At 44.7% G+C, this 144179-nt stretch overlaps 1 protein-coding gene across 1 annotated transcript; it reads right to left on the bottom strand.

Annotated features, from left to right (window-relative positions):
• Positions 1 to 56619: 56619 nt before the first annotated feature.
• On the bottom strand, positions 56620 to 124326 carry DOK5 (docking protein 5). Its single transcript, XM_056844466.1, has 8 exons — positions 124231 to 124326; positions 87208 to 87315; positions 71198 to 71312; positions 70934 to 71053; positions 70061 to 70250; positions 68717 to 68852; positions 61902 to 62022; positions 56620 to 57034 (listed from the first exon to the last, which is right to left on the bottom strand). The coding sequence occupies exons 1-8, from the start codon at positions 124294 to 124296 to the stop codon at positions 56976 to 56978; spliced, it is 915 nt and encodes a 304-aa protein (XP_056700444.1). The 5' UTR covers positions 124297 to 124326; the 3' UTR covers positions 56620 to 56975.
• Positions 124327 to 144179: the final 19853 nt, after the last annotated feature.

Below are 144179 nucleotides of genomic sequence, written 5' to 3'. Positions count from 1 at the left end.
TGATTCAGGAGTTGCCATGGAAAGCACACTTACTTCAAGTCAATAGTCACATAACTTCCTTCCTAATACCTTCCACACAATGCAGGTCTGTCCAAGGAACGCTGCAGTCATAAAAGAATGACTTCCAATTTATTGTCGAAGGCTTTCACGGTCAGAGTTCACTGGTTCTTGTGGGTTATCGGGGCTGCGTAACCAAGACCACGGTTACACAGCCCGGATAACCCACAAGAACCAACGACTTCCAATTTGTTTACTAAAAAGGTAAAGGTCCCCTGTGCAAGCACCGGGTCATTCCTGACCCATAAGGTGACGTCACATCCTGACATTTACTAGGCAGACTTTGTTTATGGGGTGGTTTGCCAGTGCCTTCCCCAGTCATCTTCCCTTTACCCCCAGCAAGCTGGGTACTCATTTTACCGACCTCGGAAGGATGGAAGGCTGAGTCAACCTTGAGCCGGCTACCTGAAACCGACTTCTGTTGGAATCGAACTCAGGTCGTGAGCAGAGCCTTTGACTGGAGTACTGCAGCTTACCACTGTACGCCACGGGGCTCCTAAAGACCTCAGAATAGACCTCAAACCTGATGTTCTGTTTATAGTAGGATTTTGTCACCAAATTCCATGTATTAACACCCCCCCATCAATAACCCCTGTATCCCATTGGCCACTGGGAAAGGGGTAGATGGCACTGTAGGACAAAGGATAGGCCGTGGCTCAGTGGTAGGGTGTCAATACCCAGTTAAATGATAATGTAGAAAATATTATCCTGGTTGAGCTCTCTTCTCTCCCCAAACACTGTCTTGTTTAGGCTCTGCCCCCAAATCTCCAGGAATTTCACATGTCTAAGCTGGCAGCCCTGTGGGTCCAGAACATTTCTTCCTGGTCTTCATCTACATGCATTTGTCCTCCTTGGGTATGTTTTTTGTGAAGGCCTAGGTTTATGTGTACACAATTCAGTCTGTACTGACAGTTAGTCCGTTTAATTCTATACTGTCTACTGTGGGTTAGCAATACAGATGACAGCTCCACTGGAGGAGCAGCATGTGCATCTGAGGAAGCGGCCTCCAAACTTCAAAAGCTGATGTCACCATAAATGTATCGCTCTTGAAAGTGCGAAAGGTCTGACTGTTGCTTTTACTATTCCAGGTCTACTCTGGAATGCTTTTTACTATTCCAGATCTACTCTGGAACATGGCAATTGCTCTAGACACCCTCTACATATCAATCCATTTAACCCACATAAAATCAACAGGCATTCTATTAACTGATAGGGTGATCATGATCTATATCAGCTATGAACCAGGGAGAGCCAGTGTGGTGTAGTGGTTAGAGTGCCCGGCTAGGAAGAGTTTGTAAATTGCCCTCAAGGTGCAGCTGACTTATGGTGAACCTTTAGGGCTTTCACGGAAAGAGGTGTAACACAGGTGTTTTTTCATTGCCTGTCTCTGCATAGCAACTCTAGACTTCCTGGGCGGTCTCCCATTAGGGTTGCCAACCTTCAGGTACTAGCTGGAGATCTCCTGCTATTACAACCAATCTCCAGCCAACAGAGATCAGTTCACCTGGAGAAAATGGTAGCTTTGGCATTTGGACTCTATGGCATTGAAGTTCCTCCCTACCCTCCTCAGGCGCCGCCTCAAAAACCTCCCACCGACAGCAATTAGGGACCTGGCAACCCTATCTCCCATCCAAATACTAACCAGGGCTGACCCTTCTTAGCTTCTGAGATCTGACAATATCAGTTAAGCCTGGGCTGTCCAGGTCAGGGAAGGATCTCTCCCAGTTTCAAATCTCCAGTCTACCATGAAAGCTTGCTGGGTGACCTTGGGCCAGTCACACACCCTCAGCCTAGCCTACCTCACAGGGTTGTTGTTGCAAGGATAAAATGGAGGAGGGGAGAACCAAGGGTTCCCATTGGGGAAATGGTGAGGTATACATAATGTAAATAAATAAATAAATAAAAATGAATGAGTAGGAACACACAGTAGAAGTCTTACAAATAAGAAATGTAGATTTTTAAAAAAATTGAGAATGAAAGATTTAGGAAACGTGAAGAATAGAACCAACTCAGTTTGTTTAATGTAAACACAGGAACTGGCAGGTGGCATACCAAACCATTTACAAGATACTTTAATCCTTTAGGAAGCCCTGTAGTGATGAAAAATAAAACCCTCTTACTACCAATTTTCATAGGCAATGTATTTTACTTAACTAGGATCAAGACCGACCCCTGGAGCCAGAACACTATGCTACTGCAAACATTTAACAGTATTTGCAATAAGATCTAACTGGCTATGTGACAGCATCACTTGTTACTAGGAGAAAAGAAGACCTAGTTTAAGAGAAAATCACACCATCACAGCAGCAGCTCCTCAGGCTTGTGAAAAGGCTCCTATCAATTACTACCTGTTGCCACAACGGACCAGGTATCAAGCAGGGAAGCGTGGGGATAACTCTGCAAGTGCTTCAATGGGGTTGTGAATGCTCAGCTGTGCGGGGAGTATTTTTGTCCCCTGGTAGTGGTGGAAAGTGCAATCAAGTCACAGCCAGCTTATGGAGCCCCTGTAGGGTTTTGAAAGCAAGAGAAGGACAAAGGTAATTTGCCATTGTCTGACTCTGTGCTAGGGTGGCCAGGTACTAGCAGGAGATCCCCTGCTATTACAACTGATCTCCAGCCGATAGAGATCAGTTCACCTGGAGAAAATGGTCGGTTTGGCAATTGGACTCTATGGCATTGAAGTCCCTCCCCTCCCCAAACTCCGCCCTCCTCAGGCTCCACCCCCCAAAACCTCCTGCCGGTGGTGAAGAGGGACCTGGCAATCCTACTCTGCACAGAAATCCTAGACATCCTTGATGGTCTCCCATCCAATTACTAAGCAGGGCTGACCCTGCTTAGTGAAGAAGGAGGAGGAGGAGGAGGTTTTTATACCCTGCTTTCCTCTACCTTGAAGGAGTCTCAAAACAGCTTACAATCATTTTCCCTTCCCCTCCCTACAACAGACGCCTTGTGTGGTAGGTGAGGCTGAGAGAGTTCTGAAAGCATTGTGACTAGCCCAAGGTCACCCAGCAGGTTTCATGTGTAGGAATGCGAAAACAAACCCAGTTTATCAGATTAGAGTCCACTGCTCACGTGAAGGAGTGGGGAATCAAATCTGGTTCTCCAGATCAGAGTCTACCGCTCTTAACCACTACATCACCCTGGCTCTGCAAGATCTGCTGACACCAGGTTAGCCTGGGCCATCCAGGTCAGGGTGCCGCAGACATGACCTTCCGAAAGGAAGCAAGTCTAGGGATGAGTGGAATATTTTGCTGAGTTCTGAGCAGAATTCTTTCACTCTGCTATGGCGAGATTCCAAAGTGGATCCTACATTTCAGGCGGTTCACACACATCAGATAATGCAATTTCAAGGCACTTTAGCAATTGATTGCAATGGGACTTTCTTGTGTGGAAGCAGCCTCTGTCTGATCCAGTAAGGGGAACAATAACAAAAAGACCTTCCACTTAGAGTTTGTTTTTGTGTTTTTTTTAAGCCCAGCCGGTTGGGGAAGGAGACCTCTTGATCATTGGCCAGCTTCACTTTCAGCTCGTGGGTATCGAAGGAGATGGTGACCTTGGCTTTTTTGCTCTGCTGAAAAGGGAAGTTGCTGTCAACTCTCTTCGCCCCATCTTTCTTGGAGTTGCATACAATGATATTCACAACCCCGTGACAGCTGAAGCATGGATTGAAGTGGAGTGCTAGGTTCTGGCTGTCTTTCCTGAGATTCACTGCAAAACCTTTCGCATCTGGGAAGATCTTCCCCTTCACTAGGACTGGATTTTCAGCTGATTTGCAGTCAGTCCAGACTCCACCCTATAATCTTGCTTCAGGTCCAGCCTGCAAATCCAATCTCAGCTCATCTATGACTCAAGTAGGGTTGTCAGGTCTGTCTTTGCCACCAGTGGGAGGTTTTTGGGGTGGAGCCTGAGGAGGGGAGGGTTTGGGAAGGGGAGGGACTTCAATGCTATAGAGTCCAATTGCCAAAGTGGCCATTTTCTCCAAGTGAACTGATCTCTATTGGCTGGAGATCCGTTGTAATAGCAGGATATCTCCAGCTAGTACCTGGAGGTTGGCAACCCAGACTCAAGGCATAACGTTTCCGAGCCTTTATTTTTGGAGCCCTCCCTTAAAGAGCAAAAGACTTAGAACATCTCTTCCCTGTGTATCAGTCCTTGTGGCAGGGGTAGATCTCTTCGAGGTTGATTGACAATCCACTAGAGAAAAGAACGGATTTCTTTGCAGTGGCTTTTAAAATACAATAAAGCTTTCCCGACTCTTTTCTTGGGAAACTGTTGTGTACACTACCATACAGTAGTAGCTAAAGACGTTCTATTAATCATTCCCCTCTGAAGAGTTTCATTGAACGGTTTCCCTTTGAAAAGTTACAACATGGGCATCACACTTTTGAAGACAGATTATTTGTATCTGAGGCACCGGTAACAGGTAAAGAAAGAGGGCAAACAGAACAGCCACTACATTTGTAATGTCCATACACTGTAGAACGAATACTGGATCACCTTAGTTCGTTCTGATCCTGTCAGACCCAGTATTTGTTAAATACTGCATTCTTTACCTGTTAAAGAATTTCACTCTCCTTCCAATTTTCATTTTCAGCTTAGACATTTCTCCAACTGCTCCACAAGTCGGGTCGTATATTCAGTCTCATGTGGTTGCTCTTTACATTGGCTCCACAATGAGACAAATTCGCCTTCGTATTGGTGAACACAGGTCCCGGATCAGGGCACGAAATCTTGAGGCGCCTCTCACAAATCATTTTGTGACTAAAAAACATTCTGAAAATGACCTGCATTTTTTTGTCCTGTGGGTCTACAAGGACCACCCCGACAATGCTGCCATTGTTCAGAAGATCCTTTTACAAAACAAAATGCGCTTCATTTTTTTGTTTAATACTCTCACCCCTAACGGTTTAAATACAGAATTTGATTTGTCCTGTTTTATTTGAGTATATCTTTAAGAGCCATGTCTTGCTCAACCGCTGTTTCTATTTGAACTAGACGTTTTCACAGTCATTCTCACATACGATTGATCAAGCTAGCAGCCCGTTTGGGAGCTCCATATTTATCCTAGGAATAGTATTTTAAGCCTTTTTTGGTAAGTAAGATATTTATGCATGTTCTTATTGCTATGTTTGTAGTTCACTATAGAGGTTGTTTTGTATTATTGTGTATTTATTTTATATCAGGCTGATGAAGCTACTTTTGTAGCGAAAACGCTGGAATACATCCGGAGCCGCGTTACCTTCTGCATCTCCATAGCCTGAAGATTTATCTATACAACTTGAATGTGACTTTTTGCATGAACTTAGTTACACTTTAACAGCTTTTCAGCTGGTTTCTCCCTTTTTTTTGCGTCGTTACGTTTCTGCTTTGTAACCTCGGTTGCTTAGCCTGTCGTGTTATATATTTCTATTGTTATACAATATAACTACAGCTTTGGCTGGTTTGTCATTTGCTATCTGTTGTTCGTTGTTCGATTTACTTTTTGCCTACTACTGTTTATTTTGCATCACTACATGGATGTTGGCAACCCTAGCTCTTTCTGGCTTTAACAGAACTGGGGTGTTGTAGCCATGTTTCACCAACAGAAGGAGAGATGTAGGACAAGGAAAAGTTGCATTGCACACGGAGAACTTGTCCTTAAGATCCAAGACCAAGGTTTATTCAAAACAATAATGGCGGAAACATGATAGCATTTGAAAGAAATTCAAAAAGGGTAGAATAGCAGCCTGGACGCAGCATGGTTTGAAGCCTTGTTCCAGCCTGGCTGGAGGAAAGTTTCAAACTTTGTTGAGTGGAGTAGTAGGATTCAGGCCCATGTCTTGTATTAGGAGGCCTCAATGGAATGGAAACTTTCAAGATGCAAATAAGGCTTCATCTGTGAAAGAAGAAAGGAAGCTAAAAGTGCAATCTTATCCAGAGTTACTCCAGTCTAAGCCCATTAGAATCTGGAGGCTGAAGACTGGAGTAATTCTACACAGGACTGCCCTGTAAATCTCTGATACGTGCAAATATATGCAGAGAGAAATAGAGAGCACAGATATTTCGGTCGAATCAATTAATGGCCGGTTTCCAAAGCTTTTAGCATCCACCTAGAAAATTCATCGCACAGCAGGGGGTTACAAATTGCTCTAACAACTTTTTAAAATGCCGGGCCAGTTTCCTTTTAACGTACGAGGTCAAAGATACAGTGATCGTTGGGAGAAACAGACATTCGCTAGTCATAAGCTATTCTTGTCCGTGGTCTTCTCTTTTTTTTCTCCCTGTGAGACTTAATTTAAGGTTTCAAAAGTGTCGTGGTTTTAGCTGCATTGCTGACAGGAGACCATTGGAAGCTCTGCAGAATCACAGCAGGAACTGTGACCAAAGAACAATAGTCTCAATTTAGTCATTTTAGTTTCTAGGGAGAGTTCAGACTCAAGTTGATCTAGAACCCACTTATTTGTCTTCTTTGTTTCAAATGAATCAACTTTCTTCCTACCAGCTTTCTTTTATATATAGGGTTGCCAAGCTCCAGGTGGTGGCTGGAGATCTCCCGCTATTACAACCCATCTCCGGGCAATAGAAATCAGTTCCCCTAGAGAAAATGGCCACTTTGGCAATTGGATTCTATGGCATTGAGGTCGCTCCCCTCTCCAAACCCCACCCTCCTCAGGATCTGCCCCAAAATTCTCCAGGTATTTCCCAGCTTGGAGCTAGCAACCGTAACCAGAAGTGAGGAGTCTTAGCTTTTTCAGCTTATGAGGGGGATGGGCAAGCTGCACTGTGGTAGGGTTGCCAGGTTCCTCTTCGCCACCGGCGGGAGGTTTTTGGGGCCCAGCCCAGTGCGGGGTTTGGAGAGGGGAGGGACTTCAATGCCATAGAGTCCAATTGCCAAAGTGGCCATTTTCCTCCAGGTGAACTGATCTCTATTGGCTGGCGATCCGTTGTAATAGCAGGAGATCTCCAGCTAGTAACTGGAGGTTGGCAACCCTACACTGTGGTGATGCTGCTGCAGTGATGACATAAGGGGTGATTCAAGGCAAGGTGTGGGGAGGGCAAGAGGTGGAAGCTGCCACCACCTGAGGCTATCACCATGCTTCATTGAAGAGCCAGCCATGATGCTTGCTAGGAATAAATCCATTCTCTACCTTTGAATGGGCAGGAGCTCCAATGGAATCTCAGGCCAGATCTAGGCTGTTTTCCTCTAGTGTGTGTGGCCAAGCCAACATGAAGAGGTTCTTGGAGCAGCTATTTAAGCCAGTCCCCTAACACACATAACTCTTTTGAGATGGTGAAGAGACCACATTTTTCCTTAACCAAAGTTATGTTCAATGTCTGAATGCAGCTCAAGAACAACAACAACAAAAAACCCTATGTATGGGAACAATGTTTTCTCAACAGTTATAGAAAATTTTAAAATCCTTGGTTTTTAAAATTAAATTTCACACAATTCCAATGCCACACCGAAAAGTAGATGTTTATTGTTCTGTTTCCAAACGGAAGACTACAGACAATAAATTATCTGGGGCTCAGGGCCCTCCACGGGTAATGAACGTCTAGAGCTGAGAATACACCCTGAGGTATTTTGGGAATAGTCTTGCAGAAAGGATAGAAAACAGATAAAGTAGCAAGAAGGAAATATGATCAGGGGAGACACAGAAAGAGAGAAAGATTTGGTTTGGAGGTTCAGACTGTCTGGTAAATAATGGGCGTTTTCCACCCCCTCGTAAAAATTACTGCATTCAGAGTTTCCTGGGAAATAGATTTCCGCTGACACAGCTCTGCCCAGCTTCATAGCTTTTCTGTCTCATCTTCAGTAAAGTGGAGCAAATGAACTTTGAAATCAATTAGAAGTCCATGAAAGTCAGAACCAATCCGTTTCCTTTCTTCCCGCTGACAGGTTGTTCGCACCTTGACCTGAAGGCAAGAAAATAGAAGTTTCATAAGCGCCTTGTTGGGTGGAACCAGGACCAGTTATTTATCCGAAATGGCCGCTGGTCCTGAAGGAAGGAACAAAAATACAGCTGCTACGGAATACGAGACCTTGAGATGCAACAGGCGACAGACACAAAGACAGAAGCAATTACAGACAGAGAGGGAAAGTGCCTGGCAATGCCGTCATTTCTCAATCCTTGGTGTACCGTTTTTCCTGACGCACATTAAAACCTTACAAATCACACCCTTCAACCCTATGATTTAGTGCCATCCTTGAGTTACCTTTTGTCACACACAAGGCGGAGATCTGCGATCTGATGTGGAAGTTAGTGTGAATAAGCAACCCCAGTGGGGGTGGATTTGGGTCAGACCTGTGGCCCTGGAGAACAGGGGAATAACTCTTCTCCTCCCCCCATCCATTTTTTAAAAACAAAATTCCCCCCTCCAAGCTGCTACTAGCTTTGCTAGGGAAAAAGTCAAGTCATGATCGAGTGGCTCAAATAGGGTTGCCAACCTCCAGGTGGTGGCTGGAGATCTCCCGCTATTACAACTGATCTGCAGGCGACAGAGATCAGTTCACCTGGAGAAAATGGCTGCTTTGGGCAATTGGACTGTTCGTGCCCAAGTGAACCCAGGTATATAAAAGGGCTCACCAAGCCCCTCCGTGCTTGTAGTTGGTTCTGCTCCAGGGTTCCATCCCTGTTGATCCTGAAATCACTGGACCTCCCTTGTCAAGACAGGCAGAGTATGTTTTTTCCTCCCCATGTTCTCCTTCCCTTCTTGGTTGGATTGTCCATATTCTGGCCAGTGAACCAATCTTCCTTCACTGCAGCCTAGGGTTGCCAGCTCCGGGTTGGGAAATACCTGGAGATTTTGGGGGCGGAGCCTGTGGAGGGTGGGATTTAGGGAGGGGAGGGACTTCAATGCCATAGAGTCCAATTGCCAAAGCAGCCATTTTCTCCAGGCGAACTGGTCTCCATCGGCTGGAGATCAGTTGTAATAGCGGGAGAACGCCAGCTACTACCTGGAGGTCGGCAAGCCTACTGCAGCTTCACTGGCGAGTGCCTTCTTCTTTCCTATCCCTACAATCTCTTCCCATTCATCCCTTATAAGAAAAGCCATGTTGGATCAGACCAAGGCCCATCAAGTCCAGCAGTCTGTTCACACAGTGGCCAACCAGGTGCCTCTAGGAAGCCCACGAGGAAGACGATGACTGCAGCAGCATTATCCTGCCTGTGTTCCCCATCACCTAATATAATAGGCACTTATTTTGGTCCCTTTTGGAGCAACTCTGCACTTATCTCTCTCTGGGTTAGTTTCTCTGGACTAGCAACATGGGAGAAACTCAGTATAATACAACTGATTGTTCAAAATTTAACAATTTCATGGGATTGTCACAAATAAATTGCTGCTATGTTGTTGTAATTGAATAGCTCAGCCTCACTGTCATTTACCGCTACTGTTTTGTTTCCCCCTTTCCTGTGCTGTGTTTTAGCTGTCCCCTACCTCTTTTCTCCTTCCCTGGGAGACTTATTGTGCCATTCGGGGAACTACGAATATACCAGACTCAGACAATCCATACTCCAGAATCTAGTTCTTCACGTGCAGAGGATGCTAATCTCATGTCTGCCGTGACATGGGGACTGATTTGAGTAATGTCTGTTCACAACTGCTTTTTTTCAAACTCCCCTACATTCTATGATTCTACACTTAGAGGATCCAATCAAGGATTTCAGCGTAACATATAATTTGGCCTTCAGAGATTTTATAAATAGGTAATATTATGTATATGTAGGTTACACACAAGGCTGGAGACAGAGTTCCAACAGCAACTGCTTTATTCAGTTAACAGGGAAGAGAGAACTAACATAACTGCAAAACACCCCAACTTATATACAGTTCCCAACTACCTGGAGCCACACACACACACACACACACACACACACACACAGTCCGTGGTTGGACGGCCAAAGTCCCTTGTCCGGTAGGAAGAACAGACGACGGAGCCTGGAGCTGAGCCTCAACCTCAACCTAGTTCAGCACAGCTGAGTTCAGCAGTTCAATAGTTCAGCATAGTCCTTTCATCAACTAAATACATTACAGGTAACTTCAGATATTTCCCCTGCAAATATCCCGCTGGCACTAAGGGTCCACTAGTATATGTAGGAGAATCTAGAATGGGAGGAGCTTTGGCTCAGTGGAAGAGCCTCATGCAGAAGGTCCCAGATTCAATCCCTGGCCTCACCATTTAAAAGGACCAGGCAGTCGGTGATGGGGAAGACTTCTGCCTGAGACCCTGGAGATAAGGTTGCCAACCTCCAGGTGGTGACTGGAGACCTCCCGCTATTACAACTGATCAACAAAGATCAGTTCACCTGGAGAAAATGGCTGCCTTGGAAGGAGGACTCTATGGCATTAGACCCCATTGAAGTCCCTCCCCAACCACCACCCTCCTCGTGCTCCACCCCCAAAATCTCCAGGTATTTCCCAACCCGGAGCTGTCAACCGTACCCAGAAAGCTGAGGCCAGTTTGAGGAGACAATACTGACTTTGACTGACCAATGGTCTGATTCAGCATTAAGCAGCTTCATGTGTGACTCCCCATAGCTGTTTTCACAAAACCTATTAAGTAAGGGAGTGCCTACATGTTACTTTTGCCTCAAATCCTCCCTGGGTCTATGAATTCCGATGAATGTCTGGCATTCCATGCTGGGATATCTATTCCATGTGTGCATGGGCTAGGGTTGCCAGCTCTGGGTTGGGAAATACCAGGAGATTTTTTGGGCAGAGCCTGAGGATGGGAGGGACTTCAATGCCATGGAGTCCAATTGCCAAAATGGCCTTTTTTTTTCCCTTGGGAACTAATCTCTATCAGCTGGAGATCAGTTACAATAGCGGGAGATCTCTGGCTACTACCTGGAAGTTGGCAACCCTAGCATGGGCCCAATTTGGATCAGGAATGTGATATATGAGAAGGGGCTTCAGCTTGCCCCCCTCCCTGTGCTGCTTTGGCAACATGAAAAGCCCCTATGGGGCACTATTTGCCTTGTTGTGTAAACCTATCACTACACATGGAGCTCCCAGGGAGGCAAATATCCCTTCTAAGTGGCCTTCAGGTCAGGAAGACAGTGGGGGAAGCCATAAAACTCATCTTCCCACAGATCCAAGTAGTCCTATGCATGCTTGGGAACTGAATTCCCTGCACACCGTTCCAAATATACATCTCATCCTGAGAACCTGGAGAGAATGTGGGGGGGGGGGAACATAACAGGAACACATGAAGCTGCCTTCTACTAAACCAGACCCTTGGTCCATCAAAGTCAGTATTGTCTACTCAGACAAGTAGCGGCTCTCCAGGGTCTCAGGCAGAAGTTTTTCACATCACCTACTTGCCTGAGCCGTTTAACTGGAAATGCCGGGGACTGAACCTAGGACCTTCTGCATGCCAAGCAGACGCTCTACCACTGAGCCACGGCCCCTCCCCAATATGTAGCTGGCAAATGTCTGCTTGCTTTTGTTTTGGCTTCCTAGGATTAACTGTTGGAGGACTCTTGAACGCAACAGTCCCCATGGACAGATGCTGATATTTCTTCTTACAAGAGCTCAGGAAACAGAGCTGTGCCTGAAATCTTGGACAATGACTGCCTGACAGAAGAGATGCCGCTGAACTCTACGCAACAATGGTTTGATTCAGAATAGTTCAGCTTCATAAACATTCACATCAGTAGGACAAAGGTGATTTCATACCAAATATTTTCATCTGTAGGTTGGCTGTTAATGAGTTCTTTTTGTCTGTGTGAAATAAAAGAAATAAAAGAAACTGTACAGGACTGTGGAATATAATAGAATCCTTGTTGTAAAGAGATACATTTATACACCGAACAGAAGAAAAAACAGAAGGCACAACATAATCAATATCAACATATAGAAACACTTTCTTTCCTCTAGCCCTGTATTCTGTCATCGATGATTTATGTTCCAGGTAAATTATGTAAGTCTCTTAATAATTATTAAGGAGTTTCCAGGGGCCTGGGCCATTTGGGGTCCCCCGAAGCAGCCAGCTCTTCATATGAATAATGTTCTCTTCCTGATAAGGAAAAGAATGAAAATTTTTATTTCCTATCTCACACACACACACACACACCAAAAAAAACTTCAGTCATGATGGGTGAGATTCCCTGGCTCACCTTGTAATTTTCCAAGCTTTTCCAGCTTTTCCCATTTTCCAAGCTTTCTTTGAGAACTCTCGGGGTGGGGGGGAAGCATATTTTTACAGATAGTCCTCCAAGAAAGTGAGGAATACTACTCTATTTGGGAGGAGATCCCCAGTAGCTTTGTCTGTTAGCTCCCTTCCCAAAATGAAGAAGAAGAAGAAGAAGAAGAAGCAGCAGCAGCAGCAGCAGCAGCAGCAGCAGCGGAGTTGGTATTTATATGCTGACTTACTCTACCAGTTAAGGGAGAATCAGCCTAGCTCACAATCACCTTCCCTTCCCCTTCCCACAACCGACACCCTGTGAGGAAGGTGGATCTGAGAGAGCTGTGAGTAGCCCAAGGTCACCCAGCTGGCTTCATGTGTAGGAGTGGGGAAACCAACCCGGTTCACCAGATAGCTTCTGCCGCTCTTGTAGAGGAGCGGGGAATCAAACTCATTCTCCAGATTAGAGTCCACCGCTCCAAACCACCGCTGTTAACCACTGCACCACACTGGCTCTCTAAAGTTACCATTGGGAATAACTGGTAGTTGATAATGTAACTATTATCGGTCTCATCATTAATTCCTGGATGCTAAGAAAGTGTCTAGAGAACCAGCATGGTGTAGTGATTAAGAACAAAGGGACTTTAATCTGGAGAACCTGGTATAGTTCTCTCTGACTGTCCCAACACAATATCATATACCTTTCTTTAGGGTCTCAAATCCTCTGCAGTAATATGGTAATATTATTCAATGAAAAAGAGGCAATATTAGTAGGAGTGTTGGCTGTGAAGGCCTGCATCCCAGGAGCAACAGACACTTCTCTCTCTGTGTGTGTGTGTGTGTGTGTATGTGTGTGTGTGTGCCATCAAATCGCAGTTGATTTACGGCGACCAGGTAGGATTTTCAAGGTGGTTTGCCATTGCCTTCCTCTGCGTGGGCTGAGAGAGTTACAAGAGAACTGCGACTGGCCCACCATCACCCAGCAGGCTTCATGTGGAGGAGTAGGGAATCAAACCCGGTTCTCCAGATCAGAGTCCATCACTCTTAACCACTAGACCACATGTCCAGATAGGGCATGGTTTGGGACAGATCTTTTTAAATATTTTTCTGACTTCCTTTCCTCCCAGCAACGCTGAATAGTGCAGTAGTGGGCTAAGCTGTAAAAACAGGAATATTTGGAGGACCTACACCAGCAATGGGCACAAATTCAGTATTTACTCAGCCGTGTCGGGATATGGGGTTTAGTGTATGTCATCAAGAAAGCATTCAAGATGATCAAAAAGCTGGGGTTGAGACTGTATTAAAGGAACAAGCTCACATATAACTGCATTCTCGTTGCAGTCCTTCGGGTCATCCGAAGCACTGCTTGAATAATGGCCAAGTCAGCACCTTCCTTTGTGTTCTGAGATGACGCCGAAAATTGAACCATCTGCTGCCTTCTGCTACAGCTGTGCAGAAGGTGCATAAGATAATGTCAGAAGATCTGACCTCTAAATTCTGTCTTTTTGTTTGTTAAATATAGCTGTGTTTGCGGTAGATTGAATTGCTGACATTTTGACATTGGACATGATAATATACTAGGGCTGATCAAAGAAACAGCAAAGGAGATGGAAGATGGGGGAAGCAGAGTCTGTCTGGCAACCAACGTACATATAGAGATAATATACTATAGATATAGAGCTACATATAGAGATAATTCTATGAGATAGGTATGATTATTATCATTGTTTTTGTTGTTGTTCCGACAGGGATGCTTTGACCTGAATTGCCCAGACTAGCCTGATCCCATCAGATCTCAGAAGCTAAGCAGGGTTAACTTTGGTTAATACTTGAATACCACTGAGACTAGGGTTGCTATGCCAAGGCAAGCAATGGCAAACCACCTCTGAACGTCTCTTGCTTTGAGAACCCTGCGGGGGTCAACATGAGTCAGCTGCAACTTGACGGGACTTTCCACCAATAGTATAAACATGTATCACTTGGATGGGAGATTACCAAGGAAGTCCAGGGGCCCTATGCAGAGGCAGGTGATGGCAAACCGTTACTGTTTGTCTCTTGTCTTGAAAACCCCACAGGGACGCCATAAGTTGGCTTCAGCTTGACAGCACTCCTCACCCCACCATTCCAACAGAGGACTGGAGGCAAAAAAAACCAGATCCACGCCCCAAACATTATATAATCAAGCAGGATTCCACAGCATGGCATGCATGGTATCCACTGGTGTGTCTTCTGGTGCCCACTTAGTTCTTAAGTCTTTTTTTTTTTAATGATCTTGAATGGAACTGGGAAAAGTTGAGTTTTGGGTAACTCCCTACCATTGACCATAGTTATTATTATCATAGTAATTATTATTGTTGTTGTTGTTATTGATTTGTACCCTCTCCTCCCCTGCCAAGCCAGGCTCAGGACAGCTAACATTATATAAATACAAAATCTAAAATAGATACAGACTTAATATTATGGCATGACACATCTCTCTCTCTGGCTGGGCAGAGAGTAAACCTTCCCCTTTCCTTCAAATCTGGGTTAGAGCCTACAGAAAATTTCTGCTGACTGTGTGTGTGTGGGGGGGGGGGGCGGGGATTTCCACGTGTTCCCCTGCAGACTCCCAGCTCCCTCCTCACTGATGTTCATTTTTTGGTGTTTTTTTTTTTAACTTTTTTTGTTTAGTTTATAGTTTTATCCATGGTCATCTGCCTCTGAGCACATTTTATGAATGTGAAAATTGGCCTACAAATGAACTAAAATCTTAGGGTTGGACAAGCCATGTGCTAGCAAAGGCAAAGAGTTTTGAAGGCAAAATCAAGGCTGTTGAGAGCTTTCAGAGTAAGAATAAGGCAGTTGTGCTAAACAAATGGGAGAATCATTTTAATTTTTTAAAAATTGAATCAATACTTTTAGTAAAACTCACGTCACCAAAACCTTAATTCTTTGAATCTCTTGAAAAGCAGTATTCACTGCATGCCACCTACATAAGCCTGCATTAATTTTACCTAAAGAAATGTCCTAGTTTATCTCAGTTTCTAAATTTCCAAATAATTTCAGTGTTTTCTAGGCTAGATGGGCAAGATTGTGTTGTGCTTCTCTTTCCCACTGGAAAAAAAAAAAGATCTTAACATCCAAGACTGCTGTTATAAACTCTGAGGTTATATCAGCCAGTCTCCCAAGATAATATGAAAAACTAGATTTCAAAAAATGCAGCACAGGATAAGATACTTGATCGCTGAACTTTCATTGGACTGAGATACCAATCTAGCAAAGGGAACATTTCTTCAGGAAACAAGAAAAACCAGGCTGGTCATTCATTGCTCCCGCACCAGTCTTGAAGAACTGGTAGATAGGTTTGCCAACTTCCAGGTGGTGGCTGGAGATCTCCTGGGTTTACAACTGATCTCCAGGCGAGGGGCGGGACTTCAATGCCTAACCCCCCTCCCCCAGTTGCCCCTGTCCAACATCAAGTGTCTTTACAATTGTCAGCTCTGGGTTGGGGAATACCTAGAAATAAATTTTTTTGGGGGGGGGGGGAGCCTGAGGAGGGAAGGGTTTGGGGAGGGGAGGGAATTCCATGAGGAATTCCATAGAGTCCACCTTTCGAAAAACCAACTCTTCTTCTCTTTCCCCTTCTTCTAATCCTGCCTTTCGATACCCTCCCAAGGCAATACTGCCTTTGCTCTCAATTGTCTTTTCAGGAAAGATGAGAGTTACCATTTTCCGTGGGCTTCAATCTTGCTACAAGCAACCAAATGCAAACACCCTGGGCCTTTGTTTTCTACTTTGAATTATGGCATTTCCTCACCGTTATATTTTTAACCACGTTTGTAGGTTTCGCTACATGTCTCAAATAACCTCAAAATGATCCATTTGTTTGTTTTCATTTGCACAGCAACTCCCCACCCCCCATTTCTCATCATGCTTACATACTTTTCAGTCTTAATATCTTTTCAACCCAGATATTAAAGTTCTGTATTACCCTACTACAAAGAAAAGTTAATCATTGAAGGAGGTGATGCTTTGTCGTGCCCGGTAATTTACCTACTGAGAATGCAGTATCTCGGTATACCTTCTGCTTGAAGCTCAGGACGAGGGGCTGGGGTATTATTTGATCTAGCGAGCACATGTTTTATTTAATCGTTGTCATTCTGTAGCTTTTCGTGGGGTAGAGCTGACGAGAATGGTTTATCACTTTTCTGTGCTGAGTTACTTTATTCAGCATTTGGCTGTATACCACAATCAAGAGCGCACAAATATGATAACAGCAGAGACCAGTCAAATTTTAATTAAAATGTTGGCAGCCACTGATTTAAGATACCTGAGACCTTCCTCAAGCTATACTGAAATATGCCTAATTAATTACTTCCGGTTTCCTCTTTAAAGCAGCCAATTTGCATATTATCATACAGCTAATCTGAAATTGGAGTTAAAGCAGTGGAATATATGCACATATTTAAAACACTGATAGAAGAGAAAATGAGCGATGGCCCAACAGATGCTGTTTGGGTTAATAAATGGAAGGGCAGCTTAGAAACATGAGATAAATCAGTTCTCTCTCCTTGCACCCAATACGTGAATAGACAGTCGCTTTATATAGAAGGTTTCAGGTTTTGTTTTGTTTTCAATTAGGGTTGCCAACCTCCAGGTGGTGGCTGGAGATCTCCCGTGATTACCACTTATCTCCAGGCTCCAGCCGATAGAGATCAGTTCATCTGGAGAAAATGGCCGCTTTGGCAATTGGACTCTATGGCATTGAAGTCTTTCCTCTCTCCAAAACCTGCCCTCCTCAGGCTCTGCCCCCTAAATCTTAGGGTTGCCAGGTCCCTCTTTGCCACCGGTGGGAGGTTTTGAGGGCGGAGCCTGAGGAGGGCAGGGTTTGGGGAGGGGAGGGACTTCAATGCCATAGAGTCCAATTGCCAAAGCGGCCATTTTCGCCAGGTGAACTGATCTCTATCAGCCAGAGATCAGTTGTAATAGCAGGAGATCTCCAGCTAGTACCTGGAGGCTGGTAACCCTACTAAATCTCCAGGTATTTTCCAACTTGTAGCTGGCAACCCTATTTAAAATGTTTGGAAAGTGTGTCACAATTAAGGAGGTAGGCCCAATTTCTTTTGCATACCCAGGCTCCATGCACCTCAGAACCTCTGTGTAGCCCTACTGGACTGAATGTGTGACAGTAAGAACTGCTTGATTTGTCAGTGGAAAGTGGAATACTCAGACTGCAGGAATGGATTCCACATGCATATGACCCTTATGCAAAGGTTCCAACCAACATGAAGAGGTCCGGTTGTTACCCCAAACTGGACCCAGAACAGAGGAAATTAGCTAAAAAGGAAATGAAATCAGAAGGGCCATTAAACCAAACAAAAATCAGAAAACTCAGGAAAAACAGTCTCCCATAGGAAAGGTATTCTTACCATTTATTAAAGGAGTCACTGATAGGATGGAGAAACTTTTGAAAAAACATAACCTACAAACAGTGTTTAAACCCACCAAGAAAATACAACAGATGCTACGATCAGCAAAAGACAAAAGAGACCCCCTCACCTCTGCAGGGGTATATCGTATACCTTGCAGTTGTGGACAAGTTTACATCGGGACCACAAAACGCAGCATACAAACAAGGATAAAAGAACATGAAAGATACTGCAGACTTGGCCAACCTGAGAAATCAGCAGTGGCTGAACATGGACTGACACAAACAGGACACAGGGTCTTATTCCAAGACACTGAAAGACCGGACAATTCTACCAACTATTTTGTCAGATTGCACAGAGAAGCCATTGAAATTCATAAACATCAGCACAACTTTAACAGAAAAGAAGAGAGTTTAAGAATGAATAAGGCTTGGCTTCCTGTCCTGAAAACCTCCAGACTAACAAAGACTACAGTCCACAATAGCCATGTGGATTAGCTTTGGATTTCACACATTAACAGATCACTTCAGGATACAATGGTTCCATATTAACATACCACACCCTCATTAGCACATTATCTTGATACTTACGGGACAATGATTAGCACATTACCTTTGATACTTTTTGCAGGACAATGATTCAGCTCAAACCCAACCCCTTTCTGACTATATAGTACTCTTCCTACACACTTGACACTGAGAGACACTGTCCTTCAGTGTTACTCCTCTGAAGATGCCTGCCACAGCTGCTGGTGAAACGTCAGGAAAGAAAATACCAAGACCACGGTCACACAGCCCGGATAACCTACAAGAACCAACAGCTAAAAAGGGTTCCAGAAAGGAATAACGCAAGACCTTGTAGTCTATGTATACCAGGGTAGATCGTAGTAGGGGCACTTACAGTAGGGGCACTTACAGGGTGCAGACCGAGGGCAGGGCTAAAGGTACATTCATAATTGCCCCCTTCTTCTCCACAACTACAAAAAGAATCACAGGGACGTCTGCATGGAACTATCATAAACCAGAGGTATCAGGTCGGTCCTAATCTGGAGATTCTGCCTGGATCTTTAAGAGCTCTGCAGAAGAACCAAAGAGTCTATCCGTGACCAGTTCATAAGGTCAGATGCCTGCTGAGGTCAAGACCACATTTAAAGACTGACCTCTAGTGGTGCAGACTAACTCTGATCTGTCTCAGGCAGTCAGAAAACATGAAGCGGCCTTACAGAGTTGGACCATTGGTCTATCAAGGGCAGTATTGTTTCATCTGAGGTTTGGCAGCTCTCCAGAGTCTCAGATAGAGGCTTTTCATATCATCTCCAGCTGGTATTTTAACTGGAGATGATAGGGATTGGATCTGGGACTTCTTCATGCACAGCAGACTCTCCACTACTGAACCACAGCCTCTGTCACTTTGCTTTACACACGGAATAACACAATTTCTCCTAGGATTCTATGCTTGGGTTGGCTGCAGTTCTCCAAGACTTCCCGCAGGAGTCTTTTATGCCATAGATTCTTTTAACTGTTTTTTCCATTGTAGAATGTTGGACCTTCTATATGCAAAGAATGTTTTCTGCCACGTGGTTTGTGACCTTCCTACAACTTTCTGGGGATGCTAATCTGATCAGAAGCACCACACTCCCCGCCAAAGAATTCTAGGACCTTTTTTTCAGCTTGTGTACTGTTATCTGCCCTCACCAGCCATCTTCCCCTCCTCCATGACAAGAGCGCATAAAAACCTGGTGATATATATGGATACATCTATGATTCCTTCTCTCCTGCTGCTCCATAGAAGCTCTGATTTGTACTCCTCTCCCACCTGTTGTCCTAAAAAACAAAACAAAAAAACCTGTTGCAATCTTCTGTTTCCTACCAACGAGGGGAAGAACAGGTACTAAAGAGGCCAACAGAACAATGATCTAGGGGTGCAACAGTTCCATCCCCCTTTAAAAGCATCTGTGCTTTTAATGTGTCTCAAATGGTCACAAATTGATGGTTTTCAACTCACAATCTTTGAGCTTTTCACATATGATGGCTGCACATTCAAGGAAAGAGTATTGTCAAATTAAATGTGGTCCGTTCGCCAAAAATTGTTTGACATTTTCGCAAACAGTGCACAAATGTGTTAAGCTTGGCTCTCGGTGAAGAATAAACTGTGCATAACATTGGTGTAAACAAATTAGGCAAGAAAACATTAATATTTTGACAGCACAATCCAATTATTCTGCTATAGCTACAATGGCACCAACTGGAGTTTCACTTAAAATCCTATGCCGCCAAATGAGGCATTTTTTGACTTTCAGGGCAAATCCTCCGGGACAATCCTTGGGGCAGGATAAGAACAGTGTTAGGAAGTTATACTTTTTCCAGACGTGGGATCATTAAGCTGACTCTATGTGCTTGAATAGAAGGGAAGGCGGCATGGTATAGCTCGATGTCATCAATCTTGGAAGCTCTGCAGGGTCGGCGCTTGGAAGAGAGACCTCCAAGGAAGACTCTACTGAGAAAGGCAATGGCAAACCACCACTGCTTAATCGCTTGAAAGCTCCTTGTCGGGTTGCCACAAATCAGCTGTGACTTGATGGTACTTCACACACACACACACACATGCTCGAACAGCAAAGTGCCAGGTTAGGGCTGGTATACTGCATGCTTTGTGGGACAGGGGTTATCTTTTCGCTCTTGTTCATTCTCTGATTGGTTAAAATCTAATGTCGTACAGTATCATTAGTGCACACAACACATCAGAGAATGAACAAGAGCGAAAAGATAACCAATTTCTCCCGTGTTCCAAGGTCTCAGGTGACAATGGGGGTGATGCTAACTGCCGCGGGCACTCCACTGCAGGTCCCAAACCCAGAGGCTACAAAAGGTTTTATGCTGGCCTTGGGCTGAAGATCTCATTCTAATAATGAAGGAGCCACCTCCTTGGGTTAGTCACCCATTGTTGGTTGAAAACTTGGACCAACCTCATCTGCCCCTTCCTCATCAGAGGAGGCTTCTGCATTCCCCAGCTCCACAGTTTCTGGATGGCCCATAACATCTCCTGCATCTGGCCCCACTGGGCAGATTTTTTGATCCCCACTCTGAGGTCAGGTTCAGAATTAGATTTGTAGATTTTTTTAAAACCAAAACACCTGTGAATTCTAAGTACTTTAACATTATTAAAAATACATTCCAAAGGCCTACAATCTTCATCACTGTTATCATCATCTGAAAAAGCATCTATCCTACAACAGTATGCCTTGAATATTCATGATTAATCCTATCTATGCTACTTGATACAAAGTCATTAAACAAGTGAAATCTTACACAAAGAAACAAGTGAAATCTTACACAAAGTGAACCATTTAAAATGGCTACCCACACCATGCATAGTGTGCATGAAGAAAGGGAATAAGGTTGTCAGCCTTTTGGAAGGCAATGTCCAAGTCACAGTGCCATTAAATGAATCTGAAGATAAATGTATTGCTGCAAGCTGGTGAGAGGAGGCTGAAAGAAAAACTACAGTGGAAATCTTTCAGCTCTCTGTGTAAATTGTCACAAGATGACTGCTAGTCTAGGTCATCCACTCTTCTAAAAAAAAAAGAATCTTTCTCAGGCAACCTGATCCAGTGGATCAGCTTCAGCAGCTGTGGTTCAAACTGTAATTTGCTCCAGATATGTTTAATTTGTAGTTTTCTCCAGAGATGCTAAAGCTAGCAGGACAGAGTTATCTTGACACATCTCCAGAGCTGTGTACATGTTATGATCCTTCACAACAGATCGTGGGTGGTATTTGCTGATATGGTATTACTGGACAGAAGAATCAGCTTCCTGAGAATCTTAACTTGTTAGCTTTTTGTCACGTCACTTCTGGGGAAAACCCAGAGATGTCATCACGCCTCTCTAGGAATCGCCAGGAACTGTATGGTAAAATCATAGCATTCCCAGCAATTCCTAAATCAAACGAATGTCTTTTCTAGGCTTTCCCCAGAAGTGATGTTATGCCTTTGGCCTGACGGCCATTTTTTCCTTTCCTGACACCAGGAAATTGGCGCATAATACCTTTTATTGGCGCATAATACCTTTTATTAGGACCAACTAAACGAAACATAACAGTGTGCAGGCCTTCCAGTTCACTGGGACTTTTCCTCAAGGGAAAAAAGCAAAAGGGAAATCCCTCTGGACATGAAGGTGAACCCTGGTCAAGCCTGCCTTGTAGGTTAGAGGCAGATGCATCATTTGACGTTCCTCTGCATCTAACACACAGGGCAGGCTTGACCAGAATACCATCTATCCTGAGGAATTTCCCTTTCCCCTTTTCAGCATTTAAAATTATCTTTGTTACATCCATGGCCAGCAAAGTTTAAGCCTTCTTCAGCTTCACTAATTTAGTGAGAAAGCTATACTTCTTACTCCCCCCGCCCAGTGAAATCACTGGAGATTAAAAACAGCTAACCTCAGCTAGAGCGGGCCTGTAGCATTAGGGGAATGAGATTTTGCATGGTAATACCAATACCACTAGTATAGCTGTTACTGTTATTCGGCACCTGAACATAAAGTACTCTTTGCCATTTTATATATTTTTTTAAAAAAGCTTTGACTGAAAAGCTCCCTGACAATCTTACTGGTCTCTAAGGTGCTCCTGGCCTCAAATCTAACTGTTCTACTGCTGACCAACATAGCTACCCTCTGAAAATATGTTTGAAGCTAACAGTTCAAGTAATTATTGCTCCCTTGCTCAGCTGCTCTAAGAAGGATTCATTATCCTGCTTGCAAGAGCTGGTGAAGGCTACAGGAAAATGGACTGCCGATATATAATTGAAGTGCAGTGACCGAGTTTAACTGGATGGAAGTTTCAGAGCAATTCCAGAGCCATGAAAGAAACTAGCTTGATTCAGAGCTCTTCATGATATTTCCAGAGGCTTCAAGAAGAATATCTAAAGATACGGCTCTGCCTCAAAACAGGAAGATTGCTGAACTCCTGTGACTAGGATTGCCAGTTGTGGGTTGTAATTGCCTGGAGATTTGGGGGGATGGGGCCTGAGATGGGGGGGGTGGAGAAGGGAGGGACTTCAATGCCATAGAGTCCAATGGCCAAAGCAGCCATTTTCTCCAGAGGAACTGATCACTATTGGCTGGAGATCAGTTGTAATAGCAGGAGATCTCCAGCTAGAACCTGGAGGTTGGCAACCGTATTTCCCTATCTTGGATAGGCCAGGCCAGCCTGACCTCCTCAGATCCCAGAAGCTAAGCAGGGTCAGCCCTGGTTAGTACTTGAAAGGGACACTTCCATGAAAGTCCAGAGTTGCTATGCAGAGGCAGGCAGTAGCCAACCACCTCTGAATGTCTCTTGCTGTGAAAATCATACAGGTTTCCCATAAGTTCACTGCAACTTGATGGTGGGGGGAAGAAGATGAGGACTTATTTTTCTCACACTACTGCTTCCAGCAGGGATGGACAACATGACTTGGGGGCAGAAAATCCCCCACCCTCACTGGAGGCTTGGCAGCCCTAAATTATTCACATTTTCCTGTGAATACAATTTTAAAATTTCATATAAAAAGACGGAAATTGTGGGGTGCATCCACCATCCTCCAAAGAGCCTTCCTCCAGCCCAAGAAGCCTTCTTCCAACTAAAGAGCCACGTAGGTTATAGGAAGGCTTCAGGCTTTGCTCAGTGGCAGGATAGCATCTCAGTCTATTTAGGTATCAATTTCTTCCTATCAGCTTTCTTCATTGTCCAGCTTTCACACCAATACATAGTAACAGGGAATACAATGGCATGAATTAACTTGATCTTAGTGTGTGTGTAAGAGCCTCGTGGCGCAGAGTGGTAAGCTGCAGTTCTGCAGTCCAAGCTCTGCTCACGACCTGAGTTTGATCCCAACGGAAGTTGGTTTCAGGTAGCCGGCTCAAGGATGATTCAGCCTTCCATCCTTCCAAGGTCGGTAAAAAGAGTACCCAGCTTGCTGGGGGTAAAGGGAAGATGACTGGGGAAGGCACTGGCAAACCACCCCGTAAATAAAGTCTACCTAGTAAACGTCGGGATGGACGTCACCCCATGGGTCAGGAATGACCTGGTGCTTGCACAGGGGACCTTTACCTTTTTTTACCTTGGTGTGTGTGTATGTATACACACACATGCCATGAATAAGATTTAAAACAAAATGAATATCCTTTAATGAATATATACAGAAAATGTTCCTAAACATTATAAAATGTTGTCAGGGAATCAGGGAACAGAATAAGGTTGCCAGCCTCCAGGTGGGGTCTGGAGATCTCACAGAATTACATCTCCAGAGGACAGCCATCAGTACTCCTGGAGAAAAGGGATGTTTTGGAGAGTGGACTATGGCATCACGCCCACACTGAACTCCTTCCCCTCCCCCAAACTCTCTCCTCCCCAGGTACTGCCCTAAAATTTCCAGTAATTTACCAACTTGGAGTTGGCAATCCTAGCAGAAGACAAAAGAAACCAAGATCTAGAACAAACTAGAAACCAAACAATAAGCTAAATGGGGAACAGACACAAAATTCTAGCTACAGGAACAGAAAAAGAAACTTTCAGAAACACGAGAGGGAGAAAAGCGAGCAGCAGCAGTTCTGAGGAGAATTTGATATGATTGTGAGGGGATCGGCTGGTTCCATCAGAAACAATGCAAGTAAGCAGCTCTGGGACCTCCAGCATAGCAGAGAGCCCAATATCATGAAAGCCGAAACAGAAAAATCTGCAATCTTCGTTTTTATCTCTCTTCAACACTTTTAATAAAAGCGAAACTGCAAAAAGGACATATCCATCAACTTTCTTGCTAAATTAAGCCCCACAGAGAGAAACAAGGTGGACCCTGTATAGGGTAGGGTTGCCAGGTGGGTGGTTTTGACAGGCAATTGCCCACCAATCCACCCAGCCATTCCAGAGCGGTGATAGTGTGTGCATGAGGCCATGCGCACACGATTATGTCACTTCCAGTTTTACTTCGGGAAGCGCCACATTCTGAATTGCCCAGAATGCTTGTTTTCTGCTGGGTTGAGCATCTCATAGGACCCCCTTCATGGGGATCAATGCATGTGAGCTGCTTTGGCACCTATGCAATTAGTAACACTCTGTCAGCAACATTCAGCAACATCTGGTGTATGTCAGGAATGGCTAAATCAAAGTACAGTTCCCGACAGTGGTATGAGAACATTGTGATCTGAGTGATGTGTATACTGATGGTGCAATTTATGACTGCATCATTGGGTGTGTCCCCAACTACCACTATTAAGCTAAAGTTCAGATGTTTTACAGGTAGGGTTGCCAGCTCCAGGTTGGGAAATACCTGGAGATTTTGGAGGTGGAGCCTGAGGAAGACGGGTTTGGAGAGGGGAGGGACTTCAATGCCATAGAGTCCAATTGCCGAAGCAGCCATTTTCTCCAGGGGAACTGATCTCTGTCACCTGGAGATGAGTTGTGATAGCGGGAGATCTCCAGCCTCCACCTGGAGGTTGGCAACCCTATTTACTGGAGGGAAGATCCCATGTCCCCTGTTCATTTTTTAAAGGTCTGTTGTATCATCACTGGTTTTGGTTCCCCACTTTTCACTGTTAGTTAGGTAGACTTATTTGTATTTTATACATCTGTATTATGAATACATGAACACATGAAGCTACCTTATACTGAATCAGACTATTGGTCCATTAATGTCAGCATTGTCTATTCAGACTGGCAGCAGCTCTCCAGGATCTCGGGCAGAGTTCTTTTACATCACCTCCTACCTGGTCCTTTTAACTAGACATATCAGGGATTGAACCTGGGACCTTCTGCATGCCAGGCCGAAGCTCTACCACTGAGCCACAGCCCCTCTCTAAGTGTGGTCTGTATACAATTCATAAGGTGTTTGTACATGCAATATGTGCTGTATTTATACATTTTAAAGGGAAAAGTTCAGTGTGAGTACACTGGGGGGGGAAGGTGCAAATACAAAAACTGCAAGTTTGATTTGCACCAGAGAGAAGCATAATTAAAATGAGCTTTTGATGACAAAACAGCAGAATTCAGGAATCTGAGCTCATCCCTATTTTGTGTGTGTGGGTAAAGTGCCGTCAAGTCGCAGCCGACTTATGGCGACCCCTTTTGGGGTTTTCATGGCAAGAGTCTAACAGAGGTGGTTTGCCAGTGCCTTCCCTATTTTACAAGTGTGGTAAACGAAAACTGAACTGTTAATTTGCATCATGATCTCAAGTGAGTTTAGATGTTATGTAAGTTCTCTGCTTGTGGAAGGGGGTGTGATTTCCCTTTGCAGACCCCCATAGGCAACAGATTGAGTGGCCGTTAAGGGCACTAATGAGAGGAGGGAGTCAGCAAAAACTAATCCCATCTTCCACTCATGGAAGTCATGTCTATAGGAGGACACCTAACATAAGAATTAACCTGATGAGTAGGGTTGCCAGTTTTAGATTGGGAAATACTTGAAGATTTCGGGGGAGGAGCCTAGGGGGTGGGATTTGGGGAGGGGAGGAACTTCAATGGAGTATAATGTTATAGAGTCCACCTTGCAAAGCAGCCATTTTCTCCAGGTGAGCTGACCTCTGTTGCCTGGAGATCAGTTGTAATAGCGAGAGATCTCCAGCCACCACCTGGAGGTTGGCAACCCTACTGATGAGGGTACATCATCCTGTGGTCATCAAGGCTTGATTTGCATTGTGTTTTACCGGGGCTTGAGCTTCCAGGGCTCAGCTCTGGATTGTGTGAAGTAACCGTTTAAAGAGTATGTGCAAACAGCACTCTTTCTTTGCACCAGAGTAACCACAGTTCCTTCACATCTGAGTCATCTTCCTTGAGTTTCAGCAAGAAAGGTGGCCTCTTAATGAAGCAAATACATAAATGAACTCGCTTTCCTGTATATATACCCACAGCACTGATTTTAAGAAGCAGAATTTTCAGGTCCGATGGATTGACTTCCTTTCTGAGAGTCACAGCATTACGCTTTCTACCACTGAACACTGCAGATAATCCTAGTTGCACTCAATGCGCATTCTCAGTTTAGTTGCACAAATAGTCCCAGAACGTTTCAATCACCCTGTAATGAATTGCTGCAGTGATCACTGCCAAAATTACCCAATAATGGCAAAGTTGTTTGGTGTCTCCTAAGTTTAAAGAACACCTCTTTCACTCAAGTCCCAGCTCTCATTCCACAACATCAAAACACAAGAAACAAAAAGAAAGAAATGCCCTTATTTTAAGGAACTTCAATGTCATAAATTGTTTTTCTTAACTATATATATATGTGTGTGTGCCATGTCACTTTGTTTGGAAATTTACCTAGGGCAGACCTAAGATACGGGGAACTGCAGGGGAAAAAACAGGCCAAGCCGCTCCACTGGAAGTGAGAATAATGAATTAATCAGTACGTCTGTGCGTGCAACATGGTGCGAAAATGTTCAGGTCTATATCCCTCCTCAGATGATAAGTGGCAGATTGTTGCTGCAGCCGCAGTTTGTAGATTGTGAAATCACATTCATTTCATTTTCCCCCCAGCAGTGTGCAGTTGATTCCTCTGAACTGAGAAATAAATCAGCCAATCAAGACAGGATTCTCTCTCTCTCATTCTCTCTGATTGCGTTCTTAAAGAAGCAATGGTGTGTGAAGTCCATCCAAGACTACTATATAAAATGGAGGGTCTTGTTCACTTTTGATATGGAGAAAAGTCACGGGACCAATACCACCAATCAATCAATTTGCCTAGACTCAGGCACTGGACATCTACAGAACTCCTGAGCCGCAGCAGCCCAATTCCACGTTGTTTACAAAGGTACTACTTCTATCTACCATATTTTTTTAATCTTCCCACAAGGAGCTCGAGGAAGCATACATGGTTTTCCTCTTCCCCGTGTTATCCTCACAACAACCTTGGGAGGTAGGTTACACTGAAATAGTGAAGGGCCCAAGGTTGTCTGGTGAGCTTCATGGCTGAGTACAATTTTGAATTTGGGATTATCAGGTCTTAGTCTGACACTCTAGCCACTATACCACCGTGGCTGTCAGAGGGGATGGTATCTACAACAAGCAGAGCTGGCTCTAGGGTTGCCAACCTCCAGGTACTAGCTGGCAATCTCCTGCTAGTCAGATCAGTTCACCTGGAGAAAATGGCTGCTTTGGCAATTGGACTCGATGGCATTGAAGTCCCTCCCCTCCCCAAACCCGCCCTCCTCAGGCTCTGCCCCCAAAACCTCCTGCCGGTTGCGAACAGGGACCTGGCAACCCTAAGGAGACCTGGTCTGGGAGTTGGGTTGATAAGATCCCAGTGCCCCCTCACTGATCTTTCACACTTGCCTCACCATGTGACTTGGTCTCTAAGTTTCCACCCAGAATATACTCTTATCCCATATCTATATAATGTTGACAGATTTTATCTAACCGTTTGTGCATTGCCTTCCAATTGTCGCCAGATGCACATTTCAGCATGCATCATCAAATCCCCAGGAAGTGACATTTGCAGTGGCATGCCAATAGCGAAATCCCTCTGGCGATGGACGCACACAGCCAGCTGGCCACAGGCTTGGAGCAGAATTTCCAGTTGAATGCTAGGTGCCCAGAGGTTGTGTGAACTGGCCCCCTCTTTCTTGTCAACACATGGAGAAGGCAAGAGTCAATGCACATTGTCTGGATCCATCCTATATGGTTCTGTGATCATATCTGATCCAGGCTATTCTGTCTGACTTCTGTTTCCTTATTTACTTTTATCTTGCAATGATGAAGCGGAAGGCCCCAACCTTTTCTCTCCCACTGACTGCCTCATCCGTCATAGTTACAGGCGTAGAAGCCTGCACGATTCAGAACTCAGCCGATGAGAAACTGAATACTCCCAACAAGTGACTGCTATTTTGCTGTAAACAAGTGTGCTTTTTTTGAGCAGAGCAAATAAAATAAAGGAAAGGAAAGGGGTCTCAAAACAAACAGGGAGTTTAAAATTGAGTATGAAAATTAAACTCTAATTAAATGCGCGGTTCCTGCCTGGAGCAATGGATCACATAAATTTAAGCAATTTTCCACAAGGAGTCAACTGTCACGTGCCGCACAAGGAAAGTAGCTTTGGATTGATTTGGTTTCATACTGTAAACAAGTAAATTGAATAATCCATTGGCAAAGTAAATGTGTGTTTGTTTGTTTATTTGTTTTTAAAAACCCTCAGACGGACCTCCGTGAAAAGTGTTTTCTGTACGACTGCTCAAAATAAGCTCCATTTTCTATCGATCCTTATACTTCAGAAAAAGGTCATCAAAGATCCACCACTAGACTTTTGTTGCCGTAAATATGTGTTGCTTCTCTCATCTGGAGAAGTGATTGTATGAAGCACTAGCTGTTTGAGAGTCCCCCGTTCCCCCGCATATTCCTTTTCTGTTTGAAGAGATGGGTAAAATTGCCACTAGTCATATTAAACTTTCCATATTCTTGTAGAGGAGAACTGAACAGAAGGGGGAAGTAACTATACTTCGAAGTAGAATAACCATCCTCCAGGTGGGACCTGGAGATCCCCTGGAGTTACAACTGATCTCCAGACTACAAATATCAGTTCCACTGGAGAAAATAGCGACTTTGGAGGGTGAACTGTATGGTATTATACCCCGCTGAGGGCCCTCCTGTCCCCAAACCCCACCTTCCTCAGGCTTCACCCCCCCCCATCTCCAGGAATTTCCCAACTAGAAGTTGGCAACCCTACTTCAAAATGAACATCTGCTCCAGAGGTTATAAATAATGGATTATGGGAATCTGATTGGAGCATATGCCTGTTTTGTCATGCCTGCTGTCTGTAGCCCAACGCTAATGTTGCTAAGGGGGCCAACAAAAATCTCCTCTCCCGTATTTGGTCCACAAAGCCTCATTAAGGTCCAAAGCTGTGAATTATTTTCAGTGCAATCCTCAACTGATGGATGTAATTTTTAATGGATGTAAAAAGGTGTAACTCTGTTTGTGTTTCTTTCCAGGTTAGTGTCCATGCCCCACCCAACCTTGCTGCTGACATCAGACTAAGAAGAAATGGCTCGATCGACATGATCATTTGATTTAAACATTATGGAGACAATGCAGATCCACAGAGGAGCAGATTTCGAATAGCTTCAGTAACCTGAAAATCAAGCTATTGGAAGCTTTTTGAAATCTGGATGGCCTCTGTTGGAGCCAGAATGCTAGGCCAGTTGGATCTTTGGCTTGAAGGAACTGAAATGACACAACAGACAAGAAAACAGATGAGCAAAAGGGTGTCAACCTTGCTGAGTCAAACATTATGGGTCCCCATCCTGTGTCCTTTATGAGTTGCGGGGCATGCACGCATTGCGCCAGGTGCATGTATGCATTGCATGCCCCAGCCACACCCCTGAAAAGCTCCCGCAGGTGAGGGTAAGGGACCTGGCAACCCTAGGTACCATACATGCAGGAATTGAGGATAATCTGCAGCTCATGTGTGCCTGTTACATGGGACACAGGAAACCCAGGGAGAGAATAGGCAATGTTCAGCTCGCGATTGGCCTGATGAACCATAGAAGCAGAAGCCCAGGCAAAGAGAGGGAGGGAGTGGCATTTGACCCCTGGCCCCAAAGAGTAAAAGAGACCCAAGGCAGAGAAATATGGGCAGGCCAAGCTGACCAAAACAGGAGTATGAGAAATATGCCAAAACAAAGCAGGTGCTTAGTTAGGGTTGCCAACCTCCAAGTAGTGGCTGGAGGTCTCCTGGGATTACAACTGATCTCCAGGTGACAGGTGATCAGTTCACTTGGAGAAAATGGCTGCATTGGAAGTTGGAGTCTATGGCATTATACCTGGCTGAAGTCTCTCCCTTCCCCAAGCCTGGCCCTCTTCAGGCTCTACCCCCAAAATCTCCAGGTAATTCCCAATACAGAGCTGGCAACCCTATGCTTGGGAGCGTACGGGACGTGAGTTGTGAATCTTTAATTGACCCTACACACGTTTATGGGTCAGTGGGGAGTAATCTGAGCCAAAAGATTTTTCAAGACTGAAATGTGGGACATCAGGACTGCTAAAACTACACACTCCCGTTCTCAAAACAAGATGCATCTGGGCAAGGCTAGATACCGTTGTGCTATAAAAATAGCAACACAAAGTAGTAAACGTTACATCTGTTTCCCAGGCCTTAAGACTCTGCAGGATATCATTTATTTAGGTTTTTTCCCAATCGTTCTAAATGTAAGCTTCTTGACTAAATTATGCTAAAAATAGTGAACATCCATCATTTAACACCACCCAGATTTTATCTGAGTCATTAGGCATTCATGAGGAAATAACAGTTTATGCAAATATTAACTCCAGTTTTAGAGACAATATATTTCACAAAGGATGTCTTGTCTTTTATCAAAAAAAGGAGGGCTGTTAATCATCGCAGGGTGCCTCCTTGCATCTCTTCATGTAAAATTAAGGTGTGTTTCTTGAGGATTTTCTCCCTTCAGGGAATTCTGTCTGTCTCGAATTTCTGCTGAGGGATTCCTACCACAGATAAGGTAGCCAACCTCCAGTTGGGAAATTCAAGGAGAGAGACGTGGCTCAATGGTAGAGCATCTGCTTGGCATGCAGAAGGTCCCAGGTTCAATCCCTGGCATCTCCAGGGACTAGGCAAGTAGGTGATGTGAAAGACCTCTGCCTGAGACCCTGAAGAGCCACTGCCAGTCTGAGTAGGACAACATTGACTTTGATGGACCAGGAGTCTGATTCGGTATAACGCAGCTTCATGTGTTCATGTGAGAGTTGGGAATGGATCCTGATGAGGGCAGGAATTGGGGAGGGAACTCAGCAGGGCGTAACACCGTACAGTCCACCATCCAAAGTCACAGAGTCCAATTGCCAAAGTGGCCATTTTCTCCAGGTGAATGGATCTCTATTGGCTGGAGATCCATTGTAATAGTAGGAGATCTCCAGCTACTATCTGGAGGTTAGCAAACAGAGAAACAGCAACAAACTGCAAACAGCAAAAAATACTTCTTTATGCTGTAAAAGGCATATAAAGATACAACCAGTATCTGGTACAGTAACGGACAATGTCCACAGCCATATAATTGGCCACAGTGAAAGGAGAAGTCCTAGAACATAACTAGGAGTGTTTCTTTCTTTTCTTTTCCAAGAGGTAAGGTGATGGAATAAAGAAGTCCGGTTTCCTTTCTGTTTTGGCTTAAAGTAACAGCCTTCCTCAGGGGCCAACGCTAGCTGTAAATTACAAATTTACAGCGAGTGTTGGCCCCTGAGGAAGGCTGTTACTTTAAGCCAAAACAGAAAGGAAAGCGAACTTCTGTATTCCATCTTGGAAAAGAAAAGAAAGAAACGCTCCTAGTTATGTTCTAGGACTTCTCCTTTCATTGTGGCCAATTATATGACTGTGGACATTGTCCATTACTGTACCAGATACTGGTTGTATCTTTATATGCCTTTTACAGCATAAAGTAGTATTTTTTGCTATTTGCAGTTTGTTGCTGTTTCTCTGTTTGCTAATTATCTACAGCACGCTAACTTTGGTTTACCATACTAGCTTAGAGAAAGAGACTAAGGGAGCTTTCACACATGCTAAAAAACACACTTTCAATGCACTTTGCAGATGGATTTTACTGTGTGAAATGTCAAAATTCACTTGCAAACAATCATTAAAGTGGATTGAAAGTAGATTGAAAGTGCATTATTCAGCATGTGTGAAAGCGCCCTAAGTGTGGAACTTCTAAGAAGCAGGATACTACCCTAAGAGTAGAAATCTGGAGACAGACAAGAAATGACACAGGAGAGAAGAAACCTCACTACCCTATTTAATTACTCTTTTGCTGCCTCCAGGCAGGGTCTTCTTCTCTTCTTTGTACACCAGACATTGCCTATTCCAGCAGGGTTACAGGTGCAAAGCTTCCCTCCGACTCTTGGCCAATCACTTCAAAAGTGCAGATTAAAGGAATTTTGCGCAATGCACATAAAAGCATCCTGTGTGCAACTCAGTGCTGCAAGCAAAGGGGTGCACACACATGAACACATGAAGCTGCGTTATTCTGAATCAAACCTTCAGTCCCTCAAGGTCAGTATTGCATACTCAGACTGGCAGCAGTTCTCCAGGGTCTCAGGCAGAGGTCTTTCACATCACCTACTACTCGGTTCTTTCATTTGGAGATGCTGGGGCCATGTCCCCTCCCCAAGGCCTGGGAGTAATTTATCCCCAAGGGTGAGAGGGCCAGGAGTAATTTATCAGGGCAATCAGCAGCCTGGCCTAAATGGCAAAGTTTGCTCTGCGGAGTTTCCCAATTCATCTATCACCATAAAAAATGTGTAGCAGATCTTAGAATGTAGCTTGGGGAGCTTATTTCCCCCTCCCAGCACATAAACCTGTGTTATTATTCCACAACACACCTCACCAACCTTTTCCCATAAAATGCACACATTCTTCTATATTATTTGTGTGTCGATAAATCCACATTATAGTACCATAGCAGTAATTCACACATGTCCATTCTAAGCCCAATGAGAGTCCTACTTCACTGCTACACCACCACCTCCCACCCCGTTCCTGCTGTCACTGTGCATTGGTCGGCAGCTAATCATATAAACAGTGAACAAATGAGTCGGCCAGTGATTATGAATACCGTGTTGCTGTTTGGTGTTGTTTCAACACTGTCTTATCAAAGTTATTTCAGCCACTCACATATTCACACAGCTTTACAGGAAGTTCCTCTTCCTGACCCAACCATCTCTGATTAGGGTTGCCAGCCTCCAGGTACTAGCTGGAGATCTCCTGCTATTACAACTGATCTCCAGCCAATAGAAATCCCTTCCTCTGGAGAAAATGGCTGCTTTGGCAATTGGACTCTATGGCATGGAAGTCCCTCCACTCTCCAAACCCCGCCCCCTCAGGCTCCATCCCAAAAACCTCCCGTCGGTGGCGAAGAGGGACCTGGCAATCCTATCTCTGATCCTGGGTACAATCATCTCACCTTCTACACTGATCAAAAGTCAATTTTAGGCAAGGATATAAAACTTCCACCGCTCCAGGCAAACAAAACTCTAACACCAAAGACAGATGAGATGTTCAGCACATGGGTGATTGCTGTTGCACAAGGCGGTGCATTTGCCCACAAAGTTTGTGCTGTCCCTAGTCTGTACCCAAATACTCCCATGAACAAAGTGGGCCAAGGTAGGCCAAAGTCACAAGCCACAGCTTTCCCCCCATCCCCACCCTCTAGCCAAGCAGATTTGAAACACCTCTTTTGCAAAGCCATTAAGGGCAATATGTATTTGGTAGATGAGGGACAGGAAAGATAGTGGGGAAGACATAAAAGAGCATGAGTTCTCAGAAAATCTGGCAATGCAATTCAGAACAATGATAAGTGTTCAGAAAACAAACTTCTTTGCTTGCTTGAGGGTACTGCCATTTTAGCCATAGCCTTCCATAAACTGAATCTATGGAATCTATCAAACAGGTAAGGGGATGGGGTACCTCCGCTCCCCCCATAATCTGAACATTGCTGAAAACGTCACATGCCACCTGCAAACTGCAGGCAGAGATTAGTAGTGGTGTCTGAACTAGTCTAAGGTAATCCATTGTTGTTAATCTTGTTATTAAAAGCACTTGAGATGGAATCTCACACAGAATCTCAGGGTTTCCCGGAAGACAGCTTAAAAACCACGCTTCTCTGGAGAACGAAGGGATTCTGCTGTGCCCTCCATGGGAAACAGGCAGCTAGTGGGTTTTTTCTGTCTTGTGAAACTGATTTGTCACCTGCGTCGAACACTAGCTAAGTTCACAGTTCTCTGACTTTCATTCTAGCCTTAATTCAAACTGCACCAGCTGTGGTTTCACACACACACACACACACACACACACACACACACACAGAGTCTCTCCAATGTAAACCCAGGGGTTACATCTCACTCCCAGCTCCCACTGAGAGATTATCAGCCAAGCATCCCTGACTATTACAGAGCAATTGCCTTAACAAAGGCTGGTTCAACTCTTTCTTTCACCCTAGCATAACTTCCTCATTACAAGTCTGTTCAAATGGTAGAAAACCTAGCTGTGTGTGGCTCCATGGCTCTCTAAGAAGATGCTGAAGTAAACCAAGGGGGTAGGGTTTCCAGGTCCCTCTTTGCCACCAGCGGCAGGTTTTTGGAGCAGAGCCTGAGGAAGGCGGGGTTTGGGGAGGGACTTCAATGCCATAGAGTCCAATTGCCAAAGCAGCCATTTTCTCCAGGTGAACTGATCTCTGTCGGCTGGAGATCAGTTGTAATAGCAGGAGATCTCCAGCTAGTACCTGGAGGTGGAGAAGCTAGTACAGGAGCGAAACACTACATAAACAAAGAGCAAATAGATTTATAAATAGCTACGTGCAATTACATACAATATGAGACATTATATACACAAAAAGACCTACAAGAAGTCATTCATAAATATTCATATTTTTAAATGTACAAACAAGGTACACATTCTTCTTCCACAAGCTAATCGCATGTAGTCCAATGGATGTCAATAGTAATGGAGGATACGGCCGTTTCAAATTCTTGGCAATTTAACAATTCTTCTTCAGTCCTTCGGAAGGCATCTTGCAAAATTTTGTACCAAGCTTTCATTTTCAAATTGTAGGTTATGATATATGTCCCACCACGGGTAACATTCAGGCGCCGGTCCCAAGAAGGGTAAAGAAGCTCAGTGTGGGAATACAATAGTATGATTTACTAGTTGCTAAATAGCTAACCGGTTAGCTATTGGCATCCATTGGACTACATGAGCTTTGCTTGTGGAAGAAGAATGTGTACCTTGTTTGGACATTTAAAAATATGAATATTTATGAATGACTTCTTGTAGGTCTTTTTGTGTATATAATATCTCATATTGTATGTAATTGCATGTAGCTATTTATAAATCTATTTGCACTTTGTTTATGTAGTGTTTCGCTCCTGTACTAGCTTCTAATCCTTGGATTTGTACAGTGGTGTCTATTTTCTCCTCCAGTACCTGGAGGTTGGCAGCTCTAAAAGGAGGTCGCTGAGGTGCACTTGCCCTTCTTCCTATTCACTTCTCTTCCTCGCCTACAGGCTCCCCTTCCTAACTCATTTGCAATGGTTTCGGACCACTTCTTCGTCAGGGAGACATTTCCTCAGGCAGCCGGTGCTGGTGTTTCACCCCCAGCTCTACGCCCTCCTTGATCCAAGATCAGGCAGAAGCTGAAAGGATTCCCTGTGTTCAGTCCCACTAATCCCTGTTCACACTGCATGTGAGCAGCAGCTCCAGAAAGGCTTTTCGACCCATATATTTGTACAGAGGACAAACTGAGACTGTCCTCCTACCCATTTTCGCTTTTATTGTTTTGTCTGTAAGGTTTCACCAGTGAGAGCCCGTTTAGAACAGCCCAGCGGCCATTGGTCTGTGGGCGACGAGGGAGATAAAGCACAGAGGCCCAAGACGGCAGAAATCAAGGAAGATGCCATAAGTCAGACCGAGGAAGGGAAAAAAGTGTAAGATATTTTGGCTTTATTAGCTATAAACCCCAGTTTAGCCAGAGATCAAAGCGTGGGGAAAGCTCCGATAAAGTAAATAAAGTTGCTCACATTTTTTTTTCCCGGTCTTCCTTTGACGTGGAAACAGAGAGACATCTAGTGGTTGCAGAAATTGGCCTACAGCGAAAACAAAAATGACCAAAAAAAGGCAGGCAGAGTTGAAATTATGCTTGCATTTTTAAAAACTTTTTTTTTTTTATGTTTCCCAACTGTGGTCCCAGGTTTTTAGTGAAATATTTCCATCCCCCTTTTGGGTTGATCAAAGCGGCTAAGGCTTCTCACAGTAAGGCGTCGAAAACCAGATCATACCAGTTAAAAATGTTACAATGCAAACCGTGACAGAAACCAGCAAATGCAGCAAAAATCAAGAGGTAGAGTGAAGGGCAGAGCAGAAATGAGGATGTCAGCAGGAACTAAAGACCAAACTATTTATGTTCAGATCCCCAGATACATGACTGGATGGGGGCGGGGGGGGGGGGAGACAGCCAGGGAAAGGAAATTGGGCCAAAGCCATGATGCTGGAGAAGAGGCAGCTAATTTTCCCCCCAACCACATGCACCATTTCCCCAATCAGAAATTCACTGTGCAGTTTTAAGCCCTGTTAAAGAAAAAAAAGAGATGTATAATTTGTTAGTTTTGAGTCCAGCAGTCAAGAAAGAGGAGGAGGAGGAGGAGGGTTGGTTTTTATATGACCATTTTCTCTATCTTTTAAGGAGAATAAAACCAGTTTACAATCTCCTTCCCTTCTTCTCCACACAATAGACACCTTGTGAGGTGGGTGGGGCTGAGAGAGCCCAAAGAGAACTGTGACTAGCCCAAGGTCACCTTGTTGGCTTCAAGTGTAGAAGTGGGGAAACCAACCCTGTCCACCAGATTAGAGTCCCCTGCTCATGTGGAGGAATGGGGAAACAAACCCGGTTCTCCAGATAAGAGTCCACCTCTCTTAACCACTACACCATGCTTACTCTTAGAGACCAACAAGATTTTCAGGGTGTCAAAGAGTCAAAGCTCCTTTTGTCAGACACAAGTAGGAATGGGGTTCTGAATCTTTTTATCCCAGTCAGGTGGGAGGGGGCGCTGTAAAGAATGCTTCTAAAGGATGCAAAGGTACAATATGTTACAAAAAGGTAACATATTGGGTAATATGGGTTACCGTTTTTAATCAGGTAAAGAGCATGGGGGGGAAGAGTTAAACCCTTCTTCCCCAGTGCCTCACCCCTCTTCCTGTGGCTGCTTTTTTTGCAGCTCAGTTATGAATGCAGAAAACCCCAGGTTCAATCCTTGGTATCTCCAGTTAAAAGGATCAGGTTGTAATGTGAGAGGTCTCTACATGAGACTCAGGACAGCCACTGCCTGTCTGAGAAGACAATGCTGAATCTGATGGAACAACAGTCTGATTCAGCAGAAGGTAGCTTATGTATTCAAGACCCCTTTATACATGCATATATATCACACAGTCTGGCCATAATCACTTCTGGCTTTGGTTGCTTTCATAATGACCGAGGGTCAACCCCACTTCATACCTCTAAAGGTAAAGGTAGTCCCCAGTGCAGGCACCAGGTCATTCCTGACCCATGGGGTGACGTCACATCCCGACGTTTACTAGGCAGACTATATTTATGGGGTGGTTTGCCATTGCCTTCCCCAATCATCTACACTTTACCCCCAGCAAGCTGGGTACTCATTTTACCAACCTCGGAAGGATGGAAGGCTGAGTTAACCATGAGCTGACTACCTGAAACTGACTTCCATCGGGATCGAACTCAGGTCGTGAGCAGAGCTTGGACTGCAGTACTACAGCTTACCACTCTGCACCACGGGGCTCTGTACCCTACCAGCCATGAAATCTGCTGTTTTAGAGATCTACACTCATCCCTCATTTATGGTGTAAATAGGTGAAGAGCATCCATGAGTCTGAAAACCATTGCTCTAGGCTGACAGAACCTAAAAAAATAATCTTTATTCACATATGCAGAATGACATCAGGAACTTTCCAGGACATCTGATACAAAAGTAGATTTTGCCATTTAATGTGGAACATTACATTTCTGAATTGAAGAGGGGAAACAAACGTCTCTACTTGGAGCGGTCGACTCTAATCTGGAGAACCGGGTTTGATTCCCCACTCCTCCACATGAGCTGTGGATGCTAATCTGGTGAACCGGGTTGGTTTCCTCACTCCTACATATGAAGCCAGCTGGGTGGCCTGGGGCTAGTCACACCTTTCTGAGAGCTTTCTCAGCCTCACCTACCTCACAGGGTGTCTGTTGTGGGGAGGGGAAGAGAAGGTGATCGTAAGTCGTTTTGTTTCTTCCTTAAGTGGTAGAGAAAATGGCATATGAAAACCAACTCTTCTACTACTACTACCTGTTTCAGAGTCTTGATTACTGTTAGGTGGGTCTGTAATTGGTTGACAGATCACACCCAAAGAGTGCTTGTTAATGGTTCCTCTTCCACTTGGAAAGGAGTGACTAGTGGAGTGTCTCAGGGATCTGTCCTGGGCCCTGTGTTGTTCAATATCTTTATAAATGATTTGGATGAAGGAATAGAGGGGATGCTTATTAAATTTGCAGATAACACTAAATTGGGAGGGGTAGCAAATATGGTGGAAGACAGAGCCAGGATACAGGATGGTCTTGACAGGCTGGAGAATTGGGCTAAAACCAATAAAATGCATTTCAGCAAAGTTAAATGTAAAGTTCTGCATTTAGGTAGGAAAAATCAAATGCATAATTATAGGATGGGGGAGACTTGTCTTAGCAGTAGTGTGTGTGAAAAGTATCTTGGGGTCTTAGTAGACCAAACATTGAACATGAGTCAGCAGAGTGACGCAGTAGCTAAAAAGGCAAATGCGATCTTGGGCTGCATCAACAGAAGTATAGTGTCCAGATCACGTGAAGTGATGGTATCGCTTTACTCTGCTCTGGTTAGACCTCACCTAGAGTATTATGTTCATTTTGGGGCACCACAATTTAAGAAGGATGTAGACAAGCTGGAACGTGTCCAGAGGAGGGCAACAAAGATGGTGAGGGGTGTGGAAACCAAGTCCTATGAGGAAAGGTTGAAGAAGCTGGGTATGTTTAGCCTGAAGAGGAGAAGACTGAGAGGTGATATGATAACCATCTTCAAGTACTTGAAGGGCTGGCATATGGAGGATGGTGCCGAGTTGTTTTCTGTTGACCCAGAAAGTCGGACCAGAACCAATGGGTTGAAATTAAATCAAGAGTTTCTGTCTTGACATTAGGAATAAATTTTTAACAGTTAGAGCGGTTCCTCAGTGGAACAGACTTCCTCGAGAGGTGGTAAGTGCTCCTTCCCTGGAGGTTTTTAAGCAGAGGCTAGATCAGGGGTGTCAAACATAAGACCTGAGGGCCGGATCCGGCCCCTTGAGAGCTCTTATGCGGCCCGCAAATCAGCTGAGGCAGCTACCTCACCCAGTCTCAATCTGGGCCGGCAAGGCATGGCCTGGCCCGATCAAGTGACATTTGTGTCATATCCGGCCCTCGTAACAATTGAGTTCTACACCCCTGGGCTAGATGGTCATCTGTCAGCAATGCAGGTTCTATGACCTTGGGCAGTTCATAGGAGGGAGGGCATCTTGGCCATTTTCTAGGCATGGAGTAGGGGTCACTGGGGGAGTAGGGGGGAGGTAGTTGTGAATTTCCTGCATTGTGCAGGGGGTTGGACTAGATGACCCTAGTGGTCCCTTCCCACTCTATGATTCTATTATTAGGGCTGGAGAAACTTGGAAGCAGCAATGGTGAGGCAATGTGGAAAGCAAGGGAATATTTTGTCAGTGCACACAGAAACTGAAGATCAATCTGTCCTTGTGAAAATGAAAGGCTGTACAGAAATAGAAAAAAAAGTGGACTCACCTGCAATCGTGGTGCCCTGGAGCTGTAGAATCCTCACGCCCTGTATGGAGCTATGTCATATCAATGTTTAACCTTTAATCCCTGGGTAGTCGGTTCATGTTGCAGGGCCTTTTAATTAAATCATAGTCCTAAGGTGTTTAAAGTCGTTGGCTGCAATCCAGCCCAGAGTTCTTAAGCCTCATTGATTTCAGTGGGATTTAAGGATGTGTACTTGATTCGGAGCTCTGTATCAATTAGCAGCAGTAGTAGGATGTTAACATTAGGAATTGGCCAGCATTCAACTTGAAATTGGAAAGGATTAAAGAGAGAGCCACGAGAACTATAAGGAGTCTGGAAGGCAAACGCTGGGAGGAGAAGCTAAAAGAACTTGTTATGGGTGAACCCTCTCTGACTCACCTCATAATTGGATCAGTTTTCCAAGCTTTCTCAGAGAACTCTCATGGAAAATAAATGAGTACTAATTGTTCTCTGAGAAACTTCAGATAGACCAAGCCTGAGAGAACGAAACCCTAATCATGTCTGCTAATTCCCCCATTTCCAACAATGATACTTTTGTGGCGGGAAAGGAGCATGAAGGAGTTCCTGGTGACAGAAGAAGAAGAAGGTTGTTTTTTTATAAGTTGATTTTCTCTACTTTGTTAAGGAAAATCAAACAGACTTACAATCTCCTTCCCTTCCTCTCCCCACAAGACACGTAGGTGAGGCTGAGAGAGCTCGAAGAGAACTGTGACTAGCCCAAGGTCACCCAGTTCATGTGGAGGAGTGGGGAATCAAACCCGGTTCTCCAGATCAGAGTAAGTGGTTCTCTTAACCACTACACCACACTGGCATTCATAACAGGGGTTGCCAAATTCCAGCTGGGACCTGGAGATTTCTTGGAGATTCAACTGATATCCAGACTCCAGAGAACAGTTCCCCTGGGGAAAAAATGGCAGCTTTGGAGGGGGTGTGCTGTAACATTGCATCGCTGCTGAACCCCCTCCCTTCCACCAACTCCACCCTCCTCAGACTCTATCCCCAAATTTCCAAGTATTTCCCAACTCATAGTTGACAACTCTATCCATAAGAGTCAGTATAAGGATTTTAGAGTTGTCAGCTTCAAGGTGATGGCTGGAGATTTCCTAGGATTACACTGATCTCCAGGCGACAAAGTTCAGTTCGCCTGAAAATGGCCACTTTGGAAGGTGAATGCTACAGCATTATACCCTGCAAGTGAGGACCCCTGAAACTCATGGGGGGAATGCCATCTCCCCTCATAGGATTTCCAACCTCCAGGTACTACAAAAAAGAACCAGTACTACTCAATATATACAAAATCTATTCGATACTAAGTGCAAACATGAGAGACGGTCAAAACACAACAGGTTACAACAATAAACACAAGATATACAAGGTGAGTCAAAAACCAGTAAACTGCAAACTGTATAATACAAGCATAATAGTATCTCCAAAGGGCTAGACGTCAGTCCAATGTACAAAAGGAAGAAGAGCAGGATCTTCTTATCCAAAAGTAGACAGTTGCTCCAAAGTAGGTAGCAGAAGTGTCCAAAGGGGACGGCAAAGAGGAAACGCTACTCCGGATATTCTGTAGCGCTTTCACCAAAGCATAGCTTCATCAGCCTAAACAATTCATATAAATATTTATATTTATTTCTACGAATAATTTTATTAATATTTTTTCATTACAAAATTGTCTTTTTAGGGTAATCTGAAACAAAAGTATAATAATAGCTTACCTCAGTTCAAAGGAACTCATATACTTGGGAGGTTAACAGTCTTGTTAACTATCCAGGTCCTAACCAAGTATTTGCAATTTTTAATGTTATTTATTTTAAGCTCCCACAAAAGAATTGGGCTGCTAAAATTTCAAAGTCATAATTAGACTTTAAAGGTCAGTGTCAAGTACATATAATACCAATTGGGTCACATGATGTTTAGTGAGGACTAATTCAAGAGGATTTAAAGGTACAGTAAATATATAGCCATATTTAAAGGAAACTTACAAAAAGCAGGACAAATCAAATTCATTGTTCAAACCATTTGGAGCTAGAGTATTAAAAAGATGAATGAAACACATTTCATTCTGGAGAAGCGCTTTTTGTACATTTTTAAAGTCATGTGGGTGATCTCTATAAACCCATAGTGCGAAAAATCTCATGTCATTTTCAGAATGTTTTTGCTCAACAAAATGGCTTGTTAAAGGGGCATCAAAATTACGAGCCCGTAACCTCGAACTATGTTCCCCTATGCGGAGTCTAATCTGGCGTACCGTACACAAGGCCAAAAAGCTTAGCACATCTTGCATTCTTGGAAAACAATGACAGACTAACTGCTGGATGGCATTCTGGGGAAGCAGAAATAGGAGAGGAAATTCCATCAAAGTGGAGCCTTTGCCTCAGAAAGAAGGGAAAAACAGTAAGCATTACATGGCCTTCTATTAAGATTGCTCTAAGAATGATAAAGAAATCTTTCCTGAGTGGCACAAAACCAGAGACCCCCCCATTTCACATTTACTGTTTGAAGTGTGTATGACTACCCATCTATGCTTATCTTAGGTGCCCCTGCCATCTGAGGCTACACAGGTGGCAACCGGGGAAACAGTCTTCTTGCCGTGGCACCAAAATTATGTAATTCCCTTCTTAGGGATCCTAAATTGGATGAAAAGGCAACTTAAAATATTTTAAATAAATATAAGGGGGGGTTCAAAATATTGTCGAAGGCTTTCACGGTCAGAGTTCATTGGTTCTTGTAGGTTATCCGGGCTGTGTGACCGTGGTCTTGGTATTTTCTTTCCTGACGTTTCGCCAGCAGCTGTGGCAGGCATCTTCAGAGGAGTAACACTGAAGGATGCCTGCCACAGCTGCTGGCGAAACATCAGGAAAGAAAATACCAAGACCACGGTCACACAGCCCGGATAACCTACAAGAACCAATAAGGGGGGTGTTTCTTAGGGTTGCCAACCCCCAGGTACTAGCTGGAGGTCTCCTGCTATTACAAATGATCTCCAGCCGATAGAGATCACTTCACCTGGAGAAAATGGCCGCTTTGGCCATTGGACTCTATGGCATTGAAGTCCCTCCCCTCCCCAAACCCTGCCCTCCTCAGGCTCCGCCCCTAAAACCTCCTGCTGGTAGCAAAGAAGGACCTGACAACCCTAGTGTTTTTCTTTGCTTTCTCTCCTTTTTATTTTTTATTTTTTTACTCAATAGCTGAAATTTCATCTTCTTCTCCAATTGAAGACCTACCACAAGCATTCCAGAAAAACTTTATTGGTGAGAACCAAGATCTTTCTCTTACTTTCCCCCCTTGGTTATGATAAATTCTCTTAATTCCTCTTTACCCAATTTCATCCTGAAATCCAACAATATGTTTCTTTTTCTTTTTCTTTTTTTTTAGGCATTTGGAGTCAGTTTCTAATCAATTCCGTTTAATCACAGAGAAATTTGAAGAGAGGAAGAAAAGGAAGGTAGGTTGTACAACATTGCAGAATTTCACTCTACAGAATAAAGACTTTGAATCCATTTTCTTTATTTGGGTAGTAGGCTCCCTTCATTGGAGTTTAAATTTCCCCCATCGTAGAGTAGTCTCTGCCACATTTCTCTCTTATTTATATTTATATTTCAAAATTTTTACTGGAATACTGATGGCTTGAGCTTGCAAGAGCTCTTATTTTAGGAGAGCCCACCCTTCACTTGCTCCTTCCCTTCCAGCATTTGTGCCATGGAATGAATCATCATGCCTCCGAGTTCACTAAAATCTGTCTTCCTAACATCTGACACACATGTCTGGCTATGAACTCCCTTGGCTGCTGCCAACAAAAGGAATTCTAGGAGGAATTCATAGATAACAGACGGATAAGAATGTAAAAGTGTAATTATTCATTAACAAATCATAAAGGTCAACACTATTTATTCTATCATTTAAAAGAGTTGGTGATTATATAAGTATATTATATATGTTGATTATATAAGCATACATCACCGGATTCCAAACTTTCTGGCCACCACCCCCTTGGTTCCACAAATTCAACCCCAGTGCCCCCTACCCTATCCAACAACAAAGTTGAAGGGGCCCACCTTTAGCGCTCCCCTGCTGCACCAGGGTGTGGTACTGCCCACTTTGGGAACCACTGGTATAAATCAAGAAAAAAATATGTATATAATATATGGGAGGCATCATTGTGTACTATTGCCTGACTTTAAAAAAAAATGTAGATCCAGCCCTGGTTGCCATTGATTGACTTATCCTTCATGAATCTGATGATGAAAATTCAAGGAGTTGGACTAGATAACTCACTTGGGAAGATGTACAAGAAAACTAACATGTTGTTCTTCCTTTCTTTGTTTTTTCCTCTTTCCCCTGATTGTAGTATCGCCAAGTAAATATTTTATAGTCTTAGGGGACTTCTGCAGCTGAGGCATGTTCTGTCAGCACTGAACCACCTCCACTCTTATTATATGTAAGCCCTATAATACAGAAGAAAGTATTAGGATTCTACTCCAAACATCCTTTTGGAAACCTTTCACCCAAAGCCAATGGCTATACTGATCTCTCTCATTCTGTCTGCATAATGATCTCTCCAGCTAATTCCAGTTCGCAATGATGCAGAAATAAACAGCCTGCCAAATTGATTCTGAACACCAATAAACATACAGGTAGGAGTTCATCTAACAGGGCCTGATGTCTCTTTGACATGTCATAAATGACATAAATGATACTCAAGGCAGAAAAGATACAGAAAGCATTTGAAGGTTGCATGACTTCTCTACTGTTGCCCCCCCCCCCACCTCCATTTCCAGGCATCACTAGAGGAAGATGGTCAGATTTCAAACACAGTTGATTTAAGGGTTCATGGGGTAAAAACGCATGGTCATTTTATCCTCCTTTAATCCCTGTTTTAGCCAGGATCGAACGCACATTAGGCGAAACGCATGTGTTCGATCCTGGCTGAATCCTAGCTGAAACAGGGATTAAAGGAGAATAAAGCGACCATGCATTTTCACCCATGGTTTCCAGGGTCAAGGTTAGTGCATTTCCTGTCTTCCTTTATAGAACTGTTCAGCTTTACAGGAAGCCCTGCTGTGTCATTTGCTATATGAATGAAGTCTGCCATCTTCCTGACAAAACCTCAAGTGCTACCAGGAGCCAACAGGAATATGATAGTGGATAGTCCCCAAAGGGTCTAGACTGTACCTTTCAACAAGAAGCTGGAAACAAAGGACATTTTATCTGTTCCTTGTAAATTCATCTCCTGCTGGAGCTGTGCAGAATGCATCGAAACAATAGTGGCTTATTGATTTTGCTTGCTGAAGAACATGGTGCTATTTAACTAGCATTTATTTTACATGGGTTTCTTTTGCAAAAAAAGAAAACAAGCAAGCAAGCAGTGTTTTCCAAAGTTTCAATAGTTTATCTCAATAGTTAGTAGGATATTTCATTTTTCTGTACCTTTTTGCCTATTTCATTTTGGAGAATCACCAGAAATATAAAGACAGTTTCAGTGGGTAGCTGTGTTGGTCTGCAGTAGAACAATTAAGTTCAAGTCCAGTAGCATCTTAGACACCAACAAGATTGCCGGGGCATATGCGTTTGAGACTGTAAGCTCTCGTATCTGACAAAGGGAGCTTTGACCCTCGAAAGCTTATACTCCAAAAATGTTGTTGTTGTCTAAAGTGCTGCTGGACTCAAATCTAACAGAAATACAAAGCCAACAAAATAGTCAATAATTAGCTATTTTGAGTATGTCTGAGGAGGTGGCATACAATTTTTAAAATAAATAAATAATGTCCTGCTCATTGGGTCCATATAATTAAAAAGGAACATAAGAACACAAGAAAGGCCCTGCTGGATCAGACCAAGGCCCATCAAGTCCAGCAGTCTGTACACACAGTAGCCAACTGGGTGCCTCTAGGAAGCCCCCAAACAAGACGACTGCAGCAGCACCATCCTGCCTGTGTTCCACAGCACCTAATATAATGGGCATGCTCCTCTGATACTAGAGAGAATAGGTATGCAGCATGACTAGTATCCATTTTAAGTAATAGCCATGAATACCCCCTTCCTCTATGAATATGTCCACTCCCCTCTTAAAGCCTTCCAAGTTGGCAGCCATCAACACATCCTGGGGAACAGTTGACCTCCAGCAGGCCTATGGTGCATTCGTATCTCACACCAAAATTGAGGATTTCATAGAAAATGAAAATTTCAACCAAATCCTTCATTGGGCTTCCTGATGTCATTTCATCAAATGACGGGCACTATTTTATATCTATTTTTTTAATCACATTCTGAGGATCTGGGTGGCATTCATGGTTCTCCTCTCCTCCCAGTTTTATCCTCACGAGAACACTGTAGGGTACATTTGGTTGGCGGCGACTGGTCCACGGTCACAGAATGGAAGGAACTTGCTCACAGTGCCAGTGTGATGTAGTGTCCTCCTAAGACCACAGAGAACTGAGTTCAAATCTCCAGTCAGCCCCTAACCTTACTGAGTGATCTTGCATCAGTCTCCCTCTCTCGCTCTTACTGTAACTTGGGGTCCCAAAACATTTTGAGCGGGCGGGCACATTTGGAATTCTGACACAGAGTGGTGGGTGCAATCACAGAACGGATGCCACAGGAGGTGGAGCTAATTATAAAATGGCCAGTGCAGGAAGACCACAAAATGTTAGGGAGTGAGGTTATACATAATTCTAATCGTTACCATGCGACATTTCAGGCAGAAGCTCTGTTTTAACAGGATGGCTTTTGATCTGCACAGCCAATCAGAATCTCTGCTGGGCAAACACCCCACCAAGCCATCCCCACTTTCTAAAAGCATTTATTGGGCACCAGGAAAGGTGTCTATGGGTGCCATAGCACCCATGGGCTCCATATTGGGGACCCCTGCTCTAACTTAACTGACTAGGTCAGTGGGGCTCAAACATTTTGAACTGGGATCCACTTATAAACTCTTCTTTTTGCAACCCACTTTTACATTTACTCTAAACTACTTCCATGCCGACTTTCTTCCCCTCATGGCAACCCCAAGGCAGTTTACAAAAACATTTCTTATACTACCAGTATGAAACAGCCTGAATACTTCAACAATCCTAAACTTTAAAATCTCAATAACATAAAAGCTAGGTCTGTGGGTAAAATGCCATCAAGTCACTGCCGACTTACGGCCACCCATAGGGTTTTCAAGGCAAGAGATGAACAGAGGTGGTTTGCCATTGCATTCCTCTGCATAGAGACCCTGGAATTCCTTAGAGGTATCCCATCCAAATAGTAACCAAGGCCAACCCCGCTTACCTTCTGAGATCTGATGAACTCAGGCTAGCCTGGGCCATCCAGGTCAGGGCCATATAAAAGTTAATATACTGTAACCAGCAAACCTGAACACCCAATTGACAGATGAATTTATGAATCACGGTGCTTCTTCTGCCCTCCCCACCCTGCCTCATTGGCAGCTGGCTAGTTTTTCTTCCTCACTACCAATACCATTTAAAAATATATTTTTTGCATAACACCATGGGTTGCTAGACAATCTACAAAGTCAGCTAGGTTTTTTTAAAAAAAAAATACATCTGCACATTAACACACAGAGATGATGGTTGTTACTTGGGGGGGGATTAACCCCCCATTTTAAAAAAAGTTTTTTTTTCTTAACATTTTGTAGAAATGTGGCATTATGTATAGAAATGTATATCCTTGCACAGATTGGTCCTTGCCTTTCAGATTTTTTTGCTCTATACAGGAAGAACACCCATTACTATTAGATAGATTTTTTCTTATTTCTAAGTAGGGCCTTATACACTCCTTTCCTTTCCATCACTTCCAGTTTCTTAGTTGATGATAGGTCTGTTTTAAAGACAGCAAAAAGAGGAAGTAGTTCTTTATTAGCAATCACACATTCCTGATCAAACCATCTCTTGGAAGGAACCTTTGGTGCAGAGTAAATTAGTCTAAGCCTAGATAACAAGGGTATCCAGCTCTGGATAAGTTCATCATATACATCAAAAATAGAGGTAGAGATATCTGGGGTTCCTAATAGTCTATAGTAAATTTATCTGCCTATACGATAGCACTTTTGAGCATCCAGCTGTATTTCATGGCCATTTTGCATATTACGGAGAAGCAGGCCCAAATTTGCTTTCCAGAGACTCCACATTGGAGAGCCAGCGTGGTATAATGGTTAAGAGCGGTGGACTCTAATCTGGTAAACTGGGTTTGATTCCTCACTCCTCCACATGAAACCTGCTGGATGACTTGTCACAGTTCTCTCTGAACTCTCTCAGCCCCACCTGTCTCATAAGGTATCTGTTGTGGGGAGAGAAAGGGAAGGCGATTGTAAGATGTTTTGAGACTCCTTAAAGGTAGAGAAAAGCGTGGTATGAAAACCAACTTTGCTCCTCCTCCTCCTCCTCCTCCTCCTCCTCTCTCAGCCCACCCTGTTCCACTTTTCTCTACTGGCTTCACAACCCACCTGCTAGAGAGTCACAGCGCACTTCAAGGTTCCAACCCACAGCTCAGACACCACTGGAGTAAATCGTTGCAATCTTAAAATGGAAGGGAAATCTTCTTGTACCGCATCCCAAGATCTTTGGAAGAAGGGGCGGAGAAAAAACATCTGTACCAGTAATTGCCAGACACAAATGGTCTTTCAGCAAGATTTGAGTCTGGTAGCACCTTAAAGACCAACAAGATTTCCAGAGTGTAAAAGCTTTTAAGAGGCAAAGCTCCCTTTGTCTGACTCTCTAAAGCTTATATCTTGGAAGGGTTGTTGGTTTTCAAGGTGCTACTGGACTCAAATCTTGTTCTCCAATATGGCCACCCGCCTAAAACTGTCCACTAGGGCTTGTGTGTGAGGGGGGGGGGGAGGAGGAGGAAGAAGAGTTGGTTTTTATATGTCAACTTTCTCTACCTTTTAAGGAGAATCAAAACGGCTTACGATCTCCTTCCCTTCCTCTCCTCACAGCAGGCATCTTGTGAGGCAGGTGGGGCAGAGAGAGTTCTGAGAGAACAGTCAGTGACTAGCTCAAGGTCACCCAGCTGGCTTCATGTGTAGGAGTGGGGAAACCAAGAGCCCGCCTTTCTTAACCCCTACACCACTCTGGGAGGTGACTGCGGCAGTGGAGTTGACTTATCCAACCTGAGAAATTATCAGTGCTGTGAGCTGCTTTTCCTTTCTAGACACAATGGTTTTGATGGAACTCACCTTCCATTGTACTCAATGGTTGCCTCAGTCAGGGCCAACACGTTCTATATTGTGCTATTTTTCTCCAGCTCCTTGTTGTGGTTTGTTTACTTTCATCACCATCATATTAAATCTTGGGTTTCTATTTCACTGCACATTTTGATTTTCACTTTATTGGTTAGCTGTATATACAAACAGCTACAGTTATATGAATTCAGCTTTATTAAAAAAAAAAAAAACCTACCGCAAACATTTTTTTCAATGTTGTTTATTTTTTCTCAGCTTTAGAACTTGCAAGTTTACAAGAAATGTAATCCTGGGATTTGAGTTTAGTAAAGAACTTACATGTTCAGTTCTTCATATGTCATCTGGGATGCATTGGACTAACCTTGTGCTGAGTTTTGAACTACATTTTTTGTAGAGCATTCTCCTCCCCCCACCATCCCCATGCTTTTTGTTATTATTTACCCAGATTAAAAAAAATTTACTAAGAGTTTATGGGATTAAAGGAGAAACTGGATTATTTTCTCAGAGCTTGGCAAGAGGCTCACCACCTCTGGGACTCTTTGCTCATGTTCACCGATAAAGCAAGATGGTCAGTGGAAAGACTGCTTTGAAACAGAACGCTTGTCACCAGTTTCCTCAATGGAGTTTCCTTCTATGCTAAGAAGCAAATGTCTGCATGCACAGCCAGTGCAAGAAGAAGATGTGGGGAGAGGCTGTGGCTCAGTGGTAGACCTTCTGCTTGACATGCAGAAGGTCCCACATTCAATCCCTGGCATTTCCAGTTATCTGGTAGTAGGTGATGTGAAAGACCTCTACCTGAGAGCATGGGAAGCAGCTGCCAGTCTGAGTGGACCACACTGACCTTGACAGACCAGTACAAGGCGGTTTTATGTCTCCTCCAATAACCCTCCCTTCATATTTGAAGTTCCTTACCTAAAAACAGCTCGGCTCGCAAATGCCTGGAGGATGGAGGTGACCCCTTTGTGGGCCCATAAAATTGGACCTCCTGTCCCAAACCTCACCAAACTTTGGTGTCCATCTAAGGAGAGTCCCTTGCAGCTATGATGCAAATTTGGTGACTCTACATCCAAAAATGCCCCCACAGGAGCTTTGGGAAAAATCCCCTTAGACTATAATGGACCCAATTTTGGGGGGGTAAACCTGGAAATAAAGTTGAATATCCATTTATCAGTATGGGTATTCGGCTTATTTCGAGTTTACTGAAAAAATTCAGGCCCAATAAACCTGAAATTTACCAATTTGTTTGTTTGTTTGTTTGTTTTTTCCCACAACCCTAGTTGCATCGTTTGAGGAAGTTTGGATGCACGTCTCCTTTTGGGATATACATTATGCACACCCATAGAGTGATTAAAGATACTTTGATTTTACTACGTATGCACATGGGGGCCCTTGCTGTATTCAAAGATGGCTGCAAGTAAGGGATACCTGTTACTTAAACTTTCAGTCAGTCCCTTCACTTTCATTAGCTCTGGCTCTGTGAACCAACACACTCATTCTGGACAGGAAACGTGAGCAGCATGAAAGGTTACAGAAACCCTAGTCATTAATGTGGCATCACAAATGGCCAGCCCTGCAGACACACAATGTAGGGTTGCCAACCTCCAGGTAATAGCTGGAGATCTGCTATTACAACTGATCTCCAGCCGACAGAGATCAGACCACCTTGAAAAAATGTCCGCTTTGGCGATTGGACTCTATGGCATTGAAGTCCCTCCCCTTCCCAAACCCCGCCCTTCTCAGGCTCTGCCCCAAAAACCTCCCACTGGTGGTGAAGAGGGACCTGACAACCCTAACACAATGGCTTTGAGTCTACATCCAATTGACAGGATTTAGACAGCCTTTCTGAGTTGCAGCCAATATAGCATCATGAGCTTTGTTTGTGTGTCCGGCTTGCATGCTTAGATTCCAAGGTGGCAATGTGATGTCTAGTGTGAATGCTCACCTCAAGGATTGATTATGGCAAATGCTAATCTGCATTATGACGGGTAAAGGGGTGTCTTTTAAAAAAAATTGCCATTGTGATGATTTTCCTCTCTCTCAGAGCTTCAGAGGTTTTTAATTCCCTGAGTCATGGTTAGCTTTCGAAAGAAAGTTGTAGAAGTAGCAAGGCCTTTAAAGAAAATGGCTCCATTCTTCCAGTCTGTTTGGAATCCTAACTCTATGGCCACTGAAATAGCAGGAAGTATAATGCAAAGATTCAGAATGTCACAAGCCAAAAAGATCATGTGACACTATCACAGGTTTCTTGAGGTGGATTCCAGAGGTTGCAAGCTATCAACACAACACAGCAAATGAACATAGTAACTCTCATAAAGGAACAAATACATCACATGAAAACAGAAATCTCCCTTAAATCAGGCCTAAGTTATGTTAACATGTATTTGGTACAGACAATAGTAGCTTTTAATGTTTCTTCATTGGGTAGGACTATGTGGGTGTCCACCAGCTTGGCTACTGATATAATGCTAGTGCTCTGCCACTAGGTGTCAATTTCAATAATCTCTACTACTGCAGCACATGCAGAAGAAATAAATAGTAGGGCTGTTGATTCGGTTCGGCCCGAACTGAAAATCAGCCAAATTTCCCCTGATTCCCCTGTTCGGACGGATCCGAACTCAAAACTGGCGGGCAACCGGGGGGGGGCGAATTCAGCGAGTTCGGGAGTTCGCGAATAAATCCGGCAAATTCGGGGCCGTCAGTAAGCAGCATAACCGTCAGTAAGCAGCATTCTCCTCCCCCGGCCAATCGGTGGCCAAGCTGGGTCTTCTTCTGGCCAATCAGTCAGGATTGAGTACTGGAGGAATCAGCTGATGTGCGGCCCGGCCAGGGAGAGAGAGAGAGAGAGCGAAATCCTCGTTTGTGTGTGTGGGGGTGCTTGTGCACATTTGCTCCTTTCTGTGGCTGCAGGGGGCGTATTTTTTGGGGTACAGACACAAAACTTTCAGTGGAGCTTCAGATGAAGCTTCTTAAGATACCCCCCAAGTTTTGTAAACATTGGGTCAGGGGGTCCCGAGATATGGGCTCCCCCCCTTTTTCTTTCCATGGCTGCAGGGGGCGCATTTTGGGGGGTAAAGACCCCAAACTTTCAGTGGAGCTTCAGATGAAGCTTCTTAAGATACCCCCCAAGTTTTGTAAACATTGGGTCAGGGGGTCTCGAGATATGGGCTCTCCCCCTTTTCCCTCCCCCCTTTTTCCATTTATGTGGCTGCAGGGGGCGCTTTTTTGGGGATATAGCCCCCAAACTTTTAGCATAGCTTCTGACAATTATTCTTAAGATACCACCCAAGTTTTGTAAAGATGGGTTCAGTGGGGGCAGAAATATCGCCTCCCCCCTTTTCTCTTTCCGTGGCTGCAGGGGGCGCATTTTTGGGGGTGCAGATCCCAAACTTTGAGCGGAGTTTCAGACCAGTGTTCTTAAGAGACCACCCAAGTTTTGTGAACATTGGGTCAGGGGGTCCCGAGATATGGGCTTTCCCCTTTTCCCTTTCCCCTTTCCCCTTTTCCCTATTGGGATGAATGGATCAGCCGATCCTGTGTGCATCTTCTCCAGAGCAAAACGTCCCGTGCCTAATTGGAATCATCTTGGATTACAAGTCCTCCCCTCCTGATGGAACAGAAGACAGCCACAGTAAGACCCCTTTGGGGGCTTTAATCTATAATTTTTCTCCTGTGTATGTGTGTGTGTGTGGGGGGGAAGCAGAGTCTGTGTGTGTGTGGGGAGGGAGCAGTTTCTGTGGGTGGGGGGGGAAACCAAAGGGGGCTTTCGTCGGTTCTGCCTGGGGTGTGTGTTCCCCCTCGAGTCTCTCGCTCCCTGGTTTGAGGGGGGAGGTTTCAGTTGTGTGTCTTCTGGTTTTCCCTGTTGCAAAGGTGTTGTTTTACAAGGTTGTGTTGCTTTGCAAACTGTTGTCGGGGCTGGGAGCTTTGTGCATGGGCGGCAAGCTCTGCTGAGAGATGCACATTAAGGGTGGGGGGACCCCTTTCAGGGCCCATATCTCAGCCCCCCCTGACCCAATCTTTACAAAACTTGGGGAGTCTTTCAATAAACGTCCTTTGAAGCTCTGCTGAAAGTTTGGGACCTCTAACCCCAAAAATGCCCCCCCAGAGCCACGGAAAGGCACGATTGTGTTTTTAATGGCTTTATTCGGCCGAATTTTTTTTCCGAACTTTGAATTCCCGCCGAATTGAACGGATCCGAAGTGGGGGAGTTCGGACTTCGGCATATCCTGAATCTAAACGGGCCGAATTCGGCCGAATCCGAACTATACCGAATTTTTTTAAATTCAACAGCCCTAATAAATAGTACTAAAGCAGCATCTAGTGGCAGAGCAGAGCACAGCAAAGAACCATGATGACTGTTGAGGAAAATCAATTGCAAAACCGGTCCTGCAGTCATGATGATGCATGGTAAGATGGGGAAAACCTCTCCATTTCCATGGGATCCTATTATACTTTACACACTGGCATGCACGCATGGCAGAATGCCAAGTTAGGTCATGCATGTAGGATAGGGCTACCAACCTCCAGATGGTGGCTGGAGATCTCCTGGGATTACAACAGGTCTCCAGGCGACAGAGCTCAGTTCACCTGGAGAAAATGGTCGCTTTGGAAGGTGGACTCTATGGCATTATACCCCACTGAAGTCTCTCCCCTCCCCAAACCCTGCCTTCCTCGGGCTCCACCCCCAAAATCTCCAGGTATTTCCCAACCCATCGCTGGCAATCCCGATAGAGAAGAATGTTCAATTAGAAAGGATGACTGTCCAACCACATGGGTTTCATATAAAAATTCATACGAAGAGAGATAAATTAACAATCTCACACAGGCCTTTGATTGTATAAACGCACACCACTGCTGTTTGTCTAGTGCATGTTGAGACCACATACGATCTACCAGGGACCCAGCAAACCTGTTTTTGCTGTCTTCTTCGGACATTAAACACAAGGGTGCTGCCAAGCACAACTAACCCTACCCCAATCCTGTATGTATGTTAAGTGCCGTCAAGTTGCTTCAGACTTATGAATTAATGACCTTTAAAACGTCTCACCATTAATAGCCTTGCTCAGGTCTTGCAAGGTGAGGGTTGTGGCTTCCTTTATAGAGTCAGTCCATCTCATGTTGGGTCTTCCTCTTTTCCTGCTGCCTTCAACTTTTCCTAGCATGATTGTCTTTTCCAGTGAGTCTTGTCATCTTATAATGTGACCAAAGTATGATAGCCTCTGTTTGGTCATTTTAGCTTCTAGGGAGAATTCAGGCGTCATTTGCTGTAGACCTCCCCACAGTCCTAGTGGGCCGCAATAAGTTATTAAAACCTCTGAGATGCGTAAAGTATGTTGTGTCACAAGTTACACAGAGTTCATCTAATGACTCTTTCCCTAACACATCTTCCAGTACCAAGGCCTGCAACAAACCAAGGTGCCAACTTTGCTCTCATATAGATCCTATAGATCCTAGCAACACCATCACTGGGCTCAGCAACATCAGCCATACTATCTCAGGTTCATATTCCTGTTCATCTTCTAACGTGATTTATGCCATCACATGCCAGCAATGCCCTTCCACACTGTACACTGGACAGACAAGCCAGTCCCTGTGACAAAGATTGAATGGACATAAGTCTGACATCAAAAACCACAACATTCAGAAACCAGAGGGGAAACATTTTAACCTTCCAAGACATTCAGTTGTTGATTTAAGAGTAGCAGTTCTCTTACAAAGGAATTTCAAAGGGAGATTAGAAAGAGAGACTGCTGAATTACAATAATGAAGCTCAAGACAATGAATTATCCTGGACTGAATAGAGATCTGGGATGCCTGTCTCATTACCAATGCTAATTTCTCCATGCCTACTACCCCTCTGCATATCACACCTAGTCCAATCACAACTCCTCATGTCATTTACTTGCTTTTGACATTTACATTGTGTATCACATTCACTCTTCTCTACTTAAGGATAGATAGACTCACATTCTGGCTGTATCCAAAGGAGTCAGCTGTGGCTCTCGAAAGCTCATGCAAGAAATTTTGTTACCGTATTTTTCGCTCCATAACACGCACCTGACCATAAGACGCACCTAGTTTTTATAGGAGGAAAACAAGAAAAAATCTGAGTCGCTCTCCTCCTCCGTGGAAGCCAGGGTCTCTCACTCTGACTGACGTCAGCTAGAGGACTCCTGATCGCTCTCCTCCTCGGCCTCCATTCTGTTGTTCTGCCGTGCCCAGCCGGCTCTGTGCGGCTCTACCCGCCTCCCAGCTGACCGTCGGGGGGGGGGGAACTCCTGCTCCCGTTGTTCCGGCACACCCAGCCAGCTCTGTGTGGCCCCGCCCGCCACCCAGCTGGCCGTCGGGACGGGGAACGCCCTCTCGTGTCGTTCCGACGCACCCAGCCGGTTGGTCTTCCCCGGCTTCTGCGGGCAGTCCGGGCTGCTCGGCTCCTGCCCCGGATGGACCGGGCTAGGGTCCGTCTTGGGACACACATTCACTCCATAAGACGCACAGACATTCCCCTCACTTTTGAGGAGGAAAAAAGTGTGTCTTATGGAGCGAAAAATACGGTAATCTTTAAGATGCTACTGGATTCTTGCTCTTTTCTACTGCTATTGACAGACGAACATGGCTACCCATCGTAATACATCTTCCCCTGACATGACACATGGTTTGCTTCTTAAGAAGATTGTCATGATCTGGTAAGGCAGCTTATGGCGAATCTCTACATAAATCCCACCCTTGTGAAGTGTTTGACATGCTTTCATATCATGATTCAGCATATATTTGGAGGTCTTGGTCGGAATACGTGCAATGTAAATCCTTCTCAAAGCTAGAGCCAAACTGGACTGTAGTACTCCAAATGAGCTCGGACTGATCTCTTGCCTTGAAAACCCTACGGGGTCACCATAAGTCAGCTGTGACTTGACAGCCAAAAAAAGGAAATCTGATGGGCAGGGAAGGCAGCATGGTATATTGACCTGGTCAAATCGTGGAAGCTAAGCAGGGCCATTACTTGTATGGGACCACCAAGGAAGACTCTGCAGAGGAAGGCAATGGCAAAGCACTTCTGCTTCTCACTTGCCTTGACAGCCCGTTGCTGAGGTCACCCTAAGTCCTTCGTGACTTGACAACACCTACATAAATAAACCCAGTATTGTGGCATAAACCCAACACTGGGTTTTCTTACGGAACCTTAGATATGACCCATCTGTTCGTGCTCTCAAACTATGACTCTCAGAAACATTTTGAATTTTATGGGAAAGGTTGTTGTTTTTTTATTTCTAAACTTCTAAGAGAGATATTTAAAACACACAAGTGTGAAATAAACATAGATTAAAGACAAAAAAATTGTCAGTTGATAAATTAGGGGAGTCTTAACCAGACTTTAATAGACAGGGACAACAGATTCCAGTTCAAGAAAAGAAAAACTGGTCACCATTCTGAAAAGTGCTAATACCCAGTGACAAATTAGGACATGGAGCTCAAAATAAAATATACAGAGACCGTAAACTACATTATCCCAACATACTGTCAAAACAGATGAAGTGAATTTCCGAACAACTGATAGTGTAAGACAAATCATCAAGAGAGATCAATTATACTCAAAAAGATTTCACACATTGAGGGAGTGCTTCTTTGTTCTGGACGTAACTATGAAATATAGAACTTTTCCAAAATTATCTGCAGGCCATTCATCATCTGGTTGAAGATTAAAAAATAATATTGCAGTCATAATTCAGTCTTTGTTTCTCACAGCTGCTTCATGACTGTTAGCCAATATCAACGATAACCTCTTTGCTGAACCAGTCCATCTCAAGATATGTTGTTTTAAAGTCTTTGCTTCTCTGTTATCAATGCTCTGATCGGTAGGTGGGGAACGTTTCTGTTCGATGGATCTTCAGTGGACTGTCTTCTCGAAAGAAAGAAAATGAGACCAAAAGTGGAAGGAAAAGAAATACATCAGTCAAATACTATAAAAGTAATGTCAGATACTAAATCACCACATGGCCATCTGGGGTGAAAAGTGTGCTTTCAAAGCATCCCCAAACTTGTACCTGCCACTTTTTGGTACAGTTTTTCTGTCCACTGCCATCATTCCCAATATGCTGTTTTGATACCATATTTTAATTTTTAATGGGGCTTCTTTCTTCTTCATGACATCCAGTCAGGGATCATGCAGTGAACATCACAGAGAGATTGGAGAGAACTGTGACTAGCCCAAGGTCACCCAGCAGGCTTCATGAGTAGGAGTGGGGAAGCCAGATTAGAGTCCGCTGCTCATGTGGAGGAGGGGGGAATCAAACCCAGTTCTTCAAATTAGGGTCCGCTGCTCTTAACCACTACACCATGCTGGCTCTCCATGTATGGGGGTATGGGATGGGACAACCCACTTGCCTAAACTTGTGATATAATCAACTGGATTATAATTGGGACTAAAAAAATATCACCCGAGATCACCACTATACCAGTTTGGCAATTACAAAGGAAAAAGTAATTATTTAAAAATATATATTGCAAGGAGTGGAGGGTCCATGGATCAGTGGCAGAGCATCTGCTTGGAATGTAGAAGGTCCCAAGTTCAGTCCCCAACATCTCCAGTTAAAGACTTTGGCGGTAGGTGATGTGACACTATGGGAGTCCCTGGAGAACCACTGCCAGTTTGAGCTGACAATACTGAGCTTGATGGACCAATGATCTGATTCAGTATAAGGAGTGTAGAAATGTCAAACCAAAAAAAGAGAGTATTGTGGCACTTTATAGACTAACAGAAGTATTGTGGCAGAAGCTTTTTTTGAGCCGAAACACACTTGGTCAGATGCGTCACAGTGACAAAGTAGACTCTGGGTCACACATGTTTCTGCTGCAATAAAAACTGAAGTCTTCAAGATGCCACAAGACTCTTCATTATTTTGACTGTAGGAGACTAACATGGCTACATCTCTGGAAAAGAAACAGAATTTCAAGTTAAAACGGTTCCCTTCACACATATACAAAAGCCAGATTTAATACCCATGTATGTTTGGATGTTATTTTAATTCAAAGTCTGTGTTATGCACTGGATGCCGCCTTGAAATAGAAATGGTGAAGCAGTATAGGAATGTTCACTATTCCCCCCGCTCCTTCCCCATTTTCTTATGGTTGGGATTTAGAAACATTTTTAAAAGCCTCAACTTTCTGGCCTTCGGCTAATGAAAGGATGTATTGGACATCTGGGACCATACTTTTCTTGGCCACTAGATGTCCTTCAGGTATCATGAGAGAAGCCATCAACATATGCTGGGAGAATCCAATCATAGGCACAGCATTCACCCATTTGTAGAAGTAATAGTGCAATTTTAAACAGAGTTACACCCTCATAAGTCCATTAAAGTCATTTGCCTTAGAAAGGTGCAACTCTATCTAGGATTGCACTGTAAGTTTTTAAACTTTCTTTGCAAGATTGCATATGTGAGAAAGCAAGAGTTAATACGTCTGCAAAGTTAGAATCATAGAATTGGAAGGGACCACCAGGGTCATCTAGTCCAACTCCCTCCACAATGCAGGACATTCACAACTACCTCCCCACACCCACACACCTCCAGTGAACCCAGAAGGTTCATGCCCAGAAGGTGGCAAAAAAAACCCCTCCAGGATCCCTGTCCAATCTGACCTCGAGGAAAATCGCTTCCTGACCCCAAAGTGGCCATCAGCATTGCCCTGGGCATGTAAGAAAGGGCCACAAGAGCCAAACACTGATGCAATCCTTCCTGCCCTCCCTGTCATGAACTGCCTAAGTTCACAGAATCTGCATTGCTGTCAGATGGCCATCTAGCCTCTGCTTTAAAATCTCCAAAGGAGAGCCCATTTTTTCCACAAATGAGGAGAAAAACCTTAGATATTAAAGGAAGTTGCCGTCCTTCGGCTGAGAACAATGGGTGTAAAATGTTCATAGCAAAACTGCTGAAGTTTGAGCTCATTACTAGCCTGCACTGGAATCAGCGTGTAAGACATATTAATTATGAAGGGTACCCAATGGATATGGAAAATATATAACTGGCCAGAGAAAGTGGAAAGAGTGAGGGGCCGCTTTTAAGTTCTAGTGTGGCTCAACATCCTGGTGAGACTGAAACAAGGATAGCTCTTGGCAAGAACGAGTTTTGATTTACGTTTGGACAGGAGCAGGGCTGATACTGTAGCCAATGCTTCCTTTCTCTTTTGCTCTGGGATGGATCCAGATGATACGGAGATCATATGACATCTGACCATGGATAAACATCAGCTTATTGTGGGGGTGGTGATATATAGCAGCTCTCCATTTGGGATCTTCTAGTTCCTGCCATATCGCTATTAATTTACAGCAGAGACATTGTGTAGCCTCTTGGTGAGGACTGAAGATATACATACCCCCATCCATACAGCCTTCTGACTTTGGCCAAGCCAGTGATGGCCACCTAAACCAGTCCCAGGTCCTGAGAGAATTTAGTAGATTAGAGACTTGATCCTTACAAACTGTACTCAATCTGGACTGTGTACCAAGACAGACAAAATCAACACAGTCATAATACTATTGCCTAATACGGTCTCAACCTTTGTCATTAGCTGACCTGATTGGAGAATTTCCACAACAATTATTATCCATTATTTATACCCGCTAAATGTCGTTTTACAGCATTATCAGTGAAAGGGTATTTTCCCAGCCTTGCTGGGATTTACAATCTTAATTTCAAGTATTATGTTTTTTATTCCATCCTTCCTCCAAGAAAGTTATGGTTCTTCCCTTCTTCATTTCAAAAAGCATGGTTGAAAGCACAGAATCCACCCTTCAAAGCTCCCATTTCCTTCACAGAAACTGATCTCTGTAGTATGGAGATCACTTGTAGTTCTGGGAGAAAGCCAGGCCTCAAACTTAGATGGGTAACACTACACGGCATTAGGAAATCCTTCCCTTAGAATCATAGAATCACAGAATCACATTCATGGCCCATTACCAATGCTGATTTCTCCACACCCATCTCTCCCCTGGACATCACAGACTCTTTTGCATATCACACCTAATCCAATCAAGCCTGCTATTCACATTTACATACTGTTCCTCTACTTAAAGACCAAGGGATTCACATTCTAGCTGTATCTGAAGAAGTGAGCTGTGGCTCACGAAAGCTCATACCCTACCAGAAAATATTTGTGTTAGTCTTTAAGGTGCTACTGGACTCTGGCCCTTTTCTAGTATCTGAAGAAGTGAGCTGTGGCTCACGAAAGCTCATACCCTACCAGAAAATATTTTTGTTAGTCTTTAAGGTGCTACTGGACTCTTGCCCTTTTTGACTAATAGAATCACAGAATCATAGAGTTGGAAGGGACCATCAGGGTCATCTAGTTCAACCCCCTGCACAATGCAGGAAATTCACAACTACCTTCCCCCTCCACACCCCTAGTGACCAGAAGATGGCCAAGATGCCCTCCCTCTCATCATCTGCCTAAAGTCACAGAATCAGCATTGCTGACAGATGGCCATCTAACCTCTTCTTAAAAACTTCCAGGGAAGGAGAGCTTACCACCTCCCGAGGAAGCCTGTTCCACTGAGGAACAGCTCTAACTGTTAGAAAATTCTTCCTAATGTCTACACAGAAACTCTTTGATTTAATTTCAATCCGTTGGTTCTGGTCTGACCTTCTTGAGCAACAGAAAATAACTCGGCACCCTCCTCTATAATACAGCCCTTCAAGTACTTGAACATGGTTATCATATCCCCTCTCAGTTTTCTCCTCTTCAAGAGAATGGTTACAAGATAAATGTGAGCTAATCCAGTGACATGTATATGGCGCCTGTTTTAGTTGGGGGTGTAGGCTGATGTTTAAGGGGTTACACTACAGACAGGTGGGTTGGGAAGGTTTGCAGTGTGGTTGCCTAGGTGTTTAGGCAAATGAATGAAATCATAGAATCATAGAGTTGGAAGGGACTACCAGGGTCATCTAGTCCAAGCCCCAGCTCAATGCAGGAATTTCACAACTAGCTCCTCCACATACCCCCAGCGATTCCTACTCCATGCCCAGAAGATGGCCAAGATGCCCTCCCTCTCATGATTCGCCTAAGGTCACATAATCAGCATTGCTGGCAGATGGCCATCTAACCTCTTCTTTAAAACCTCCATGGAAGGAGAGTTCACTACCTCCCGAGGAAGTCTGTTCCACCGAGGAACTGATCTAACTGTTAGAAAATTCTTCCTAATGTCTAGACAGAAACTCTTTTGATTTAATTTCAACCCATTGGTTCTGGTCCGACCTTCTGGGGCAACAGAAAACAATTCAGCACCATCCTCTATATGACACCCCTTCAAGTACTTGAAGATGGTTAACATATCCCCTCTCAGTCTTCTCCTCTCCAGGCTAAACATACCCAGCTCCTTCAACCTTTCCTCATAGGACTTGGTCCTCACCAAGGCCCCTCACCATCTTTGTTGCCCTCCTCTGGACACGTTCCAGCTTGTCTACATCTTTCTTAAATTGTGGTGCCCAAAACTGAACACAATACTCTAGGTGAGGTCTAAGCAGAGCAGAGCAAAGTGATACCATCACTTCGAGTGATCTGGACACTATACTTCTGTTGATATATAGACATATAAATGGCTTTATAAGTATCGTTGAGAAAAGAAACAAATAGTGTTGCAGGGCAGCATGTAAATGAGGAGGAAATGTTCTGTCAGTGCTTCCCCTGATAGATATAGCAGCATTGATGACACAAGGCCCCTGATAATACTTCGGATTATTTATACTATTGTTACAGCATCCGCCTCCTACCTTGAAGGCCAAACAGCTGCCCAGTGCTGTGTTGCCGTGTGATGTGCTGCCAGTAGGCACTGCGGGGCAAGGGGACCATAGTGCCAAGAGAGACGGCCCGGTCGCTCATTTTCATCTGTAGCTGAAAGAGAGCAGAAGAGATATTGGAACGGACACAGATAGACCCTCTTCCAAATGTTGCATCAGAGGCTTCCAACATTTCCCATCTCGTGTTCTCCAAAAGAAAGCACATTTCAAATTATTTTTATTAGGGGGGCTCATAAAATGAAACTCGAGAGAGTTCCAAATATGAGACTGTTCGGGTTTTGACAATTCAGCCTTCCTCTGTCATGTCTCCTCTGGATTTTCCCTACCGGATTCATAGAATAGCATGTGGAGTATTCCAAACACATGCCATGCCAAAGTTATGCGGCCATTCCAGTTTCTGAAAAGAGCATGGGGGGGAGCAGGAAGCCCTCCTCCCCCCATGCCACAGTTGCAAGTGAAAAAGGGCTCTCTGAACTTTAAAATGACATTTCCTGCAGCTGCTGTGTGACTGTGGTAAAAGCGATTTGGGTCATGGGAACCCAGTAGGGTTGCCAACCTCCAGGAACCAGCTGGTGATCTCCTGCTATTACAACTGATCTCCAGCCGATAGAGATCAGTTCCCCTGGAGAAAATGGCCACTTTGGCAGTTGGATTCTATTGAAGTCCCAAACCCCGTCCTCCTCAGGCTCTGCCCCAAAAACCTCCGGCTGGTGGCAAAGAAGGACCTGGCAACCCTAGTTTGCATTGTCACTGAGTCACTGAGTGAATGTGTAAATTTGGCCCACAGGGGAGAAAGGGTATAGATGACACAAATAAATTATTGGCTGGTGGTTTGAAAGGTCAGCTTTAACATTCTGCAGTTGCTGATTGGGGCCAAATTAAGACTAGGGTTGCCAACCTCCAGGTACTGAGCTGAGAGAAAGTATAGTAAGGGCTCTATAAATGACATACAAACTCTTATTCTATAAGCCAGTGAATTTAGTGACAAAAGTGAAAAAATTACATACAATCTAATAAAGGAAACTTATGAAAATAACTATGAGTACATGTGAGGCAATACAATACAATACAAAAATACAAAAATATATTTTTTTGGCTTATCTCATTCAATGACTTATTAGTCTCTTAGAATTTTGTACTGTTCATATGCTTATTGTTCCCTCAGGAACCGGGAGAAAGATGATGGACGATAGATGGAGAGGAACGCCGTCTGGATGCTTTGCGTTTTCACTACCCCGTGGGCAGCTTCATCAGCTCTCCTTTCAATTGGAGTCAAAGCTCCTTTAAGATGGAAACAAAATAATAATAAATTTCTAAGCTTATCACTCTTTGAACTAGACACAGTCTATAGTACTCAATAAAGCATACAACATAATGTTGGATACAGTGGTAAATGCATACCTTCAATAAGTTACCATATTCATATAATCTCTCTGAGGTTAGAAGTTTCACACGCCCACTGGGCTGCTCTGCTCTTAGCTGCTTAGATGCTTAGAATGCTGGTTACAGGTGTATGTAATTTATCTGAAGACTCTACCTAAACTGAAACAGCTGTGGTCTTATAAGAAACATGAAAGGTCATCTTAAAGGAGCTTTGACTCCAATTGAAAGGAGAGCTGATGAAGCTGCCCACGGGGTAGTGAAAACGCAAAGCATCCGGACGGCGTTCCTCTCCACCTATCGTCCATCATCTTTCTCCCGGTTCCTGAGGGAACAATAAGCATATGAACAGTACAAAATTCTAAGAGACTAATAAGTCATTGAATGAGATAAGCCAAAAAAATATATTTTTGTATTTTTGTATTGTATTGTATTGCCTCACATGTACTCATAGTTATTTTCATAAGTTTCCTTTATTAGATTGTATGTAATTTTTTCACTTTTGTCACTAAATTCACTGGCTTATAGAATAAGAGTTTGTATGTCATTTATAGAGCCCTTACTATACTTTCTCTCAGCTTGACTTTTATAGTAAACGTGCCTTTTTTGCTCCAGCCTAACCTCCAGGTACTAGCTGAAGATCTCCTGCTATTACAAATCATCTCTAGCCGATAGAGATAAGTTCCCCTGGAGAAAATGACCGCTTTGGCAATTGGACTCTATGGCCCTGAAGTCCCTCCCCTCCCCAAACCCTGCCCTCCTCAGGCTCCACACCAAAAACCTTCTGCCGGTGGCAAAGAGGGACTTGGAAACCCTAGAACCCAGACCCAACTCCCCTAAAAACGTAATGGTTTTTTTTAAAATTAATTTTATATCCTGCCCTCCCCAGCAAGGCTGGGCTCAGGGTGGCTGTATAGTTTGGCCGAGGTGCTCAACTCTGAACAACTCTGAGCTCATGTTTTTCTTTCCTTCTCTCTAGACTCTTTGATGCTGGGCTCTCTTTGAAAAACTGGCATCCATTTGCAACAAAACCTCTTCCCATTACAATGACTTTACGTCAATGCTCATAACTCAGTCGTAAACTTTTGGTCAAGTAACCTACAGCTTTTGCACTATCTAAAACCAATTTGAGTCACATGTTCCGGTTCTTTCTGACAAGGGAAGGAAAAGAAGTTGTTAACCTTTCATGAAGTTTAAAAAAAGAAAAGTAGGAATGTATACTATTTGCCCGAAAGCAGACTTTCTAAAAAGTGTGTCATTACAGATTACATTACAGAGGTACTATTGGTGTGTGTGGGGAGGCAAACTTTGAACCAGGAAATGGGATAGCTCCTATTATGGATGCAGTTGCATTCTTCCTAAAGGAGCAGGTTTGTAGCTTGAGGGTGCTGCTGGACCCGGGTCTCCTGTTGGATCAACAAGTTGCAAAGGTAGCCATGGGTGCTTTCACCAGCTTTGGCTCGTGAACCAGCTGTGGCCCTTCCTGGTTGGGAAAGATATTGCCACTGTAGTGCATACCCTGGAAAAATCTAGATTAGATTACTGCAATGCACTCTACATGGGGCTGCCGTTGAAGACTGTCTCGAGTACGCTTCAGTTGGAACTGAATGCTGCAGCCCGAGTGTTGCCTGGAGTGGGTTGTAGGAACTGTATAATTCCAGTCTTGTTCCATCTGCAATGGCTCCCAGTTTGCTTCTGGGCTCAATTCAAGATGCTGGTATTGACCTTTAAAGCCCTATACAGTTTTAAAATCCTATACAAGTTGGTTGTAAGCCGCCCTGAGCCCAGCCTCGGCCGAGGTAGAAGACTGAATAATAAATAAATAAATACCTCAAGGACCACCTTCTTCCATATGAACCTTCCCACCTACTTTGGTCATCTTCAGACGCCCTGCTTCGGGTCCCCCCAATCTGAAGCTAGACAGGTGGCAACCCGAGAAAGGACCTTCTCAGTCATGGTGCCAAAACTTTGGAACTCCCTCCCCAGGGGATTGATCTGTTGCCCTCTACCATTGTCTTCCACCATTGGGTGAAGACTTCTTTATTTTCTTTGGCAGATGCCAATAAATGTAATTAGCCTTCCTCTCTGGTTTTGGTGTTGTGTGTATGTATATGTTTTCACTGGGGGGGAGGGGGGAAGGAGTGGGATGGCTCCAAGCTGGTCGTGCAGGGCTTCAGAAGCCTGTGTGTGCCCAGGGAGGGAAGGAGGTGGATGGCTCCAAGCCAGTCGCGCCGGGCTTCAGAAGCCTGTACGCACCCAGAGAGGGAGGGGGGAAGGCTTCCGGCTAGCCGTGTTGGGCTGCAGCAGCCCAGAAAGCCCACAAGAGGTCGGGGGAGGGGGAAAGGGGGACTAGCTGCTTCGGCTCGGATTAGATAGAAAGATTAGATAGATAGGATTAGAGGAATTAGAGGGGTAGGTAGGCGGATGGATGGATGGATGGATGGATGGATGGATGGATGGATGGATGGAAGATAGATAGATAGATAGATAGATAGATAGATAGATAGATAGATAGATAGATAGATAGATAGATAGATATTCATCCTATGAACTCCCATTCTACAGAGTTCACCTTTTCCATGTAGGATGTGAAAGTTGGGGGGAAATATTGAATTGCCTAACTCTCCTTAGACACCCACACCTAAGTCACTAATACTGAATCACTGCACACAATACATGCTTCCACCCACACCATGTTAAATAAATATGGTTCTTCCAGTTATACTTCAAAAGGACTTGCAATGTTATCCTACATTCCAGCGTCATGGAAACAAACAATTAGGAATCTATTTTAGGAGTTGCAGCACTCTGTAGAACATTTCTTTTTAAAATTTCTCAAAGCACACGCCTCAGAACCCCTCATGGTTTTGATTTAACGGTACCCCACCTGAATAAGAGGGACAAGACGGGAACTGCAGAAATCATTCTAAATTTGAACACAACATAATGTTTAGAATTCAGAGGCTCTGGTGGAAGAGAAAGGCAGAGAAAACTACTGAATCAAAACAAACAGCTTGGAAGATATTATCTGTGAATTTTGAGCCATTTTTCTTAAAACATAAGAGAAAGATCCCTGTGTGGGGAAAGTACTGCTATGTCCCAAACCTCATTTTGCAAACTACCACAATCCCACAGGAGTAGGGCTGTCAGGCCTCCCACTAAAACAGGACGGATGCCGCCAGTAGCCATTGTTGCCTATCTCCACTCCAAGCAGTGATGGGATAATTTTTTTAAGTTAGCATCATATGCGCGCTACATCACTTCCAGTGGAAACCCAGAAGTGACAAAGTAGCTCTAGGAATCTCCAAGAACTCCATGTCAAAACCATAGAGTTTCTGGCAATTCCTAGAGTGACTCTATGTTACTTCCCAGTTTTCTTTGGAAATGATATAGTGGCACACACAACATCCCCCCCCCCATGTCCCCGACCTGAAACCTCCCATTGGTTGCCAGGCACAATTCAAAGGTGATCCAGAGCTCTAGCATGAGCGGTCTTTCTCATTCACTTCAATAGAAGGTAGAGTTTCCTGCATGTTCCCCTTTGGGCATATGGATCTGCCCCTGTTATCTTTGAAATGTACAAGTAGCTCACCTAAGATAATAGATAATATTTACCATTTTCGTTGCTGCAGTGCCCACTATTCTTTATGCTATTTTAGTTGATGATAATCCTTAGCATGAAGAAGCAGTCTGTAACTCATTAGAGAATCCATGTACGATTGTAGGGTCTTGGTTAGCGTGTCAAACTAGGTATGGACTTGTTCAAATCTCCCGGTCATGAAGTTAACTGTTGACCTAAGCCCAGTCACTCTTTTTAAGCCTAATCTACCTCCCAGTGACATTGTGAAGATAAAATGGAGGGGGGATTCACATACACTGCCCTAAGCTCCTTGCAGAAAGGGTGCAATAAATGAATAAGTTGGAGAAGTAAAGTTATAACAATATTCTATGGTAAAATACTTTTGTTAAAAACAGTCTGTTCTATTACGCGGACCTCTTATCTTCACAACAAAAAGGACTAGAGACTTACTTTTAAAAAGTCACCACAACGTTACTATGCTATAAACATCAAGCAAATTGCCAACTTTTAAGGAGCCCCTAAAAGAAATCTGGCGGCACGGGGAATGGCAGCCATGGGAAGAGGGGGAGGCAAGGGAAGAGTATAGGAAACTGCCCCATGGATAATCCATTGCAAATGCATCTGCATTTGCAGCAGCAACAAGAGCTATAGGCAGAATGATCACTGGGTGGAAGCAGCCTTACTCTTCCTCAATAAATGATCCAAAGTTTTTGCACCCTCATTCTAGTACTCCTATTGGGATTGCAGCCTCGATTTCTAAACAGGGCAGCAGAAGCAATAATGCTGATTCACATCAAATTTGGGTCAGTCTCATAAAGTCTCACGGAATTTGTAATCTTAAAGCAGCACAGACGTTACAATTTTGAGGACAGATGCTCAGAAGGTCAAGCGAGCCATGCAGATGTTGGAAGATAGGCACTATGCCCCTTTTGGCATATAATTCCATAGCGGAAGAATTTTTTATCTTGCATAGTATTCAGCAGCAATTCTAGACATGACTAGAGAAGAGGTATGCAATGTATGTCTGATGAGCAGGGCTGCCAACCATCTGGAGAAAAAAGGGTCCTGTCCCTTTAATGGAGATTTAATGTGTTGAAATGGGCAGCTGAAGTTTTTCATGGCAGGAGGTAAATAACATCACCCATTAAATAACATCTCATTAAGTCTCTGTTGGACACTTCCCCCTTCCCCCAGGCCATAGTGCAACTCTACTGATGAACCATATTAGATCTCCAAGGCTTTTCCCTCTACCCACTCAACAAGAGCTGCTTAATCTCATGCTTGCCAACTGCCAGGTGGGGCCTGGCGATCTTCTGGAATTACAACTGATCTCCCAACTACAGAGATCAGTTCCCCTGGAGAAAAGATGGCTGCTTTGGAGGGTGGGCTCCACAGCACTATACCCTGCTGAGGTCCCTCCCCAAACTCCTTCTTCCCCAGTCTCCACCTCCAAAACGTCCAAGAATTTCCCACCCCAGCCTTGGCAACTCTGTGAAGTGTAGTTCAGCTAGAACTGAGTTATAGCAATAATCATACACTGATTGGTTTGTTTTTTTAAATCAATATGTAATTCATTAATTCTGAGACAAGTAATTTCCAACAAGACTAGTTATGTTTAAAAAATATGCATCAATGCAGATTGGTCCTGACTGTTAAGATGAAGAAACTGACAGAATTAACAAGGACGAAAAACAAGACAGTTACAAGCTCCAAAGGGTTTACGATCCGTAAAGTCAAAATCTGAACTCCAGCTCTGGAAAGTGGCCTATAGATTTCATGTCATTAATGCTGAACACTGGATGATGACAGGCAGAACTGCTAAGCATACCATTGAGTTTTTCACACTCTGCAATAAGCGGTCGTGTTGTTCTGCTATGGTCAGAGCCGCGGAGTGAACCTTCTGATAGATCGCCTCCCCGTCTCTTGTCTGAAAGATGAATAGTCCTTCCCCTGTGTCACACATCCTGCCAGAAAGAGAATGCAGCAAGGTGCCTTATGAGAGCAGGTGGATTTATATGTGTACATTGTGGTGCTGTCCGTGCAGAAAATCGCCGCGATGAATAAGGAGATGAAAACAGCCCATTCACATGGATTAAATCAGCGTCAGACTCACATGCACTTACAGCAGATGCATATTCACAAGTGAGTCATCTAATATAGAAAATCCTTTCCTACTCCCACAATACTTCCAACACTTTGGGCCTTTAAATGCAATGCTTACATTCATGGATAGCTCCGTTTTCACTTTGTTTTTCTTTGGGTTAAGAAATGGGAAGGGATATTCACATTCTTATTTTGGTGTTAAGGAAGAACTATAATTCTTGGGACAGTAGACTGTAAAAACAGTGGGTGGGATCCAGCCATCTTTTTCACTCAATCTCGCCCAGTCCCCCTCATGACTACTGCCCCTGTGACATCTGGCTTGTATCCATGAAGATTCCAGCATAGCCTTTTTGGTGGCCAAGGGAGACACATCCTCCCTTTTTTTCATCACAGGACAACCCAATAGTTCAATATGGTATCCATGCCTTGTTGGTGCCAGCAGCACAGATTAGTATCATAGGACAATTGCTGAAGCCTATAGAACAGTAGAAGGCCGACCACTAGGGTTGCCAATGTCCAGGTGATGGCCGGAGATCTCCTGCTATTACAACTGATCTCCAGGTGACAGAAATCCATTCACCTGGAGAAAATGGCCACTTTGGAAGGTAGATGCTTTGACATAATACCCCATTGAAGTCCCTCCCCTCTCCCAACCTGCCCTCCTCAGGCTCCGCCCCCAAAATCTCCAGGTATTTCCCAACCCAGAGCTGGCAACCCTACCTACCGCCAACCACACATCCTTGAAACCCCCCTCCCACTTCCACCAGGAACATTCTTGTGCTATGTTGATTTAAGCAGTGCCATGTTTTGTTTGTTTGCTTTTAAGGCAGGAATTGATAATGCAATTCAAAACTGGTCAAAATGTGCTTTTCTAGCACGTAACCCAAAGCTATGATTCAAGAAGGTGAACAGTGTTGGGAAACTCATTCAGTTATATGTTTCCGTTATAGCATATAGAACGTGTCTACCTTCACCCATTCCCCCCTCCCCGAAAGGGTCCTAATACACAGGGATACAAACTCCCAGGTCTCAAAAGGCTGAAGAGCACTATTATGAAGCATCCACTCACCTTCCAGCTTCAAATGTAAACCAAGTTGAGTCCCGTCCATATCGTCGGAGGGCACTCAAAGGCCAAGAGACGAGCTTTACTTTGGGATTCTGGACGTCCCAAAGACAGATATTCTCAAACGTTATCTGCAAGGTACATTCCCCATGCACATCTAAATTAGGGGATGGCATCAAATACACATTGAATCTCTCTGGGAGAAAAACAAAAGATTTAGACTAAAATCCTTGCAGAATTAAAACATAGCAGACATTGCACAAGCTCACAATGATCAGTCATCACTTCTGTGGCATTTTCTAATGTTGTGGGCAGTTTTTATCCCAAATTCTCAGAACAGGTCTATGAAGACGGACAACCATTCTACACATTGTACAGAAGGAAGTGGGCAGATCAAGGTAGTAGAAATCTGGACTACACTACAACAGACTTCAAGTGGAAGGTCACATTTTTGAATGCCCCCTACTTAAATATATTGAGTGCCCCCTACTTAAAACTATTGAAGAACCACTTATTTTAAGTTAGTTTTTGTGGCTAAGCTGATATAGAGAATATTCACAGTCTAGAAATGACTGGCAGCCTTGACTATATACCCTTGCCTCTCAAAGGAACTGGTGATTTATTGTTTTTTAAACAAAACATTGGTTTTAATTTTGTAATCCTCCTTGGATAAGTCAAGTGGGTAAAAAACAGAGACAGCAATGTAAGTGCAGTTCAGGTTGCACAGAGACTGAACAGCCTCAACCACGATCACAGGAAAGAATCTCACACTCCATACTAGCCTACAGTCCAAGAGTATTTCTGGATTCTATGAGCCCATAGTGGAGGCACTCTAAACGTTTCTATTTGTAGGTGAGCAGTTAAACCGTATTCACGTACCACTTTGTTCTCGTTCTACTCCGGAAGCTAAAAGATCAGGTTCTCCAAGGCTAATATCATTCATCTGAGTCCCGAGACACTCCATCTGCAAGACCTTACACCATTCATCCGCTTCAAGTTCTGCATAAACAGGCCAAAAGGGGAGGGGGGGAGAGAGGCGAGAGAGAGTGAGTAAAATCCATGTGTTGATGCACTAGGTTTATAATATTTACAGCAATTGCAAGGGAAGTTTTTTCTTCTGGCAGTCTCTGCTGCAAAACCCACCTGATTCACATGCAAATGTTCTGGATGTGTCATCATTAAAATATATCCCTACAGCATGCTTCCTCGTGCTTTTTGGCAACCGAGATATATTCTTCACATGATTAAGTTCTGTAACCTGTTGATTAAAAAAAAGGAAAAACAGCAATTTGGAGTTCTCAGTAAGATCTGTATACAAAGAGCATCGCATAGGGCAAGCCTGTATAACCTGCAGCTCACCAAAGTAAACACAACAAGGCATAAAAACTACAGATGGATGTATGACAGAGCCCCAAAGCCCTAATAAAGCTCCTCGGAACCAACCAGATCAAACACTGGGAATTCCATATTCAGCACTGATCTGAATCAAGATTATGGCACTGAGGGTGCCAATCCCTTTCTGGGAAAATCCTGGAGATTTGGGGGCAGTGCCTTGATTGGGGAGGGAGCTGGGGGTGGGGAGGTTGAAAGGACGGAATCCACCCTCCAAAGCTCCCATTTCCTTCACGGAAACTGATCTCTGTAGTATGGAGATCACTTGTAGTTCTGGGAGAAAGCCAGGCCTCCCACTTAGATGGGTAACACTACACGGCACTAGGAAATCCTTCCCTTAGAATCCCATAGAATCACAGAATCATAGAGTTGGAAGGGACCATCAGGGTCATCTAGTTCAACCCCCTGCACAATGCAGGAAATTCACAACTACCTCCCCCCCCCCCACACACACACCCAGTGACCCCTACTCCATGCCCAGAAGATGCCCAAGATGCCCTCGCTCTTATGATCTGCCTAAGGTCATAGAATCAGCATTGCTGACAGATGGCCATCTAACCTCTGCTTAAAAAACTCCAGGGAAGGAGAGCTTACCACCTCCCGAGGAAGCCTGTTCCACTGAGGAACTGCTGTAATTATTAGAAAATTCTTCCTAATGTCTAGACGGAAACTCATTTGATTTAATTTCAACCCATTGGTTCTGGTCTGACCTTCTGGGGCAATACAGCTCAGCAACATCCTCTATATGACAGCCCTTCAAGTACTTGAAGATGGTTATCATGTACTTCCCGGCACCATTTCCCCAATCAAAAATGGCACCAGGGAGCTGCTGTTTGCTCAATTGGGATAAATGTATTGGGTATCTGTAGTCATATTTTTCCCCAGTGAGGCAAGAAGTGGTTCCCTTAAACCATTTCAATCCAGGAAAATGACATGCAGGGATTGCTCAACCCTTTCCCCAATTTTTTAAAGCACTGAGAACTTTGAACATAGAATACCAACGTCTCTTTGCTTTCTGTCTAGTCCTACAAAACAGGAAATACTGGCATGTGCCTAGCAAGCCACCATACATGGCCCAATAAGCTATACTCAACTTGTTAGGTTACAAGATGTGAAGGCCAGGCATAGCTACAGATAAACAAAAATCAATGAATTAAATCAAGTCAAAAATTAATATAAACAAGCAGGAACCCACAACCACTTGCTCAAGCTGCTACATCACACTGGATTTCAAAGGGTGGCTGCTTTTGATCAGTAGAAACAGCCATGCCTAGCTGAATAATTCAAATTGGGTTGTGTCAAGTCACCCAGTGATTAGTGCCAGGCCCATGCCTAGTACCGATGTATCCTCGCTCAAAGGCCAAAACAGCCCTGGAAAGGACCCTGTCCCCACCCTGCCTTTTACTCACAGAAACTGAAGGCTGGAATGCTGTGGTTGCCTAGCAACAAACACTGAGAAACTCTGTTTCTTAAAGCTGCAGATGCTCCTTTTATCATTTTGAGGGTTTTAAACCCCCAATGTAATTTTAACGATTTCATATTTCATTTTTGGCCCTTCCGTATGCACATCATGATACACGCACATTGAGAAAACATCTGGCACTGCTAGATGTCAATCCAAGCTCCTCCCTGCAAAAAACTTCCCCTACTTGTCTAAAGAAATCAGGAAACAGCTGGTACTCTGGAAGCCTGATGACATGTTCTCTTACTTCAGCAGTGATTCCTGAATCACTCTTTCAGCAGATTCATGTGTATCCAGATCCCCACACCATTCCAATCCCTATTCAGGTTCAAAATTCATTAGGTGGCTGTTAGTGAACCATTACTTATAATCCTAATCCACCAGGCAAGGTTGTTGTGGGATAATCCCATAGAGTTCCATCCTGAAAGAAAGAATCTCTCTCTCAATACCTATTGTTGTGGACAAGGGATGGAGTGTTGCATTAACATTCTGCTTGTACATGTTTAGAAGCATCTTGCTCGTTGAAATCAGAATTTTAGATGAGGTAGGCCTTTGATCCAATCCAGCAGAGCTATTTTGATGGTTTTAAGAGTAGCATGAAAGGATGGAACCATTTCCACCATGTTGTATTTGGTTCCTGTTATGTTTAAAACAGTTTCCTGGGGGATGGGGATGGGGTTGAATAGTTTCATACCAAGAGTTTTTTAAGCTCTTCTGAATTCAGAGAAATAAAACTGAAGAAGATGGTTTTTTCTAAGATAAATTTAGTGCTGCCCTCATCAATGGGTCAAGATCTGAGAAGGAGTAAGAGGTCTAAGCTACAGAAGCAAAGAGCGTGGAGAAAGCTGAAATAATTACAAGTCAGATCACTAAGGAAGGGAGATGAAGTAGAGAAGGCTTTGCTGAAAACGTTGTCTGCTGGCAAAAAGGCCAAGCAGTTGACTTGAGAAAGGACCAAGGTTGTAATAAAGGGAATTGCCAGAATAGAACTTGCCAGAATAGGGGACTGCCTAGTTAGGGTTGGCTGGATACGTTGAACAGAGGAAGCTGCTTTCTATCAAGGTAGACCTTTGTCTTCTCACATGGGCAGCAGCTCTCCAGGGTCTTAGGCAGAGATCTTTCTGAGCATCTTTCTAAGTGGAGGTTGGGTGAATTAGATGGATTCATGGAGGATAGGGCCATCAATGGCTATTAGCCATAGTGAGGAAAGGGGACTTCCAAATACAGAGGCTTGGAGGCAGCATAATCAAAAGAAAGACCTTGGCTTCTGTGCCCTGTTTGTTGGAGTTCCAGAGCAACTAGTAAGCCACAGTGAGAAACTATATATTAGATGGACTGCTGGTCTGATCCAGCAGACTATATTTGCATTCTTAGTGCCTGATCCTTTAAACGAGCGAACCCAGGCCTTCTGCATGCATAGCAGATACTCTACCACTGAACCACAGCCTCTTGCCTTTCTTCCCATTCTTTTCCTGCTCCAGTTACTCTGATTTTTTATATAAGCTGCTTAAAAATTTCCTTTGTTTACTGTATATTATTGGATTTTTTAAAACAAATCTTCAGTAAAAACTTGACTTAATTACATCTAAAGGTCTTCCCATTCTGTCTGGTAATTGTGAGTTGGTTGGATCAAATAAGAGCATATAACATTATAAAGAAAAAGTCTGCTGGGTAGAGGCAGCCAAGAGAAAAACAGGGTTGCCAACCTCCAGGTGGAGCCTGGAGATCCCCAAGAAGTACAACTGTTCTCCAGAATGCATAGAGCAGTTCCCTTGGAGAAAATGGCTGCTTTAGAGGGTGGACTATGGCGTTATACCCCACTGAGGTTCCTCCCCACCCCAAGCTCCGCCCTCCCCAAGCTTTACCCCTAGATCCAGGAATTTCCTAACCTAGTAGGGTTGCCAACTCTTGGAGGGTGGAGCTTAGAGAGGGCAGATATATCATCCTCAGCAGGATATAATATCATAGAATTCACCTTCCAAAGCAGTTATTTGATCCATGGGAACTGATTTCTGTAGTCTGAAGATCAGTTCGACCTCTGGGATTTCTCCAGGCCCCTCCTGGAGGTTGGCCACCCTACAACCCAGAGTTGGTAACTCTAAAAACAGACATAGCTGGAGATCTCTTGCTATTACAACTGATGTCCAGCTGATGGAGGTCAGTTCCCCTGGAGAAAATGGCCGCTTTGGCAATTGGACTCTATGGCATTGAAGCCCCTCCCCTCCCCAAACCCCACCCTCCTCAGGCTCTGCCCCCAAAACCTCCCACCAGTAGCGAAGAGGGACGTGGCAACCCTAGTAGTAGTAAAGACTACTGGAGAGAAGGAGTCAAAAGCAGACTACAGAAAACTGTTTCGGCTTGCCTTCTTTGTCTTTCATGGTGCGGGCCGCTACGCAGACCATGGAAACAGAAGTACAATGTGCTTCTCAATATGTCCTTAGGTATGATAATGAATGATGACCTTAAATCTTTTCCCCATGCATCTGCCACAATGGAACCAAAACAGATTATTGTTTCTGGTGACAAAGGAAAAATAATATTTTTCTGGAGAGCTGAAATCTGAATTCTGTTTTTGAACACTTTTTCAAGCTATTTATAAAGGTAACTGTATATGGATGCGGCAGGAGCTATTGGCTGCCGTTGATTACTTTGTGGTGTTTGGGGGGAGGAGGAGAGGTAATAAAAAAAAGAGCCATTACTAAATGTATTCATATTATCAATTTGCTCTTAAAAGGTCAGGCGCTGAAAGAACAACTACTCTGCAAAAATCTGAAAGGCAGAGCAATATATTGTGTGTCATACATTTTACAAGCCTCATTCACACTCAACACTTCAAAGTTCATCCACCTGCTGAGTAAAATTTGTTTTCATTTGGTTACTTTCCCCTCCCACATTGGCTCCTCATGATGGTATCAGTTCATAAAGCAGACAATGAAGATTGCTCATCTCCCACGACGGTTATCTTCATCGTGGCAGAGGTCCTGCTTTGATATTGCAAATATCAAGAAACATTAATCTATGCGAACCAAAAAAAATTCTGTTCTCCTCAAGAATAGCCTGGTCTAATAATAGACTGATGTGAGCTAACAGACAATATATTTAGGACGATATATAACCAACAGTGACAAGGAACGTAAAAGGGAGACTCTGGCTAGTTCTTCCATGAAAAATGTGGGCAGAATGGATTCAACCTGCATTTAGTTCAGCTAGATTGGAGACCAGTAGCACTTTAGAGACCAACTAGATTTTGAAGGTTATTGGTCTTTAATGTGCTACTGGACTTGAATCTAGCCAGCGTAGTGTAGTGGTTAAGAGAGGTGGTTTGGAGCAGTGGAGTCTGATCTGGAGAACCGGGTTTGATTCCACACTCCTCTATGTGAGCGGCGGAGGCTAATCTGGTGAACTGGATTTGTTTCCCCACTCCTACACACAAAGCCAGCTGGGTGACCTTGGGCAAGTTACAGCTGTGTTAGAGCTCTCTCAGCCCCACCTACTTCACAGGGTGTCTGTTGTTGGGAGGGGAAGGAAATGTAATTGTAAGCTGGTTTGAGTCTCCCTTAAGTGGTAGAGAAAGTCGGCATATAAAAACCAACTCTTCTTCAGTAGAACTTTAGAGACTAACAAGATTTTGAGCGTTATTGATCTCTAATTTTTTTTACACATTTTCTATTTCCTCACATCAATGTTTTTCCTTTAATCTGTACACATGTTAACCATTACTAGTGAGTCAATAAATCAGTGTTACACAATGGGTTGGATCCCATCTGCAATTTCTGTGCACGTAAATTTTCACTAACCCCCTTCCCCTTAGCAGACACCCAGTCCTTCCCCTGGCTTCTCATAAGACCTGCCTGTGTAGCCTTCCAACTTGGCAGGTTAGAATTTGTTCGTAAAACTAGGGGGCGGATGCAGATTTATGAAAATATATTGTTGCCTTATACCAAGTAAGACAGATGGTTCATTCCCCTTAGAATTATCTGACTGGGATTGCTTCTACAGAGAAAGGTATTTCCAGCATCTGATATCAGAAATGTCAGGAACTCAATCAGGGACTTTCTGAATGCAAACTCTATGGTCTGGGACATAAACCCTCCATATGATAAACAGATCAGCCCAAAAATGGTCTCTTTACTACTGGATGTCTTCTTAGAAGATGCAGTGTTCTGCTGGAGCTGCTGCAAGCCAGAAGCAGCCTAGCAGCTGGACTCCTGAATGTTTGGGATGGTCTCAAAGGACTCATTCAGAGAAAGGCCTCTGCATATTACCTTTTACCTTGTGAAAGCACTCCATTCAAAAAGTCCCATTTAAAAAATATATTTTATTAAAAATTTCAAAAAAGAAAAACACACATAACAATTTCAATCATTCCCATGCATACAATATAATCAGTCTTCCAGGGGGTTCATTTTATATTTATCAATTCAAAGTTACAAAAAGAAAGAAAAGCAAAAGCCTATTCAGCTATCTATCAATACACTGCTTAAACTAGGATTTATAAAAGTAATATGAGTCATTTCTACCATTCCTTTTAATCTTAACTTTGCTTAGCTATAATCTCTATTTACCATTCCATATTAAGCTATATCTTATATCCATTAAGTTTATTATCTTTATACTGCTGTTCTAAGTCTAAAACACATGGTCGCTGAACCTTCTTTATTCCCCGTTTCAGCCAGGATCAAAGTAACCTGGGCTGGAGGGGAGGGAAACAGGACACATCACCTTGAATGAGCAGGGACGAAACTGTGTGCAAATCAATCCATGAAAACAGAAAATGCTGGAGACTTGGAGTTCCTGTTTAGTTTGCCACACCCACGCCCCCGGTGATTGGTCGTTTCAAATTGACCAATGATGAGCCAGGAAGAACGGTTTGACTCGGGCCAGAAGAGAAATGGGAAAAGCCGGGTTCATTTTGCGTTGAGACAGGGCTGAGCCGACAATCAATAAGGTAACGTCCTTTCACAAAAAATTGATCCTGGCTGAAACAGGGAATAAAGGAGGCTACAGCGACCATGCATTTTTTACCCTAGTTTTCTAATAAGCGCTGATATACCTCGACTCCTCTCTACTAAGTTAGTTTCAGTTTTGCGTAATCAAAGTAAAATGCCCAGTTCTTCTGAAATTCTTCCAATGATCTGCCTTTCCAAAAGTCCCATTTTATGCAACAAAGCTTACTCCAGGGAAAGTGTTCTTAGGATTTCAGCCTGTGTGTTCATTTAAACCTTTTTTAGGGTTTCAGTGGGTGGTCCCAGGTGCCAAAGCGGATCCTCTCCATGGCTTGCAATTATTTTTGGGTGTCTAAAACACCATTGAAATGCCTGAAATCTTTATATGCTATGGAAATTCATTCTTTGATTTGAAATATATTCTTTGTATTCAGTAAAGTATATCTGCACTTATAAACATTCCAGACGCAGCATATAAGAGTTGGCATCTATTATAAAGTCACACCAAGCACCTATAGATGTTAGCAGGCTTCAAACCTAAAGGGGCCACGTTTTACCCTCTAGTTAGAAGTTAATTAGAGAAGCTATAGACGATCTTATTATGCTCTCATAAGCTGGTTTTCCACAGATAAGAACCAGCAAGGAACCTCCGTAGTTAGCCTTGGCAGAAATCAAGGTCCAAGATAAGAAGGCAGTAACTTAGGATCAAACAGAGCAGCACCTGACACTGTAAGGTCTTCTTGCTCATTAGTGAGCATGAGATCATCACTTTCTCTGTAACCGCCTTCAATTCTGTAATAGGGTATGCTAATTTGGGGGTCCCGAGTATTGGGCATTTGGGTCCTTACGTGTGTATTACGCCTCTGTAACCACCCATTATCGAAGTCTATATTCGTGCTTGCAATGCTTTGATGTGTGTGTGAATTGTCCTGCGCTTTGGGCAATTTTCACCAGGCGTTTTGTGTATTGGCCAATAAAACAAACTGCTTTGAATCTTCAACCTCCTGCTTTTTTATTGTTATTGGGTATTGATACAATAAGACAGACATATCACCATGAGATTGTGCTAGTGGCAGTTATTGAAAAACAGTGCTAACTGATTAAAAGTTGCAATCCAACGCACCCTAGGAACAAGTCTAATTGAAATGAAGACCTGCTTCTGAGTTACCTTGCATCAGATTATACTGTAAAATGCTGTACTGGCTTGGACTGAGTGCTTTACTACCACGTAAATGCAATATGACATTTAAAGGGAGTCATGGGTAAACCCTCTCACACTGAAAATTTACCATGAACGTGTATCAATAGACCCAGAGCGTCACAATTATATGTTAGCATAATACATCATCCAAGCAAGTGAGCATAAGTCAGATGAATTAATGCAATAAATCTCCAAAGTAATAAGGAAATACCAGCCGCAGGGAATATTAGTTCCAGGCTCTGCGGAATTAAACTGATTCTAAATCATAACCTGTAGTGCTTCTTAGCACATGCTCCAATAAGGCCAATAAAGGTTTAATAAGTTTTATAACTCCTGAACCCAGCCCTCAGGAAATTCTATTGTTCAGGATGACATAGTCTATAATTGTAGGATCCAGCACTCCAAATTGCATTCATTGTCAGAGTTGCAAATGCAATATGCTTTCCATACTAGAAAGTGTACAGATTCCAGCAGCCACTGGATGAACTTTCAACCCAACTACATTAGAAGAACTGTAGTCAGCAACTAGTTTTCCTGGCAGGCCATTTTGAGAAGTTGGGAAAGAGTGATGGGCCAAAGCCCTGATTACGGTTGCCAAACCCCCACCAGGAGCGGGAGATCCCCTACTTTGGGTCCCCTCTCCTAGTGGTGTTCAGCCAGCCAGTGGGAGTCTTATCAGGCGCAAAATGCCTAGGCCTCAATGTCATTGGTGTGTTACGTCGCCAACCATGTAGGAGATGTTCTGACGGTGCAGCCAAAGAGAGACCTAGAGATGAGATCTAGGCAAGAAGCCATGGGGCTGTGGGCCTTGAATAATAGTTGAGGGGCAAATCTTGTGACCAGAACCTTCTAAGGGGGGCCATCACAAGAGGTAGGACTGGGGGTCTGACCCACTGCATTCTAAGTGCCTGATCGTTTATACTAGCAATCCCAGGACCTGAACCCAGAGCTTTCTGCATGCATAGCAGATACTCTACCACTGGGCCACAGCCCCTTGCCTTTCCTCCCATTCTTTTGCAGCCCCAGTTACTCTGATTGGGCAAAACTCTATGGTAAAACAGCTTCTACCATAGAGTTTTTGCACAAATACCAGAGTGTGTCCTATGTCATTGGCGATGTGATGACATCACTTCCAAGAGTGCACCAACAGCGTTGATGGTAAAACTCCCCCACCCCCTTCCTTACTGGTTGCCAGGGGGTACCTGGCAACCCTAGCCCTGATCCCTAGACTTTGCTTAAATTATGGAAGGAAATATTGGAGGCTGTTCGTGAGTTCTATCTACAAGCACAACCCACTATCTCCCTGCAATTTTAGCTCCTCCCACTGGTCTTCATAAACCATACACCTCAGTAGGGTTGCCAGGTCCCTCTTAGCCAATGGGAGGTTTTTGGGACAGAGCCTGAGGAGAGTGGGGTTTAGGGAGGTGAGGGACTTCAATACCATAGAGTCCAATAGCTTAAGTGTCCATTTTCTCCAGGTGAACTGATCTCTACCGGCTGGACACCAGTTGTAATAGCTAGATCTCCAGCTAGTACCTGGAGGTTGGCAACCCTAAGAGTGGGGCAAAGTCTTTGCTAAAGTTTCCTCAGCCCAAGGTGGAGGCAGGCCCATGATGAAGTGAATGCTATATTCTTTGTTCCTACCAGAACACTGGCTATTGCAGGAATCTGGCAGATGTTCCATACAAAATGCATGCAGATCGGATGATCACAACACTGGGGTTTCATGGATAACTTCAGTTACAGAAGCCTGGCTTTCCCCAAGCATGACAGAATCTAGTCCCTAGATTACATGCATATGGGGGGAAAGGACCTTTCAAGAGAGAGAGGGAGGGGCTGCGGATCAGTGGCCCGGCATCTGCTTGGCATGCAGAAGGTCCCAGATTCAATCTCTGGCATCTCCAGTGAAAGAGACCAGGTGGTAGGTGATTTGAAAGACCTCTGTCTGAGACCCCAGATAGCCATTGCCAGTCTAAGTGGACAGTACTGACCTTGATGGACCAATGGTCTGATGTGGTATAAGGCAGCTGTGTGTAAGAAAGTCATGTGAGAGTAGGGTTGCCAGGTCCTTCTTTACCACCGGCAGGTTTTTTTGGGCGGAGCCTGAGGAGGGCAGGGTTTGGGGAGGGGCTTCAATGCCATAGAATCCAATGGCCAAAGCGGCCATTTTCTCCAGGTGAAGTGATCTCTATCAGCTGGAGATTAGTTGTAATAGCAGGAGATCTCCAGCTAGTACTTGGAGGTTGGCAACCCTATGTAAGAGGAACAGAATGTTTTTCAAACATCTGATCTGTTCGGATCCTAATTACCACCTCCTTCAGAGAGTGTACTCCTGATATTTTTTGCATTACTCCATAGAGGAGAAAAGAAAAAGAGACATAAGATTTGCATCAATAATTTGTCGGCTCAGTAGCATTACTGATGATGCACCTTCTGCACAGAGCTGAAATTAAACTGCTCTAAATATATACCCTACACAATTCCTGTAGGAGATCAAAAGGTGGAAGAGGAAGGGATGTTTTTCTTCCACACTCTTTTGTTTCATGACTTTTGAAAAAGGGCTCATATCATTTCCCCACCAACTTCTATTTCTAGAAATGACGTGTGTAACAAATAGCCCCAGGGTTCTATGACCAATCCTGTATAAATTATGCATCAGAGAGATACAGTTTGGAGCACACAGATTAAGGAGTTTCAGAGTCACTAGTCCCATGAGTTTCGTTCCTTAAACGCCTCTCAAAGCCACGCAAGAATGGATCACATCTTTGCGCTCTGCGGCTGTTTGCTCGCTTAAATCCTACTTTTCAAATATATTCAGCTATTCCCAGGAAGGATTAAAAACGAAAAAGGGTCTATTATTGGTATCACCATGCCAGAGGGAATTACACATGTACTTTCTCGGGCACAGTAAAATCAGAACATGATCCTCAAGTGCTAAGAAATGTTCAGAAGGCTGAGTGGCTTTGGCAAGGATGTTTATGCAAACAGCGAAGAAATAGTTTCATTAAGTGTTCTCAAAACGGGACATACTGTTCTTTAAATTTAGTGGTGCGTGTGTGAGAGTTTGTGATTAGGCTTGCAACATTTAACAGATTCAGTTCTCCTTGATCAACTAATAAGGTCCTAAATAACTGGGAAGCAGATTTTAATTCCTTTTTTTTTTTAATCCAGTTCGGTAGCATCTTAAAGACAACATGTTTTCCAGGGTATAAGTTTCCGACAGTCAACGTTCCCTTCGTTAGATGTACTGGATGATAGAGCATGTTTTGCTCAGGTGCTCCTTCTACACGGAAGCTCATTGTAAGCTAATCATTCCCCTGCTCAGCCAAATCGCAGTCAGCTCAGAAGAAGGGAGAATGAAGAGTCTCCTCTGGGAAGAGAATGCCCAGATGGCAAAACAGGTAGCCCAACTGTGTGCAATAGCATATAAAGTTCGATCCCTAATGTTGGGCAATTGCGATTAGATAAATCATAATTTGGTCAATTTTAGTCTATTATAAATTATTTGGAAATTTTAATTAGGAATATTGTCGAAGGCTTTCACGGTCAGAGTTCATTGGTTCTTGTAGGTTATCCGGGCTGTGTAACCGTGGTCTTGGAATTTTCTTTCCTGACGTTTCGCCAGCAACTGTGGCAGGCATCTTCAGAGTAGTAACACTGAAGGACAGTGTCTCTCAGTGTCAAGGGTGTAGAAAGAGTAATATATAGTCAGAAAGGGGTTGGGTTTGAGCTGAGTATTGTCCTGCAAAAGTATTGTCCTGTAAGTATCAAGATAATGTGCTAATGAGGGTATGGTATGTTAATATGGAACCATTGTATCCTGAAGTGATCTGTTAATGTGTGTAATCCAAAACTAATCTGTATGGCTATTGTTGAATGTTGTCTTTGTCTGGAGGTGTTTCAGGGCAGGAAGCCAAGCCTTATTCATTCTTAAACTCTCCTCTTTTCTGTTAAAGTTGTGCTGATGTTTGTGAATTTCAATGTTTTTTTGGTTGAACTGCTGAATTTTTTTTACCTTTTGTATAAATGACACATGTGTTTTTACTGGCTAATGCTGTATCAATGAATCAGAATCTGATCTACTGGATGCAAATCGTGCTCTCTTTTACTGCAGACCAACACATGGCTCCCTACCTGAACCTAAAGAAATCTGGAGTCCAAATCCAGTGATTCCCTTAGATCAAGTGAGGAGGCTTCCTCTGATGGTCTGACCCTTCCTCTGACATGACCCACTTAGTGGGTGGGAGTTGATGAATCCAACCCATTACTTTTAATACAAATATGTACCCAAACTGCAGAGGTAAGTCCCATCTTATGAGAGGCATTCCTCCCTTTTCCAGTGCACAAGAGGGATTCTTGTTCACAGCCTGCTACGACACAGACTTGTCTCCTCTGAATATGAAAGCATCCTCTTCATCCCACCACCACCACTCAAATCTTTCAAAAAACGTATATGGAAATATTAATCAATGAATGCATCAGTTAAGAGATGGAAATCTTTGTACCTTCTTTAAAGTTTGAGATGGCTTACGAAGATGATTTACAACTAGGGATGCCAGCCTCCAGGTGAGACCTGGGAATCCCCCGGATCTACAGCTAGGCTTGCCAACCACCAGGTACTAGCTGGAGATCTATTGCTATTACAACTGATCTCCTGCTGATAGAGATCAGTTCCCCTGGAGAAAATGGCGGCTTTGGCAATTGGACTCTATGGTGTTGAAGTCCCTCCCCTCCCCAAACCCTGGTCTCCTCAGGCTCCACCCCCCAAAATCTCCATATATTTCCCAATCTGGAGCTGGCAACCCCAAAGAAGTGTTTGTTCCTACGTTGCCTTCCCTTGATTGGCAACATTCAGAAAGCAGCGTCTGTGATCATGGAAAGGGAGCATAAGTGAGGACATTTCCTCCGTATGTTTGCACCATGCAGACGACCTGGTGATTATGTGTAGGCTGGGGGTGGGGGCAGCACACTCATGCCCACTCTCCCTCCCCATACATTCAGTTCAAAATTCAGAGGGGTCATGTGTGGAGGGCTAATAACTGGCCTACTAAATACACCTCACTCACCACCCCATTTGGCCCTCATTATATACTTCACTTCCCAAGACCCAGGGCTATGATGTACATTTATTTAATTACTTACTGCAGATATACCCAGCCTTTCTCCCCAGTGGGGACACAAAGCAGTTTACAGCCTTCTCCTGTTTTCCATTTTATCCTCACAATGACCTCTTGAGGTAGGTTAGGAAGAGCCAGTGTGCTGTAGCGGTTAAGAGCAGTGGACTTTAATCGAGAGAACAGGGTTTGATTCCCCACTCCTCCACATGAGCGGCAGACTCTAATCCGGTAAACTGGGTTGGTTTCCCCACTCCTCCACATGAAGCCAGCTGGGAGACCTTGGGCTAGTCACAGTTTTCTCCAAACTCTCTCAGCCCCACCTACCTCACAATGTATCTGTTGTGGAGAGAGGAAGGGAAGAAGATTGTAAACCAGTTTGATTCTCCTTAAAAAGGTAAAGAAAGCTGGCATATAAAAACCAACTCTTCTTCTTATGCTGAGAGTGTGTGGCTAGGCCAAGGTCACCCAACAAGCTTCCATGGCAGAGTGGAGATTCGAACCTGGGTCTCCTAGATCCTAGTCCCAGATCCTAGTCCAACACTAACCACTACACCACACTGGCTCTTTCCCTCCTGGGGTTCTGGCTTGGTCTCTCCTCTCTGCAGTGCTCAACAAGCTGTTTCCTCAGAAAGCTGAAGAGCTGTTACTGTTCATCCATATACATTCCTTCATCCTGGGCTATCTGAACTTTTCCTCTACCTGCCTGCACTTCTCTTTCATCCCTTGGTCCCTCCTTTCATCAGCAGAAGCCCGAGCACCATGGCTGAGGGAGCACCAAATAAAGTTCCTCCTTTTGACAACTATATTGAAAATGTTATCCCGCCTTAGGTGGCCAATCGGATAGCTTAAAAACCTGGGTAAGATATTTTTTAAAAAATGTGTGGTGAATTGAGGGAAATGTTAATGGCTAATCGGTTCTTGTAGGTTATCCGGGCTGTGTGACCGTGGTCTTGGTATTTTCTTTCCTGACGTTTCGCCAGCAGCTGTGGCAGGCATCTTCAGAGGAGTAACACTGAAGACACTAAATATTGTCGAAGGCTTTCACGGTCAGAGTTCATTGGTTCTTGTAGGTTATCCGGGCTGTGTAACCGTGGTCTTGGAATTTTCTTTCCTGACGTTTCGCCAGCAACTGTGGCAGGCATCTTCAGAGTATCAACATACCATACCCTCATTAGCACATTATCTTGATACTTACAGGACAATACTTTTGCAGGACAATACTCAGCTCAAACCCAACCCCTTTCTGACTATATATTACTCTTCCTACACCCTTGACACTGAGAGACACTGTCCTTCAGTGTTACTACTCTGAAGATGCCTGCCACAGTTGCTGGCGAAACGTCAGGAAAGAAAATTCCAAGACCACGGTTACACAGCCCGGATAACCTACAAGAACCACTGAAGACACTGTCCTTCAGTGTTACTCCTCTGGAGACACTGTACTTCAGTGTTACTCCTCTGAAGATGCCTGCCACAGCTGCTGGCGAAACGTCAGGAAAGAAAATACCAAGACCACGGTCACGCAGCCCGGATAACCTACAAGAACTGATGAACTCTGACCGTGAAAGCCTTCGACAATATTAATGGCTAAGCTCCTTCATGACACATCAAAGTCAGCTGCAAGAACATTGATAAGAAAAATTAAAATTATCATCTGTGTCATTATGCATTTCCCCAGGAGGTGTTGTGCTTTCATCTGTTTGAAAAAAAAATAGTCTTTTCTTTATGGCTTCCACTATAAACAAGGTGATATCTCCTAATTAATATTGATGACTGAGCATGAAACCCGACACACATGAAATTCTTCTCCATGATCAATAAACATTCTGCTTTGTTTCTGATACCTGTATGGAAGCTAGGGTTTGTCAGGTCCTCCCTCTTCACCGGCGGGAGGTTTTCGGGGGCGGGGGAAGGTGGTTGCACGTGACTAATCCTAGAAGTGATGTAAGCATGTAATGTACAGCTGCACAGCATTGCCCACCGGTTCCAGCAACCTGGCCACCCTAAAGGAAGCAAATTCTGCATCTGGACCCAGCAGCTTTGGGATCCACATATGGTACAATGTGCACCTGTATACGTTTGTGTCCCATCAGACTTTCTAGGTTAGATATGCAGTTTTTACAGTGCAGCAAGATGGGTGAGCACAGGGTAAAAAGGTAAAGGTCCCCTGTGCAAGCACCGGGTCCTTCCTGACCCATGGGGTGACGTCACATCTCGACGTTGTTTACAGGGTGGTTTGCCAGTGCCTTCCCCAGTCATCTTCCCTTTACCCCCAGCAAGCTGGGTACTCATTTTACTGACCTCATAAGGATGGAAAACTGAGTCAACCTTGAGCTGGCTACCTGAAACCAACTGTCGTCGAGATCGAACCCAGGTCGTGAGGAGAGCACAGGGTAGGTGTGGATAAACATCTGACCTATGTGATTCCTATTAGCATTTCTGGAAATGCGTGGGAATATTCATTGTTCTAATTTGTGATGAAATTTGGAATGGTAAGCCTTATCTCCCACCAGAAACTCCCATGTGATGTTGTTACCGTCATCTTGTCAAATATAAGCAGTACCTTATTTCAGGTAAATATTCTTGGATTGGAAACATGATGCTAGGATGTTATTCACATCCAGGCCCTGACCCTTCCAGAGCAGAATTTTAAATTCCATTTTTAATCCCCTTTCCACATATTCTAAGAGTTATTGATGATTGATCTGATTTGCTGCTTATTAACTGCTCCATTTATCATTTTGAAACTCACTTGAAATCCCAGATAGAAAGATGGGTTTTACCATTTTGCCATTAGAATCAGTTCTGAAAACAATTCCCAAACCTTTTGGAACATCAACATCTGAAATATCAAAACTGTTTGGATAAATTTTTTGAAACAGAGTGCTTTTCCTCTCATTTACCTGGCAAGATTGTCAATCCTAAAAAGCAAATGCCAAAATCTAACTACCAAAATCCCACCGAATCCAAGGAAGAATTTAGTCCTTTCAATGATACTGAGGTTGCAATACTGAGTATCCCAAAACTCTTCTTACCTTGTGATAACATCGGAAGTAAGCAGCACGCTCATCTGAAAATTTCTCTATCCTTTTTGGCCCTTTGCTTGATGCTTTCTTGAAGACCAGCCAACATCTCTGATAAATCTGGAAACACAACACATACTATTTTAGAATCTCTTTGTCTAAACATTCGGTGATTTGCGGGCCAAAGGCTATCAATTTCCTGGTTTTCTTATTATTTAGAGTAGGTGAAGCTGCCATCAGTAGAGTGAAATAGGTCCAGAAGATAGTAACGGGGACACTAAGGTTGCCACCTCCAGGTTTGGAATACCTAGTCTTGCCAAGTGCCCATGGGTGGCAGGTAAAATCCTGCCGATCCACCGGGTTGCCCACCGTCCAGCTGATGGCCAGTGGGCACTGCGTGCACGCGCACACACACACACGTCACTTTTGGGTAAACCCGAAAGTGACGCTGACGCTCTGGCAATCTCGGATAAAACTCTATGGAAACCATAGAGTTTTGGCCGAGATCACTAGAGCATCCGCGTCTCTTCCGGGTAAACCCGGAAGTGACATAGGCGGATCACACGCCGCAGCCATGGCCCCGGAAAGCTCCCGCCAGTGGATCTACGGGGCCTGGCAAGCCTAGGAATACCAGCAAGTACCTGGAGGCTGGCAACCCTATCTAGAGGACTCTTCTTGGAGCCTCCTGTTGATTTCAACGACTTCTTTATTTTGAAAGTAGACCGCCCCTATGCCTGATTTTCTGGGAACTACAGGAAGCTCCATCTTTGCTTGAATGGTATGTTTATTTATTACATATTTATTTACAAAATTTGTATCCTGCCTATCTGCCCTTACAAGGGCCACCAAGGCGGCTAAAAACTTAAAACATACGTGATAAAATCATATTTTAAAACCGCACACACTCACGTCATTAAAGCAATTAAAAACAGCATTTAAATACAGACAAAACATGAAAACAATTAAAACCTTGTTTATTAAGGAGGGATCAGCAATAGCACAGTGATAACATCTCTGACACATTGTTGACACTTTCAATGTGCACAGTTCCTTAATATTCTCATGTCATCTAGAACATTTGTATAGTGCAATTTGGTACAACACTCTTTTGATCTCTGTGAGCACTCAGGAAAATATGGATAGCTCTAGCACATTCCATCATTCTTCAGCTGATGCTCATGCATTACATTCTTAGGTGGGAAAATGGAAGGACAATACAATTTAATTAGGATAAATAACTTTGTGTCTGCTTGCAGAGTGATTGTGGTAAATTAACGCAAGATATTATGATACCCAAATGTCTTTTACAAGGAAGGAAAAGCTACATATAACCCTTTAAAAGCTTGTGGGCCATGAATGCAAGGTCTGGTTCCTGTCTCCTCCCACCCATTAATCCATTTGATGGCCTAACCCTCAAGCAAGACTTTCCTCTCTCAGCATCACCTCACATGTGCATAGGGTTGCCAACAGCCACGTAGTAGCAGATCTCCTGCTAATTCAACTGATCTCCAGTTGATAGAGATCAGATCACCTGGAGAAAAATGGCCGCTTTGGCAATTGAACTCTATGGCATTGAAGTCCTTCCCCTCCCCAAACCCCACCCTCCTCAGGCTCCTCCCCAAAAATCTCCCACCGGTGGTGAAGTGGGACCTGGCAACCCTACATGTGCATAAACCAATACCATAAAGATTATAAAGATAGTTAGGGTTGCCAGGTCCCTCTTCGCCACCGGCAGGACGTTTATTCTATTACAACTGCTATTACAACTGATCTCCAGCCAACAGAGATCAGTTCACCTGGAGAAAATGGCCACTTTGGCAATTGGACTCTATGGCATTGAAGTCCCTCCCCTCCCCAAACCCCGCCCTCCTCAGGCTCCACCCCATAAAACCTCCTACTGGTGGCGAAGAGAGACCTGGCAACCCTACACAGCATGGTGGGCACAAATGGCTGCCGCAGGAGGCGAAGCCAGCCACAAAGAGATTGCCACAGTGTAACACAGTGCAGATCTTTGTGCTGTTGTGGCAACGTTTTACAAAAATCTGCACAGCCAATCAAATCTCCAATAGTCAATCAGACGCCTTGCTGGGCAAAAGCCCTGCAAACAGGGCTGGACTAGCCATTAAGCAAAACAAGCACGTGCTTAGGGCGTCAAGAGAAGGGGGCACCACAGACATTTTCCATTGCTGGATTTACCATGGGCCATATGGTGCAAAACTGCAGATGGTACAGCTGAACCAGAGTGCACAAAAAGTAGGAGAAAAACTTTTGAAATATAAATAAAGTGGAAGTATACAAAATCACCCCCTCACTCGTCTTTCCCAGACTCCTGGGAAGGTGGGCAAGGGGGAAGAGGGCTTCATTAAGATCTGGCAGCATGGATCTAAATGAAGCCGCAACCCCTACCCGCCTTCCTCAGAATCCTGGGAAGGCTGGGTGGGGGCTTCATTAAGATCCATGCTGCCCTTACTGTAGATCTGTGCTGCGGATCTTCTATGGCATTGAAGACCCTCCCCTCTCCAAACCCCACCCTCCTCAGGCTCTGCCCCAAAAATCTCCAGGTATTTCCCAACCCAGAGCTGGCAACTCTAGTGGTAGAGCATCTGCTTGGCATACAGAAGGTCCCAGGTTCAATCCCTGGCATCTCCAGTTAAAGGGACCAGGCAAGTAGGTGATGTGAAAGACCCCTGTCTGAGACCCTGGAGAGCCGTTGCCAGTTTGACAATACTGACTTCGATGGACCAAGGGTCTGATTCAGTAGGAGGCAGCTTCATGTGTTCATGTGTGTATTATACTCCATGAAGTCCCTCCCCAAACCCCACCCTCCTCAAGCTCCACCCACAAAATCTCTCAACCCGGAGCTGGCACCCTAGCAGTTGCCAATGTTACCTGCTTCGTTTTAGCCTTGTGTGCCTGAAGGCTATACCAGAATCTCACTGTATGTAAGGTTCCATTACGTTACAGCCAACGTACGGTGACCCCATATGGTTTTCTAGGAAAGAGACAAATAGTGGTGGTTTGCCATTGCCTGCCTCTACATAGCAATCCTGGACTTCCTTGGTGGTCTCCCATCCAAGTACTAACCAGGGATGACCCTGCTTAGCTTCTGAGATTTGATGAGATTGGGCCAACCTTGGCCATCTGGGTAATGGCCAGAACCTAACTAGTAACTCACATTCCCACACATTGCTGATGCCTCTTCACCTGCTACATTCTGTTCCCTGCCAATAGCTGATCCTGGGCTGTACTCCGAAGCCAGTGTGTTAGCAAACTGATCATAACAGTTTCCTTTGTTTAAAATGAGACTGTTTAAACCAGTGTTTAGTCACACAATCGCTATGGCTGTATTTGTTGTAATAGGAATAGCTGCAGCTCCGACGACACCATTTACTATCTGCACAGATGGTTCTGCGGGGGATAGAAGGGAAAGAGGCACGCTGCTGTTTTGAGTTGAGACAACCAAGGAATAATTCACTTCACCATTGCCTGATCACATGGTTTCAAAGTAAAAGGCGTACTGTACTAGAAAATTACAATTGCCCTGTACTATATTACTATCCCTCACCCATGCTCTGCTTGTAGAAGCTTGATCCGTGCCTCCCCCACCCAAAAAAGCCATCTCAGGAGAAGGAATTTTTTTTCCTCATGATGGGACATCTTCTTCCAGGTGTTGCAACTAACAGCCTGAACTAAGGAGAGGCTACCTTGGATAGCACATGGCCTCCAATTAACTGATGACCAAGGTCACACTAATAGAAGTTCTAGTTCTGGAAACTTCCTATTCGCAAACCCGTCCAAAAGGTTAAAGTGATGTGCCCTTCCTCCCAACTATGATTAGCTACTTGAAGTAGTAATGACTCAGAGTACAGACCTTCCACACTTAAGGGGTAAGCTAACAGACCTTTGTATTCATGTTTAAAGATACCACAAAATCATGGCTACCTCCAGAGTAAACCATTTGTTTGGCCATCAGACAGGGCATAGGACTCCTACAAGTAGCACTAGCTACAGGGGCATGAAACTCTATAAACTATCATAATAAATAACAAAAACTCTAGATATGTACACACACTTTTAAAAGTCCAAAATTTCCTCAAAGGTAAAAGTAGAGGGAATGGCTTGGATCCTTAGTAGTACGGTTGCCAGTACCCATAAATGACATCAGTCTTCTCAAAAAATCGCTGAAAACTCTATGGTTTGCCACAGAGTTTATGGGAATTCCTAGAGAGACATGATGTCACTTTCTTTTTTTTCTAGAAGTGACATCACGCTGCCACCAAAGACTGCCCCTCGTGCACCCCCTCCAGTCTCCTATTGAATACCAGGCTGGGGCTGGCTCCTTACTAAGTATTGTGAGTGGAACTGTACTTGGGAAATGCAACTCTGTTCTGCAGTCTTCTGGGTCCTGCAAAATTGTGCACCTGTGGGGCAACAGACCTCCAGAACAGTGGTGTGGGGTGTAATGTATTCAGTTGGTGCAAGGACTATGCTGAACTGTTGAACTCAGCTGTGCTGAACTGTGTTGAGCTTGAGGCTCTGCTCCAGGCTCCGTCATCTGTTCTTCCTATTGGAGAGGAGACTTTGGCCGTCCAACCATGGACTAGGGGGTGGTGGCTCCAGGTGGTTGGGAACTGTATATAAGTTGGGTGTTTTGCAGTTAGCTTAGTTCTCACTCTTCCCTGTTAACTGAATAAAGCGGTTGCTGTTGGAACTCTGTCTCCGGCCTTGTGTGTAACCTGCGCATAAATAATACGGGGGATGAGAGTCTGCAACAGGAGGGGGAAATCTGTTAAAGTCAGTGTTGCCGTCCATCAGTTGGGACTTAGAATTCTCTGCGAATTACAACAGTCCCCGGTCTCCAGAGATCAGTTCCCCTGAAGGAAATGGTAGCGTTGGAGGGAAGACTCGTTCAAATCAAACCCCTGCTGGGCTCCTCCCCCCACTCCACCCATCCCAGGTTCTCCCTCCAAATCTCCAGGCATTTTCCAAGCTGGAGCTGGTACCCTCATTCAAGTCCATCTTCCCTCCTCCAAAAATGGAATTAAAAATCGTGCTCTGTCAGAGGTGGGGAGAGAACATAATGGCACCTAAAGATCCAAGCCAGTGATTTACCACTGCAGAAGCAAAGGGACTGTTCCTAGAAAGCACGGACAGTTGGAACTTCCCTGGGTTCCATTATGTAGCTTCAAAAAAGACATTTTGTTTAAACCAGTACTATCTAGATTATCCAAACATTGTAAACTTAATATTTTGAAAAGGGGAACACGTCAGGGCGACATTTTGATAGCACAAGAGAGAAAAAATGACTACAAAAATAACTATTATCATTAACCTCTCTGAGGTTAACTAGGAAACTACCAGCAACATATCTGTTGGGGTAAATATACTGTAGGAGACCCAGGAGACCAGTATTGCCTAAGAAGTTGGTTTTGTTAGTAATGAGACACTGGAGAAACCTAATGATCATAATACTGGAAAGCATACTGGGAATCAGGGAGTTGCATTTTCAGTCTGGTTAACAGTGTGTTTTGTTCTTGGGAAGGGACTAGAAAAAAATTACCAGTCAAAACAGAAGAAGGAGGAGGACGAGGACGAGGAGGAGTTGGTTTTTATTGCCGACTTTCTCTACCTTTTTTTAAGGAGAATCAAACTAGCTTACAATCACCTTCCCTTCCTCTCCCCACAACAGGCACCTTGTGAGGTAGGTGGGGCTGAGAGAGCTGTGACTAGCCCAAGGTCACCCAGCTGGCTTCATGTGTAGGAGTGGGGAAACCAACCCAGTTCACCAGATTAGAGTCCGCCACTCATGTGGAGGAGCAGGGAATCAAACCCGGTTCTCCAGATTAGAGTCTATCGCTCCTAACCACTACACCATGCTGGCACAATAGTGTGATGGACTGGAATTACAGGGGCTTGACATTAGATTCATGGTGTTTGCATCTGCTTGGGGTGTATGTGTTTATATTCAACCATCCATCATTTTTGCAATAGTGCCATTCGATAAGACTGCATCTGGATCAGAAACCCATAGTATGAACAGTAAGGAGCCAGAATATGTAACCCAGGAAGGAATGGGAACAATTATCTCTCCCCCACTATTTATATAGTTTCCCTTCTTCTTTTGACTCCTAAACAAAAACCAGGTATTTCCAACAACAAAGGAAACATTTACAGATTTGTTACTTGCTAAGTTCCTCAAATTCTGCATTTGAGTGAAACTTAAATTTTAAAACACTAGGGTTCCCAGGTCCCCCTTTGCCACTGGGGGGAGGTTTTTGGGGCGGAGCCTGAGGAGGGCGGGGCTTGGGGAGGGGGGACTTCAATGCCATAGTGTCCAATTGTCAAAGCGGCTATTTTCTCCAGGTGAACTGATCTCTATCGGCTGGGGATCAGTTGTAATAGCAGGAGATCTCCAGCTATTACCTGGAGGTTGGCAGCACTATAAGACACCCAAATTCGGGCAGCAGTATTAGGTTCTGATTAGCCGAAGACTGGATTTTCTGTTAACTTCTATCACATTTTTCTTCTCTTCCCCGCTGAACAGGGGACCCATGAGTTCCAATTAGTGCTAGAGACGGTCTCAAATAACTCCTGGCAGTTACATTTTCAAAGGGAAAGCATTTCTGTGTCCCAATATACTCTGAGATTTGGGGCACTGGTTTAAAACTAATGCAATTTGTCTGCCAGCCCCCCGCCCCCAGCATTTTAAGACTAATACATCACAGATGAACCTTTTATCATGTCTTCTGCTCGTTCATATATTCCCCGCTCACTGTTTTTTTTTTTTTTTTCACATTGGGCCTGAGGAAAATGTCTGTGTAACTTGAAAGCTAGTTTACTCCTCTGTGTATTTTAGTTAATCCTGATAAAGGCATCAGGATGAGACTGCTTCGGTCTGGATCAAGAGAAATTGCTGGCTATCATGTAGGCAAAATGCTGCAACTTGATGCCGCCAAGCGTCCATTTTGCCGGCTTCCCTCACTCTTGGGGCCAAACTAAACATTACAGTTTGTAAAGAGCTCCCTGAACCCAAATAGCCATACAGCAGGGAACGGTTTCTTTTTTAAGAAGACAGCCCACACAGGCTTGTACTGATGCTCCTGCTTCCCAGCCAGCGTGGTGGGATTATAGTTCATCTCCAGATAAACAGAGATCAGTTCCCCTGGAGAAAATGGATGCTTTGGAGCATGGGCTCTATGGTATTTTACCCCACTGAGGTAGTGGCTGGAGATCTCCTGCTATTATAACTGATCTCCAGCCGATACAGATCAGTTCACCTGGAGAAAATGGCCGTTTTGGCATTGGACTATAGCAGTCCCTCCCCTCTCCAAACTCTGCTCTTCTCAGGCTCCACTCCCAAAATTTCCAGGTATTTCCCAACCTGGTGCCAGCAACTAGAGTTGCCAACCTCCAGGTACTAGTTGGAGATCTCCCACTTTTACAAGTGATCTCCAGCCGATATAGATCAGTTCCCCTGGAGAAAATGGCTGCTTTGGCAATTGGACTCTATGGCATTGTAGTCCCTTCCCTCCCCAAACCCTGCCCTCCTCAGGCTCCACCCAAAAAACCTCCCCCCTGTGGCGAAGAGGGACCTGGCAACCCTACTGACAACCGTAGGAGATCTCAAGGCCTCGCCTGGAGGTTGGCAACCCTATTGCTTTCTTCCAAGAAGAAGCCTTGGATGTCCTCAGAGTCCAAGCATGCCCTCCTCTTGTCACCGGACAAAATAAAGCTGCCCTCCCAATCCAGTGAGTAGCACTTTGAAACCATAGCCATGGTTCATAAAATGAGACATACATGTTGCTGTCAGATGACCAAATCCACAGATTTCTCTCCAACCCCCCCCCTTGAACACATGAAGCTACCTTCTACTGAACCAGACCCTTGTCCCTCGAAGTCAGTATTGTCTACTCAGACTGGCAGCGGCTCTCTAGGGTCTCAGGTAGAGGTCTTTCACATCACCTACTTGCCTGGTCCCTTTAACTGGAGATGCCGGGGATTGAACCTGGGACCTTCTGCATGCCAAGCAGATTTTCTACAAACTGAGCCACAGCCCCTCCCTCAACAAATCTTCATGCCACATTGCAAGCCACTTTTTGGTCCTCTTAAGTTTCAAATGTGGTTTTCCGTGTGGCACAGCAATCTGCTGTACAAGAAAAAAAAATATCTCCAAGCACCATTAGACATGCAGAACTAATTGTCACAAGCCTTTGAATCCTAGCCAATGATTAAAATGTGTTAAAATGCCTTTAAACTGCATTAAAAGGCATTCATTCCCTCCCTTCTGAAAGGAATAATCCCATTTGGTTGTTGTACTTGTTGTACACAGACACGGATGACAGATTTGGGTACCAGTGATATACATCATGGCGAGAAAAGAATGGTGAATCTGACAGTATAATAATGCCGCCAGAATTGAGAAACCAGATTCTATTTCCAAAAGGTGCAGAGGTGTGCCAGCAGCGGCTGCCGTCTCCAGGTGGCCTTGTGTTTAGCAGCTAAGCAAATAAAAGAACAGCGAGAGACTTCGGGATTCCAGCTGGTGGATGAACAGTTTCTGTCTTATTAAAATAACCCTAGGATTATTTGCAAAGGTTAAGTATGATTGTTTGAATCCGTAATGCTACCAGCCAGAAGGTAAACATGTCTATTTGTCGAGTGTAATAATGGCACTGCTGAGAAGGGATTTGCTTTCAGTCAAAGTGAAATTAATTTTTTACTTTCTCTAAATCTAGAAATCATGGCTTCGGGGCCAGTTACTCTGCCTTCTAAACCTTTAGTGGCGTACTGTTGTGTATACTAACAATGCTGTTAATTTGTGTGGCATTTGTGGAAAGGTTAGAAGACATGTTCATATGCTTGTCAGGGAGTTTCGGAGTCAGTCCTCCAGAACGTTTCTCCACATGGCCCTCACTAAAATAAATGGGAGATTAGTAATTGTAGATTGAAAAATTCCCATGTGTTTCATTGGGTTTGTACAGGAACAGCCCTGTCATTTGCACCCTTCGGTTGGGCTTGGCCAATCTACCGTTTGCTATTTGGAGTAAGGGATCATGTTGGACAAAGACTTGCCATTCCCCTTCTGGGGGCAGTGAATTCCCTGTCACTTAACTAGCTGGTGGGGAGGGGAATGGCTAGGGTTGCCAGGTCCCTCTTTGCCACCGGTGGGAGGTTTTTGGGGTGGAGCCTGAGGAGGGCGGGGTTTGGGGAGGAGAGGGACTTCAATGAGATAGAGTCCAATTGCCAAAGCGGCCATTTTCTCCAAGTGACCTGATCTCTATTGGCTGGAGATCAGTTATAATAGCAGGAGATCACCAGCTATTACCTGGAGGTTACACACATATACATAAAGTGCCGTTGATGCACTGAATATAATGATTTATGTAATTTCAAAAACGTGATTTCCAACAAATGATTCAAGTTATGCAACAAAACAACTATATGGGCTTATGTTAAGCTTTAAGGCATTAATGTAGTCACGTGCATAATTTTTGTTACCATGTGCCTTTCCAGGTAACACCCAAGCAATTACAAATGCACCACTTTTATTTTTAATTTTTGTTACCATGTGCCTTTCCAGGTAACACCCAAGCAATTACAAATGCACCTTATTTTTAATTTATAACAATGGAAATTGTTGCCTGTTCAATAATTCCACAGCTTCCAAACACGTACTTAATCGGGGGTGGGGGGTGGGGAAGCAACTCAATACACTGAGCAAGGGAAATCGGTTCACAAAATGTCTAACGGCAATATCCTTCAGGGACACTTAGCTCTCTGAATAATAGCCCTGAATAGTAAGTGTGCATTAATTCATTGTTTCCCTGATTGTCCTCATATCTATTCACCACAATTATTCAAATCAGCCTCCATTATTCAAAATAGGCTGTGTGGGCATTCCTGTTCAATGAAACATTGGGAAATGAAGCCAGTCATGACACAAGAGAGTAAAGGCTCCCAAAGACCTCGGAAGGTAATACTTCCTGGGACAATATTGTAACTAGGGCGGTTGAAAAAAAATTCAGTAAAATTTGAATTCGGCAAAATTTGGCCCGTTTTGATTCGGGAAATGCCGAAGTTCAAACTCTCCTGATTTGGATCCGTGCAATTCAGCGCGAGATTCGGAGTTCGGGGGGAAATTCAGCCGTTTAAAGCCATTAAAAACACATTTGCGCCTTTCCGCGGCTCCGGGGGGGGGGGCATGTTTGGAGGTAGAGGTCCCAAACTTTCAGCATAGCTTGAGGGGACCCTTCTTGCAAGAACTCCCAAGTTTGGTGACGATTAGGACAGGGGGTCTCGAGTTATGGGGACCGGAAGGTGTCCCCCCTTCCACTCATTGGAATGAATAAAAATAAATAGACCATTTGGTCTATGCAAAGCAACACGTGCCGAGCGGTGCCGGGGAGAGACTCTTGCAAGCCGCACCATCACACTCAACCCCAGGCTAGGGGCAAAAAACAAAAGCAGAGCACAGCACACACTCCCGCAGAGGCGAGCGGGCACACACTCTCTGCAGAATGGGCGAACCCCCCCCCCAAACCAGTACGGCTCGGCTCAACCCCAAACAGGAAAAAAACCAAGGAGGAGGAGGTGCGGGTGCCAAGCGGCACCGGGGAGAGACTCATGCAAGCCGCACCATCGCAATCAACCCCAGGCTAGGGGCAAAAAACAAAAGCAGAGCACAGCACACACTCCCAAGGAGGAGGAGGCACGGCCCGGGTGCAGAGCGGAGAGAGACTCGCTAGCTGCCGCACAGACTCAACTTTAAAACTTTAAAAGCAGAACACACACTCTCGCAGAGGCAAGTGGGCACACACCTCTCGGCAGAACAGGCGAAAGCCCCCTTTGCCTCCCCCCACCCACAGAAACTGCTCCCCCACACACAGAGAAAGAGACTCTGCTTCCCCCACACACACAGACACACACACACAGGAGAAAAGGTATAGAGAAAAAAACCCAAAATCAAACTGTGTGGATGTCTTCCAGCAGGAGCACAGAGGAGAAGTAAATCCAATCCTATTCCGGTAAGCATAAGCAGCTCGGCCCAGTCAGGAATCGGATCTCTCAGCAGCACCACCATCAAATTGGAAGGCAATGAATACAGTCGGGACAGGAGGGACGAGAGTTTTTAGACTCTTCTCCTGGCCATTTCAAAAGTGAGAATCCCTGCTCTGATTGGCCAGGAGAAGACCCAGCTTGGCCACCATTGGCCGTGGGAGAATGCTGCTTACTAACTGACGGTTATGCCGCTGATTCTGAGCCCCTGAATTTGCTGAATTTATTCGGCACGCCCCGAACTCGCCGAATTCGGCTTGTCGTTTTCCCGCCTTTTTTTAAATTCGGTTCCATCAGAACTGAAAATTGCCGATTCGGGGGAAATTCGGCTGTTTTTCGGTTCAGGATGAACCGAATTGACAGCCCTAATTGTAACGTTCCCTAGTACATTTTTTCCTGCCCTTCCTCTAGGGTTGCCAACCTCCACGTAGTAGCAGGAGATCTCCTGCTATTACAGCTGATCTCCAGCCCATACAGATCAGTTCCCCTGGAGAAAATGGCTGGCTTTAGCAATTGGACTCTGTAGCACTGAAGTCCCTCCCCTCCCCAAACACTGCCCTCCTCAGGCTCCACCCAAAAAAAATCTCCCACCGGTGGTGAAGAGGGACTTGGCAACCCTACCTTTCTCCAAGAAGCTCAGAGCAGCAAACGAGATTTGCCCTCTTTCATTTTATCCTCATAACAACCCTGTAAGGTGGGTTAAATTGAGAGACAGTGGGTTAGATACAGCAATCCATAGATCCAAGGATCACAGATCTTTCCAGTCCAGGAAAAGTTAATGCCTTATGTCTGTGAGCTCTTGACCCATCGAACCAGAAATCACCACAGAGACAATCAGATTCCAAGCAGATGGCTTTACTGGTCAAATAGGCAATACAGTGCATTGAGGATAAGATGACAGCTATGGGTTGTCTTACCCATTATTTGGAAATATAAGGCAGAGAAATGGCGGGAGATTACAAAGCATAAACAGAGCATTATTTCCCAGGAGTGGCGTTCCCAGGCTTTGGTATGTGTAGCCGTCCTTGAAGTCTGGACGGTTCAGCAGAGAAACGAAAGGAAACATCTAAACCGAGATAACAGCCTGACAATGTCACAGAACCCATGTGCTATTCGCGTTTCTTCATCCTCCATCAGCACAGTTCTGCTGACAGAAGATGTAGAACAGGGCCCCATTCCACCTCCCAAGTTACATGGATATTAATCCACACAGGTCCCGTGATCCCAGGAATAAACTTTCCTGGCATCAGAAAGGACTGCTGAGGGAAAGATAATGTGGGAAAGGTCCACACAACCATTGGCAGGTTCTGCTGGCAGACTGCTGGATCTAATTCAGTAACTGGCCTAAGGTCACCCAACAAGCATCAAAATCTGAATTTAGGACTCTTAATGCCAATCTAACCACTACACCACAATGGATCTCAGTTTGGAATCCTTATCCCAGAACCTGTGATGTTGTTAAAAGGGTAGTATTGGGAACTAGAAGAGAAACTCCAAACTTAGCCACACCCTTCACCCCCTTCTTCTTGTCTCTCCACAGCAACATAATGCGCTTCACTTCAGAAGTGAGCATTCAAATGTGATTTCTAATTCTTAATCCAGCTTTATTACTGTGTTTCAGAATGTTGTAGTCTGCCTTGAGTCTCAGTGATAAAGATGGATTATAAGTGAAGTAAGCAAATACACAACTGATTGAACCCTACTGTGTGTATGTGTGTGTACACGTATACACACACACACAGCTGTCTTATACTGACTCATACCATTGGTCCATCTGACTGGTAGACAGCAACACTCCAGGGTCTCAAGCCAAGAAAGATCTTTCAGAACACCTGTCACCTGAGGTCCTTTTCGCTAAAGATGCTCTAACCACTGAGCACAGTACCCCAGTTCCACATCACTTATTTGTTTTCGTCAAGCTAGCCTGGATTAACTTTAGCTGAATCTGAGCCATAGTCACTACAGTGCAGAAAGAAACAAAAGTTATTTTAGGAAGAAAGTTTAGAGAAATATCAATACCTACTCAGATCAATAAAAAACATTGTCAGGATTTCATAGTCCTACGCATAAGAATTACAGGGAAATGAACACAGCCAAAGACAAAAGTGTAATGTATCCCTAAGTGCTGATTCTTCAAAATGATTAATTTACTGCTTACGTTAAAATGGAGCACAAACAACTGCTTGCTTATTGATCCCAACACATGGCAGCTATTACAGCGGGATGGTTTTCACAGCCAAGGAGTCAAAAAGTGGCAATTTGTTCTAAATGAGGAGAATCAAATGTCTGATGAAACACCAGGGGAAGAAAGAGATTGGTTCCCTCCTTTCCTTTTCAGGCACTTAGAATTTCTTCAGCTCAGCATCTGGTTAGATAAACTGCCAACCATCAGGAAACTTAACACAGTGAAGAGAAACTGGCATTTTGCAGCGAGGACCGCCCCCCACACACAAAAAAAGAATTTGTTAAGTTTAACAACAGATGGCAAGCCTATCACTGGTTCTTTGATATGCTTTGCTTTAGATTCAAACTTTCACCCTCCATGTTTTTGATGTCCTCATTTGTCTCTAGGGTAGGGTTACCAGCTCTGCGTTGAGAAATACCTGGAGATTTTAGTGGTGACGCCTGAGGAGTAGGGTTGCCAGGTCCCTCTTCGCCACCAGCGGGAGGTTTTTGGGGCGGAGCCTGAGGAGGGTGGGGTTTGGGGAGGGGAGGGACTTCAATGCCATAGAGTCCAAATGCCAAAGCAGCCATTTTCTCCAGGTGAACTGATCTCTATCGGCTGGAGATCAGTTGTAGTAGCAGATTCCCAGCTAATACCTGGAGGTTGGCAACCCTACTGAGGAGGGTGGGGTTTGGGGAGGAGAGAGACCTCAGCAGGATATAATGCCATAGAGTCCACCTTCCAAAGCAGCCATTTTCTCCAGGTGAACTGGAAATCAGCTGTAATCCCAGGAGCTCTCCAGCCACCATCTGGAGTGTGGCAACCATACTCCAGGCTGCCTTCTACTGAATCAGACCATTGGTCTATCAAAGTCGGTATTGGCTATTATGACCAGCAGCAGTTCTCCAGGATTTCTGGTCAACCAAATACCTGATCCTTTAACACTGGAGACTGAATCTGTGACCTTATACTCCTGTTTAACCCCTGAGCCCAAGCCTAATCATGGGCAGCCTCACACAAGCAAGCAACTACATGGTACATGGGTCATTTCAATTGTTCCCTGAGGAAGCAGCCCACATTGGGTTGCTAGAAATTCTCCCTTCACCTTTCAATATGCTACCAGATTAGAAAATTAGCACCATAGCTCCTGCCTTCCATTTTCTCTCTGGGCATTTTAGTTACCACCACTCTCTTCACTAGCCCTGTGTACAGGTTGCTGTGAACACATGAACAATCCACACTTGATTGTTCTTTGTACGTGCGTTGAGTAATTCTCATGTTACAGTCAACTCATGTACAGCTGAACATGTGATGCGAACCCCCACATTTATCCAGGTACTGGTCCTAGGGTTGTCAACTCCAGATGGGGAATTTCCTGGAGATTTGGGGGTGGAGCCTGAGGGAAGTGGGTTTTGGGAGGGAAGGGACCTCAGCAGGGTATAATGCCATGGAGTCCACCCTCTTTCTTACAGGCAGGAAGTATGGACATTGACTAGAACATGTGAACAGTGCTATGGACCACTCCTTCTCTTTGTTGGTATATTTTTCCTTAACCAAGAGCAGTTTCACTCTATCCATCTATATCTCCACCTTCTTCCACAGAGCTCAAGGTGGCATCCATAGTTCTTCTCCATTTTATCCTCACAACGTCCCTGTGAGGTAGGTTAGGCTGAGAGGGAAGGCCTGGCCCAGGGTCTTAATCTGCTCATTTCATGCCTTTCCAAGGTGCAATCCTGCATAAGGCATAGGGTTGCCAGGTGCCTCTGCGCCACCGGTGGGAGGTTTTTGGGGTGGAACCTGAGGAGGGCGGAGTTTGGGGAGGGACGTCAATGCCATAGAGTCCAATTGCCAAAGCGACCATTTTCTCCAGGTGAACTGAACTCTATCGGCTGGAGATCAGATGTAACAGCAGGGGATCTCAAGCTAGTTCCTGGAGGTTGGCAGCCCTAATAAGGTAAAATAGTATCTTGGCAGAGTCTGCTATCTCAAGGTATATAGTTGACCTTCTCAAAAGCAGCCCTTACGTATTATTTACTCTGCAGTTTCCATTTTAAAAACGTGGCACTTTGAGTTGCAGAGAAATTACAGAACCCGAGAGATCTGACAGATAAGGGTTTCTATAGGGTTTTCTTTTTTAAAGAAGTAAATGTTCTGTCAGGCAGCACAAGATGATATTCTATACGCCTGGCTTGGTGCCAGAAACTTGGCTTTTATATACTTAAGATAAATTTATAAAAATAGATGACCTAGAGGTAGGACAGCAGCTCATTAAGAGGGAGATGCTTCTCACCACGCGTTCTGCTTCACTGAGATTTTTTCCTCCTCCTGAAAAGGAAAAAAAAAATCCAACAAAATTTTTTCACATAGGCAATTTTATTTTGGCAAGTTACATAACACAGTTAGATATCAGGCTCTTCGCAGTTGGAGTTTTTGCTAAGCTGAGACCATTATGCTCTGAAAACTTCAGAGCAGGCACGCATTTTCGGAGGTAGCAAGCTGAAGGGAAGTCGCGAGAGTTACAAAGTCCCGGAAATGCAGGAAGATGGCAAAGTCAAGAAACAGACTGATGGAATCAAGTTACAGTTGCTGGATAGATTTGTGGCAGATAGGCTTTTATAAGAACCCATGTAACTCTCAGGGCTGGATCTTGGGGAGGGGGGTGTCTGGCAGGGGCACGTGCCCCTGGCTCAAGGAGAGGGGAAGAGCCAGCATGGCCACTGCTCTCCCTCTCTTTTGGTTTGTGTGGGGGTGTCCCCTGCCTGGCACGTTTATCTCTGCCCCAGCGCCTGGCTCCAGCACACATGGCACACCCCCTCCCTCCCTCCTGCCCAGAGCGCTCCTTCCCCCAGCTCTGTGCCTGGCAACTGTCCGCCATAGTGCCAGGCAATTGCTGAGATTTTTAAATAGAATCTTCCTTCTGTTGTCCTCCAAAGCTTTCAGAGCAGGTCAAAGATGTTTCAGTCAGTTGAAACAGTGGTCGTCCATCTTTTCAGATGAGGGATGCACTGACCGAGGGACTCCGTGAGCCTGCAAGCATGTGCAAAGAAATCATGTAATGGAGTCGCCTGACAGTAGGGCTGCCCACATCAAGCCTTGCAACCAGCAGACACGTGGGGGGGGGGGGCAGGAAAAGAGGGGGAGGATGTGTGATGTTGGTGATATCACACATCACGTACAGGTAAAACCTGAGATTGACAATGGGTAGTTCTAGAAATTGACAGAAACTCTATGGTAAACCCATAGATCTTCTATCAATTCCTAGAGCTATCCAATGTCCCTTCTGGGTAAGAGGCCTGGAGGCCCTACCTGGCAAGAACAGGAAGAGCCATAATGACCTCAATGGTGTCAGCATCAGGATTGTAAATAGCAGACCAGAAGATTCAGAGTCAGGAAACACCAGGTGAGCACCTGGAAGTGTGCCAGAGTAAGGAAGAAGCCAAAGGTTGGAGAGATGGATGAATCTTCTCCAACCGTTGAGTGACCTCACCTCAACATACTGTTTCTCTTCTATAGCATGCATATGAGAAAGACAGGGTGCATGGCTTGTTCTCTGTATACATGTGCAGTATTAGCATCTGGGGGTGAGGTCAATCTCCATTCAGGAAATAACCCCAATCCAAATCAGCATTTCCCTATGCCTTGCCACATGGATGTCCCAAATAGCACAGAAAGTAGCAGGTCTATTTTTTTCTTTTCCTACTCCCTGATATAGTAGACTAGGGACAAAATGACCCTAAGGCAAATGGAGTGCGTTAGAATCAGACTATCATGTGGATTTAGGGTTTGCCAACCTCCAAGCGGCAGCTGGCAATCTCCTGGGATTACAACTGATCTCCAGACAACAGAGATCAGTTTACCTGGAGAAAATGGCAGATTTGGAAGGTGGACTCTGTGGCATTATACTCCATTGGTCCCTCCCCAAGCCCCACCCTCCTCAGGCTTCACCCTCAAAATCTTCTGTTATTTTCCATCCTGGAGCTGGCAAACCTATATGGCAGGGGTGGGGAACGTCAGGCCCGGGGGCTGTTTAAGGCCCGCGAAATCATTTGGTCTGGCCCTTCGTGGGTCCTGGCAGATCTCTAGCTCAGAAGGATCTAAGACTGGTGATCTGCCCCCTCCCATGGACAGGAATAGCCTCTATTCAAGGCAGATGTGAGTTTGTTTTGCCGAGAAAATGAATCTTTTCCCCCTTGCAGAAGAGCCGTTAGCTATGGAGCTGCTAGGACCACCCAAGAAACTGTGTTAACCCTTTCCCACCCAGGCCATAGAAAAACATATTCCCAGTGCTACAAGAGGGCTTGGGGGGGAAGTGGCGACAATGGAGGGGTTAAAGGGGCAGGGCCAGAATGCGCGGAGGGGGGAGTTCTTAGCCAGTGTGTCCTCATTTCATCCCTGCAGGCGGCGGTAGCAGGAGCTGGCTGTAGAATCCGGCCCCGACCATGTGGAGCAGGAGCAACCCCAGCGTGTGGCTGGAAGGCTATGGCCGTCTGGTGCAACAGATCATCCTGTGCCACCAGGTGGGCGAGTGTGCCACCAGTTGGATGCCTGCCAGCTTGACTGCGCAGGGGGTGAGGGTCATCTGGGGCAACTGCCTGCTTGGGTCTTGGTCAGCTAATTTTGTATGGCCCGCCAATGATGTTATAAATATCCAAATGACCCTTGACGGAAAAAAGATTCTCCATCCCTGCTAAACGGGTTGGATCCAGGTGAAATTTCCCACTAATAGAAGACACTTCTGTCAGAAGAACAGGCCTTTCCCACTTTTTTTACCCCTACTGCAGCACATGCGTCTCCCCAAAATGCTCCTCTGGGGTAACTGGGGGCCCTCGGGAATGCCATGAAAGGGAAAAAAATAGGTGTCTGCAGCTGGAAGGGAGAACTGGCAGCAAATATACCTCCATTTAGAGAAAAATTTGGTCTGGATGCTTTGGATTTTACACCTGTCAAGCTTGCCAAAAAAGTTGCCCACCACTGCCAAGGAATGTAGTGTTGAGTCCCACTGTGTATGCACCGCTGTGTACACGCGACTAGGATTACTGTTAAAATAACAAGTAGATCCTACTATCTTTGAATCTAAAATGTGTATTTGTACCTATGTTTTATTAAGCATGACACTATTACTGCCCTCCTGCTGCTACAAACACATTAGCTATTCTTATTAAAGATTGTACATTCCACAGTTGCCAATCTAACTTCATGAATTATATTTCACTAGGCAGGAACCATCCACATATAAAGGGGGAAATGGCATTATATGGTCGTCCCTCTTTTGTGGGATGTACAGAATTTGGGTGGGAGGGCTTCACATGAGAGCAGTGTAGACAGAGTAGGGCTGCCATGCTGGAGCCAGAACCCCCCGGGATGGGGGGGCCTGGCACACCAGCATGACTCCAGTGTGCTGACATCACTTCCCATAAAACCTGAAAACAATGTAACTGGGCACATTAGAATTTTCAAAGCCTTTATGGTAAAACCATATATTTTTTTTGAAAATTCTACAACATCCATGACGTCACTTACAGATTTTATAGGAAGTGATATTAGCACACCAGCATCCCCTTATTCTCTCCCGCAATAACAGGAGACCAGGCAAGCCTAGGAGAGAGCCGCTATCAGGCAGTGGTTAGACAGTCAGGCAAATATCTGGGGAAACCAGGTTGAAGTCTCCACTCTGCCCTGAAACTTGGTGGGTGATCTCAGGCCCATCCCATCCCACTCCCTCTCAGCCTGACCTACCTCAGGGTTGTTCAAAAGATGGGAACAGTCCCAGGTATATCAACACATGAAGCTGCTTTATACTGAACCAGACCCTTGGTCCATCAAAGTCAGTATTGTCTACTCAGACAAGCAGCGGCTCTTCAGGGTCTCAGGCTGAGGTCTTTCACATCTTCTACTTGCCTAGTCTCTTTAACTGGAGATGCCGGGGATTGAACCCAGGACCTTCTGCATGCCAAGCAGATGCTCTACCACTGAGCCACAGTCCCTCCCTCGGAGGTCTTTGGAAAAGGGTGGGACAACAATGTGATAGATAGGCATACGGTGAAAATGGAATGTGTTCTTCATTTGTCCATGAGTTCTGGGGTGTCTATTAAGGTTCCATTTGTTTCAGTGATGGAAGCAACTCATTTCATGTGACATTTGGATGAACGGTGATGTTGGATCATGTGGGTTTTCTGCATATATGTACTCCAAACCCCTTGAGATTCATCTGGGAAGGATTACGGCTTATACTTGACATTGTGATCCAACTGTTCTCTACAAGTGTGCCTTGTGTATGGAAGTCCACCTTGAGCAACCCCCCCACCCCAACATCTATTCTGCTTCTTCATGGAGCCAATCCCAGAAGAGAATGAGTCATGTTCACAGCACAGTGACCAAGTCTACAATGACAAAGGCACAGAAAATATGATTGATGCTGCAGGATTTCTGCTACCTGGCTGGTGCTTCCGCCAGTGCAGGTCAGAGATTCTCTTTTTCAAAGAAGTCAGTTGACGAATAACATGGGCCGCCTGCCAGTGCAATCCATTCAATGACTAAGGCAGAACTAGACAGGCTATGCAACTTGGAACCGAACGGGCTTACCAATTAGGAGGAAGGCGGCAGCAGTTTATGGCTCCCCGTCTCCTACTTATTGTCTTTAATTAGAGAAAAGTGCAAGTGGAGAAGTGATGCCTTGCGCTACTGCAAATGTTGCTTCCTCCCTGCGCTCATTAAGGCATTGTTTGTACAGCCTGCACGCTACTGAAATCTGTGTCCGTTTTAATAATAGAAGCCGCAAGGCCAACGAAAAACACAGAATGCCTTCTGATTAATTCAACAGGAGGAAATTTCCTCCTTGGCCGGCTCACATGCATGCAGATCTCCTAATGTTTTTCCATTGCTTATTTGACATTTGGTGATTTACAGCTGCATGTGTGGATTGGCTAACATTATGTTGCGGTAGGGTTGCCCAGGCTAGCCTGATCTCGTCAGATCTAAGCAGGGTCAGCCCTGGTTAGTATTTGGATGGGAGACCACCAAGGAATACCAGGGTTGCTGTGCAGAGGAAGGCACTGGCAAACCACCTCTGTTAGTCTCTTGCCATGAAACCCCCAAATGGGTCGCCATAGGCGGGCTGCAACTTGATGGCACTTTACACACACACACAGGGTTGCCAGCCTCCATGTACTAGCTGGAGATCTCCCACTATTACAACTGAGCTCCAGCCGATAGAGATCAGTTCCCCTGGAGAAAATGGCCGCTTTGGAAGATGGACTCTATGGCACTGAAGTCCCTCCCCTTCCCAATCCCCGTTCTCCTCAGGCTGCACCCCCCAAATCTATCAGCTGGAGATCAGTCGTAGCAGGAAATCTCCAGCCACCAACTGATTGAAGAATTTTTGGAAACACAGTCTATGCTTCTCTCATTTGTATAAGAGCTGAAATACTTCTGGACTCCAGGAAGTCTAGCAATCCATGCTCATATAGCTGAAGCAGTGGAAACTTTTACAAACCACAAGTGCTTTATTCGGCGGTCTCCTAATCATCCATTGGGTTGGCAAGCTGATGAAGGTCCTCCGAAACACGTCCTTGCCACGTCCTTTGCCACGGATCCGCTTCCTCGTTTCTTCATGATTGCTTATTAGTGATAGCATAATCATTTTGATTCAGAATATTAGTGCATTTTTGCACAATTGTTAATATTACAAGCCCTTTGGAGCAGTAACTTGAATTGTTGAGTTTGTATTTAACCCAGTGTGGTATTTTTCAGTTTAAGCCCTGCGAGGCAATGGAGGTGTGCATTAACATGATACACCTGTGAGGTTTTTTTTTTTTTTTTTTTTTTTTTGCTTATTTTGGGATACTCATACTAATATAAATTTATTGGCCTTCGAAGCTAGCATTGTCTTTCTACCGTATATACTCGGGTATAAGCCGACCCGAGTATAAGCCGACCCCCCACATTTGAGGCCAGAAAAGGGAATTTCTTATTGACCCGTGTATAAGCCGAGGGTCAATAAGAAATTCCCTTTACCGGCAATGCTGCGCTCTAAAATGCCGGCCGCCATTTTAGAGCGCAGGGCCCCTGCCCAGGTCGCCCTCCCGCCGCCTCCCAGGCCCTCCCGCCCCACCCCACCCCACCCCCAGTGCCATCCAAGGGGGGGAGGGGGAAGAGCCCCTGAACCCCCTACTTACCGGGAGATGCAGCGAACCGGCGGCACGGCCTTCCTGGGCCGGCAGGAGGCCTTTCCAGGCCCCTGCCGGCCGGAGGAAGGCGCTTGGGCGCGTGGGTGGCGGCGGCGCAGCTGGCAGGGGCCTCCTGCCGGCCCAGGAAGGTCCCTGCCGGCAGAAGAAAGGCGCCCAGGCGCCTGGGCGGCGTCGGAGCAGCCGGCAGGGACCTCCTGCCAGCCCCTCCAGGCCCCTGCCGGCAGGAGAAAGGCTCCCTGCCGCCTGGGCGGCGGCAGAGCGGCCGGCAGGGATCTTCTGCCGGCCCAGGAAGGTCCCTGCCGGCAGAAGAAAGGCGCCCGGGCGCCTGGGCGGCAGCGGAGCAGCCGGCAGGAACCTCCTGCCGGCCCCTCCAGGCCCCTGCCGGCAGGAGAAAGGCTCCCGAGCGAGGCTGCGAGCAGTAAGTTCCTCCCTCCTCCCTCCTCCCCTCTCCTACCGTATTGACCCGTGTATAAGCCGAGTTCGGCTTTTTCAGCCCTTTTTTTGGGCTGAAAAACTCGGCTTATACACGAGTATATACGGTATATATATTTAAGTTCTTTTTGAGCCTCGTGCTGCCTCTCACATAGACCACCTGGAGGCTGGCAGCCCTACTGAACAGCAAGGTACCTATAGAGGAAGGATAGGCTAGGACTCCTTCCCAAGCTCTATCAGTTGCTCCTGGAGAATGTGAGGGAAGGTCGCTGCATGTAGGGGAGGGGGAGCCCAAGGGCTTGTATCACCCTAGGCCAGCCAGCCAGCCACAGCACACACACCCCAGGGCCAACCAGCATACCCTCCCCCTGCTGGCCATACCCTCCCCCCTGCTGAATATATATAACATTCAAACAAAGAGTTTGCATGGAGCTTACTTTTTTTCTTTTTGAAATTACATCTTAATAATGAACTTCTTTAAATTGCAATACTCCAGATTCTCATAAGTCTTCATATCCGATAATATATTTATTGTAAAACCATGTGTTACCTAAATCCTTTTATTCCATTTTTAATTTAATTCTACTCTTAGTTATTAGCTATATAATTAAAGAAAACATTCAATTTCTCTTGAAATTCTGGCGTTGGTCTATTGTGTATCACAAATGTCAGTTTAGCCATGGTTGCATATTCTGTTAACTTATTCATCCATTCAGTTAAATCTGGGTATTTCTCTGCCTTCCGTTTTGCTGCATATATTACTCTTGCTGCTGTCACCATATACTTAAATAGTTCACTGTGCATTTTTGGGATATTGCTTGGCAAGATATTTAATAGCATTCTTTTTGGATCCAATGTAAATCTAAGTTTTAATATCTTTTGCATTTCATCATGTATTGTTATCCAATATTTTCTGGCATTTTCACAAGTCCACCACATATGATAGAATGTTGCACCTGTATTCTGGTATTTCCACCAACCCATCCCATTACAATCTTTGTTGACTCTTGCTATGTCTTTAGGTGTGACATACCATCTAAAAAACATTTTATACCAATTCTCTCTTAATGGCCATTTAGACATACCTAGCTCTTTCCGCGCAGTCACACCGCTGACTAGGGTTGCCAGGTCCCTCTTCACCACTGGTGGCAGGTTTCTGGGGCAGAGCCTGAGGAGGGCTGGGTTTGGGAGGGGAGGGACTTCAATGCCATAGAGTCCAATTGCCAAAGCGGCCATTTTCTCCAGGGGAACTGATATCTATCGGCTGGAGATAATTTGTAATAGCAGATCTCCAGTCACCATCTTTGGACCAAAGAAATATAGTTCACAAAATGTCAGATATTAGCCATTTATGCATGACTGTTTCCTCATGGTCACCTCACCGACTACTTCGGGGCTTTGCTTTGATAATGCTTGCCTTTTCCAACCCTCAGAGGTCACTTGCTCTCCCCGCACATTTTTGCACATCTTCCCCGCGTTTTCTGGATTTGTGTTTAGCTGGAATCCAGAAAACGCAGGCAAAATGTGCGAAAACGCACAGGGAGAGCGAGGCAACCTCTGACAGCCGGAAAAGGCATGCATAATTAAAGCAAAGCCCCAAAGTAGTCAGTGGGGTGATTGTGAAGAAACAGCCGTGCATAAATGACCAATATCTGACATTCTGTGAACTATATTTCTTTGGTCCAAAGATTTTTCCACTGATTCATGTGTATGTTTCCTCCAAAATTTTGTGTCCACTTTATCATGCAATCTTTTACTTGTTCAGTTTCAGTATCATATTGCAATAGCAATTTATACATTTTTCCTAATAAGTGTCTTGAGCCTCCAATGATTCATTGTTCAAAAGTCGCCCTCTTTCCTAATTGTCTGCCTTCTTTTATTATTTGTTCTCTCATTTTTGATGCCATTTGGTGGTATAATAACCATGAGATATTATTTCCTTCATCATAAGAACATAAGAAAGGCCCTGCTGGATCAGATTAAGGTCCATCAAGTCCAGCAGTCCGTTCACACAACGGCCAACCAGGTGCCCCTAGGAAGCCCACAAACAACTGCAGCAGCATCCTGCCTGTGTTCCACAGCACCTAATATAATAGGTATGCTCCTCTGATACTGGAGAGAATAGGCATGCTTCATGACTAGTATCCATTTTGACTAATAGCCAGGGATAGCCCTCCATGAACATGTCCACTCCCCTCTTAAAGCCTTCCAAGTTGACAGCCATCACCACATCCTGGGGCAGGGAGTTCCACAATTTAACATCTTTAACTGTTTGCCAGACACCCCCACCCCTTGTTTATCCAATAAATTGCTCCATCTGGGTTGGATCCAGCCAGATTTTTCATACCATCTCACTCAGCTCCTTGCTACATTGGAGTAGCCACGGTAGTCTATCGTAGCAAAACAAAAGAGAAGTTCAGTGGCTGCTTAAAGACTAACATTTATCCCAGTATGAGCTTTCGTGAGACAGAGGTCAGATATTGCAGCTTCTGTCTAACATGGCTTTATGCATACAGATCCCATGATGCCCAGCATAGCTTTGTGTGTGTGTTGGGTTGCCAGATCCCCCTTGTTCTTGGTGATCAAGTGAACAACTGCTCTTTTTAATGGCATTATTTTAAATATATGAATGGTATTAGCATCTTGTAATGCTTAGACCTTTGGCCTTAACAAGCTAGACACACATCCTGGCTACTTCAGGTTGTTCTTCCTGCCATTTATCTCCCTGACCTTTTTCACCCTCATAACTTTCCACTTAATCCTCTCCTATTGTTGACTTCACTTCCTGCCTTCCTCTAGCTGAAAGTTCAAGGAACTGGTCGGCTTGCAATCAGCACCTCTGCTGATTTCAATCAATGCGACGGCTTTTAATTTCATTAACTTCTGCCAATATGGAATATGAAGGAAAGGGCCTGTAGCGCTATAAGCAATATCATTTAATTGCCACTCACATCCCTGAAGCAATTTCCACCTGCTTTAATGGAAAAGAACCAATCTGAAGGTGCATATGGCCTTTGATAAATACTAATATTCACTACAGCTGTCGGCTCATGACCTAGAAACTGGGCACTGCCCATTAAATCACCTAGTAAGTGGGAAAGCCAGGCAGCTATGGTGCCTTCTCCCATTTCAATCTGATATTTCCACCATCAAATAATGTAAATCACCAAATCTTATTTATTTAGAAAAAGTTGTATTGCCACACCTCCAGAGACCTTAGGTTTGCCAGGTCCCTCTTTGCCACCGGCGGGAGGTTTTTGGGGCGGGGTTTGGGGAGGGGAGGGACTTCAATGCCATGGAGTCCAAAGGCCAAAGCGGCCATTTGCTCTAGGGGAACTGATCTTTGTCGGCTGGATATCAGTTGTAATAGCAGGAGATCTCCAGCTACATCCTGGAGGTTGGTAACCCTAAGAGACCTGCTTGCAACAACTCGCAAGATTTTTTAAAAAAAAACCATTAAAAACATACATAAAAATATCACTATTCAAACATCATAAAGCCACAAGCCTTGAACCTGCCCTCAGACTAGAAACAGAGGCATAAAATAGCTCTAGAGGACAGAAATGGGACTAGGGAGGGGGCCATGGCTCAGTGGTAGAGCATCCCAAATTCTATCCCTGGCATCTCCAGTTGAAAAGATGTGGCAGTAGGTGATGTGAAAGACCTCGGCCTGAGACCCTGGAGAGTTCTGCCAGTCTGAGTAGACAATACTGACCTTCATGGACTGATGGTCTGATTCAGTATAAGGCAGCTCCATGTGTTCACATACTTTGGACTGATGCCTAAAGTAGGTGCCAAGGGAGATTCAACAGGAGGGTAATGCAAAGAGTAAGCAGCTTCACTGAAAAAGCTCCATCTCTGACTGCCACATAGGGTTGCCAAGTTCCTCTTCGCCACCGGCAGGAGATTTTTGGGGAGGAGCCTGAGGAGGGCGGGGTTTGGGGAAGGACTTCAATACCATAGAGTCCAACTGTCAAAGTGTCCATTTTCTCCAGGTGAACTGATATCTAATGGCTGGAGATCAGTTGTAATAGCAGGAGATCTCCAGCTAGTACCTAGAGGTTGGCAACCCTACTGCCACATGCCTTGCCTCTGCAGGAGTGGACACAGGAGAATGAATATCACAGAATGAATATCACAGCTATTTCCATCTTGGTTTCTCCTTCCTTTTTCTAATAATCGAATAACAGGCAAATCAACAAATGACCTGTCTAGAAGTTTGGTACAGAAGTCCTATTTTGCAATCTAAAGATAGTGTATGTTGAAATACCAAGAGATAAGTGCAAACCTGTACATTTAAGCAGAGCAAGCCTGCCCAGCTTGGGATACCTTAAGTCAAAGAGACCCCATTAGTCATATATTGTGGCCAACTTCTCATCTTTTTTTTTACATTGTAAGGGCCAGGGAGCAAAAACAGGTAATTTATCCAGAGCTGCCAAGAGCCACCACAATCCTCTGGAAGAAGAGTGTCTAAGCACCTAAGAGCCCTGCTGGATCACATCAGTGGTTCATCTAGTCCAGCATCCTGCCTCACGCAGCAGCCAACCAGTTCCTCTTCAGGGCCAACAACAGGCCACAGAGGCCAAGGGCCTGTCCCTGATGTTGCCTCCTGGTACTGGGATTCAGAGGTTTACTGTCTCTGAACGTGGAGGTTCCCTTTAGTAAGGCTAGTAACCATTGATAGACCTGTCCTTCATGAATCTGTCTCTGCTATTGTTGCCAGCTCTGGCAACCATCACAGTCTCCCCTAGGGTTACCAAGTGCCTGGTGGTGGTGGGCAAAACCCCACCAATCCACCGGGTTGCCCACCGACCAGCTGAGGGTCAGTGGGCAAGCGTGCGTGTGCGCTTGCGCCATGTCATTTCCGGTTTACACCCGGAAGTGCCGCATCGCAATGGGCCTTAAGAACATAAGAAAGGCCCTGCTGGATCAGATCAAGGCCCATCAGGTCCAGCAGTCTGTTCACACAGTAGCCAACCAGGTGCCTCTAGGAAGCCATAAACAAGACGAGTGCAGCAGCACCATCCTGCCTTTTACCACTCAAACCCTAGCTAGATTAGCCAACTCCACCTTGTAAAATTCCTGGAGATTTGGGAACGAAGTCTGGGAGAGGAAGGACCTCAGTCGTAGGGTTGCCAACTTCCACGTAATAGCTGGAGATCTCCTGCTATTACAACTGATCTCCAGCCAATAGAGATCAGATCACCTGGAGAAAATGGCCGCTTTGGCAATTGGACTCTATGGCATTGAAGTCCCTCCCCTCCCCAAATCCCGCCCTAATCAGGCTCTGCCCCAAAAACCTCCCGCCGGTGGCAAAGAGGGACCTGGCAACCCTACCTCAGTCGGGATGTGATGTCACAGACTCCATCTTCTGAAGCTGCCATTTCCCCCCAGGGAACTGATCTCTGTACTTGGGAGATCTGTTGTAATTTTAGGAGAACTCCAGGCCCCACTTAGACTGAGGATGGCAGCTTTGTTACTGTCCCTCAATTGAAGAATACACATACTAGGGTTTTCAACCTACAGGTAGCACCTGAAGATATCCCATTATTACATTTGATCTCCAAACAACCAAGATCCCTTTCCCTGCAGAAAATGGCTGCTTTGGTTGACTCTATGGCATTATACCCCGCTGAGGTCCCTCCCCTCCACAAACACCACCCGCCCCAGCTTCCACCCCAAAATCTCCTGGTATCACCCAACTCAGAGCTTGTAATCCTAACACACACACACACACAAACGTACCAATCCTTAATGGAAAAGAGGAAGAAAAAAATTCCAAGCTAGTGGTTAAAATGAATGCTGACTCTTGAGAGTAGGGCTGCCAGTTCCAGGATGGGAAATATCTGGAGATTTTTGGGGAGGGGAGGGACTTCAATGCCATAGAGTCCAATTGCCAAAGCGGCCATTTTCTCCAGGTGAACTGATCTGTCAGCTGGAGGTCAGTAATTAGGGTTGCCAACCTCCAGGTACTAGCTGGAGATCTCCTGCTATTACAACTGATCTCCAGCCAACAGAGATCAGTTCACCTGGAGAAAATGGCCGCTTTGGCAATTGGACTCTATGGCATTGAAGTCTCCCCCTCTCCAAACCTCGCCCTCTTCAGGCTCAGCCCCAAAAATCTCCCACTGGTGGCAAAGAGGGACCTGGCAACCCTAGTTGTAATAGCGGGGGATCCTCAGCTAGTACCTGGAGATTGGCAACCCTACTTGAGATGCTTCTAGATATTGTCGAAGTTCTGAGGTTACAGGCATCATGCTGGCTGAGGACCATAAGAACAAATTGAGGCCAGTGGACTGGCTGGCTTTTTGGGGTGCCCAGAGAAACTCCCCAGTCCTCCCCAATCTGGCAGCCCTGCATTTACCAAGACTCTGGTGGGCTACCATGTCAAACTGGTGAGCTGAATTCGGCTTGGTGGGTCAGAAGTTGTGCAGCCAAAGGAGGGTAGGATAAGAGGAACCAGATAACTAAGGAAAAGCAGCTTCAGCTAGTCCCAGTCTCCAGCATGTATTCTTGTATATGTACCCAACGAAGGATGCTTGCGAGGAGCAGATTCCTGCTTGTGAACTGAGCTGATTAACTGAGTTTTCTCCAGCTGCTGGGAATAGATTTCTGTGGTCTGGAGATCACCTGAAATTCCAGCACATCTCCAGGCCACATCTGGAAGTTTGCAAGCCTAATTGCAACCCTAAGCAAAATTATCCCCTTCTAAATTAGGTTTGCTCTGGCCTGGATGATCCAGGCTAGCCTGATCTCATCAGATCTCAAAAGCTAAGTGGGGTTGGCCCTGGTTAGTACTTGGATGGGAGACCACCAAGGAAGTCCAGGGTCACTATGCAAGGTCGCTACACAGAGGCAGGCAATGGCACACCACTTCTGAGTGTCTCTTGAGAGCCAGCATGGTGTAGTGGTTAGGAGCAGTGGACACTAATCTGGAAAACCTGGTTTGATTCCCCACTCCTACACATGGAGCCTGCTGGGTGAGCTTGGGCGAGTCACAGTCCTCACCAAACTCTCTCAGCTCCACCTACCTCACAATGTCTCTGTTGTGGGGAAAGGAAAGGAAGGAGGTTGTAATCTGCTTTGAAACTCTTTAAAGGTATAAAAACCAACCCTTCTTCTTAATGCCTTGAAAACCCAATAGGGTGACCATGTCAGCTGCAGCTTGATGGCACTTAACACCACCACCAAGCTGGTTTTACCATTTGCCCGCCCAAGGTGTGCAAACCCCTGCCTTCAGCCCCAATCTCCTGCCCTCAAGAAATTGAGCAGGAGAAGAAAAAATTGCCTCCGTAATGATGCTCTAGCAATTTCTCTATGTCTCTATGGTCTTTACCAGAGAGATTGGGGAAATTCCTAGAGTTTTATTTGAAACTGACATCATGTCTTCTCCAAACTCCACCCTCCCCAGGCACTGCCCTTGAAGTCTCCCAGCATTTGCCAAGGCATGTTGGCAACTAGGATTTACAGGTTCCCCCTGGCCTAGGTTTGCCAACCTCCAGGTACTAGCTGGAGATCTCCTACTATTACAACTGATCTCCAGCCGGTAGAGATCAGTTCCCCTGGAGAAAATGGCCGCCTCGGCAATTGAACTCTATGGCATTGAATTCCCTCTTCTCCCCAAACCCTGCGCTCCTCAGGCTCTGCCCCAAAAACCTCCTGCCGGTGTTAAAGAGGATCCTGGCAACCCTACCATGGCCACCAGCAGACATCAGGGGGGGTAAGGTTGCCAGCTTCAGGTTAGGAAACTCCTGGAGATTCAGGGGTGGAGCCTGGGGAGGACAGGGACCTCAGTGGAGTACAATGCCATAGAGTCCACCCTCCAAAATGTCCATTTTCACCAGTGTAACTGATCTCTGTGGTCTGGAGATGAGCTGTAATTCCAGGAGATCCACAGGCTACACCTGGAGGCTGGCATCCCTCATGGCAACCCTATTCTAATGCCACGGTAGTCAATGGATTTTTGAAGATACAACTCTGCTTAGGATTGCACTGTTAAATGGCTGTCACTGCAAAAGCAGCAATAGGAGGCAGCGGAAGTGAAGTAGGCGTAGGGTGGTAACATTGAGAGAGAGAAGCTCCAAACAGCAGTGGGTATATTTGTGGTGCATGTCCAAGATCTGACACAGCCAATTCTAGGTCCTGACCCCAGATTGCCTCCTTAAATAGGATATTAAAGATACAGGAAGGAAGTCAGTGCAGAATGTCGAGGTCTTAGCAGCTCCCATTCTATATATAAAACAGACGTGATAGTATCAGTGTCAAAACATGATAGCATTTCTAAACACAAGAACACCTGGAGTGTGCAAAGGTGGTTTTTTGACAAGCTATACCAAGTCCTCAGGAGATCTGCTAGGATAATACTGGGTCTAGGAGAAAACCATATGGAAGGAAGCCAAAGGAATTACCTGTGTTTAGACTGGGGACTTGGAAGGAGGATGGCAGTATGCCAGAATGAACACTAAGTACCATTTGTTCACCCTATCTGCCAAGGGTAGGTCAGGAAGCATTAAGGATAACCTACACAAAATCAGATCTAAGTGGACAGTCAACAGGATCATTTCCATCCAGACTTTTCAGTATGCTAAATGATAATCCAACCAGAATTTTATAGGCCCAGCCAGAATGTTCTCTTTCTTACGCACACACCCCTCTTAGGTAATTATGAGAACCAGAGGATGCAAAGCCATCCCAAGGCCCACCAGTCTCCAGTCATATGAAGAAGCCTTCTCTTTGCGAGATGGGCAGCCCATTCCTAAAGGAGGAGGGGTGGATCCGTGGTGGCTGGGAGCAGCGCAGCCGCACCACCTCCTCTGAGGCTTTAAAATGGGGGAAATGCCCCATAGCAAGCAGTGAAGTTTCACCACCAAAAAATGTGGCATCACTCTTTCTCCCTCAACTCCCTCACAGGATTGTTGTAAGGATTTTGTACTTCACATCATCATAGCTGTCCGCCCTTCCCCTCTGATTGCTTTCCCCCCATGGACCTGTGTGACAACCTATAGGCACCAATTTTATTTTACAGTTGACAATGTTATCTTATATATGTGAACTGGGTTTAATCCATATATTGTTGTGTTATGCATTGTGTTTTAATGATAGTTAGCCACTCTGAGCCCAGCTTCTGCCAGGATAGAGAGCAGGAGATGTTTAATATTTAATTAATTAAATCAATATTTAATTAAATAAACAAAATATTTTTTATTTTACCTTCTGGCTGGGCCTGGAGATTTTCCAGAATTACAACTGATCTCCATAAAATGGCTGTGTTGGAGGTAGGGTTGCCAACCTCCAGGTACTAGCTGGAGATCTCCTGCTATTACAACTGATCTCCAGCCGATAGAGATTAGTTCTCCTGGAGAAAATGGCCGCCTTGGCAACTGGACTCTATAGAATTGAAGTCCCTCCCCAAACCCCACCATCCTGAGGCTCCACCCCAAAAACCTCCCACCCCCGGTAACAAAAAGACACGTGGCAACCCTAGTTGGAGGGTGGACTTGATAGCATTATACCTTGCTAAGGTCCCTCCGATTCCCAAAACCCCACCCCCAAAATTTCCAGATATTTCCCAACCTGGAGCGGGCAACCATAACTGCAGAGCATCACATTTAAACTGGTCTGCTCCCTGCACAATGTACCTACAGGTGCTTAATTAGCACACCTGTGTAACATCCACCTGGGTAATGGGCCTCTGGCATACTATCAAAGCACGTATAGTTGATTTACAGGGGCAGCTGCTGGGTTTAAAGGAGATGCTGTGTGAGCACAAAGTCCCCTGGGCAAAAGCTACGGCTTCTCCAACATCCTGCTCAAATCATGGCCAGATCTCCAGCTTCCTTATGATTGCTGCGTTTTGCTTTTGCTCTCTGTCTTGTAATGGAATGGTGTGTTTCATTTAGGGCTGGAGAGAGATATGATTAACAGCTGCCTTTCAAATTCACCCAGGGGAAAAGCTATTTTTCTCTCCTCTAGCATACCCTTCCCTGGTGCCATTTGAAAACCCGGTTTTCCACCCAGCACTATCTAAAGCAATTAAGCCCACAACTCATTCTGCATTCCTTTTTCAGCTTACTTTCTTCCCTTCCCCTTATTTTGTGCTAAACATATAGCCTGGCAAAGAAATTTGGAGAGCTCGAAAGCTCACACACTGTTTTGGAATATGATGTGACTTTTGTCTTTGGTATGAACTTTTCCCTTTCAAACTGTCCATTTGAGATTTACTTTTGAAGCTGCCATCCTAAACATATTTACCTGGAAGTAGATCAGTGGGATTTTACTATCAGCATTTTGCTTCTGGGTAAACAAGTGTGGAATGCAAGACACAAATCCATTATGTTTACTCAGAAACAAGTCCAACTTTATTGACGGGAGCTTACACCCAAATAAGTGTGCGCAGGTTTGCTCCCTGACTTTTTCTGAACTCTGTATCCCTGCCAAGCTGCGCCCACAACCTTCGATGCCAATTTTACATCACCCAGACTCTCCCAGTTGCATAAATTCTCTACTCCAATTACATTAGCAAACACCATTTACGACCAGCAGGGGAAATGCAGCAATAAAGCATGCATTTCCTTTCCACATACTGTATTCCATCTTTATGGAGCCTGACCAATATCTTTTATTAGCCCATAACTAATAACTTCACTTGCTAATGAAGAATGTCATTTGTTTTCCCTCTAAAGAGATGTTCAAGGGTCTCCTAGGGTTACGAACACTTGGCCTTAATGCCTAGAATATTTCTACCATCCTCCCATATGAGCCTTTCCTAGTTTATTAACACGCCACTTGCATGTCACTTATATTTTGTCTATAACTGCTGGTCATCTGTGCTGAGTTATAGGGGATGGTGATATTTCACATGGGACCATTGTCACACCTACTTGCCAACGCTTCTTTATTGTTATTTTTTTTAAAAACACAGAGTTGAGCATCATTTTATTATTGATTTAAACAGAGGGGTGGTGGTGGGTGGAGGGAATCTATGCTTAAGTGGTTTAACAGAAGCATGGTTGAAACCCCAAGGACAGCCTCTTTTTCCAAGAAAATGCCAGCCAGCATGTATTCTAGTAAAATGAGTAGGAGCCTGTAGAAATAATTCCATTAAGAGGAAATACAAAATGTACCAGTTGATTCTTTTCTCTCTCTCCAGAAATGCTCATCATCCTAGTAACACAGGGATGAACATTTTTTTAAATCCTCTCTACAATTAAAATAGAGGGGGGGAAGGTAAGCATCCATAGAATGGTTTCCACATGAACCTGCTTTCTACTGGATCAGACCCTTGGTCCATCGAAGTAGGTACTGTCTACTCAGACGGGCAGCGGCTCTCCAGGGTCTCAGGCAGAGGTCTTTTCTTATTGTAGCACTGATAGAAACCTTCACACAGAGTACCAAGACTGGTCCACAGATTGAGCCTAGATAGAGTTATACCTTCTAAGCCCAAAGAAGCTGGCACCGTTAGTTACCAAGTGTTATGGACAAAGGAGGGGTTTTTCCTCCTGTGTAACCTGGAAGCCCCTCCTCTCGACAAGCAACCTCGATCCTTCTTAGATCTGTTTAAAACATCCTCAAGAAGCAAAATGATGTAATGCCCAAGTTGCCCAAAGTGCTGTGGTAGCAGCGGCATTTGACACATAGCCCCCTAAACATCATTTATCTATTTACTGTTTGATGGCTCAGATCTGAACTCTAACCCAAATGATGTTACAAGAACAGGTGGAAAAGCCAGCAACACGGATGGAGAAAGGAGGGGGGGAGTTCTTATTCCTGGAGGTGACAGTTTTATATGAATTTTTATTTGGGGGTCAACTGAATGCGAGGTCATTTTCGCACACTTCGGAACAGCCATCATTTATCATGTCTGGAAGATTTTTAATGGGCATCTCAGAGCACCTCTTTCTGTCTCAGCATCTTTCCCTTATCCTGAAAATCTTGTTGGTGCTACTGGACTCATATAAGAGCTTAAGAAAAGCCATGCTGGATCAGGTCAAGGTCCATCAAGTCCAGCAGTCTGTTCACATTGTGACCAACCAGGTGCCTCTAGGAACCCCCCAAACAAGAAGACAGCAGCAGCAGCCTGCCTGTGTTCCACAGCACCTGATATAATGGGCATGCTCCTCTGATCCTGGAGAGAACAGGTATGCACCATGACTAGTATCCATTATAACTAATAGCCATGAATACCCCTCTCCTCCATGAATATGTCCACTCCCCTCTTAAAGCTTTCCAAGCTGGCAGCCATCACCACATCCTGGAGCAGGGAGTCCCACAATTTAACTATGGATTGTGTAAAGAAATATTTCCTTTTATCAATTTTGAATCTCTCACCCTCCAGCTTCAGCAGATGACCCCATGTTCTAGCATTATGCTTTGTTTTCTTCATCTATGCTCCACCTTCCTCCCCCAAAGGAGCTTACATCATTCTCCTCCGTTTGATCCTTACCACAACCTTGTAAGATAGGTCAGGCTGAGAGTGTGGGACTGGCCCAAGGTCGCCCAGCAACCTTCCATGGCAGAGCAGGCATTTCAAACCTGGCTCTCCCAGATCGTAGTCCGACACTATAACCACTACACCACACTGCTTCTCAACACTTCTGTTGTTTGAAATGGCCTCTGTGCCAAATCCCAGCTTGAGTGAGATCTGAGAGCTCCAGAAGTCATTGCAAAGGTAATACCTACGGTTTCCAGGTCCAGGTCAGGAAATACCTGCAGATTTTTGGAATGGAGCATGAGAAGGGCAGGGTTTGGAGAGGGGGGACTTCAATGCCATAGAGTCCAATTGCCAAAGCAGCCATTTCCTCCAAGGGAATTGATGTCTATCGGCTAGAGATCAGTTGTAATAGCGAGAGATCTCCAGCCACCACCTGGAGGTTTAGAGATAAGCATTGAGTTATTTCTTTCATATGTGAGCCTCGTGCTGTGTCTTCTCTTGACCACCACCTGGAGGTTGGCAATTCTATTAATACCTGCATGTTCAGCTTTGTGCATTCCCAGCAGATGTGTTTCAAGAAACGGGGGTCACTTGTACTTATGAGCCGTCTCCAAGATGGCAGGGTTCCCATTCTACAAGGGGAAGAACCAGGCAGCTCACTAGCTGTTTGCCTTATCAAATGAGTTCATGACTGAAAAGGAACTATAACCTGACTCCCAAGACCAGTATGCTATCGCGCAGACCCCGATAGTTCAAACCTACATGAAACATTGCATGCTCCTGCATAAACTACCATGAACTTAGAATGCCAAACAACGTCACAATGAAAGAAACGCTGACTTGCAAAGCCAAGGAAGGTAGACGACAGACACACATCAATTTGTTTATATAGATACCTGTCGCAATCAGTAAAGTACCACAGAGATACACTAAAGGCACATACGTTCGCCCAAGGCATTCCTTCCACACAGAGCTCTTCCCCTACCATACAAACTTAGTGAGAGGGCACGACTCACTCCCATACAACCTCAGCCTAACTGGATTAGCGTGCGCTGTTTCGGCTGCCATCCTGTGCACTGGTTTCCATGTTCACTTGGCACATCAAAGACCAGGTTCTTTCTTCCATGTGTTGTCAGGTAAACAGTTGCATGAGCAAAGAGTCATTTTTCGTGCCACGAAAGCTGACCCAGTAGGTGGTATTCATTGTGGCATCTCCAACTTTCCTGCAGGCAATATGCTCCTTATATATGCATGTGCCTGAATCCATGGTGGGTGATAATGCATTGTAGAGATGCCCACCACCCATGGTAGAGTAAGTTGACGCATCTATCCTCCTCCTCCAATAGCTACACTTTAGCCTATGCAGAGTTATCCCTGTTTAAAACCATTGGGGGGTGTCTATGGATTAAGTCTGAAGTAACTCTACAAGCCTGATTAAGCCTGAAGTAACTCTCATCTGGAGAACCAGGTTTGATTCAGCAGCAGACGCTGATCTGGTGAACCGGGTTGGTTTCCCCACTCCTACACATGAAGCCAGCTGGGTGACCTTGGGCTAGTCACACACTCTCAGCCCCACCTACCTCACAGGGTGTCTGTTGTGGGTGAGGGGAAGGTGATTGTAAGCCTGTTTGATTCTTCCTTAAGTGGTAGAGAAAGTCGGCATATAAAAACCAACTCTTCTTCTACAACACAATCCTAACCAGAGTTACACTCTTTTAAACCCATTGACAATTTAGGATTGTAATCCTAACAGGATAACTCAGTTTGTTTCGTGACGTTCCAGATCTGTTATTCTGGTTATGTTTCTGTTGATGGGGATTAGACAATGGAAGAGAAATATAACGTATACAATTGCTAAATTGGTCACTGGGGTTGCAAAATGATTTCCATCCCATTCAATTTAGCCTCACATGCTAAAGCAGTCCTGACAGCTTGAATCTATGCACCTTGACTCAGAAGTAAGCATCTCTCTGTCAGCCTGCAGTCCTTACATAGGAATATATGGAGGTTGCAGGTAGTTGGCCAAACAAAATTTAAAAGACAAGCCGTGCCTTTGATTAAGACCGACCCAGAGAAGCGTGCATGCTTTTGAGTTCTCCAGAACTCTTCATCAGGCTAGATGTCCCTGAACATAGTGAGACAACTTCCAGGTAAACATCCTTCAGGCAAGAAATCTTTTAGGGGCCACCACCGTTGGGGAGGGGGCACAATCTGCTAGGAAGTTCCCTTGCCCAAAACTCACTGCCATGGCATGAAGAACACTGTACTCTACTACAGCCCAACAGGTGCCCCCTTAAAATAATGGCACACAGAGCCTTCAGAGAGCTCTAATCTCCAGAATCGTCTGCATTCTTTTAAATTGCACCTGCGCTTCTGTCCACACGAGCACCTGCTTGCCTAGAGTCCTGTGAGAGTCAAAAGCTTGCTACTTTATTGACCCAACAGGTCCAGTTGGCACTCCCATGGGTCTCTCCTCTCTCCCCCCCCCCCTTGCATCCGTTCAAGAGAAATGTGGCCGGCGCTCCACGGCGAGCTGTTTCTATATTTATAATGCGCGCACACACCGCTTCGGGTCTGGAAACGAGCTGCTATTTACAGGGTAAACCAACCTGGCTTCCCTTCCGACGCGACCGCACCCCCCCCTCCCCCCACGTGGCAGAAGCCCGTGCACATTGGCGAAGCCCAGCCAGCCAACCAACCCAGCCCACTTCCTTGAAAAGAAGAAGAAAGAAAGAAAGAAAGAAAACGGGGAAACCCCAAATACTTACACCTAAACGCCGGCTCCTAATCTTGACATACCCTTGCTTCACTATGTCATTAAAATTGGTAGCCATCCTCCTATCGGAGAGCCCGGGAGTTGGAAGGAAGTTGCAAGGCGATCCAGTTTGGAGGTTTGGGTTTGTATGCTGTTGGGTTATTTTTTTAATTAAAAAAAAAAAAAAGCAACCAGATCTCCCAACTGGCCGGCCCTTGGAATCAACCCTCTTCCTGACCCAGAAACTCGCCGGCCGGAGTTTTTAATCCACTTGGGAAGTGAGAAAGAGTGAATGAGACGGGAGACTCCCCTCCCGGATCAGCTGACGGGGAAGACGACAGCTCGCAGCTGACTGGCTTCTGGAATGAGATCAGAGAATCGGCCCAGCGTTCCCACCCACCCCTCCATCCACCACCACCCCCTTCTTGTGGGCGATGAGTTCCGCCTTCGCTGGCTGCTCCTAGCAGAGCTGGAATCGACCTGCTGAACCCCTCCCCGCCTCCGAAAGAACGTGAACCGCAGTTGCAAAAGGGATCCTTTTATTTTATGGCATGAATCCGGGTGGGTGGGTGGATGGATGGGGAGGTCAGTGAGGACCAGGAATCTCCAGGCTCCTCCCCGGCAAACCTTGTCAGTTCCAAGAGGAAAGTGTCTCTGAGCACATGCAGAATGCATCTCCCTCAGCACTGCCTGAAGAGGATTCCCCAGACACTAAGGGTTTGTGGGAATGATTTGTCCATCAGGACATATCCAGACAGATCTGAGCCCCCACACCTTTTTTTTTTTTTTAAATAGAAGGGAGGACAATGAGCACAACAGCTGAAAAGGGAAAGGCAAGGGAATGCATAGAGTAGTAGAAGAAGAGCTGTTTTTTGTATGCCGATTTTCTCTACCACTCAAGGAAGAATCAAACCGGCTTATAATCACCTTCCCTTCCACTCCCCACAATAGACACCCTGTGAGGTAGGTGGGGCTGAGAAACCTGTGACTAGAGCAAAGTCACCCAGGTGTAGGAGTGGGGAAACCAACCCGGTTCGCCAGATTAGTGTCCGCTGCTCATGTGGAGGAATGGGGAATCAAACCTGGTTCTCCAGATTAGAGTCCACCAGCCAGGAAGAAGAGTTGGTTTTTATACCCTGCTTTTATACTCTGCTTTTCTCTACCATAAAGAGTCTCAAAATGGTTTACAATCACCTTTCCCCCCCCCCCAAAAAAACAGACACCTTGTCAGATAGGTGGGGCTGAGAGAGTGCAGAGAGAACTGTGACTGCCCCAAGGTCACCCAACAGGCCGCATGTGGAGGAGTGGGGAATCAAACCCGGTTCTCCAGATTAGAGCCCGCCACTCTTAACCACTACACCATGCTGGCGGGTGGGAGGGAGCCTTTCTAACCTCATCAGGTAGTGGGTTCCATAAGGTGGTGGAAACAGCAGAGAATGCACTGGACAGCCGGTTTTTGATTTTGCCCATTGACATGGTGGGCACCTGTAGGAGGCCTTGCCCAGATTAGCAAAGCTGTCATAGTAGAGCGAGGGGGAGAGGCAGTCCGGCAGACATGAAAAGCCAAGGCCACAAAGGGCCCAGTATGTGATAGCCAATACCTTGAATTGAACCTGCTAATTGATGGGCAGCCAACGAGGTGACAGAATGGGAGTAACCTCTGCCTCACTCTTCGTGTTCCATCCTCCAAGCAATCTCCTCCCTTTCTTCCAGCCACACCCCAGGGCACCATTCCTTACAAACCCCTGGGTAATAACCAGGGGGAGGGAAGGCAGCATGGTATAGCCTGATCTCGTCAGTTCTTGGAAGCGAAGCAGGATCAGCTCTGGTTAGTATTTGGATAGGAGACCGCCAAGGAATACCAGGGTTTCTATCTAGAGGAAGGCACTGGCAAACCACCTCTGTTAGTCTCTTGCCTTGAAAACCCCATAAGGGGGTCACGATAAGTCAGCTGTGACTTGACACACTTTACACACATAATAACCTGGGGAGAGGTTCCTTATGGTATTCAGCAATATGTTATGGATATTGATGATGCTTTGTAAGTCAATTAAACAACAGAGGGTTTGAAAAGGTTTGCAAAATGCAAGTCTTTTTTTTTTAAGAGCCAGATTGGATGGGGGGGAAGAACAAGACTTTTTGCACACCTGGGGGTGGAACAATGCTGTTCTCAGTGTATTCTGGTCTGCTCCCCTTCACCTCCCACTGCCTGCATAATCTCCAATTGCCCAACCCTTGAGCCCTTTCTAGCAGCCACTGCTGATGGGATCCAATTAAGCTAGAAAATATCAGGAAGGGAAAAGAAGAGGCAGGGAGCAGAAACATGCCGCTGTCCTTAGCTCACATTCATTTGAGAGCACAGAGGACATTGCCAGCCAAACTGCAGTGAAAGTACAATAAAAGCTTGGCGTTGTGGTTGAAGCTCAGCATAGCCTGAGAAGCCAAGCAGGGTCTGCCCTGGTTAGTAATTGGATGGGAGCCCACCAAGGAAGTCCAGGGTTGCTACATGGAGGCAGGCAATGGCCAGCCACCTCTGAATGTCTCTTGCCTTGAAAACCCCATGAGGGAGTGCCATAACTCAGTTGCAACTTGATGGCATAATGATAATTAGGGTTGCCAGGTCCCTCTTTGTAACTGGCGGGAGGTTTTTGGGTGGGGTTTGGAGAGGGGAGGGACTTCAATGCCATAGAGTCCAATTACCAAAGCAGCCATTTTCTCCAGGGGAACTGATCTCTATCGGCTGGAGATCAGTTGTAATATCAGGAGATCTCTAGCTATTACCTGGAGGTTGGCAACAACATCAACAATAATAATAGGATTTGGGAGATCTGGTTTCAAATCCTCACTGTCCCATGTAGCTCACTGGGTAACCTTGGGCTAGTTGTTGTCTCTCAGCCCAACTGCCTTGAAGGGTTGTTGTGAGGGCAGAATGGGGGAGAAGTGACTGATATATGTAGAGTTGCCAATTCTGCCTTGGGAAGATCCTGAAGATTTGGGGGTGGAGCCTGGGGAGGGTGGGGTTTGGAGAGGGGAGGAACCTCAGTGGAGTCCCATAAAGTCCATCTTTTAAAGTAGCTATTTTTTTCTTTGAGAACTGATCTTGGTGGTTTGGAGACCAGTTGTAATTCTGGGAGATCTCCAAGCCCCGTCTGGATGTTGGCAACCCTCAGCTCCTTGGGGGAAAGGTGGGATAAAAATGTACTAAAATAATTTTGAAAGGGGCCATGTTGCTTTAAGGAATAAATATAGAAACCCTGAAGTCATGTAAGGCCTAGACTCAACAAAAATATGGCAAACTGGTGCACAAGCATTCAAGGGCCCAGAACTCCCATTGGGCTGAAAACCTCGCCACACTGTTAGGTGAAAATTTGGTTGGCCCTAATAAAAAGGAATGACAGGTCTTAGGTTTCTAAAAATATAGTGGGTCTTAGGTAGAGTTTCCAGGTCCCTCTTTGCCACTGGTGGGAGGTTTGGGGGGCAGAGCCTGAGGAGGGCAGAGTTTGGAGAGGGGAGGGACTTCAGTGCCATAGAGTCCAATTGCCAACACAGCCATTTTCTCCAGGGGAACTGATCTCTATTGGCTGGATAGATCAGGCATTGAAGTCTCTCCCCTCCCCAAACCCCACCCTCCTCAGACTCCGCCCCCCCCAAATCTCCAGTTATTTCCCAACCCGGAGATGGCAACAATGGTGAAGCAGCTGCTCCGCATGCAGAAGGTCCTGGGTTCTGCCTCCATTATCTCCAGTTAGAAGGATCATGTAGCAGGTGACGTGAGACCCAGGAAGCCTCTGCCAGCCTGAGCAGACAACACTGAGCTTGACAGACCAATGGTCTGACTCATAGAATCTTTTAATCATAGAGTTGGAAGGAGTCATCTAGTCCAATCCCCTGCACAATGCAGGAAATTCACAACTCAGGTTTCTGAAAACCTACACACACACACACAGTGACCCCTACTCCATGCCCAGAGGTTGGCCAAGATGCCCTCCCTCCAGGGCCATCTTAACACATGGACCCAATGGGCACTTGCCCGTGGGCCCCATAAGCATAGGGGTCCTATGCTAATCTGTGTATGTTAAGTGACTTGCCATAAATAAATACTACTACACAGTAGTCTAGACTATACTAAACTATAAAATTTAAGATATATATTTCCAGGTGAATAACCCTTTCAGCAGAAATGAAACATAATGTTTTGAGTGGAGCACAGAAGAGGAAGAGAGCTGCAGAGGAGAAGGAGAAAATAAGAAAACTTCCAAAATTAACACCGTGGCTCAACACAGGTGCAATGACAGCCACTCATACCATTCCTTCAGATATAGCATCCACATCTACATTCATCCCTGCTACCAATCATCCAGTTTCAGCAGACATACCATCATTGCCTGTTGCTGCTGGTGATGACATTTTACAAGAGGAAATACCCAAATTTGTAACAGTAAAGGAGTTTGCAATCCAAGACACAGATCTGGGTCTATGGAACATTAATGTTACTAACACAATAGATTACTGGATTCGTAGTGGGCCCTCAGAATCATGAGAGCAACCTTTCAATCTCACGCAGAGTGTATAAAACAGCTGGAGTAGAGAATATGAAGGCAAGGTATTTATCAAATGATGTGTTCAAACATGAACTGTGGAATGGCGAGTGTGTAAAACGTGAATGGCTACTGTATTCACCATCCCAAGGTCATTTTACTGCTTTGTATGTTGCCTATTGTCCAAGAAAGAATCTCCCTTTGCTACATCGGGGTTCAATGACTGAAAGCACAGCAATGTTATTGTAGAACATGAAAATGGAGAAGAACATCGAAAGTGCATGACAGCATATTTGATAAGGCATAACGAAACTGGAAGTGTAGATGCTTTATTACTTGAGCAACATTGCTCAGAGCAGGAATATTGGCATAAAGTGTTGACACGTGTGGTTTCTGTAATTCGCTTTCTTGCCTCCAGAGGTTTGCCATTTCGTGGAGAAAATCAGATTATTGGCAACTATTCAGGTATACTAGAGCTGCTGAGTGATTTTGACCCTTTCTTGGAAGAACATCTCAAAATGTATGGAAATCCTGGAAAAGGGAATCCTTCATATTTATCTGCAAATATTTGTGAGGAATTTATTGAATTAATGGGACAACAGGTTCTTTGTCCTATTCTTGAAGAAGTAAAAGAGTCAAAGTATTATTCAATAAGTGTAGATTCCACTCCAGACACTGGATCTAACAGACACTGTTGTGGATTTTCTTAATGAAAACAACAATCCACTATCAAACTGCCATGGTCAGTCATACTATAATGCCTCAAATATGTCTGGACGATATACTGGATTGCAAACACGGATTCATCAACTCAATGAGTTTGCCATCTATGTCCCCTGTGCTGGACACAGCCTGAACTTGGTGGGAGTAAAAGCAGCAGAGTGTTGTCTACAGACTGTAAAACTCTTTGACTTTGTTCAGCATCTGTATTCATTTTTTGCTGGTTCTACTCATCGCTGGAATGTACTGACATCATCTGTAGGAAAAGATTTTGTGCTCAGGCATCTGTCTGACACACGATGGTCAGCACATTTTGATGCTGTTCATGCTCTGTATGGGGGTTTCAAGAAAATAAAACATGCACTGGATTCTCTCAGCTGACAATGAATAGCAAGTGAATACAAGGTGAGAGGCAGAAGGATTGAGTAAAAAAATGGAAAACCTGGAAATAGGGCTGTCAAAAAAAAAATCGGTACAGTTCGGATTCGGCCAAATTTGGCCCTTGTGGGTTCGGTACGTGCCGAAATCCGAACTCCCCCACTTCGGATCCGTTCAATTCGGCGGGAATTCAAAGTTCGGAAAAAAATTCGGCCGAATAAAGCCATTAAAAACACAATCGCGCCTTTCCGCGGCTCTGGGGGGGGCATTTTTGGGCGTAGAGGTCCCAAACTTTCAGCAGAGCTTCAAAGGACGTATATTGAAAGACTCCCCAAGTTTTGTAAAGATTGGGTCAGGGGGGGCTGAGATATGGGCCCTGAAAGGGGTCCCCCCCTTAATGTGCATCTCTCAGCAGAGCTTGCCGCCCACGCACAAAGCTCCCAGCCCCGACAAACAGCTGATGAGAGCAAGGGTGGGGCAGGTGCTAAGAACTTTGCAAAGCAACACAACTGAAAAGCAACACCTTTGCAAACATGCAAAGGGCGGGGCAGGTGTGAAGAATTTTGCAAAACAATACAACAAAACAATACAACAAGCAACACAAGAACGCAATGCAACACCTTTGCAACAGTGCAAAGCAACACCTGACACCTGGGAGTTTGCATACCATGGAAAGGGACAGAGGCAGCTAGCTATGCATAATGAGCAGGAGGGGGTGGAATTTCTCCTTTTGCATTGGACTTGGGACCAGGCAGATGCATTCTTTAAGTCACCATTTGAAAACCAGTTTTGAGCAAGCATCAAAATAACCTAACTGATCGTATGCATGAGGAAAAACCTGAAGAATAAAAATGAAGCCCCCCCTCAAACCAGGGAGAGAGAGACTGGAGGGGGAACACACACCCCAGGCAGAACCGGCAAAAGCCCCCTTTGGCTTCCCCCCCCCCACCCACAGAAACTGCTCCCTCCCCACACACACACACAGACTCTGCTTTCCCCCCCACACACACACAGAGAAAAGAAAAATTATAGATTAAAGCCCCCAAAGGGGTCTTACTGTGGCTGTCTTCTGTTCCAGCAGGAGGGGCTGGGAGGCTGGGTAATCCAGTATGATTCCATTTGTATCCAATATAAGATCCATATGTATGCATCTCTCGAGGGTGATCCATTCATCCCGATAGGGAAAAGGGGAAAGCCCATATCTCGGGGGCCCTGACCCAATGTTTACAAAACTTGGGTGGTCTCTTAAAAAGCCTTGTCTGAAGCTCCGCTGAAAGTTTGGGGTCGGCACACCCAAAAATGCGCCCCCTGCAGCCACGGAAAGAGAAAAGGGGGGAGCCGATATTTCAGCCCCCACTGAACCCATCTTTACAAAACTTGGGTGGTCTCTTAAGAGGGATTGTCTGAAGCTATGACAAAAGTTTGGGGGCTGCACCCACAAAAAAGCACCCCCTGCAGCCACGAAAATGGAAAAGGGGGAGAGGAAAAAGGGGTGGAGCCCATATCTCGGGACCCCCTGACCCAATGTTTACAAAGCTTGGGGGGTATCTTAAGAAGCCTTGTCTGATGCTCCGCTGAAAGTTTGGGGTCGGCACACCCAAAAATGCGCCCTCTGCAGCCATGGAAAGAAAAAGGGGGAGCCCATATCTCGGGACCCCCTGACCCAATGTTTACAAAACTTGGGTGGTCTCTTAAGAAAACCTGTCTGAATATCCCCTGAAAGTTTGGGGTCTGTACCCCAAAAAATGCGCCCCCTGCAGCCACGGAAAGGAGTGAATGTGCACAAGCACCCCCTCACACACACATGAGGATTTCCCTCTCTCTATCTCTTTCCCCGGCCGGCCGCACATCAGCTGATTCCTCCAGTACTCAATCCTGACTGATTGGCCAGAAGAAGACCTAGCTTGGCCACCGATTGGCCGGGGGAGGAGAATGCTGCTTACTGAAGGTTATGCTGCTTACTGACGGCCCCGAATTGGCCGAATTTATTCGCGAACTCCCGAACTCGCTGAATTCGGGCCCCCCCCGGTTGCCCGCCAGTTTTGAGTTCGGTTCCTCCCGAACTAAAAACCACCGAATCAAGGGAAATTCGGCTGATTTTCAGTTCGGGCCAAACCGAATTGACAGCCCTACCTGGAAACAATTTTTCTCACAATTCTTTGGAATGACATGCTAGAAAGAATGAACAAAACAAGCAAGGTCCTGCAATCAAAGGATGTGAACATCCTTGTTGCCACGAATCTTTTTGAGTCTATGAAAATCTATCTTCTGGAAACTAGAGACAAATTTAGTGAATATGAATTCAAAGCCAGGAGTATGTGTTCAGATAAAGATTACAGTGATGGGAAAAAATAGGAACGAAAACAAAATGTGCGTCTTAGTAGATATGATGGATCAGAAGAGGTACTTCTCAGTAAAACCGAAAAGTTCAGGGTGGAAACTTTCCTCCCTATTCTGGACACTCTAATCTTTGAACTGACAAAACGTGCACAGGCTTATTCACAGATTGGAAATCTGTTTTCTTTCTTCAGTGAATTGAAAACAATTGCTTCTGATGCACTAAAGAAAAAGTGTGAACATCTGGCTAATATGTATCACGAAGACCAGAATTATGATGATCTTTTAAATGAATGTGAGCATCTCAAGCACTACATGGCTCTTGATGAAAATTGTGAGACTCTCCCTGCACTGTACAGAAAAATAATTTGGGACAATTTGAAATCTGTATACCCCAATGTTGAAATTGCACTCAGAGTGTTCATGTGCATGATGGCGACCAACTGTACAGGAGAACGTTCTTTTTAAAGACTGAAACTTTTAAAAAATCTGCTTTGTAGCACAATGGGGCAGCATCGTTTGAACTGGCTTTCACTCATGTGCATGGAAAATGACATCCTGAAGACCATTGACTTCAAGCCAATAATAAAGCAATTCTCTGAAAAGAAATGCTGCAAATGCTTGTTATAATAAGAAGTTCGTAGTAATTTCATACTTTAATCTGTGTGGCTTACTGAGTATTATTGTGTTTTTCAAGCCTTGTGTATTGTTCAAATGTTTAACATGTTGATTAGTTGCTGCTGTGCAGCATGTTTTTAATGTTTTAACACCAGTTTTGTTGAAGTGCCAATAAAATAAATATATGTTTAATATTATCGACCATTTACTTTTTATTCCTGTGAGTGGTTGTCGTAGGGGCCCCAGCACACTGGTTTGCCCAGGGGCCCATATTGCTGTTAAGACGGCCCTGCCTCCCTCTCATCATCTGCTTAAGGTAATAGAATCAGCATTGCTGACAGGTGGCCATCTAACCCCTTCTTAAAAACCTCCAGGGAAGGAGAGCTCACCACCTCCCGAGGAAGCCTGCTCCACTAAGGAACCGCTCTGTTAGAAAATTCTTCCTAATTTCATTTCAGCAGAAGGCAGCCTCATGTTTCTATATCATGTCAGCTGTGTTCACAAAACAGGGTTCTTTCCACTTGTTTCTCCGGGCAACTCCCCACATCACAGTTGCTTCCGGGAACACCAATGTTTCTTGCAGCAGACACATAACAGTACAAATGCACCTGCATATGCACCTTTCGACACCTGTGTGTACTTCAGGGAATCCTAGCCCACTCCCTAATCCAACCTCCAGCTGTTCTCCCAGCATTCAGAATGCCAGTGGTTCACAACGATGCACAACGTGCTTTCTTTGCCAAGACGGGATCATATAGAACAGCTGGAGTATCAGGGAAATGACCGCCAGCAATTCATCAGCATTAGGCTTCCTATTGCTTTTATTTTGCAAGCTGCAGTCAGTCGTCAATGGAAATAAATGTATGGTTTGAGCCTTTCCAACAATAGCATTATTCTATTATCGCAAAATTGTGTTAGCATTTATTATTGCTAGAGAACAAAAGGTCATTCTGAAGTACTAGCCCTGTTGTTAATAATTTAAATGGATAATAATTATAATCACATAACAATAGCCTGGGAAAATAGTTCAATACATGGTGCAACTTTGTGTTCCAAGATTTTTTTTTCTAGGGGGATTGCATGAAAATGGCAAAAAGAAACATTTAAACTGAAGCAACCAGGATCGTTTGGAGGCTGGGGTGTGTGTGTGTGTGCCAGTTCTGTTTCCTAGTCATGTTCTCCCTCCCAGATGGATGGGTGAATTAATCTGAACAATTTAAACTGTAAAGCAAAACAAAAAACATTGTGAACAGTTAAGAATGTTCAACCCATTCAACATTCAAGCTGATCCAATGATCTCTTGTGAGCACAGGAGACACAGGGGGTTGGACTAAGTGACCCTGGAGGTCCCTTCCAACACTATCATTCTATGAAGGTATGTTCCTGCAAATGGGTAAGATCTGCAGATGCCCATATTCAAACATTTTTTGTTGCGGCTCCCACTTTGTAGAATGTTAAATTATTGGACTCCCTGCCCCAGGATGTGGTGGTGGTGGCCAACTTGGAAGGCTTTAAGAAGGGAGTGGACATGTACATGGAGGAGAGGGCTATTCATGGCTACTAGTCAAAATGGATACTAGTCATGATGAACACCTATTCTCTCCAGGATCAGAGGAGCATTCCTATTATATTAGATGCTGTTGAACACAGGCAGAATGCTGCTGCAGTCATCTTGTTTGTGGGCTTCCTAAAGGTACCTGGTTGGCCACTGTGTGAACAGACAGCTGGACTTGATGGGCATTGGTCTGATCAAGCATGGCCTTTCTTATGTTCTTATGAATGGCCTACCTGAGGAGGCCAGGAAGGCTCCCACACTTCTACCATTTTGTGGAATATAGGGCTGTCGATTCGGTTTGTCCCGAACCGAAAAACAGGCGAATTTCCCCCGATTCGTCGGTTTTGGGTTTGGATGGAACCGAACTCAAAAAAGGCTGGAAACCAGGGAGCCGAATTCGGTGAGTTTGGGGTGTTCGGCGAATAAATTTGGCAAATTCGGGGTTCTGCACAGCAGCATAACTGTCAGTTAGTAAGCAGCATTCTCCCGCGGCCAATCGGGGGGCAAGCAGGGTCTTCTTCTTCTGGCAGGGTCTTCTTCTTCTTCTGAGCACGTGAACCCAGCTGCTGCGTGGCCCGGGGAGAGAAAGAGAGAGTATCTGTTTGTGTGAGAGAGAAATCCCCATGGGGGGGGGGGGTGTGCGTGTGCACATTCGCTCCTTTCCGTGGCTGCAGGGGGTGCATTTTTGGGGGTGCAGCCCCCAAACCTTCAGCGTAGCTTCAGATGAGGCTTCTTGGAAGAACCCCCAAGTTTTGTAAAGATGGGATCAGGGGGTACAGAGATATGGGTCCCCCCTTTTCCCTATTGGGATGAATGGGATCAGCCGATCCTATGCATCTAGAGAGCGGCAAATCCAAGGCAAAACCTCCCGTGCTTAAATGGAATCGTATTGGATTACCCAGTCCCTCCTGATGGAACAGAAGACATCCACAGTAAGACCCCTTTGGGGGCTTTAATCTATAATTTTTTCCCGTGTGTATGTGGGGGGGCAGTTTCTGTGGGGGGGGAGCCAAAGGAGGCTTTCGCCCATTCTGCCGAGGGTTGTGTGACCCCTCACCTCTGTGGGAGTGTGTGTACTGCTTTTAAAGTTAAGTTTAAAGTTGAGTCTGTGTGGCGGCTAGCGAGTCTCTGTCCGCTCGGCACCCTTGGTGTCGAGCCTCCTCCTTGGTGTTTTTCACTGTTTTTGCCTCTAGCCTGGGGTTGAGTGCAACGGGGCGGCTTGTGTGAGATCCCCTGCGTCTTGGATTTTTTCCCCATTTGGGGGGTGCACCGCGGCGCTGTATTGGTTGGAGAGGTGGGGGGTGCTGGTGAGACTTGCTTGAGTTTGGTGGGGTCGTTTGCATAAGGGGGGAGCGTCCCTCCACCATGAGAAAAAGGAGCAAGGCAGAAAATACAAACTCTGGTGTTTTTTTTTTTTTTTTTTGCACGGTCTGTTTTGCTGCTCACTCAAAAATGTTTTTACAAAATCTGACTTTCACAATACAATTTCACGGTCCAAGTCACCTGCTCCTTTTTTCCTTTTTGCTATAGCTAGCCTAGTGCGCCTCTTTTCCTTTCCATGGTCACTCGCGTGTTGCTTTGCATTGCAATGGTTAGCACGGGAGGTTTTGCCTTGGATTTGCCGCTCTCTAGATGCATAGGATCGGCTGATCCTATTCATCTCAATAGGGATAAGGGGGGGAACCCATATCTCTGGACCCCCTGATCCCATCTTTATAAAACTTGGGGGTTCTTCCAAGAAGCCTCATCTGAGGCTATGCTGAAAGTGTGGGGGCTGCACCCCCAAAAATACGCCCCCCCAGAGCCACGGAAAAGCACCAATGTGCTTTAAGTGGCTTTATTCCTGTCATTGTGGGTAATTGTTTTTTGGGGGGCAACCTCTTCTGGGCCCCCTATCTCGGGACCCCCTGACCCAATCTTTACAAAACTTGGGGGTTCTTGCAAGAAGCGTCCCCTCAAGCTACCCTGAAAGTTTGAGACCTCCACCCTCAAAAATGCCCCCCTGGAGCCGCAGAAAGGTGTGAGTGCATTTTTAATGCCTTTTTTCGGCCGAATTTTCCCCCGAACTCAAACTAGGCGCCGAATTCCACGGATCCGAATCGAGGGAGTTCGGACTTCAGCATATCCCGAATCGAGACGGGCTGAATTCTGCCGAATCCGAACTATACCGAATTTTTCTTTTCAACAGCCCTAGTGGAATATGTAAATGAAATTGTTCAAAACTGTTCCCTCTACAAAGAAAATAGGAATGGGGTCAAAGCGAGAGCCGGTGTCTGGCGTGCTTACAATATATTATACTGTTTTTATTTCATTCTTCTCTAATGGCGCAAACCATTTTTATTGCAATGGTTATTGTTAATATTCCTCTTCACCTGGCTCTGATGCCACTGGTACCAATATTAAAGGCGCCACTGGATTTTTGGTTTTAATTATCAAATTGTTAAATTGTATTATTGATTTTAATGATATTTATACATTATGTGCTTTGCATTTTAAGTAGAATATTGTTGGAAACATTATTTGGATGTAAGCAGCCCTGAGCCCGGCCTTGGTTGGGAAAGGGCAGGTTAAAAATATAATAAGTAAATACATAAAAAATAAAATTGTATTATTTCCCATTATTTAGTGCATTGTTTTTGTTCCAATTCTGTAATTCACCTTGAGTTTCATCCAGAAAGATGGAGGATAAATGAAGTCAATAAATAAATACAGTGAATACATTGCATGCATGCCCCATAAGCATGTCTTCATTAGTTTCAAAGGTCTAGACAGATGCACAAAGGAAGTGTATGCAAGACCCTCTGAACTTTTAAGAAAAACTATGGTATTATTATGAGTACAAATGTAAAAAGGTTTTGTTGGAAGTAAACTTAAAAAAAAAACCTTCCCCTTTCCACAGGTTTCTGGCCTTATTCTTGTGTGGAGATACGTTGATTTGGTATTGAAAAAACCCAATAATTGACTCACCAGCACAGCTGGATTTATGCACAAACTAAGCAATCTATACTTTAGAGCCTCAGATGATAAGGGACCTCCAAATACAAAAACATAAACACTTTTTAAGGTAATACTATGAGAAAGCTGATTCATTTGAAATGTGATGTCGGATGAGAGTTTTACAAATACCGTAGGCCACCAAAAAGACAAACCAGTGGGTTCTAGATCAAATCAAGCCTGAACTCTCCCTAAAAGCTAAACTGACTAAACTGAGGCTGCCCATGCTTTGGTCATATCATGAGAATACAAGAGTTACTGGAAAAGAGGAAAATAATGCTGGGGGATGTTGAAGGCAGTGGGAAAAGAGGAAGACCCAACATGAGATAGATTGACTCAGTCAAGGAAACCATGGCCCTCAGTTTGCAAGCCCTGAGCAAGGCTGTTAACAATAGGACATTTGGGAGGTCATTAATTCATAGGGTCTCCATAAGTCAGAAGTGACTTGATGGTACTTAACACACACACATGAGGCTTCTTATGGTTGACCTAGTATAGGTAGCTAATATATGCTGATTCTATGACTTTAGGCAGACCATGAGAGGGAGGGCATCTTGGCCATCTTCTGGGCATGGCGTAGGGGTCACTGGGGGTGTGTGGGGGAAGTAATTGTGAATTTCCTGCATTGTGCAGGGGGTTGGACTAGATGACCCTGGTGGTCCCTTCCAACTCTATGATTCTATAATATTTTGTCACTTGTTGATGTTAAAACATATTCAGAAACAAAATTTGCACCAGACACTTGTGTGAGCAAAGTACCATGCTGAAAGACCTATGCATGGTGTTATTAATTTACATCTAGCCACACAGGATATAAGATTTATAAATTTCTGATATAATACTTTGTAAAGTGCATTTCTGGATGTGTTTTTAATAATAATGTTTTTATATAATTTGACCACTGAGGAAGGCCCAAGAGACCGAAACATGTATGGTCTATTGGTCATTTATATTTTGTATATCATCAGCGGTGTTGATTATTTTTGTAACTGTTTATAACTGGTGGTTTTATATGTGGCCTGTATTCCAGGCCCAGTGTTTTAATCCATTTTATTGTGTATACCTAAGAGAATCTTATAAGTGTACACCTATAAGAATTTTTAGTTTCCAGCTCAACCCTTAGGTTCCCTGACCTAGTTTAGGGCCTCAATATGTCCTAATCTCACCCAGTTACTAGAACTTCATTTGGTCCACAACCACATATATACTAAACAGGGTTACACCCTTATTGGTCCATCGAAGCCAATGGGTTTCAAAGGCTTCGGTTTTGCTTAGGGTTGGACTGTTAGTAACCTTGGGTCAGTCTCTCTCACTTTACCTAATCTTGTTGTGAGGATAAAATGAGGAAAGAAGAGCTCCCTGATTATTATTATTTTAAAGCGTTGGACAGAGAGGAAAAAGACAATATTTTTCCCAACTAATTTTCAGTAGATCAGTTGAGAAAACTGATGTGTACAAAAACTAACACTTGCAAGGCCTAACACAACAGGTATTTTATCACAGCCCAAACCATGCCATTTTTGCCAGAAAACATTAATTCCAGAGGCCTACATTTCTTCCTGTCTTCTAGGCAGTTTAAAACCAGTTTGAGCTAGGGCTGCCAGGTCCCCCCTCTCCTCCAGCGGGAGGCTATGGGGCTGAGGTCAGGATTGCCAACGCTCATGCGGTTTACATTATAAAATGCACTTTCTCCCATTTGCAGGTTGAAGGGGTAAAGATCATTCTCAGTCTGCTGCAAATGTAGATTTAGCTTATTGTAAGCTTCTAGGAGCAGGGACTTGCCTTTTGCTGTTCTTACTCTGTAATTCCCCAGTTCCATTCTTCTTCCTATTTATCATCATCCATCATTTTCACCATTAGTTCCAACAATGCAAGTGCTACCATTTTCGCAACTCTGTTTATTGTATGCTGATGTAAATGCCTAATAAAGGTAATGATGGTGGTGGTGGTGCTACTTGTTTCACAATGACAAGGCCCTAAACTACCTCCATGACCCCAAATCTATCATTTCCTACAAGCCTTTCTGAGCTTCTGAATTCTCAGTCTAATCTACCACACAGGGTTGTTTTGAGGATAAAATTGAGGACAGGAGAACAATGTAAGCCATTTTGGGTTCCCATTGGGGGAAAAGGTGGGGTATAATTGAAGTAAATAAACTACCGAGATACGTGCGTGTAAAGAGCTGCCAAGTCTCAAACAATATATGGCAACCACACAAGGCTTTCAAGGCAAGAGACAAACAGCCCTTGGTTGTCTACACATTCAAGTACTAGCCAGTGCTCACCCTTCTTAGCTTCTGAGATTTGACAAGATCAGGCTAGCCAGGGCCATCCAGGTCAGGGTAAACAAGTGAAAAATAGTCAAAGAAAGTGTTCTACCTGTTCTCCCCCCCTCCCCCAGTTGCGTTGATTTTTCCTTCCATTTTCATAGACCAATGCTAGTTACAGGGACTCATTTTGCCATTAAATTTTTTTAAAGCTTCCATTTATAATTTATATGTGACTAGTTTCATCCACAATTAATATGCTGTAACTGGTACAACGATTCACCCCTGAATGGTTTGTTGTAAAATCCAGGCGAGTTGACTGTTAGCAAAATTAATCGGCTGTCATTTCTGTGCCTCTTCCACAGGCTAAAAGACAGACCGGCTTGTGGTTGTGGATGGAGGTTTGCCGTGCAGCATGTTAGCAGAATTGCAGGGAAGCCTCGAGGCTTGGGAAGAAAGCCATGGATGAGTTCTCAAAATGGTGTCTCAGTCTGGGGACGTGATCCGAACCCAGTCCAATGGAGTGGTGCCCCACTGCCGCCCCACTGCCGCCAGGCCACGGGCACGTTGGACTGTGTGACAATGAAAAGGTTCCATTCCTGACGGCAACAAAGATTCTTGTATTGCCTTGTTTTGCCATGTAATACCACCTAACTCAATGGTTGCATTCTTCTGAACAGTCAGAGATCCGGGGTGAAATGAGGTATCCCAAAGGTATTCCTGCCAAACCAGCACGAGTTCATGCTTTATTGTCTACAGAAAGTAACTGGTTTCATCCAAGTACTTTTCCCTTTGATGCAAAGCTGAATTGCCTCACTCTTCTCTTTCCCTGTGGATTAGGGTTGCTGTCATAGCCGCTGGTTTTTTTCTTTTAGTTTCCTGAATGAAAACATTCTGTGATGCCCACCGAAACCTAGCTTAACAAAGCAACGATGGCAAAATCTTAATGAAGCCGTTTCCTAATGAGCGCATCAGGTTTTGGCGACAGACCATGAAAACCATGAGAATAGACTGAAGGACCATTCTTACAAGCTTTTCTGAGCTCCCTGGATCCCACAGTCTCAGTCTAATCTACCACACAGGGTTGTTGTGAGGATATTGAAGTCATTTGCTAATGAGCACACCAGGTTTTGGCAACAGACAATGAAAATCATGGTCTGGTCAGCTGATCTGGCGAACAGCGGGTGGTGAAGGGAGCATTGACTGAAGTTCATTCTCCTCAGATCACTGAGCTTTGCAGATGAAGCCTGTGGCCATTCCTGGACCCACCACGGTGCCGGGACCTTCAGGTCGCAGCTACGACCAAAAGTCCTTTCCTGCAATGCCAACAGGATGGTTCAATGCCATTCCCGTTCCTTCCACATGCCAGCGCTTCTGTCAGAGGCTGAAAGGGAGGGGAAATTGGCCTCATCAGCTAGGCTGGAGAAGGTTTTAGGGATCCACAAACTGGGGGGGGGGGATATTGGCCTGTGTTTTTTTCCCCAGGCTTTGACAACAGATAATGAACAACATGCCAGAATAGCCCCCACATAAATTGGGGTGGTTTAGAGTTCAAAGAGGGGGTGTTATTCCCTTCCCCAATTCATCCTCTGTGATCCAAGATAGGAAGAGAACGGATTGTTTTCACAGGCTCTCCCTTCTCCTGAATCACAGATGAACACGAGCAAATGTCAGTATAAAACAAAACAAAGTTGTGTTCACCACCCAGACTGTGGAAAATGCTTCTTCTGGCATGCCATTTCTTTTTTTGTTGTTGTTGCCGAGGCCTGCCACGCTCATTAGCGGACCCGTTCATTAAGCTCTTGTCATAATTGCTCGGCTAGGCTACACTTCAGTGAGCGTCGGTGAGAATATGGGCGCTCAGAGGTCTGGAACAGTTTTGTTGCTTCATGAGATAAACCCTCCCTTGTCAAACGCTGGTACGAATAGGAGAACGCAAACTCACTAATAGTGAGAAATGCCCATCCAGAACGGTCCACCACATCATATGAATCCAGCAAAGGACTGCATATTTTTTTTAAAAAATGACTATGGCTTGTGTTCTAAGCAGCATAACACAAGTCACGTTAGAGGAAGGCAATGTCTCCACCTTTCCCATCCAGACTTATTTGGTCCCCGTCCCCAAATCATTCTGCTTTGAGTCAGTGGGCCTGAAGGAACAGAGGGGGGTGGATATTGGGAGTCTGCAGCTAGACAGGAGCCCTGACCTGACCTGGATAGCCCGGGCTGGGCCAATTTCATCAGATCTCTGAAGCTAAGCAGGGTCAGCCCTGGTTAGTAGAAGAAGAAGAGGGTTTTTTCCCCCCACTTAAGGAAGAATCAAACCAAAACTTACAATCAAACAAATCAAAACTTACAATCACCTTTCCCTTCCCCTCACATCTGTGAGGCAGGTGGGGCTGAGAGAACTCTAAGAGAGCTGTGACTAGCCCAAGGTTACCCAGATGGCTTCATGTGTAAGAGTGGGGAAACCAACCCACCAGATTAGAATCCACAGCTCACATGGAGGAGTGGGGAATCAAACCTGGTTCTCCAAATTACAGTCCACCACTCCAAACCACCACTCTTAACCACTACACCATGCTGGCTCTCATTAGTACTTGGATGGGAGACCACCAAGGCTTGCTAAGCAGAGGCAGGCAATGGCAAACCACCCGTGAACATCTCTCTTGCCTTGAAAACTCAGCAGGGGCTCCATAAATTGGCTGAGACTTGACTGCACTTAAAAAAAACTAGATGGGGGAATCAGAAAAAATGGTCATGCCCTTCTCTGGAATCGGAGATGCAGTTCCCTTAGAGGTGCTGCTGCTCTGATGGACTGGCCATACAGGATCCAATCCTGTGTTTGAATCATAGAATCATAGTTGGATTCATAGAGATGGAAGGGACCACCAGGGTCATCTAGTCCAACCCCCTGAACAACGCAGGAAATTCACAACTACCTCCCACACACACACCCAGTGACCCTTTCCTTGGCTCTTTTTTAAAAAACTATTGATGGACTGGACATAAGAAATTATTTTGTGGATCAAATGCACAATGTTATTGAAACATTAGGAGAAGAACTATAACCAGTCATCCAAAAGCTATTAATCACTGTACTACTCTTACCTTGCGGGCAGTTATCTTACCCTGGGTAGAGGCTTAGGGTCTGGAATATATACATAGATGCTAGAGTTTTCTACTCTCCCTTAGAATGAAAGGCAAATATTTTGGAAATGCATTCAGACCTGATACTAGAGTTCAAATTATGATCAAAAGTGGGGAAGAGCCAGGAGATGAGTCCTGTTGGGACTTCATGGGATAGCATTATGCTAATCTAAAATGATGAACAAGCAAAGCTGTCTTTGACTGAGCCTGACCTTTGGCCCAGCTCTCTTCTTCAATTGACAGCTGTTTTCAAAGACAGAATCTTTGTAGCCATGCTACCATAGCTCCTTGTAGCTGAATATACTGAGGGTTGAATCTAGGAATGTGTGCATGAAATGTAGGAATTTAATTTGGGCTCAGATTTTGTGTTTGAAGTTTATTTTGTTCAGATGATTGACTATCTTAATGACATGTGTTCAGATTAGAGAATCAAGTCAGTCATCCTCTGTATGGGAAATACATTTCTATCTCTACCTCCACTCTCCAGAACAGGATGAATTTCTCAGGGTATTGTTGCTGTTAACCAAAGATTCATCCCTCCCAAAAGTCAACCAGCTAGGAGACAATGTCACCATTGTAGAAATAATGAAAATCTTCTTCTCAGTTTGCTTGCTAATTACCAATTTTCTATTGTTAACTATGGCCATGTGTCATGACTCTGACCATAGGCTCAGAGCCAGGGTGGAGCACAGTCCCAAAGGGAAAGCTCCCAAAGACCACCTTAGGGTGACAATTCAGTGTTGTACTATAACCTTGAAATCAAGATCCCAGGCCATGAACTGGGTAACCTTAATGCCCTTTGATGTCACTACAGTATAATGCATATTTATGGTATGACAAAGATAAAGTAAACAGAGACTTTAACTCTCATGTTGTTAGGAATAGTTTGTTACAGATTTGGAAAAAGTATAAAGGTATAAAAGATGTTGGGAAGTTAAAACACCAGGGTGGATTAATCCTATAGAAGCATTTATGAAAAGGGGAACGCAGCTTAATTTGGATATAGGTAATTATAGGGATATTATTGAGGATAGTGGTGATACTTGGACTCTTAAAACAAGAGAAGAATTTAGGATTGGAGATTGGTTTATATATTATAAATTAAAGGATATATTTAATAAAGATAAATTAACAGGGTTTAATAGAAATAAATCTAAATTGGAACTAATATTATATATGGGAACTAAAGGTCAGATAGCAAGGATGTATAAACTTATAATAGAAACAAATTTAGAGCAAGAGAGGATTAAACCAGTCATGATAAAATGGATGAGAGATTTGGGGTATAATATTAATCTTGAAGTTTGGGAAAGATTATGGAAAACAGAATTTAAATTTACAATCACTAATGAAAAAAGAGAGAATTTATACAAGATGTTTTATAGATGGTATATTACACCAGTGAT

This window comes from Euleptes europaea, chromosome 2, assembly GCF_029931775.1.
Source record: "Euleptes europaea isolate rEulEur1 chromosome 2, rEulEur1.hap1, whole genome shotgun sequence".
Taxonomy (NCBI): Eukaryota; Metazoa; Chordata; class Lepidosauria; order Squamata; family Sphaerodactylidae; genus Euleptes; species Euleptes europaea.
This window is presented reverse-complemented; position numbering and strand designations above follow the sequence as displayed.

Bases quoted from the DNA above. Each gene is read 5' to 3' on its own strand.
- DOK5 (XM_056844466.1), bottom strand. From the start codon at position 124,296: ATGGCTACCAATTTTAATGACATAGTGAAGCAAGGGTATGTCAAGATT. The intron at 87,316-124,230 runs GTAAGTATTTGG...TTGTGTTTCCAG, and splicing joins TTAGGAGCCGGCGTTTAGGT to ATTTATCAGAGATGTTGGCT. The intron at 62,023-68,716 runs GTATGCTTAGCA...GCTCTCTTTCAG, and splicing joins AGAGTGTGAAAAACTCAATG to CTACAGATGAAAATGAGCGA.